The sequence below is a fragment of the Gnatocerus cornutus genome, chromosome 9, assembly GCF_029298725.1.
Source record: "Gnatocerus cornutus isolate USDA-ARS CGAHR chromosome 9, icGnaCorn1.1, whole genome shotgun sequence".
NCBI classification, from domain to species: Eukaryota; Metazoa; Arthropoda; class Insecta; order Coleoptera; family Tenebrionidae; genus Gnatocerus; species Gnatocerus cornutus.
The window spans coordinates 2,088,408-2,231,746 of record NC_142241.1 but is presented as its reverse complement, the minus strand read 5'-3'; the positions used below and the strand labels follow the sequence as shown (position 1 = coordinate 2,231,746).

The 143,339-nt window shown below is 32.7% G+C and overlaps 10 protein-coding genes, 1 long non-coding RNA gene and 2 pseudogenes across 19 annotated transcripts; 4 read left to right on the top strand and 9 right to left on the bottom strand.

Moving 5' to 3' along the window:
- Positions 1–15,641: 15,641 nt before the first annotated feature.
- LOC148167741 (solute carrier family 25 member 35 pseudogene) lies at positions 15,642–19,881 on the bottom strand (annotated as a pseudogene). The gene is made up of 4 exons (XR_015770774.1): positions 19,826–19,881; positions 19,185–19,685; positions 15,927–16,152; positions 15,642–15,877 (listed from the first exon to the last, which is right to left on the bottom strand). The product of XR_015770774.1 is annotated as a solute carrier family 25 member 35 pseudogene (transcript).
- Positions 19,882–26,585: 6,704 nt separating this feature from the next.
- On the top strand, positions 26,586–27,811 carry LOC148167740 (brachyurin-like). Its single transcript, XM_088046101.1, has 6 exons — positions 26,586–26,646; positions 26,702–26,855; positions 27,105–27,271; positions 27,324–27,413; positions 27,464–27,606; positions 27,644–27,811. Exons 1-6 carry the CDS (start codon positions 26,586–26,588, stop codon positions 27,809–27,811), a joined length of 783 nt encoding a protein of 260 aa, XP_087902227.1.
- Positions 27,812–30,272: 2,461 nt separating this feature from the next.
- LOC148167739 (brachyurin-like) lies at positions 30,273–31,362 on the bottom strand. Its single transcript, XM_088046100.1, has 5 exons — positions 31,145–31,362; positions 30,861–31,027; positions 30,690–30,779; positions 30,506–30,645; positions 30,273–30,449 (listed from the first exon to the last, which is right to left on the bottom strand). Exons 1-5 carry the CDS (start codon positions 31,360–31,362, stop codon positions 30,273–30,275), a joined length of 792 nt encoding a protein of 263 aa, XP_087902226.1.
- Positions 31,363–34,721: 3,359 nt separating this feature from the next.
- Positions 34,722–41,061, top strand: LOC148167738 (uncharacterized). The gene is made up of 6 exons (XM_088046099.1): positions 34,722–34,813; positions 35,268–35,369; positions 35,472–35,528; positions 35,591–37,024; positions 37,163–37,307; positions 37,401–41,061. The coding sequence occupies exons 2-6, from the start codon at positions 35,304–35,306 to the stop codon at positions 41,027–41,029; spliced, it is 5,331 nt and encodes a 1,776-aa protein (XP_087902225.1). The 5' UTR covers positions 34,722–34,813; positions 35,268–35,303; the 3' UTR covers positions 41,030–41,061.
- Positions 41,062–44,337: 3,276 nt separating this feature from the next.
- On the bottom strand, positions 44,338–49,066 carry LOC148167737 (brachyurin-like). The gene is made up of 6 exons (XM_088046097.1): positions 48,443–49,066; positions 47,897–48,063; positions 47,683–47,849; positions 47,546–47,635; positions 44,638–44,777; positions 44,338–44,511 (listed from the first exon to the last, which is right to left on the bottom strand). The coding sequence occupies exons 1-6, from the start codon at positions 48,551–48,553 to the stop codon at positions 44,338–44,340; spliced, it is 849 nt and encodes a 282-aa protein (XP_087902223.1). The 5' UTR covers positions 48,554–49,066.
- A 386-nt stretch (positions 49,067–49,452) lies between these two features.
- LOC148167736 (uncharacterized) lies at positions 49,453–56,544 on the bottom strand. The gene is made up of 5 exons (XM_088046096.1): positions 56,443–56,544; positions 56,009–56,080; positions 54,860–55,946; positions 54,513–54,793; positions 49,453–54,374 (listed from the first exon to the last, which is right to left on the bottom strand). The coding sequence occupies exons 1-5, from the start codon at positions 56,506–56,508 to the stop codon at positions 51,117–51,119; spliced, it is 4,764 nt and encodes a 1,587-aa protein (XP_087902222.1). The 5' UTR covers positions 56,509–56,544; the 3' UTR covers positions 49,453–51,116.
- A 10,819-nt stretch (positions 56,545–67,363) lies between these two features.
- LOC148167735 (venom serine carboxypeptidase-like) lies at positions 67,364–68,930 on the top strand. The gene has a single exon (XM_088046014.1). The coding sequence runs from the start codon at positions 67,454–67,456 to the stop codon at positions 68,852–68,854; it is 1,401 nt and encodes a 466-aa protein (XP_087902140.1). The 5' UTR covers positions 67,364–67,453; the 3' UTR covers positions 68,855–68,930.
- A 3,530-nt stretch (positions 68,931–72,460) lies between these two features.
- LOC148167734 (cytochrome P450 6k1-like) lies at positions 72,461–81,869 on the bottom strand. The gene is made up of 4 exons (XM_088046050.1): positions 80,971–81,869; positions 75,532–75,744; positions 72,732–72,983; positions 72,461–72,680 (listed from the first exon to the last, which is right to left on the bottom strand). Exons 1-4 carry the CDS (start codon positions 81,818–81,820, stop codon positions 72,517–72,519), a joined length of 1,479 nt encoding a protein of 492 aa, XP_087902176.1. The 5' UTR covers positions 81,821–81,869; the 3' UTR covers positions 72,461–72,516.
- A 3,667-nt stretch (positions 81,870–85,536) lies between these two features.
- LOC148167733 (cytochrome P450 6k1-like) lies at positions 85,537–93,213 on the bottom strand (annotated as a pseudogene).
- A 1,297-nt stretch (positions 93,214–94,510) lies between these two features.
- On the top strand, positions 94,511–98,077 carry LOC148167732 (uncharacterized). Of its 8 annotated transcripts, none has more exons than XR_015770789.1 (7): positions 94,511–94,682; positions 94,817–94,999; positions 95,069–95,259; positions 95,802–96,125; positions 96,184–96,478; positions 96,547–97,233; positions 97,297–98,077. It is a non-coding gene; the product is annotated as an uncharacterized LOC148167732 (long non-coding RNA). The 8 variants fall into 8 exon arrangements; XR_015770786.1 differs by having other exon boundaries at positions 94,772–94,999; XR_015770790.1 differs by having other exon boundaries at positions 94,511–94,999; positions 96,547–96,841; positions 96,892–97,233; positions 97,297–98,076.
- A 5,367-nt stretch (positions 98,078–103,444) lies between these two features.
- On the bottom strand, positions 103,445–111,938 carry LOC148167731 (very long chain fatty acid elongase 4-like). Its single transcript, XM_088045672.1, has 5 exons — positions 111,466–111,938; positions 111,230–111,420; positions 111,053–111,184; positions 110,764–111,000; positions 103,445–104,129 (listed from the first exon to the last, which is right to left on the bottom strand). Exons 1-5 carry the CDS (start codon positions 111,518–111,520, stop codon positions 103,953–103,955), a joined length of 792 nt encoding a protein of 263 aa, XP_087901798.1. The 5' UTR covers positions 111,521–111,938; the 3' UTR covers positions 103,445–103,952.
- Positions 111,939–115,649: 3,711 nt separating this feature from the next.
- LOC148167730 (sorting nexin-29) lies at positions 115,650–133,028 on the bottom strand. Its single transcript, XM_088045169.1, has 9 exons — positions 132,802–133,028; positions 132,448–132,748; positions 132,263–132,398; positions 127,633–127,862; positions 124,164–124,810; positions 119,874–120,063; positions 116,192–116,364; positions 116,015–116,142; positions 115,650–115,920 (listed from the first exon to the last, which is right to left on the bottom strand). Exons 1-9 carry the CDS (start codon positions 132,802–132,804, stop codon positions 115,830–115,832), a joined length of 1,899 nt encoding a protein of 632 aa, XP_087901295.1. The 5' UTR covers positions 132,805–133,028; the 3' UTR covers positions 115,650–115,829.
- Positions 133,029–135,456: 2,428 nt separating this feature from the next.
- LOC148167729 (acyl-CoA Delta-9 desaturase-like) lies at positions 135,457–137,409 on the bottom strand. Its single transcript, XM_088046095.1, has 5 exons — positions 137,187–137,409; positions 137,000–137,130; positions 136,056–136,261; positions 135,817–135,999; positions 135,457–135,770 (listed from the first exon to the last, which is right to left on the bottom strand). The coding sequence occupies exons 1-5, from the start codon at positions 137,407–137,409 to the stop codon at positions 135,536–135,538; spliced, it is 978 nt and encodes a 325-aa protein (XP_087902221.1). The 3' UTR covers positions 135,457–135,535.
- Positions 137,410–143,339: the final 5,930 nt, after the last annotated feature.

Genomic DNA, 143,339 nt, shown 5'->3' with positions numbered 1-143,339 from the left:
TTTTTCTCTATTTTTTGAGTCTAATGCCATTGGGGTACATTTTCGACTTTTCACATTTTTAGAGGGTGAATATAAATGGGGCGAGATTACAACCCTCTGACGGCTGGTGGAGACAAACTTGATATGGGGGATTTATCAGTGAATTTTTCTCTATTTTTTGGGTCTAATGCCGTTGGGGTACATTTTCGACTTTTCACATTTTTAGAGGGTGAATATAAATGGGGCGAGATTACAACCCTCTGACGGCTGGTGGAGACAAACTTGATATGGGAGATTTATCAGTGAATTTTTCTCTATTTTTTGGGTCTAATGCCATTGGGGTACATTTTCGATTTTTTACATTTTTACAGGGTGAATTTAAACGGGGCGAGATTACAACCCTCTGACGGCTGGTGGAGACAAACTTGATATGGGAGATTTATCAGTGAATTTTTCTCTATTTTTTGGGTCTAATGCCATTGGGGTACATTTTCGACTTTTCACATTTTTAGAGGGTGAATATAAATGGGGCGAGATTACAACCCTCTGACGGCTGGTGGGGACAAACTTGATATGGGAGATTTATTAGTGAATTTTTCTCTATTTTTTGGGTCTAATGCCGTTGGGGTACATTTTCGACTTTTCACATTTTTAGAGGGTGAATATAAATGGGGCGAGATTACATCCCTCTGACGGCTGGTGGAGACAAACTTGATATGGGGGATTTATCAGTGAATTTTTCTCTATTTTTTGGGTCTAATGCCATTGGGGTACATTTTCGACTTTTCACATTTTTAGAGGGTGAATATAAATGGGGCGAGATTACAACCCTCTGACGGCTGGTGGAGACAAACTTGATATGGGGGATTTATCAGTGAATTTTTCTCAATTTTTTGGGTCTAATGCCGTTGGGGTACATTTTCGACTTTTCACATTTTTAGAGGGTGAATATAAATGGGGCGAGATTACAACCCTCTGACGGCTGGTGGAGACAAACTTGATATGGGAGATTTATCAGTGAATTTTTCTCTATTTTTTGGGTCTAATGCCATTGGGGTACATTTTCGACTTTTCACATTTTTAGAGGGTGAATATAAATGGGGCGAGATTACAACCCTCTGACGGCTGGTGGGGACAAACTTGATATGGGAGATTTATCAGTGAATTTTTCTCTATTTTTTGGGTCTAATGCCATTGGGGTACATTTTCGACTTTTCACATTTTTAGAGGGTGAATATAAATGGGGCGAGATTACAACCCTCTGACGGCTGGTGGAGACAAACTTGATATGGGGGATTTATCAGTGAATTTTTCTCTATTTTTTGGGTCTAATGCCGTTGGGGTACATTTTCGACTTTTCACATTTTTAGAGGGTGAATATAAATGGGGCAAGATTACAACCCTCTGACGGCTGGTGGAGACAAACTTAATATGGGAGATTTATCAGTGAATTTTTCTCTATTTTTTGGGTCTAATGCCATTGGGGTACATTTTCGACTTTTCACATTTTTAGAGGGTGAATTAAAATGGGGCGAGATTACAACCCTCTGACGGCTGGTGGAGACAATCTTGATATGAGAGTTTTATCAGTGAATTTTTCTCTATTTTTTGGGTCTAATGCCATTGGGGTACATTTTCGACTTTTCACATTTTTAGAGGGTGAATATAAATGGGGCGAGATTACAACCCTCTGACGGCTGGTGGAGACAAACTTGATATGGGAGATTTATCAGTGAATTTTTCTCTATTTTTTGGGTCTAATGGCATTGGGGTACATTTTCGACTTTTCACATTTTTAGAGGGTGAATTAAAATGGGGCGAGATTACAACCCTCTGACGGCTGGTGGAGACAAACTTGATATGGGGGATTTATTAGTGAATTTTTCTCTATTTTTTGGGTCTAATGCCGTTGGGGTACATTTTCGACTTTTCACATTTTTAGAGGGTGAATATAAATGGGGCGAGATTACAACCCTCTGACGGCTGGTGGAGACAAACTTGATATGGGAGATTTTTCAGTGAATTTTTCTCTATTTTTTGGGTCTAATGCCGTTGGGGTACATTTTCGACTTTTCACATTTTTAGAGGGTGAATATAAATGGGGCGAGATTACAACCCTCTGACGGCTGGTGGAGACAAACTTGATATGGGAGATTTATCAGTGAATTTTTCTCTATTTTTTGGGTCTAATGCCATTGGGGTACATTTTCGACTTTTCACATTTTTAGAGGGTGAATATAAATGGGGCGAGATTACAACCCTCTGACGGCTGGTGGGGACAAACTTGATATGGGAGATTTATCAGTGAATTTTTCTCTATTTTTTGGGTCTAATGCCGTTGGGGTACATTTTCGACTTTTCACATTTTTAGAGGGTGAATATAAATGGGGCGAGATTACAACCCTCTGACGGCTGGTGGAGACAAACTTGATATGGGAGATTTATCAGTGAATTTTTCTCTATTTTTTGGGTCTAATGCCATTGGGGTACATTTTCGACTTTTCACATTTTTAGAGGGTGAATATAAATGGGGCAAGATTACAACCCTCTGACGGCTGGTGGGGACAATTTTGATATGGGAGATTTATCAGTGAATTTTTCTCTATTTTTTGGGTCTAATGCCGTTGGGGTACATTTTCGACTTTTCACATTTTTAGAGGGTGAATATAAATGGGGCGAGATTACAACCCTCTGACGGCTGGTGGAGACAAACTTGATATGGGGGATTTATCAGTGAATTTTTCTCTATTTTTTGGGTCTAATGCCGTTGGGGTACATTTTCGACTTTTCACATTTTTAGAGGGTGAATTAAAATGGGGCGAGATTACAACCTTCTGACGGCTGGTGGAGACAATCTTGATATGAGAGATTTATCAGTGAATTTTTCTCTATTTTTTGGGTCTAATGCCGTTGGGGTACATTTTCGACTTTTCACATTTTTAGAGGGTGAATATAAATGGGGCGAGATTACAACCCTCTGACGGCTGGTGGAGACAAACTTGATATGGGAGATTTATCAGTGAATTTTTCTCTATTTTTTGGGTCTAATGCCATTGGGGTACATTTTCGACTTTTCACATTTTTAGAGGGTGAATTAAAATGGGGCGAGATTACAACCCTCTGACGGCTGGTGGAAACAAACTTGATATGGGAGATTTATCAGTGAATTTTTCTCTATTTTTTGGGTCTAATGCCGTTGGGGTACATTTTCGATTTTTTACATTTTAACAGGGTGAATTTAAACGGGGCGAAATTACAACCCTCTGACGGCTGGTGGAGACAAACTTGATATGGGAGATTTATCAGTGAATTTTTCTCTATTTTTTGGGTCTAATGCCATTGGGGTACATTTTCGACTTTTCACATTTTTAGAGGGTGAATTAAAATGGGGCGAGGTTACAACCCTCTGACGGCTGGTGGAGACAAACTTGATATGGGAGATTTATCAGTGAATTTTTCTCTATTTTTTGGGTCTAATGCCGTTGGGGTACATTTTCGATTTTTTACATTTTTACAGGGTGAATTTAAACGGGGCGAGATTACAACCCTCTGACGGCTGGTGGAGACAAACTTGATATGGGAGATTTATCAGTGAATTTTTCTCTATTTTTTGGGTCTAATGCCGTTGGGGTACATTTTCGACTTTTCACATTTTTAGAGGGTGAATATAAATGAGGCGAGATTACAACCCTCTGACGGCTGGTGGAGACAATCTTGGTATGGGAGATTTATCAGTGAATTTTTCTCTATTTTTTGGGTCTAATGCCGTTGGGGTACATTTTCGACTTTTTACATTTTTAGAGGGTGAATATAAATGGGGCGAGATTACAACCCTCTGACGGCTGGTGGAGACAAACTTGATATGGGGGATTTATCAGTGAATTTTTCTCTATTTTTTGGGTCTAATGCCGTTGGGGTACATTTTCGACTTTTTACATTTTTAGAGGGTGAATATAAATGGGGCGAGATTACAACCCTCTGACGGCTGGTGGAGACAATCTTGATATGGGAGATTTATCAGTGAATTTTTCTCTATTTTTTGGGTCTAATGCCGTTGGGGTAAATTTTCGACTTTTCACATTTTTACAGGGTGAATATAAATGGGGCGAGATTACAACCCTCTGACGGCTGGTGGAGACAAACTTGATATGGGGGATTTATCAGTGAATTTTTCTCTATTTTTTGGGTCTAATGCCGTTGGGGTACATTTTCGACTTTTTACATTTTTAGAGGGTGAATATAAATGGGGCGAGATTACAACCCTCTGACGGCTGGTGGGGACAAACTTGATATGGGAGATTTATCAGTGAATTTTTCTCTATTTTTTGGGATCACTGCGACCGGGGTAGATGCTGGATTTTTACGATAACGGTGATGAAAAAGGCGGCAGCACAACCCCCTTTGATTATCCCTTTTCTGTATATTTTACACCAAAGTATTGATTGTTACAATGGGAGGTTATTATTCCAAAGTCAAATTGCCATAAATTTGAAAGAAAAGTAGCGAAAACATGAAAATACCCACGAAATTCCAGAATTTGTCTGGTCTACTGTAAAAAAAGCCGAGTGCTCGTTGTGTTGCCTATGTTACGGCGCAACCAAAAAGCCAATCCCAAGCTAACTTCAACGACATAGAAAGTTGTGGAGTTGTTGGTTAAATCAGGTGGAGATGTCAATGCATTGCAAAAGGACGGTTGGACGCCGATGATGGCTGCTTCTCAGAACGGACACGAGAAAGTTGTGGAGTTGTTGGTTAAATCAGGTGGAGATGTCAATGCAATGCAGAAGGACGGTTGGACGCCGATGATGGCTGCTTTTCAAAACGGACACAAGAAAGTGGTGGAGTGTTTGGTTAAATCGGGTGGAAATGTCAATAGAGTGAACAAAAATTGTCGGACGGCGATGATGATTGCTTCTCAGAAAGGACAAGAGAAAGTGGTAGAGTTGCTAGTTAAATTGGGTGGAGTTTTCAATGCAGTGGACATGGACGGTTGGACGGCGATGATGTTTGCTTCTCAAAACGGACACGAGAAAGTGGTGAAATTGTTGGTTAAATCGGGTGGACATGTCAATGCAGTGCAAAAGGACGGTTGGACAGCGATGATGATTGCTTCCCAGAAGGGACACGAGAAAGTGGTGGAGTTGTTGATTAAATCGGGTGGAGATGTCAATGCAGTGCAGAAGGACGGTTGGACGCCGATGATGTCTGCTTCTCAAAACGGACACGAGAAAGTGGTGAAATTGTTGGTTAAATCGGGTGGAAATGTCAATGGTGTGAACAAAAACGGTCGGACGGCGATGATGATTGCTTCTCAGAAAGGACAAGAGGAAGTGGTAGAGTTGCTAGTTAAATCAGGTGGAGATGTCAATGCAGTGGACATGGACGGTTGGACGGCGATGAAGTTTGCTTCTCAAAACGGACACGAGAAAGTGGTGAAATTGTTGGTTAAGTCGGGTGGAAATGTCAATGCAGTGAACAAAAACGGTCGGACGGTGATGATGATTGCTTCTCAGAAGGGACAAGAAAATGTGGTGGAGCTGTTGGTTAAATCGGGGGGAGATGTCAATCCAGTGGACATGGAAGGTTGGACGGCAATGATGTTTGCTTGTCTGAACGGACACGAGAAAGTGGTGGAGTTGTTGGTTAAATCGGGTGGAGATGTCAATGCAGTGGACAAAAACGGTCGGACAGCGATGATGATTGCTTCTCAGAAGGGTCAAGAGAAAGTGGTGGAGTTGCTAGTTAAATCGGGTGGAGATGTCAATGCAGTGGACATGGACGGTTGGACGGCGATGATGACTGCTTTTCAAAACGGACACGAGAAAGTGGAGGAGTTGTTGCTTAAATCGGGTGGAGATGTCAATGCAGTGGACATGGACGGGGGGACGGTGATAATGTTTGCTTCTCAGAACGGACACGAGCAAATGGTGGAGTTGTTGGTTAAATCGGGTGGAGATGTCAATGCAGTGCAGAAGGATGGTTGGACGCCGATGATGTCTGCTTCTCAGAACGGACATGACAAAGTGGTGGAGTTGTTGGTTAAATCAGGTGGAGATGTCAATGCAGTGTACAAGGACGGTCGAACGGCGATGATGGTAGCTTCTCAGAACGGACATGAGAAAGTGGTAGAATTGTTGGTTAAATCGGGTGGTGATATCAGTGCAGTGTACAAAGACGGTCGAACGGCGATGATGTTTGCTTCTCAGAAAGGACACGACAAAGTGGTGCAGCTGTTGGTTAAATCGGGTGGAAATGTCAATGCAGTGGATATGGAGGGTTGGACAGCGATGATGTTTGCTTCTCTGAACGGACACAAGAAAGTGGTGGAGTTGTTGATTAAATCGGGTGGAGATGTCAATGCAGTGCAGAAGGACGGTTGGACGCCAATGATGTCTGCTTCTCAAAACGGACACGAGAAAGTGGTGGAATTGTTGGTTAAATCGGGTGGAGATATCAGTGCAGTGTACAAAGACGGTCGAACGGCAATTATGTTTGCTTCTCAGAACGGACACAAGAAAGTAGTGGAGTTGTTGGTTAAATTGGCTGCGAAACAAGTAAATGTATCGATTTTTGGTTCATTAGTGACACAATTTTCCAGCTAATTGCCATCACTCAATGCTAAGCATAATTTGGTTAACGGATCTTTCGCGAGTTCTGACACCCTTTGGCTATTTCACAAAATTACTTGGTTTTATAATTTTACGAAGCATTATTTGCCGTCCAAACCGCAGGTGAAGGTAACATTTTGCTAGATAGTTGTAAAACCGTTGCAGAAACGTTTTTTGCAAAAGTGTCTGTTTTCAATAAAGAGGAATTCAAATGTGTCCCCTGAAAAATTTAACGACAGCACATGTATTGTCAAAAAAAATTCAAATAACTATCATCGTTGATCACAATAATGTATCCGGGCAGCTGCTTAAATTGTAGGAGTATTTTGGGTTCCATTTTGGTCTCGCCAGGCTCGTGATCTTATAGTAATTAACTCTGTATACTCGTATCTAACAGCTTATTGAAAGATTTTGTAGCAGGCGCATACTTCTTATCTAATGAGAACATGAATTGATCTGAATATTTTGCTTTTTTGATATTTCTTTATCATTATAATTAATTAGTTTATTCCATTCGAAACTAAGTTTTTCTGGGTCAATACAAAAAATGCATTAATTCTGCAAAGCAAGAATTTTGAACAAAACCATTGCTTTGAATTTTCAAAGATATCGAAAATTCTTTTTCCTGGCGTTTGATGTTTACTAGTTTCTAGTATTAGTCCTATTGTAATTGTTTAGTCTATCAAAAAATTATTAATCTTTTCAAATTATGTTTGGTTTAATTTGTATTTTATTATCTGTAAATACATTATTATTATTAAATAGGTAAGTGTGTATGTAAAAAGACAATAAAATTGTAATAAACAACAACTTTTAGCGCTATTTTCAAATATATGTTTTGTGTGCATGTTAATGTTTTTTTGGCGGGCCTTTTGGGTTATTACTATTATTATTACTATTAATACATTTTTGTTTTAATTTTTATTTATTTTTGTTGAGTAATTGCATTAAGTGGTTTCGGCGCGGACGGGTTAGAACTGCATTCAAAATGACAACAAACAAAGCGCCGCTGAAAATATATTATATAGAATTGAAGTTTTAATTCTAATATTTAGCACACTCACTTCATTTGTTTCGCAAGATGTCCCCACAATGCAGAAATAAATAACAGGTCTTTCTGAAAATGTGTGCTCTTGCCATCCAGTACAGAAAGCACCAGTTATATGGACAGCAGTTTCCCATTGCGATTTATCAATTGAAGTTTGTATACTATATGTATAGTTATATCGCTCATCTAACCACAACTTGACTGCAGAAATCAAGTACGGCTGAGCTAAAAAAAAAAAACGCTTCATATCGATTTTTAAATAGTACTAGTCTACCTACTTGTACCACAACGCTTCCTTTTCCAATTTCATGGTAACTCCAACCATACATTGGATCACCATTTAGTATACCATTGCCAAAACTAGCCCTAGAAGTGAGTTGAAGACATTATTTTTCACACAAACTCTCACCCTTCAATGCAGAAAGCTCCAATTAGTAATGTGGCCACGTTGCTTCTAGGACGAATGATACCTTTTACAGTGGTGGGAATTTCATTAGTCCATAATGCTTCAAGAGACGCCAGCTCAAAATTCTACGGACAAAATAGTTATTTATGTCTTACCAATAGGAGATTTTGATTTTTCGAAAATAAATAATTTCTCCACAAATACAAATTTCTGTTCTTGAATCTACATAAAGACTTTAATCGTTTTAATTACTAATTTCTAATTTAATTCCTAACCTCAAAAAACACGCACGCACAGTGGAGCATGGCTAACTATGCAAGGCAGCGAACTGCAAAGCGTGAATGTGTTGACAAAAAAAACAGTTTATTTATTCGGTTACCTTTTGAATTTGACTGTTTGGTGATAATTAAGTTTAAATGCAATTTGAATATTGCGGGCAAAGAAAACAAGTCGATTCGTAGCCAGTCGCTGTTTGTTGTGAGGTTGCTATAACAGCTTAATGCCCTAGGGTGTAATTGTACCTCTAAAGCCGCGATTCCACTTGCTTGTTCTAGCCCAGACCAGACCAAACATCCAAGATTTCTGTGTTTAAAACATAAGATAAAACATTAAGATGCAATTGCACCCCTGACTACGCAGAAATCGACTGAAGAATTATAAAAACGTTTCTCAAAATCTTGGATGTCTGGTCTGGTCTGGGCTAGACCAAGCAAGTGGAATCGCTCCTTAACGTACCGCAAATCCAAGCCATAAAGAGCCAATAATTAAACGGTAAGACATAATAATAATATAATAATTGGGTGCACGAGTTCCCGGGGACAAAACGAGTTTTGTATGGGACGAGTGCACCAATGCCATTATAAAACAAGTCCTTTATACTGTTTTTTCGAATTTGCACCCTTTTTTTAATAAAACATTTTAATTTTTCAATTCTAAGAGTTTTCGTGTTACACGGTTGGTAATGGTTTTGTAACCACGACTTGTCACTTGATTTTCAAATTTAATTTAAAATTTGACATTTATTGAGTTTCACTATCACTGAATTTTGACTTAACGTAATCTAACCTCACATCTATTATATTTAGGTACAATTATTGTTGGCCGCAAAGGAGAATTCAATTATATTAATACATTGTTTGTTCACGCAGCAATTTATTAAACACGAATCGTAAAATCCAAATTGACCAAGAACTTGACAGGAAACAGGTGACAGTCAGACGAATTAGTTCTGCCAATTCTTAAAAAATAAAATTTCCTTCTTGAGTTCTTTTATAGATACCTTTAAACGACTCCAAATTGAGTACTCTAATGGACCTATTAAAGCGGCAAATTCGAAAAATGTATATTGCGATATTCTTTTATGGGATACTCAAATACTTATTTTTCTCTATTTCGCGTTCATAATGAAGATATTTCGATACGCGTTTGAACGTATTTCGGCATCGTAAAGGACCAATCCCGTGCCAATATTTCCAGGAACTTATATTTTTCTTAAGTTGGCAGCAGACAAACTGTCAACCTGCCGTCAACGTTGACAATTTAGATTTTGATTTTGAAAAACCATGATAAATCGATCAATACACTATTATTTCTTTTTGTACTTGGCTTAATAATTCATAGGAGAAAAACTCTTTGGATGCAAGAGAACCATCATGATCATGATCAACATCTTCGCTCCCTTGCGCTCCGGTAACCGTAAAACGTCACACCTGTCAAACTGACTGAAATTGGATTTGGCTACTTCGATTTTTTTCCCGAACATTTTGCTAATGCCAACTTACCTTAAATTTCCCTAGATTTCAAAATCAAGTTTTTTCGTTTAAAATAAGGCGAAATAGAAAAAATAGCGTATGATACTTGTTCATAATGCATTTTCCCGCACTTACTACTTTAGGACACTCCTCGTCATGTCTTAAAAACGTGCGTGCGGCAAAATGTTCATTATGAAACGCGTTTCATAATATACTCATTTTCTACTCATACTAGCGTAAGTAGGCATTTTTGCACAGACTACTTGCGTTGTAAGTATGTCATTATGTGTGTACATAATCAGCTAACTCCAAATATCAATGCGGTGACAAAATGTAGTCGTATTCGTAGAAAAAGTATAGTACTCAACTCGAAGGTAAGGCCAATTACGCACTTGTGAAATTATTGCACTTGGCTACGCCTCGTGCACAATTGCTTCACTGCGTGCGTAATTGGCTTATTACCATTCTTGTTGCGTAATATACTATCGCGGAATCAAAATTTCGAACATCAAATTGATTGATGTTTAAAAATTGTAAACTGTCCTTTGTCTTTATAACCTTAAAATTTATAAAAGACTCAGCAAGTGTCAGAAATTTACTTTGTGCGTCTCCGTCATTTTTCATGAGATTTGTGGCAAGAAAATCACCTTTTGAATGACTAGGCAGTCAAACGTGACATTTCGAATAGTTGGTTTTATTTTACAAGTTGGCATCGCTGCACAAATGTCAATTGTGTCAATTTGTGTGCCGATTTGAAGACGAATGACCTTCGAAAATAAAGGTAAATTAATTAAGTAAAGATACCACAAAAATTTGCTGAAACACATTTGAATTTACATTAATCTGCAATCGTTTGATTTGAATAGGGTGCTACCAACCTATTTCCCAGCTGATTAAATTCCCCTAAGCGAATGACGTTTCAAATTCAAACCAAAAGTCAAAATAAATAACTATTACTATCGCGGGATCAAAATTTCGAACATCAATTTGATTGATTTTTAAAATTGTAAACTGTCCTTTGTCTTTATAACCTTAAAATTTATAATTAGCACAGCAAGTGTCAGAATTTACTTTGTATGTCAGTCACAGTGACAATAAAGCTTGCTTCACATTGTCATGTCAAAAAGTGATGTTCGAAATTTTGATTCCGCGATAGTACTATTGTTGATACCTCTAATTTATGATAAGTACTCACAACTCCTGATGAGCTTTTCGTTCACACAACTTTTATAAATTGGACCATTTGTTGATTAAAGTGCAAATGTTGCACAGAACGACAAACGAAACGTTGATAGTCAATAATTCTCGTCCAGTTTTGGCGATCACGAGAAATTTCGATGTAGTAAGAATAGAAACTGCAAAGGTAATTGTCAGCAACTTTCTATTTATTTTTATTTTACCTTTGGCTGTTCTCATTAAGTCTCATTTTTATGTAGTTTATACAATAGACTCGGCAAAGACTCACTACAATACTATCATTGCTATTTATAACGTGACGAGCGCAATGATTTTCGCCTACTCCAGGACGCATTGCAACTGAAGCAACATTTATATTTTCAACTTAAAAAAACCATTTCATTTTACAAAACCGTTAAAATTACACTCACGTGCTAGACATCTAAGTTTTGATCTCTTAGGCTTCACTCCAACAACTTCTAAAATGAATTCAAGTAACGTTTCAATTTTCAGCAAATTAGTGGGCCAGACTATGGACACTATTTCGGTCACTGACATTGTCGAGAAGCGAATGCACTCTAAAACTCCATCATCAACACATTTGTTGCTTTTACACCACTTTTCAGCTAATTGAAAGAGCTTGATTTCCCCAATTAAACAGGAGTCGCGTTGTAATAACCTTATTAAAGATTCCTAAAACTTCTTGTTAGACCAAAAGTGAAACTGTTTTGCTCTTCTACCTTTGATAACTGTTGACAATTGCCTCTTGTAAACACTGCTTCAAAATTGCGATCTATAAACTCGTGACAACACTTTTGCAATTGAACTAAACCATAAAAACTTGCAGTGTTTAGAATTGGAATCACATTCTCTACCTTCATGACAGATTTCAGTTCAGCAAAAACGCCAGAACTAAGACGATTTTCTATGTTATGTTCTGATAGCCCCAATTTTTTCAACACTTCTGGAATCGATGCTGAAGATCGGTGCCCTAGAACCAAACATCGACATGAACAAAATTAGCATGAATGAAAATAATTTGACCTAGGATAACACCATTTTTAATTTGCTGAATCGCAGTGAACAATTTTGATTCTTCGATGAGTTTTGAAGGAGCAACAGTATTAAAAATATCACTTTCGGTAAGAGAAGTCAATCTGATGCAGTTTTTAACCAAACCATCTTTGTCTGTGTTGACTTTGCACCAATTTTCTATCAGTATGAAGACTTCAATTTCAGGGAGAGGAAAATCATCACGTTCAAACAACAATGGACGCCTAAAAATTCAATTAAGAAGTATCAAACAAGTCTTTTAAGTTTACTACTTGAGACAAAGAGTAAAAAGTGTCGTTTTTAAGAATCTCCATGATGTTTTTATCCATGAAATTCAAACAGTTCTTTTTAAGTTCTTGTAGATGGCATACAATTGCAGTATTTAGTGATTGGCAAACATTCTGACTATTTAGAGTAGTAATTTTTTCAATGATGAGTTTTGCCAACGACTCCAACGAAAACTTATGAGCAAGATTTAAAATATCAGCCACTATTGCGCCCTCAGACGGAATAGAAAGAGTTCCTACAACCAACCTTTGATTTTGAACAATATTTTCGTGTATTTTACCCAGGTAAATGAACTTTAAAACTTCTTTAAAAGCTCGCAATGGAACATCCATTTTTACCTCCTAAAAACGAAGAATGCCGTTACTAAATAAAAAACGCAGGGACGTACTTTGGCCTCTGACAACAAGGAATCAAAATAGTTGGAGCGACCGGCGAGAATCACCTAAATTTCCACGTCAATAGCAGAAGATTGCAACAATGTCAAATTATGTAACAAGAAACTCATGACTTATGAGCGTGGATTTTGACATATTTGACATTAAAAATTACGTCGGAAAATCTTGGATTGTTGAGAAATCGTGCCATATGTTTGCCTAAATTTCCCTCATCAGGAATTACTTTGATTTCTATTTCAAACGCCTCCTGCGACATGGTTTAGAGATGTAAATTCACGAGGGCAAACTGCTAATTGGAAGAATTGAAAACAATTGAGATTACAAGCGGATAATACAAAATTTTACTTGAGAATTGATAAGAAATCGTCAACACGATTTATTGCAATGTTTTCGATTTCGAGGTCTTCTTTGCGAATTCAAGCCAGAAAACGGTGAAAATCAGCGAGAAATCGTCGTTTTGCATCGAAATAAGCGGATTTCTCTAAGAATTTTGATGATTTCGTGCAGATTTCTGCTGTTTTCTTGCAATTCAGCCGTTGAATCTTGATAAAAATTGGTGGTTTTGTAGATTTCGAGCTCTTCTTTGCGAATTCAAGCCAGAAAAACAGCGAGAATCAGCAAGAAATCGTCGTTTAGCATCGAAATAAGCGGATTTCTGTAAGAATTTTGTTGATTTCGTGCAGATTTCAGCCGTTTTCACGCGATAAAGCCGTCGAATCTTGATAAAAACTGGTGGTTTTGTAGATTTCGAGCTCTTCTTTGCGAATTCAAGCCAAAAAACAGCGAGAATCAGCGAGAAATCGTCGTTTAGCATCGAAATAAGTGGATTTCTCTAAGAATTTTGATCATTTCGTGCAGATTTCAGCCGTTTTTTTCGCGATTCAGCCGTTGAATCTTGATAAAAACTGGTGGTTTTGTAGATTTCGAGCTCTTCTTTGCGAATTCAAGCCAAAAAACAGCGAGAATCAGCGAGAAATCGTCGTTTAGCATCGAAATAAGCGGATTTTTCTAAAAATTTTGACGATTTCGTGCATATTTCAGTCGTTTTCCTCGCGATTTAGCCGTCGAATCTTGATAAAAACTGGTGTTTTTGTAGATTTCGAGCTCTTCTTTGTGAATTCAAGCCAAAAAACAGCGAGAATCAGCGAGAAATCGTCGTTTAGCATCGAAATAAGCGGATTTCTCTAAGAATTTTGTTGATTTCGTGCAGATTTCAGCCGTTTTCTCGCGATTAAACCGTCGAATCTTGATAAAAACTGGTGGTTTTATAGATTTCGAGCTCTTCTTTGCGAATTCAAGCCAAAAAACAACGAGAATCAGCGAGAAATCGTCGTTTAGCATCGAAATAAGCGGATTTTTCTAAAAATTTTGACGATTTCGTGCAGATTTCAGTCGTTTTCCTCGCGATTTAGCCGTTGAATCTTGATTAAAACTGGTAATGTCAAAACGTAAAATCTTAAAATAATGTTTTTCTCCAAACGTCACAAAAAGTCACTATTTTTTAGTCGTTTTTAGACAGTAAAGTAGACAATTTTGTTATAAGTAATGAAAAGCGCTTGTTGACATGGAAACACTTTTTCTGCCTAGGCAGAAAAAGTACTTTTTGTGATGGTTTCTATTTGAGACTTACATTTTGTATGGAACTTAACTTTCTTACGATCTTAACTTTGAGACTCTTTGAAACCAATATTTTTCACAGTAAATGTCATCAATGGCAACTGTATAACATAGCCATCCATGTTTATAGTTCAATTTGTGTTTACTCATTGTCAGTCGTGGAACTGAATATTTCGTTTGGAGAAAAAGTAGCACTTTTCTGCCGTATAATAAAATCTACTATTTTTCTAATTACATTAAAGCTTCTTAAAGCAATTTAAGAAAATTGCATTATGAAAACTTTATTCTTATGTTCAAGCAATCAATTCAATAGTTTATTGTATTGTTAACTCGAGAGAAGACAAACTTGTGAACTTGACATCTCTAAACTCAATTTCCATAAAAACCGATTTTTGCAATTAGATCCTTTTGACATTAAGCCCTCGACTAAACACTCGACAATAAGGTAAATCCAAACAAAATTCGTTCTTAATCGGCGAATATAGAAAATTTAAATAAAATTTAAAAAGGATGCATACTAATTTCCATACTATTTTAAAAATTGATCTTATCACCCAAAGTATCCAAAACAATTAAAAAAAAACTTCGAAAAGAACAAAGAACAAAGATTTACGAATCTAAAATAAATAATATAAAATAAAATGTAAAAATCCAAATTTATGATTCTTCAAGCTTCCAAAAGAACCAAAGAAAGTCGATAGATAATCTAAGGAAAATGAAAAATAAATCTAAAGGCAGAATCTAAAGACTCTATGGAGAACTTGTAGAGAAAATAAAATAATCCAATTAAGAAAATTTTAAATTAATCTGAAAAGAACGAATATAGAAAAAATTGTAATAATTTAACGAACCTGAGGAGAGCATTAAAAGAAAATCTAGACTTCTAGGATCTTTAGAAATTTTCGTTTAGGTCAACAATTTTCCGCTAATTTGAAAAAAATCCAAAGGGAATCAAAGGTAAATCAGGAATCTAGCTGAGTATTGTCCGTTACCAACACATCACTGAATGTTAAAATTTATAAACAGATATGTCTAAGAATTGTAGATAGCTCATAGAAAATTTTAAAAATAAAATTTCAAAATTTTCAAGTTTTTAAGTTCTTATATCCGATTTTTAATCTTATCTTAATCTAAATCTTACAGATTTTCGTCGGAGTTTAGGGTGATTTTTAAATTTCCGAATCCAAAGAATTCAAAGAAGAAAACAACAAATACTGTGCAATGGTTTACATACATCGTTAGAAAAATTTTAGTTCACATTTTACATTACATTTAATTTTTGTATCATCGCATTGTTTTAAAAAATTGACAGATTTGCGACTACATTTCGAAACTTTCCCCAATTTCCTCACACCCTCTGTACCTCGTCGCACTTTTCTTATGGAACTCCTTCAACAGCTCCCAGAAAAACAAATACAATGTGGTGTGTCTCCCAACTTTAATATAGTTCACCCCAAACCCTTTATAAAACGACAGGATTCCTTCTGATTTCACCATCTTGTAAATACAGTTAGTCATGTCATCGTACAACACCCCTTTTCCCTTGCTGTCAAGACCTGAAAATCACCCATGAGTACCATCAGTGCACCCCTCTCTTCGTCTTACGTTGGTTGTTGAGCCGCACGGAGACGACATCAAATGGTGTTTGGAAAATCACTTGCGCAAATCCGGCAAACCAGCTGGCGATAAGAGCGCTTGAGATGCGGTGGTCTTGGAACACCACGTACTCCTGAAGAGCTTGTTTAGCGTGGGTGAAACTGGTAAGTTGCGCTGAAGAACCAACGGCGGATCTGATGATGACGGCGTTGGAGCCGCGCCACAGCCCGCGGATCTGCAAAAAGGCTTTTTCGCTTTAACAGGTCCATTAGAGTACTCAATTTTGAGTCGTGCAGCTCATTACTATCAGTCCACTCACCTGTGTGAATTTTCGAAAATTTTTGGGTGTAAATCGGGGTTTTTTAGGGAGAAAATTAGAGGAAAATTGAATGTAGCGATTTTTGAGGTTAACACGTTGTCACAGTTGAGTGTATTAATCAATAACTAAATAAATATTTGTTGCAAAAGAAAGATTTTAACAAGTTTTGGCAATGTTGTGCCACAGTTGCGTCAAGGTCAAACGCGTTTGCTGCCAATTGTTGCCGATAAAAATCACTAAGGGGTGTTGCCAACTTAACTTTTTAATGAGTGAACCGATAGTTATGAGCTCTGGTGTATAAGAGAACCCAAAGTAGGAAATTTTGTTTTTTAAGAGTTGGCAGAACTAATTACTCTGGCTGTCACCTGTTTCCTGTCAAGTTCTTGGTCAATTTCACATTACGGATTTTACGATTCGTGTTGTGCATGCAGGTTGTGAGGTTAGGTTACGTTAGGTGAAACTCAATGTCAAATTTTAAATTGAATTTGAAAATCAAGTGGCAAGTGGTGATCAACAAACTGTGCCGGTCCATTTAAATACGATTGAAATAGTGGTTTAGATGCAGTATTTAATATTTTTTTGTATTCTAGTTGGATTGCAACTTCTTAAAATGTATTGTCTTAATGATAATTTTGATCAGTGAATGGTAAATGTTTAATTCCAGCCAGAATACAAGTTGGTATCTCTATTAATTTTTGGCATATTAAGTTAAATGTTGATAAAATCGTAAAGTTCTTTTTGAGGTATACTTAAATGCAACTTGCAACTTTGCAAAATCCATGACGATACTAAAAACAGCAGATATGGCGAATTCAATATATTAGAATTTTTTAAATAAGGCTATTTTCTTGTAATTTACTTCGCGTTTGGAATTTCTCTAAAAGGTACATACAATGTTCTCTATGCTCTCTTACACAATTTTGAACCACTTTCAACTTTAAATTTTGAGTTCCCATTAAGTATAATTTTATACGAACTAAAAAATAAACAAAATCATTTATTTAGTAAAAATAAACAAAATAATAATATTTCATTATCAATAATTAACGATCGAATTTAAAGATTTTAATATTTAAAAAAAATGGAAAAAGAATTTTAAGTTGAAATTTTGTAAGGAATGTATTCTGAGCAACTTTTCTTAAAAATCGAAGATGTCCAACACCAAGGAAAGTTCACTTTATTCAAAAACTTGTCAACAATCTATCATTTCCAAATTCTTTCTTCTAAAATTAAGGAAGATAAAAGCTTATTCATTTAAAGTACAAAGCACTGTATTATTTTTTCGTCTAATCTGCAAATATTTTAATTTTATTTTAATATTTATCGTCAAGCGACAAAAGCCTGTAACTTTTTTTGCAATTTATAAAATATCAAATTTGGAAAGTTGTCATTCGTTGTCGTTTTTGGACCACTAATTACGCCAAAAGTGTCCTAAAATAAACAATTACTACTCAAAGGCAGTATAGATAATACATATTAAAAGGTTTCAACCTCACCATAGTAAAAACACAGTCAACAATAATTAAATACTGCATCTAAACAACGATTTCAATGGTATTTAAATGGTTTGTTGATCCTCCAGAGTGGAAGGTTGCATACTTTACTTGTCAGTTGAAAAATCGAAACCCACATTTGTAATGAGCGGCATAGCCACCCTTGATGCTAGAAACATTTATAAACACCTTGTATAAATAAAAATACAGCGTGTTTGATAAAGATTTACATCTAGTCGCATCTATAATTTTCCGTACAAATTAAAAATTGCCGCTTTACGAAGATAATTATTGAAACGTTGGTTAAATAACCTCAAAATAATTTTCTAAAATTATGAAGTAGACACTGATTTAAGACGACTGGATCGCTGAAGGGATAAAGTTGACTCAACCTCTGCCTAATTTCTCTGTTTGTTGTTTAAATTCTTTCCCTATTGGCGATTTTGACGTTTGACAAGTGACATAATCGACATGAGTTCAAAGTGACAGAGTTATTTCAAACACAGAACAGTGCGAGCGGCACAAAAGGAATTCGATTTTCTCATCGGTCTTTGACGAATGAAGAAGGGGAAAAATAAAATTATAATGATGGAAAAATTTACACCAAACAGGTGTAAATCTGGCTTTTGAAAATTTGTGATATTTGGTTGACTTGCAATTCACTTTAGATTTGAATTTTGAACACAACACGTCAAAATAATGTCCGCCTCAATCTAAAATTCTGAGAAAAATCTGAGATTTGAAAACTTGGGAACTGAAATTTACAATGTTTGTTAATTCTGAAATAATAACACATAAAAACCTTTTTGTTTTTACAAGATTGAAAACGCATTTTATTCAAAAAATGAACAACTTAACAACTTAAGCTGACGATATACAAGGTGTTTATAAATGTTTCTAGCATCAAGGATGGCTCTGGAATTCCTGTCGTACACTATTTTGCCGCTTTGTTTTCATAGTGAATATAACTATCTTGAAAATTATTTATAATGTTATTTACGTCAGTGACGTTTCAGTTACAGTTTTGTGTCCAAGTTTTTCGTCGTTTTTTGGACCACTAGTCAAAAATAATTAAATACTGCATTTAAACAACGATTTCAATGGTATTTAAATGGTTTGTTGATCCTCCAGAGTGGGAGGTTGCATACTTTACAGGCGGTAGTGCCCGCACTCCATAGATGTGAATGCAGGTTGTGAGGTTAGGTTAGGTGAAACTCAATAAATGTCAAACTTTAAATTGAATTTGAAAATCAAGTTGCAAGTTGTGGTTACAAAACCATTACCAATCGTGTAACACGAAAACTCTTAGAAATGGAAAATTCAAATTTTTTATTAAAAAAAGCGACAAATTCGAAAAAATAGTATAAAGGACTTGTTTTATACTAAATTGGCCATTATAACACGTTCTTTAATATACTATTTTGTCGCCTCTGTCCAAAACCATCGTAATCTCACCCCGTGCCTCGTGTACGTTGCACTGAGCGCTTGGCCAACAGTCTTATACCCGTGCTGGTGCCCCACGGCGATGTCTTCCGCAGCTCTTGATTGCAACTGAATCGTCACCTTGTACAAAGGCACACTGACGAAAGCACCAAGACCGCCACTGAAAGCACTCGCGGCAACACTGAAGAGAGTTCGTTTTTGGCGCTCGTTGTCAGTCAAGAGTTGATACGTGCCGAGTTTGATTCCGTTGCGAACGCCCTGGGTTAGTAGCGTGGAAGGGAGGCCTTTCTGGAGGGCGCGGACGCCTTCCTTCTGGACGATGAGCGAGGTTGCTTGTATCATGTGCTTGTAGTGGATGACGTGCTGGCCGCGGGTTCTGAGTTCGCCTTGGAGTTGCATTCTGGTTTTTAGGACGTCCAGGGGGTTGGTGAACAAGGCGGCGCCCATGGCGGCCAGGGCGCCGTTTAGAAACTCCATGTGGGGGAGTGGGGGAGGTTTTTCATAATGAGCACACTATAAAATACTACTTAATTAATACACAGAAATGCCAATTTTGAGCGAGATTTTGGTAGCACTGGACGACTAGTTTTCACGTTTTTTCAGTGTTACCAAATTACAAAACAAAATCGGAGTTTTTGGTGGGTTTTTCTTACCTGTCACCTTCGGAAGTGCGGATTTTGTTTGGAATTTTTCCTTTGTTATTATAACCTCAACTAGATGAAAGATTTCCGTCTTGTGATCAACAAGTGTTCATTTCAGTTGTGTCAACACTAATAATGAAATTTTCCTAGTAACCTAATTTGATTCCTGCTGATCGATTTTATCCACTTCATTTTGTTCTCACGGTAAATAAATCATCAACACTTTCGCTTTACAATTACTTAAAATGAAGGTTAGTAACATATTTGCTCAAGTTATAAATTTAATGAGGTAAATAAACAAATTACATAAAAATCGTTGTGCAGAAGTGCAGAGGCGGATTAAAATTGATTAAAGCTTCGGACGAGAGAAAATTCGCTTAAATTCTAACTAAATTTTTGATTTATTCTTTTTTTTTTCAAAATTTTCTCTAGATTTCTTGTATCCATCAAGTCAAATTTTAAATAATAACTTGTAATTCAATAATTGCATTTTTTATTTTTTAAATTTTTGATGGTTTATCTGTCTAACATTCTATAATCCAAAACAGAATGTTAGCTGAAAGCAGCATTTAAGCCATACAATTCCAATAACCGTAGTTGGCATAATATTATAACTCCATTGCGCCGTAAAATTAACGCAAATTTCAAAAATTATTATTTTTTAAAATTATGTACTTTGTTTCTTACTCAACGATTTTTTATCACTTTTGTGTTAAATCAGTAAATGAAACTGTTGCATTGGAAAAGTTTGATTTGCAATTTCCAATTGTCCTACAAATGTTCTATCAAATTAAAGTAATGGCAATAAGCGGATTTCTCTAAGAATTTTGATGATTTCGTGCAGATTTCTGCTGTTTTCTTGCAATTCAGCCGTTGATTCTTGATAAAAATTAGTGGTTTTGTAGATTTCGAGCTCTTTTTTGCGAATTCAAGCCAGAAAGCGGCGAAAATCAGCGAGAAATCGTCGTTTTGCATCGAAATAAGCGGATTTCTCTAAGAATTTTGATGATTTCATGCAGATTTCTGCTGTTTTCTTGCAATTCAGCCGTTGATTCTTGATAAAAATTAGTGGTTTTGTAGATTTCGAGCTCTTTTTTGCGAATTCAAGCCAGAAAGCGGCGAAAATCAGCGAGAAATCGTCGTTTTGCATCGAAATAAGCGGATTTCTCTAAGAATTTTGATGATTTCATGCAGATTTCTGCTGTTTTCTTGCAATTCAGGCGTTGATTCTTGATAAAAATTGGTGGTTTTGTAGATTTCGAGCTCTTTTTTGCGAATTCAAGCCAGAAAACGGCGAAAATCAGCGAGAAATCGTCGTTTTGCATCGAAATAAGCGGATTTCTCTAAGAATTTTGATGATTTCATGCAGATTTCTGCTGTTTTCTTGCAATTCAGCCGTTGATTCTTGATAAAAATTGGTGGTTTTGTAGAATTCGAGCTCTTTTTTGCGAATTCAAGCCAGAAAACGGCGAAAATCAGCGAAAAATCGTCATTTTGCATCGAAATAAGCGGATTTCTCCAAGAATTTTGATGATTTCGTGCAGATTTCTGCTGTTTTCTTGCAATTCAGGCGTTGATTCTTGATAAAAATTGGTGGTTTTGTAGATTTCGAGCTCTTTTTTGCGAATTCAAGCCAGAAAACGGCGAAAATCAGCGAGAAATCGTCGTTTTGCATCGAAATAAGCGGATTTCTCTAAGAATTTTGATGATTTCGTGCAGATTTCTGCTGTTTTCTTGCAATTCAGCCGTTGAATCTTGATAAAAATTGATGGTTTTGTAGATTTCGAGCTCTTCTTTGCGAATTCAAGCCAGAAAACAGGGAAAATCAGCGAGAAATCGTCGTTTTGCATCGAAATAAGAGAATTTCTCTAAGAATTTTGATGATTTCGTGCAGATTTCTTCTGTTTTCTTGCAATTCAGCCGTTGAATCTTGATAAAAATTGGTGGTTTTGTAGATTTCGAGCTCTTCTTTGCGAATTCAAGCCAGAAAACAACGAGAATCAGCGAGAAATCGTCGTTTAGCCCCAAATAAACAGATTTCTCTAAGAATTTTGGTGATCTCCTGTATATTTCAGCTGTTTTCTTGCAATTCAGGCGTTGATTCTTGATAAAAATTGGTGGTTTTGTAGAATTCGAGCTCTTTTTTGCGAATTCAAGCCAGAAAACGGCGAAAATCAGCGAGAAATCGTCATTTTGCATCGAAATAAGCGGATTTCTCCAAGAATTTTGATGATTTCGTGCAGATTTCTGCTGTTTTCTTGCAATTCAGGCGTTGATTTTTGATAAAAATTGGTGGTTTTGTAGATTTCGAGCTTTTTTTTGCGAATTCAAGCCAGAAAACGGCGAAAATCAGCGAGAAATCGTCGTTTTGCATCGAAATAAGCGGATTTCTCTAAGAATTTTGATGATTTCGTGCAGATTTCTGCTGTTTTCTTGCAATTCAGGCGTTGATTCTTGATAAAAATTGGTGGTTTTGTAGAATTCGAGCTCTTTTTTGCAAATTCAAGCCAGAAAACGGCGAAAATCAGCGAGAAATCGTCGTTTTGCATCGAAATAAGCGGATTTCTCTAAGAATTTTGATGATTTCGTGCAGATTTTTGCTGTTTTCTTGCAATTCAGCCGTTGAATCTTGATAAAAATTGGTGTGAGTCAATATTTTTTTTGAAAACCATTTTTTAAATTAATAAACCGATTTGACGTTAATTTTACTGAAAAGTGTAGTTAAAAGTTTTAGAATTGTCTAGCCAAAAATAATATACGAGTGAAACACAGAAACTACAAAATTACGAATTTTAGACTAAAATTACGAATTTTAGTAGTGGATGTCAGAACATTGTGCTTCGCCTTAAAAAATAAAATTTTATAATTTGGTCGAACTAGGACACGGCTCAAAAGTAGTAGTTTTTGCAAAATTCATGCTGTAGCAATAAAATTACCGAAATGTTAATAGTGGATGTCGGAAATTTTTGCTTCGTTTTTAAAATAAAATTTTTAAAGTCTCTGTGTCTATCGTTCTAGACTTTTGGAATTTATTAAAATTAATACATGTCTCATTGGTAGTAACTTTTCCAAGTTTCGTACCCGATGTACTGCAATTATAAAAACTTTAACAAAAGATGTCTGAATTTTTTGCTCCGCCTTAACAATTTCTAAAATTTTGGGGCGCCATTACCTCGGCCCTGCTTATCGACTTTACAAATTTGGAATGTATAGATGGAGAAAGTAAAATTTTGAAATTTTCAATTAAAAGGCTTTCCAAAAAGTTCCACAATTTCTTTTCCTAAAAACCTGTGCAAATTTGAGAACCTTGGCAGTTATAATAATAAAAAAAAGTGGAAAACAAAAATTAAAAAAAAATGAAATTTTTTATTTGAAGACCAATCAAAGTTTTCACAATTTGTTAGAAGATTCAGTATGAACTTGAGTAGTTTAATAGCTATCATTACCATAGCCACACTTGGTAAATTCGGAAAGTTATAACACAGCAAAGTAAAATTTTAAAATTTTTAATTTACCAAAAATTTTAATCTACCTAAAATATTTACGATTCCCTCAAAACTTCTGGAATTTGGGTGGCTCAGTCGAGACAATAATGAAAATTTGAGACATCACTATTTCAGTCACCTTTAATGACTATGTGAAGTTCCAAAAGTGTAGAGCAAAAAATGAGAAAATTTTGAAATTTTCAGATTAAAGACTAACTAAAAAATTTCACGATTTTTTAGAAAATTAATTTATTTGGGTACTTTAGCCGCAATAATGATAAAATTTTGAGGTTTTATTGCTTTGGTCACGCATATTGACTCTATCGAATTTAGAAAATATAGCGCGACAAAGTAAAATTTTGAAATTTTTAATTTGAAGACCTACTAAAACAAACATTTTTCCGATTTCCTAGAAACTTATGTAATTTGGGCAAGTTAATTGCTATAGTAATACAATTTTGAGGCGCAACTACTTCAGTGGCCCTTATTGACTCTGTCAACTCGCAAAAGTATAGAGCAAAAATGAGAAAATTTTGAAATTATCAGATTAAAGACTAACTAAAAAATTTCACGATTTTTTAGAAAATTAATTTATTTGGGAACTTTGGTCGTAATAATGATAAAATTTTGAGGTGTTATTGCTTTGGTCACGCATATTGACTCTATCGAATTTAGAAAATATAGAGCGATAAAGTAAAATTTTGAAATTTTTAATTTGAAGACCAACTAAAACAAACATTTTTACGATTTCCTAGAAACTTATGTAATTTGGGCAAGTTAATTGCTATAGTAATACAATTTTGAGGCGTAACTACTTCAGTGGCCCTTATTGATTCTGTCAAGTCGCAAAAGTATAGAGCAAAAATGAGAAAATTTTGAAATTTTCAGATTAAAGACTAACTAAAAAATTTCACGATTTTTTAGAAAATTAATTTATTTGGGTACTTTAGTCGCAATAATGATAAAATTTTGAGGTTTTATTGCTTTGGTCACGCATATTGACTCTACCGAATTTGGAAATTATAGAGCGACAAAGTAAAATTTTGAAATTTTTAATTTGAAGACCCACTAAAACAAACATTTTTCCGATTTCCTAGAAACTTATGTAATTTGGGCAAGTTAATTGCTATAGTAATACAATTTTGAGGCGTAACTACTTCAGTGGCCCTTATTGATTCTGTCAAGTCGCAAAAGTATAGAGCAAAAATGAGAAAATTTTGAAATTTTCAGATTAAAGACTAACTAAAAAATTTCACGATTTTTTAGAAAATTAATTTATTTGGGTACTTTAGTCGCAATAATGATAAAATTTTGAGGTTTTATTGCTTTGGTCACGCATATTGACTCTACCGAATTTGGAAATTATAGAGCGACAAAGTAAAATTTTGAAATTTTTAATTTGAAGACCCACTAAAACAAACATTTTTCCGATTTCCTAGAAACTTATGTACTTTGGGTAAGTTCATTGCTACAGTAATAAAATTTTGAAGCGTAACTACTTCAGTGGCCCTTATTGACTCTGTCAACTCGCAAAAGTATAGAGCAAAAATGAGAAAATTTTGAAATTTTCAGATTAAAGACTAACTAAAAAATTTCACGATTTTTTAGAAAATTAATTTATTTGGGTACTTTAGTCGCAATAATGATAAAAATTTGAGGTTTTATTGCTTCGGTCACGCATATTGACTCTACCGAATTTGGAAATTATAGAGCGACAAAGTAAAATTTTGAAATTTTTATTTGAAGACCAACTCAAACAAACATTTCTACGATTTCCTAGAAACTTATGTAATTTGGGTAAGTTCATTGCTATAGTAATAAAATTTTGAAGCGTAACTACTTCAGTGGCCCTTATTGACTCTGTCAACTCGCAAAAGTATAGAGCAAAAATGAGAAAATTTTGAAATTATCAGATTAAAGACTAACTAAAAAATTTCACGATTTTTTAGAAAATTAATTTATTTGGGTACTTTAGCCGCAATAATGATAAAATTTTGAGGTTTTATTGCTTTGGTCACGCATATTGACTCTATCGAATTTAGAAAATATAGCGCGACAAAGTAAAATTTTGAAATTTTTAATTTGAAGACCCACTAAAACAAACATTTTTCCGATTTCCTAGAAACTTATGTAATTTGGGCAAGTTAATTGCTATAGTAATACAATTTTGAGGCGTAACTACTTCAGTGGCCCTTATTGACTCTGTCAACTCGCAAAAGTATAGAGCAAAAATGAGAAAATTTTGAAATTTTCAGATTAAAGACTAACTAAAAAATTTCACGATTTTTTAGAAAATTTATTTATTTGAGTACTTTAGTTGCAATAATGATAAAAATTTGAGGCCTTATTGCTTCGGTCACGCATATTAACTCTACTGAATTTAGAAAATATAGAGCGACAAAGTAAAATTTTGAAATTTTTAATTTGAAGACCAACTATAAAACAAACATTTTTCCGATTTCCTAGAAACTTATGTACTTTGGGTAAGTTCATTGCTATAGTAATAAAATTTTGAAGCGTAACTACTTCAGTGGCCCTTATTGACTCTGTCAACTCGCAAAAGTATAGAGCAAAAATGAGAAAATTTTGAAATTTTCTGATTAAAGACTAACTAAAAAATTTCACGATTTTTTAGAAAATTAATTTATTTGGGTAATTTGGTCGCAATAATGATAAAAATTTGAGGTTTTATTGCTTCGGTCACGCATATTGACTCTACCGAATTTGGAAATTATAGAGCGACAAAGTAAAATTTTGAAATTTTTATTTGAAGACCAACTCAAACAAACATTTCTACGATTTCCTAGAAACTTATGTAATTTGGGTAAGTTCATTGCTATAGTAATAAAATTTTGAGGCGTAACTACTTCAGTGGCCCTTATTGATTCTGTCAAGTCGCAGAAGAATAGAGCAAAAATGAGAAAAATGTCGAAATTTTCGAACCAACTAAAAATGTTTAAATTTTTTTAGCAACTTCGATGATTTAGTTGCTATCTATAATAATAAAACTTTAAGGCGTCATTATCTTGATCCGATTCTCAACTATACCAAATTACAAAATTTTAGAACAAGAAAGAGAAATTTTAGAGATTTTTATATTTTGGAAAATTTTCAAAAATTTGGGCTATAATAACTTTTGCAGAAATTACTCTCCAACTCGACAATTGTCACTTTACAGTGATTATTATCTTTCCTAAATCCCTCTTGCCAATATCAGCAATAATAATAATTTTACGATAAGACAGATGCACGTCAATTTCGCGTTTAAACACAAAAATAACTCAACAATGCAGCACAACTTCTTGATAATAATTCTGTTGATATCAACACCTTCTGCCTTGTCAATAGGTATATAATTAATCTTTGTTCTTTGCCTACATTAAATTCTTTTCTTTTTTTTCAGATGGGCGAATTTTTGATGGTGACGACGTCATAACAGCCTACCGATGGCCATTCATGGCAGCACTTTACGTCCAAACAAACACGTCCAATTTTTTCTGTGGCGGCGCTTATTGGGGTTCTGAATGGATCATAACAGCCGGTCAATGCGTCAATGGGTATCAATAATCTAGTTTTCACAGAATAAAACAGTAGCGGCACCAAATAGTAACTCCACAAGAAAAGCTGCAACATTGGTGCCAGAAAAACCCTAGAACTTAGTTGCTTTTTCACCTTTGATGAAAATCGCTAGAAATGTCACTCGATTTGTCATTTAATTGGTTAATTGATCAGTGAAATTTATAGTTGTCGCTACTGTATTATACTGTGGATTTTCTCACAGTGGTGCCAACTCATAGGTATTTTAGAGCCACATTGTTTACAATTCAGCTGGGGTCTATCACATTGGAAGGCGAAGATCCAGATCGAATCACATTGACATCCACTGAGTATATCCTACATCCGGATTTCAATCCAGAAACTCTAGAGAACGATGTTGGTTTAATTAAAATCAATTGCAATTTCACCTATACTCGTAAGGTATTTTTATTGGAAGTTTTATTTGTTACTTGATTTATTTTGGGCAGCAAAAATTATTCCAATAGCGTGGCTACCTACAACACCGTTAGATAACGAAACAATTGTATCATTGTTTGGGTGGGGCCAAAACGGCGATGGTTTGTATAAAATTTTTTGTAGGATGAACCACTAAACTTTTTATTTTTAGATGGGCCTTTACCAGTTAATATTCTTCGATGGGACACAGCCACAGCTTTAAACAATGAAGATTGCAGACTGATTTATGGTGATCAATTGAAAGACAATATGGTTTGCATTGCCGGTAATCTTGGTGATACCAGAATTTGTAGAGTAAGTCCCATACAAGCGTGAAGTTAGTTATTTATAGGGGGATAGTGGTGGCCCATTGGTCCAATACTATGGTACGGATCTGTCGGTAATTGTTGGTATAGCGAGCTTCGTTAGCGGAAACGGTTGCGAAAATTTGGATCCTTCCGGATTTACAAGAACGTTTCCTTACAATGCGTGGATCAAAAACATAACGGATCATATTTAATTTGGTTGTGATTCATCTATTTTATTAAATGTTTGTACATTTTTGTTTGGATTTGTAGATTTTTGACTAGTGAAATATAGTATATTTTCGAATTTGCACCCTCTTTTAAATAAAAAATTTAAATTTTCCAATTCTAAGACTTTTCGTTTTACACGATTGGTAATGGTTTTGAATCACGTCTTGCCATTTGATTTTCAAATTCAATTTAACCTAACCTCACACCAGTATTCACATCTACTATATTTAGGTACAATTATTGTTGGCCGCAAAGGACAATTCAATTATATTGATACATTTTTTGTTCACGCAGCAATTTATTAAACACGAATCGTAAAATCCAAATTGACCAAGAACTTGACAGGAAACAGGTGACAGCCAGACTAATTAGTTCTGCCAATTCTTAAAAAACAAAATTTCCTACTTTAAGTTCTTTTATAGATACCTATAAACGACTCCAAATTGAGCAACTTCGAAAAAAATTATTTAGAAATCCGAAAAACTAAAATTTTGTGGGAAGTATTCAAATTAAGTCTTTTACAAAATCAACAAAGCATGATTTTTTCTAAAAATCGCTCCAAATTCTTTGTTCATTAACAACTAAATAACAAGAAAATAATAATTTGTTTAACACTGCTTCGTTCGTTCTTCTAAAACTCCCTCCGATTTTCTCAAATATCTTGGCAAAACTAACTTGCCCGGCAACTTCTTCTTCTTCCTCCTCTTCTTCTTCTTCTTCTTTTTCTTCTTAGTTCGTTGGAAAATTTATTTACATAAATACATTTTCAATAATACAAGGTGTTTATAAATGTTTCTAGCATTGGAATTCCTGTCGTGAACTACTTTGCCGCTTTGTTTTCATAGTGAATATAACTGTCTTAAAAACTATTTATTATGTTACTTACGTCAGTTACAGTTTTGTGTTCAAATTTTTGATTTTCAAGTTTCAACCCACAAGTAGAACAGTTTTCTTCTCAAAACTTACTTTGCTCTATGATTGAGGTTAACTACAGTGACTTTATTCGCGATGAAAATGTTCCGATACGACCTCTGGTGGCGCATTTTAACACTACTCAGAAGCATAATTGTTGTGAAGTTGCATAAGAAACAATGCATTTGTCGCCCAAAAAATCATCTTTCTCAGGTGTATTAACATTTTCAAAGTAGTAGTTTAATTCCTTCTAATGTATTTTAATAGATTCATGTGTTGGTAACGCATGGTTTAAGGTGCATAATAGCGCATAGTTAGCGCATTGGCCTATGTAATATTTTATAAAAATTCTAGAACTGGGGGGGGGCTAACTTAACGGACCCGGAAAAATCCGTTCATAAATGACAAAGATATTGAGCCAGAAAGTCTTAGATGGGCCACCCTGTATAGTTCGTACGGTGAGAGATTGAATGACACAAAAGTCACTAAATCTACGCGATAAAAAGTGTACCAGACGCGCGAAATTTAAAATAACAAAATAAGCTCACTTACTGTCAACTTTGCTAACCAAGTTCACGTAGGAATTTAGTGTTTTTAGTAAAATCTGTAGCATAATTTGCTGCCAACCTATATGTCAACTGTCAAAATCTCCCAATCTCTCACCGGATATACTATACTAGAGCTCATTAATTACTATCAGTCCACTCATTAAAAAGTTAAGTTGGCAGCAGCCCCTAGAAATTTTTATTGGTGTCAATTGGCAGTATGAGTATTTGACCTTGCCGCAACTGTGGCATGCGTAAAGTCCGTTTTTTTATTAAAAAACCACCAACACCGCACTGTCCCACCACTTTACAACCGGCAACGTCGTCGATGGTGACTTTTTGGTGATAAAATCAAATAGGTTAGCTGCCTAATTGACAATTTGATTACACAAAACGGGCTTTCATGCTGTGTCGAGTCTTTTCACTGTTAAATCCTTTGATTTGCAATCCAGCAGGCTGTAAAGAAAACGTTTTTAATGGAAACACTGACTAATTTTCAGAAATGTCAAAAATTTGACAACTATTTTCTCACCAAAAATGTCCCTAGTCAACGTTGCCGATTGTAATGCAGGGGTAGATTGCGGTGTTGGTGGTTTTAAAAAAAAAAAACGGACTTTAGAAGCTAATCGTCTTGCACAACATTGCCAAAACTTGTTAAATCTCTATTAAAAACTTCCTAAACCACCAAATGTTTAATTAGTTATTTATTAATACACTCAACTTTGACAACGTGTTAACCGTTACATTCAATTTTCCCCCAGTTTTCTCCCTAAAGATTTGAAAGCCTGATTTACATCTAAAAATTTTTGAAAATTTACACAGGAGAGTGGACTGATAGCAATGAGCTGGACTTTACTTATAAACGACTCCAAACTGAGTACTCTAATGGACCTATTAAAGCGGCAAATTCGAAAAACGAATCTTGTGAACAAGTGATAAAATGACAGCAAAAATAACCATTTTTAATTTCAATTTCTTCTAACAGAATCTACAACAAAGTGTCACTGCTTGTAACATTGTTAATCCACCCAAGGTATGGAAAAACTCTTGTGTACCCAGAAGGATCTGTGGTCTCACACCCATTAGCACTCACAAAACTCGCCACTGCCACCAACTCTGTATATCCACGTGGATGGAATAGTATCAACCCAGATCCAGTGTCGCCCTTCGAATTCAAACAAACCCATAAAAACTTCAAAATTCAATGTTATCAAAACATACCTGACAGATTCCTTCGTTGTATTGCCCACCAACACATACCATCGTGTCCTTGAGTTGACCTCCATAAGTCACTCTACATTCGTCATTTGTCAGAGTAGTAAGAGAAGCTGAGTTTAATTGGTTTGATAAAGAACCATCGTCTGGAAAATTTCGTCAGTTTTAGTTATTAATAAATGATTTTTACCATCGCTGACTTGTCCCCATCCTAAGGCACTAACTCGAGTGTTTGGTAGAAGAGCGGAAAGCGCCAAGTAATTGACTGGCTTCATGTAATCTAAACAATACAAAACCATTTTTACACGGTGTACAAAGTTTTCTCTATGGGAATTTGGGAACACCTGTATGTTCTACGTACCCGTTAAAGTAACAGGCATTCGAAGTTTGATTATTCCAATGTCGTTTTCTAACGTGAGAGTATCATAATCTGGGTGAAGAAAATATTCAGAAGAAGAAAGAGTAACTCTGTTTTCATCAGTTTCATTCAGAGTTGATGATCCTAGGCTTATGGTAAAAAGGGTGGCTCTAGAAAAAAATTGATAGATTCTATTTTGACAGGTCTAAAGTTTATTTTTCCTGTAGCATGGACCCATCAGGAAAAATAAAGTCTAGGTGGATAACTTTAGATAGAGTATGACTCACCCATCGACACAGTGCCCTGCTGTTATAATCCATTCGTTTTTGTACAAACTGCCGCCACAAAACCAAATCATGTCTGAAGAACGACTATGGATGGCGGCAGCAAAAGGAAACTGTCCAGCGTGTGCTGGAAGACCACCTATTATTCGTGACTTTATTGAAGAAGTGAAAAGACAGGAAAAGAATGAAACAAAAATGAGCTGGTAAAGTCCAAATTTCATTTTTTTTGTTTTTTTTTTCACCAGTTAATTCAACTAAGTGGTGTTTAGCTTGTACCGTTTTTATAAGTGGTGGATTATAGGTTAGTAACGACATTTTATAGTGCTATAATAAAGATAATGTTTATAAAGATTGTTAATCCTCCTAATAAATACCATTAAATCCAGGGTTTTGAATGCGTTAATAGACTTGGTTACCATAGCAACGTAGAAACATTTTGTAAAAATAGTAAAGTGCGGCTCATTGCTATCAGTCCACTCTCCTGTGTAAATTTGCGAAAATTCTTGGGTGTAAATCAGGCTTTCAATTCTTTAGGGAGAAAATTAGGGGAAAATTGAATGTAGCGATTTTTGAGGTTAACACGTTGTCAAAGTTGAGTGCATTAATCAATATTTAATTAACCATTTGCTGCAGGAGAAAGATTTCAATAGAGATTTAACAAGTTCTAGCAATCTGGCGCAAGACGAATAGCTTCTACGCATGCCACAGTTGAATCAAGGTCAAACGCTATTGCTGCCAACTATTATTGAAAAAAAACGCTAGGGTCTGCTGCCAACTTAACTTTTTAATGCGTAGACAAATAGTAATGAGCTCTGGTATATATTAAAGAACGTGTTTTATAATAGCCAATATGGGACGAGTGCACCAATGCCATTATAAAACAAGTCTTTATACTATTTTTTCGAATTTGCACCCTTTTTTTATAAAAATTTTCCAATTCTAAGAATTTTCATTTTACACGATTGGTAATGGTTTTATAACCACGACTTGCCACTTGATTTTCAAATTCAATTTAAAATTTGACATTTATTGAGTTTCAATATCACTGAATTTTAACCTAACCTCACAACCTGTATTCACATCTATTGTATTTAGGTACAATTATATATTATATAATACATAGTATATTTATTAAACACGAATCGTAAAATCCGTAATGTGAAATTGTCAAAGAACTTGACAGGAAACAGGTGACAGCCAGATTAATTAGTTCTGCCAACTCTTAAAAAACAAAATTTCCTACTTTGAGTTCTCTTATAAATACCTATAAACGACTCCAAATTGAGTACTCTAATGGACTATTAAAGGGGCAAATTCGAAAAAAATGTATTAAATAGGCAAATTAAGAAGAATATAATCAAAACTGGAGATTTTCTTCGAGGGAATTAAGGTCCTCCTGTGATGGAAATTTTAAAGTGTAGGTGTGAGATTTTAACAATTTTTGACAAAATGGAGCAGAAAATAATTGCAATTTTTGACACATGGAAGCAAGCATGGTTCTTTTTTGGTCAGATTTTACGTCTTCCAAAGGTGTTATTTAAATAGTTATAGTTCTGTTGTCTTTTTAATGTCCCATTTTTCCTTAGCTTTAGTCTTATTGTCTTTTAGTCTGTGTTTATTAACATGCCTTTTTGTTCTGATCATGCAAAAAACTTTATAAGCACCACGGGAATTAAATGATAACTATATTGGGAATTACGAGATATTAGAATTAAAAGAAAATTTTCCAAGAAAACAGAACTAAACTTAATTTTTCTTGAGAGAAATTTTGTAGGCGCCAAATTTAAAATGCCACTCTGCATTTGGTCGTTCAGCTGATTGTTTTTAATTTCAAAGATAAAAATTTGCAATTTTGGATGCTCTTATGGTTTATCACGGTTCGTTTGGCGTCGCGACGCTCAAGATACAAGGTGTTTATAAATGTTTCTAGCATCAAGGGTGGCTCTGGAATTCCTGTCGTGCACTACTTTGCCGCCTTGCTTTCATAATGAATATAACTATCTTGACAATTGTTTATTTTTCTTACGTCAACGACGGTTCAGTTACGGTTTTGTGTCAAAAATTTTTATTTTCAGGTTTCAAACTACAACTAAAACAGCTTTCTTCTCAAAACTTACTTTGATCTATGATTGAGGTTAACTACAAATGTCAGTTGAACAATCTAAATCCACATTTGTAACAAGCGGCAAATTTCTTTGACATTTCATAGCCACCCTTGATGCTAGAAACATTTATAAACACTTTGTATATAATTTTTAGCGATTTTTGAGTTTTGCGCAACATAACTGTGATAAAATTATCTTAGTTTTTATTTCAACTCTAATGCAAATTGTGATTAAAATTCGAGCAAAAATCGCTGTTTTATCTAGTTAGTTTTCAAAATTATGAGAGGGCAGTGGTAAACTACGTTTACATTAAATTTTCACAAGTCACTTCATTTATTGGTATAAAAGTCAATTTTGATTAACGCGGGTGTGTTTCACCTTTTGGACACTAGAAATTGTTAATTTACATCGAAAAAAAAACAATTTCACTAAATAAGATTGGGTGTAAACGTAGTAAATTTTGACATAGTGAATTTGAAAAAACAGCATTTTTTTCTCAAATTTTAAGCACAATCTGCATAAAATCGTAAATAACAACTGAAACATTTTTGACACATTTACATATACAGGGTGTTTAAAAAATGACGAAAGAACTCTTCAATATGTTATGTAGAAAAGCCTAAGAAATTCCAAAAAATAATAAAAAAAATCTTTACGTTGTGGATTACAAGAAAATAATTCATTTATAACAATAAATTTGGCAACATTGAGCGTATAAATCTGAAATCAAGTAATTTATGCTGCGGTAAATTGGCATTTAGTGACGTTTAGTATTTTGCGATTAGTAAAAAACTCGTCACATGCTTGTGGAGCCATCTATTAATGAAAATTGGCAGTTATTCATTACAGGTATCTAACTTATCCCTTTCAAATACTGCTGATTTCTAAAGTAGACGTACAAGGTGTTTATAAATATTTCTAGCATCAAGAGTGGCTATGAAATGTCAAAGAAAATTGCCGCTCATTACAAATGTGAGTTTAGGTTTTTCAACTGACATTTGTAGTTAACCTCAAAACAAACTTAATTTTGACAAAAAAACTGTTTTAATTATGGTTAGAAACCTTAAAATCAAACCAAAATTGACGTGAGTGACATTTTAAGTGTAGTTAAACATGGCTACCTATATTCACTATGAAAACAAAGCGGCAAAATGGGGCATTGCAGAGCCACCCTTGATGTTAGAAACATATTTAAACACCTTCTGGGTCACAATTTCCACAGTTTTGTTTCTTGATGGAAAAATGATTACGCAAAAATGTACAATTTGATCCAGGCAATTTTTTTAATGACTTAAAGGTTTCTAAAATTTTTTCATTTTTTCAACTTTTCATTTATAAACAATTTTTATTTTTTTTACACTCTTCCATTGTACTGAAAGGCGTGTTGTTTCTTATCAGTAAATCATACGAATTGGGTATAAATAAATAGCTGTGATAAAAAAGAACGGTTATAAATTCTTTATTGCAACGTGCTAAAAACGGTCTCCAAAAGTGAAGTTGGTACTTTTTGTAGTTTCAAAAGAAAACTGTGTTAAATAATTTTCTAAATGACAGAAGATAGCTGAAGGTAAGAGTTACGCTTTAATTTATTATTATTAAAAGCCCTGTATAAGTCTGTGATGCTTTGTTTTGAATGATGATTAAAAAAACAAATTTATACATACAGGGTGTTTCAGAACTCGTCGCCCAGAAAAAAAAGGCAACAATTCTGAATCAAAATTTCTAGAACACCCTGTATATTGAATAGAAAAAATTACTGCTTCAAACATTTCATGATATTAATTAATCATTTCTTAATACATATCGATGTTAAAACTCATTTTTTCATATTTTTGAGGAGAAATTTTTATAAATACGTACTAAAATGAAATATATAAATAATAGCAAAAACGTGATTTTCCAGTAATACAATTTAACCAAGAAATGTTTTTTACGAAAAAATTTAACAGCGCCGATTATTTGCGAAATTTTATTTAAAGTGACGCCGATAATGATAAGATAACGCTGATAACGTTTTCTAGTTTCAGATGAGAGCGTAAACGATTTTTAATTTCGACATGTTGAATGAGGATAAAAGCCGACAAAGTTTTAAACCGGAAACGGATTATATTGATAAGCCTGACGTAAGTGTTTTCAATTTTTTTCTCAGAAAATTTATTGTCAATAAATACATTGAATCTGATAAAAAAAAATTGAACTAGAAATTGATTTCGTATTTTTTACAGATAACCAACAATGACACAAGTGATTATGATAATGATGATGATGATGACACAGACGAGGTAAGTGATTATGATTCCTTAACTAAAAACTCAAAAATTCAATGCATTTTGCACTTTTCCAGTTTTTCTCCACACGACCAGGGACAACCAATTTGGGTACAGACTATGAAAATCTCAACGTTGCACACTTTGCTTTGAAACTGGCTACCAATAAAACAGTTCGCAGCTTCAAGATCTCGTCTAACGATGAAAAGTATGGTGACTTTGACGACATTGTTGTAAACGTCAAATCTGGAAATCTGGATGAAGTGTTGGCGTTCCAGTTGAAGCACATCAGCAAAGGTACACTGCCGTTGAAAGAGCTCGAGAAAACAAAGGGCAATTTTAGCATTAAGAAATATTTTCTATCATTTAAAGAAGTGAAGGGAAAATGTGACAAATTTATTTTGTACACGAATCTTAAATTTAACGCTGATGACACGACGCGCCTGCAAATCGATGGTGAAAACTTTAAAGTTGGTGTCAGAAAAATAACGCTTGATGGTGTCTTTAAGATTTTTAGTGCCACAGAACATTGTTACCAATTTTATGTCGATGACGATTCTTCCACTTCTAATAATGGCGTTGAAGTAGAAGAATATAAAGAATTCTTCGAAAAATTTTATCTTTTTACTAATCAAGGCAATGCTAACCAAACTAAGAGAAGAGTATGCGATGATTTCAAACACTTTTTCGGTGCCACTCAGATTCATGCAAACAGTTTTACTCAGTTTATAGCAAATTGGACAAAATCAGGAAACACGAAAGAGAAGCTAAATAAAAAATGGATTAAATCTGTCATTCTCTTGCAACTTCTCTCTTCTAAAATTAAGTCATTGGATTTTAACACTAGTGCCAAAAACGAGGAGAAAATTCAAGTATTGAAAACCGCATTTTCAATTTTTAATGTTATTCATTTACAAAACGAATCTTATGAAAAGTGTAAAAATATGTGGAGTGCTACCAAAAGTGAAATAAGTGATTTAAAAAATATCAGGAATTTGGTAAAAAAATATCAGTTAGATCAAAAGAGTTTGGATGAACTTGAGAATGAAACTTTAAATAAAATATTTTGGTTGCAAGGCAAATGTCCACTGCTTATAGAAGCCGACGCTGACCTTATTTACAATGTGATCAAGTTATGTCCTGATCGAAATTATATTTTATTAGGTCATCAAGTGAAAATTGACAAATTACCTAAAAAAATCACAATTTTGAAAAATCTGTCTGATGCAGAAACTCACACAGATTTGTTCAGTAAATTAACTAAAATATTAACATGTTCGATTCAAGGTAAAAGTGAAATAAGCTTGCACGAGTTATGCAAAGAATTTAAAACTCTTCCTGAAATGATTGAGAGCGACGATCTAGTCGAAATGCTAAACGGTCCCTTAAATTTAGGCGGTGAGAAAGAAGGTTTTAGTTTTCCTTACGTTCCCAGATATTTGTTGCGACAGGTTGTAGACATTAATTATTTAGGAAAAATTGAAAACAAAACCGTTGTGATCATTGACAATGTAAAAAACATCGAAAGTCTAAAAAGCAACTTTAGTCGTCATAACTTTGTCAAATTTGGAACACAAAATGACTCCTTTTCAACAAATAGTGATTCAAAATCTTTAATTTATTTTTCTGAAAACGAATGTTGTGCTCAGGACTTTGAGACAATTTCCCAAAAAAGTGAAAAAACTAAAATTTATCACCATTTTAGATGGTTAAACGACAATTGTCTTGAGTGGATTCGTAGTAAAGGCGATATTAATCAGTTACAAAATCATAAATTGACAAATTTATCGTCTCAAATTCTTCAAAAAATCATTCATAACTTAGACAATGTCCAAAGTAAAGACTATGTTAATGACCTATTAAATAAATTGTCTGTTGATCGTTTAAAGGAGACAATTTTGTGGTCTCAAAGGCCTCAAAACAATATTAATTTAATCGTGGGCGAACCGGGAATGGGAAAATCCGAATTAATGAAAAGTCTCAAGAACCAAACTCCTGCAAATATTTGGACAATCGTAATCGACCCAAATGATATTTTTTCGTTTTTTCAGACAAGTGAAGATCCTGCATTTTCAACCTTTATAATCGCGGAAAAAGTTAAACATCTGAGCCCTCGGGACAAACAAATTTTTGAGATGTTCGCGAAACAAGGCAATGTCACTTTTGTTTGGGATGCACTGGACGAAATTGCCACTGAAAAAGTTGAAACTGTCGCTGACATAATCTTAGAGTTTTCTAATAAAAGTTGGGCTCAGTGGGTCACTGCACGTTGTCATTTGCAACGGTCTTTAGAACTCAAATTCAATGTTTTGTCTCGAAATCTTACTCAATTTGACAGGAAAGAACAGAAAAATTACATTCGCGATCGACTTAGAGATGTCATTTCTGTCGACAAACTCGAAAATATCATCGAAGAAATGCAGAGTTGTGTTGTTTTGGTCGAGAAAAATAACATTCTAGGAGTGCCGTTGCTACTTTACATGATGACGGAATTGATAAAAAACGACACCAAACTTGACTTATTCAGTGGTGGATTTTTACTAAATAATTTGTATCATCATTTCTTGGAGCAGAAATTTGAACTGTTTTATACAGAAAAACTAGGCTATAGTTTGACAAATTTTAATTCAAAACTGTTGTTTGATAAATGGAAAAAACAACAAATGATAACACACACTAAATTCGCTTTGAATTTGCTTCTCCCACTGGAAATATCCAAACAACTTAACACTGATTATGAAGACGATTTTACTGAAGAGGTTCTCATTGGTTTGATTGTTGACAACCACACCAAAATTCCGTCGTTTTCCCACATGTCATTCGCAGAGTATTTAGTCGCGTTGTATCTATCCAACAATGTCGATAAAACAGATTTCTTCAAATCCTTTCTCTTTGACGAAAAGTACAACAACGTTCGTTTCTTCTTTGATTTACTGTGTGCAAAAGATTCTCCACCTCACGTCGCCGTTCTTTATAAAAATCTACATTCATTGCAAACATGCAAGTTTGACATTACAACTTGTAAGGATAAACACGGTCGTAATTTATTACATTTGGTTTGTTCCTGGGGGCAAAGACACCCTCACTTTAACGTTGAAAATGTAAACGGGGCGTATATAGTAGATCATGATTATCGGTTTAGTACTTCCGCAGAATCAGTCGGGTATTTAGAAATGTTAGACTTCGTGTTAACCAAATGCAATTGTCACGAATTTGATGACTTATTTGGAATGACACCGTTGGATTATGCACAAGAAACTGCCACTTTAGTCGCCGAAATCAAATTGAGGAAAATTCAAGGGAACAATCGATCAAATCTGAATGTACATTACGTGAGCAACATTTTCTATTATTCGGCGAATTTCGGATATATGGAAGCATTTGAATTGTTGATCGACGATTATAAACATTTAGTTAATCTCAAGAATATTGGAAACTGGACTCTGCTCTTGGTAGCAATTGATAATAAATGTTTTGATATTGGAAAATTTCTCTTGTCTTTTGGTGCCGATGTTCACGCAGCTACCACAGAGGGGTACGGATCACTTGTCATCGCTTGTTGGGATGGCAACAATGAAATAATAAAAGACTTACTGAGGCACGGAGCGGACGTTAATCAAGCGAATAAAGATGGCGTTTCTGCGCTTTTCTTTGCTTGTCAAAGAGGACATAACCAAACTGTACGTCTTTTATTGGAGAACGGGGCTAACATTAATACGCCCATAAACGATGGTAGAACTCCACTTTTCTTGGTTTGTGGAATGGGGCAAAATCAAACCGTACGTCTCTTACTGGAGAGCGGAGCCCACATTAATCAACCACAAGAAGATGGCGGCACGCCACTGTACATTGCTTGTCAGAATGGACAAGTTGAAACTGTACGTCTTTTACTGGCGAGCGGAGCGAGCATCAACCAACCCCTAAAAGACGGCGCTTCACCCCTTTCAATCGCTTGTCAAAAGGGACGAGTTGAAACTGTCCGTTTTTTGTTACGAAGCGGAGCGGACATTAATCAACCGAATAAAGATGGCGTCTCTCCGCTTTTCATCGTTTGTCAAACGGGACAAAACGAAATCGCACGTCTTTTACTGGAAGGTGGAGCGGATGTTAATCAACCACAGAAAGACGACGCTTCCCCACTTTACGTTGCTTGCGAAACGGGACGGAATGAAACCGTACGTCTTTTACTCGCGAACGGAGCGGATGTTAATCAACCGCAAATAGATGGCGCTTCTCCTCTTTACGTTGCTTGCGACAAGGGACATGTAGAAACTGCTTCTCTTTTACTGGAAAACGGAGCGGGCATTAATCAAGCCAATAAAAACGGTGCCTTTCCGCTCTTCATCGCTTCTCAAAAGGGGCGAACCGAAACTGTACGCCATTTACTGAAGGAAGGAGCGGATCTTAATCAACTACAAAAAAATGGTGCTTCTTCGCTTTACGTCGCGTGTGAAACGGGGCAGAATGAAACCGTACGTCTTTTATTAGAGAAAGGAGCCGACATTAATCAAGCCTGTAAAGATGGTGTTACCCCTCTTTTCATTGCTTGTCAAATGGGACATCATGAAACTGCACGTCTTTTACTGGAGGCCGGAGCGGACATTAATCAACCACAAAAGGATGGTGCCTCCCCGCTTTTCTTTGCTTGTCAAGAAGGAAAAAATGAAACTGTGTCTCTTTTACTGAAGAGCGGGGCAGATATCAATCAACCGCAAAAAGATGGCGCCTCTCCGCTCTTCATTGCTGGTGCAAATGGACGAAGTGAAACTGCACGTCTTTTACTAGAGAGCGGAGCAGATATTAATCAACCGGAAAAAAACGGTGCTTCCCCGCTTTTCTTTGCTTGTCAAGTGGGACAAAAAGACATTGTACGTCTTTTACTAAGAAGCGGAGCGAACATTAATCAAGCTACTAAAAATGGTGCTTCCCCGCTCTTCGTTGCTTGTGAAATGGGGCAAAAAGACATTGTACATCTTTTACTAGAGAGCGAAGTTGATATTAATCAAACAAATAATGATGATGCCTCCCCACTTTACATTGCTTGTCAACATGGACACATTGAAATTGTACGTTTTTTGCTGGAGAACGGGGCGGATGTTAATCAAGGGATGATTCGTGCAACCCCCCATTATATTCCTTTTGGAATGGAACAAAATAAAACTCCAGATTTAATACCGAAGCACGGGACGGATTTGTATAAAACGTACGATGATAGTGCTTCGCCTCTACACGTTGCTTCTAAAATGGGACAAAATGAAATTGTTCGTCTTTTATTAGAGAAAGGGGCGGACATTAATCAAGGGATGAAAGATGGTGTTACCCCACTGTACGTGGCTTGTCAAGAGGGACAAAATGAAACTGTTTCTCTTTTACTGCAGAGCGGGGCAGAAATCAATCAAGCGACGATTTATGGGACCACACCGCTTTGGATTGCAAACATTAAAGGACACAGTGGCGTTGTGGAAATTTTACAAGCGTATGGTTCAAAACAGGTCCTCAAAAACTCGAAAAAATGATGCAATGTAGGTAGCAACACGGGTAGAAACGTAAAAGGCGAAAATCTAATCTAATCTTTAAAGAACTCTCAGTTTTTATTTATTAACTTGTTAGGTTTGCTATTGACAGAACTTTAAATATCTATTTTTTTCAGATTAGTGCATATTAAATTAGTATATTAAAGAACGTGTTTTATAATGGCCAATTTGGTGCACGAGTTCCCGATGTGCATGTGTTCACCAATGCCATTATAAAACAAGTCCTTTATACTATTTTTTTGGATTTGCACCCTTTTTTTAATAAAAAATTTTAATTTTCCAATTTTAAGAGTTTTCGTGTTACACGATTGGTAATGGTTTTGTAACCACGACTTTGCCACTTGATTTTCAAATTCAATTTAAAATTTGACATTTAATGAGTTTCACTGTCACTGAATTTTAACCTAACCTCACAACCTGCATTCACATCTATTAATTATTCAATTATATTGATACATTTTTTATTCACGCAGTAATTTATTAAACACGAATCGTAAAATCCGTAAGAACTTGACAGGAAACAGGTGACAGCCAGACTAATTAGTTCTGCCAACTATTTAAAAACAAAATTTCCTACTTTTCAGTTCTCTTATATACCAGAGCTCATAACTATCGGTCCACTCATTAAAAAGTTAAGTTGGCAACAGCCCTTAGTAATTTTTATCGGCAACAATTGACAGCAAAAGCGTTTGACCTTGACACAACTGTGCTATGCGTAGAAGCTAATTGTCTTTCACAGCATTGCCAAAACTTGTTAAATCTCTATTAAAATCATTCTTTTGCAACAAATTTTTAATTAGTTATTGATTAATACACTCAACTTCGACAACGTGTTAACCTCAAAAATCGCTACCTTCAATAATGTTTTCCCTAAGGAATTGAAACCCAGATTTACACCCAAGAATTTTCGAAAATTTACACTAGAGAGTGGACTTATATAAGGTCCTGTCGTGTACTGTTTTGCCGCTTTGTTTTCATAGTGAACTAACTATCTTGAAAATTATTTATAATGTTACCTACGTTAACGACGTTTCAGTTACGGTTTTGTGTCCAAGTTTTTAATTTCCAAGTTTCAAACCACAACTAGAACAGTTTTTTTCTCAAAACTTACTTTGCATTATGATTGAGGTTAACTACAAACGTCAGTTGAAAAATCTAAACCCACATTTATAATGAGCGGCAAATTTCTTTGACATTTCATAGCCACCCTTGATGCTAGAAACATTTATAAACACCTTGTATCAATGAGCTGGACTTTAAATACCTCGCGACCTGAGAACTATAAGGTTCTAACTAACAATTGCATTGAATTGATCAGTGTTCATGTTATCAGTGATATCTCTATAATTTATTAAGTTTTTATTTAAAAAAATGTCAGGATCTATTATTATCATTTTGACTAGTTAAAGTTTTAACTTACTTCTTTTTTATACTTGATAGAAAATGATTAAAAAAATCGCAAAACAAACAATTTAAATTCTCGCAAAAAATCACTTAGAACCTTATAATTGTCACGTCGCGGCCTATAAACGACTTCAAATTAAGTACTCTAATGGACCTATTGCGGCAAATTCGAAAAAAAAAATGTTAAGCCCGTTTATTTATACAGTTGAGTCTCGCTAATCCGGCACAATGTAAACTTGGGAATGCCGGATTAGTGGACGTTGGTCGGTGATCACAAATTAAATGAACGAAATAGAAACAAAGATAAGTTTATTAAAAATGTAAACAAAGAAACGCACTTACGAAATGATTGTTTTTGAAAAAAATCAGAAATCGGCTTTTGTATATTATTCATCAATTCTTGTTTAAAGGCTTTTTCACGACGATTTCTTAGAATCATAACTTCCTGAGCAGTCACACAATTTTCTTCAGCCCAAATTATATATATATACATTTACTTTATGGATAACAACGCTTCTGCAGGAATAAATAGGCGAATTGTTTTAGTGCCGGATTACTGGATGTGCCGGTCTAGTGGAGTGCCGGATTATCGAGACTCTACTGTAGTGAAATTTTCCTAGTATTATAATTCGAATTAATTTTAAGTTTTGACAGTCTTGCTAATCTCTTAAGACTTTTGTTAGCACTCTTCATTTTGAGTAGATCCTGAAACATTTTTATTCTTTTTTTTTATTTTTATTTTACTTCTTTAAGGGCCATTTTCATGATAATTTTAAAGTTCCTTTAAAATGTAAAGTGAATTTTTGCTATAGAAACAAATAGTTGTAACAATAGTTTAAAGGACCTTTAGTTAAAGCCACTTTTAAGCGATGATTATGAAGCTGGCCTTTATTAATATTATTAACTTTTATTTTATGTGTTAATCCTCTTCGTGCTTTAATTTAGATCGTGTTTAGATTTAGTTATTTATTACAACCGAAGTGATGTCTGTAAGTTAGCTATAGATAAATTTGATTAAAGCTGTTTTGTAGTTAAATTAAATAGGTATTTATAATCAGTAAAGTATTGGTATAAAATTTTAGTTTTTATTTTTTCTTGCATCCCTGAGCGTTTATTTATTGTTTTTTATTGTTTTTAGGAAAACAACATTGATGATATAGTCTGACCAACAAATAAATAGATGACAACCGACAACCGCCAAATTCAAAATAGTTGCTACGTTTGCTCTATAAATTTAGAATTTTGCGCATGTAATGAACCTGGCAATTTAAGTTATTAATGCCTTCATACTATATTTCAGAATTATTGACATCTCAGTGTGCCTTGGAAATTCAAATTTATGTTGGCAGAATCTTCTAATATAAGCGTATTTAGTGTTTTTAGATTTATATTTAAGCCTATGTGTATGTAATGTGTGTCACGTCAACTTAGAATCTGATTCATCAGATTCTGAAGAGGAACCGGAATCTGCAGCAGAAGAAATTAGCTTAAAAAAGTAATTTACTTCATAACCTCAAAATGTTACATTGACAGTTTTAGAACCAAAATGCTAAAAGTCGTTCACATTGTTTGTGGCGTTTTACACAGACATGGCCTACCGACATGTCAATAATTGTGATATATAGTATAGATATGTCTTTGATAGATTCGTACTACTAACAGCTGTCAAATCAAATGGTTGTCAACTGCAATGCCAAAAGTGGGCAAATAGCGAATCAACGTTGAAGGTGTTTTTCCATTTTGTGTCTAACACCTTCCAGAATTTCTTATGATCCTCTTTAAATGTGAAAACTTTGGAAAAACTTCACAACCTAAGATCATGACCCAAAAAACAATCAAACTAACAAAAGAATTGAAACAAATAACATCTATTTAGACTGTAAACTTCATAATACAGATGCATTTGTGACACTGTGTATCCACTCAACGTACGAAAAAGTTCTGGTAAATCCAGAAGGATCTGTACTTTCACATCCGTTCGAACTCATAAAGCTTGCCACCCCCACAAGGATACTCACTCCAGTTCGTAGAGTTTCAATCAGAGGTCCACCTGTGTCGCCCTAAAAAAAAATATTTATATACAGTGCGACCAACAAAGTTTTTCATATCTGTCATCACGTGGCAATTTATTTGACGTTTAAAGATCAAATAATTGATCACCTTGTATATCAGAGGCAGAGACTCACATGACAAATTCCTTCATTGTAATTGCCGGAAACACAAACCATATTGTCTGTAATTTGACTTCCATACGTCGATTTGCACTCGTCATTTGTTATAGGGACGACATATCCAACCTTGAGTTTGTTAGAAAGTGAAGCATCGCCTATCAAAATACGAGTTCTAAAAATATTGTTGCCCCAATTTTTGGTACAACGTGTTCATAAATGTTTCTAGCATCAAGGGTGGCTATGAAATGACAAAGAAATGTGCCGATCATTACAAATGTGGGTTTCGATTTGTCAACTGACATTTGCAGCTAACCTCAAACATGAAGCAAAGTAAGTTTTGAGAAATCAAAGCAATCCGTAAATCTAACACTCACACCTGACTTGACAGATGACAGATCAGTGACAGGGAAGTTTTTCAAATTCATTTTAAATGTCGAAAATGTGCATTGACTACACTAGATTTGCATCATTTCAGTTCGCATTAATGGTGCATAACAATTACCAGTAGTTCAATGTTCCATATTGCCGAAAAATAATTAAATAATACATGCACCCTAACCCCCGTCAATTCTACGGTTATGTGTAACACGTTCAACTAAAGTTTTCTTTTTAAAAAACCACCAACACCACAATTTTCCCCTGCATTACAACCGGCAACGTTGCCTAGGGAGATTTTTGGTGAGAAAATAGTTGTCAAATTTTTGACATTTCTGAAAATTTGTCAGTGTTTCCGTTAAAAAAGTGTTTCTTTTACAGCCTGCTAGATTGCAAATCAAAGGATTTAATAGTGAAAAGACTCGGCACAGCCTGAAAGGCCGTTTTGTGTAATCAAATTGTCAATTAGGCAGCTAACCTATTTGATTTTATCACCAAAAAGTCACCATCGACGACGTTGTCGGTTGTAAAGTGGTGGGAGAGTGCGGTGTTGGTGGTTTTTTAATAAAAAAACGGACTTTAGTAGCGAATTGCACCATGCCCTACGTCAAAATTTGCAAAGCCGTCTATGATTAATATTAATAAGAATCACTCTGTACATATACAAGGTGTTTATAAATGTTTCTAGCATCAAAGGTGGCTACGGAATGTCAAAGAAATTTGCCTCTCATTATAAATGTGGGTTTAGATTTTTCAACTGACATTTGTAGTTAACCTCAAACATAGAGCAAAGTAAATTTTAGAGAAATAAACTGTTTTAGTTGTGGTTTAAAACATAAAAATGAAAAACTTAGACACAAAACCGTTACTAAAACGTCATTGAAGTAAGTAACATTATAAATAATTTTTCTGATAGTTATATTCACTATGAAAACAAAGCGGCACAATAGGGTACGACAAGAATTTCAAAGTCACGCTTGATGCTAGAAACATTTATAAACACCTTGTACTATAAAAAAAAATAGAAAAATTAAAGTGAATAAAGAAGAGGAAAAATGTAACAAGACGAAGAAAACAATGAGAATTATTCAATTTAGAAAATTCAGAGAATTTAGAAAACTGAAACAGCTCTATTTCCGAAGAAAATATAAAGAAAGTCTAGAATTTTTAGTGCCTCAAATAGCACCTCTTAACTGATCATATTTTCCTCTTATCAAGAAAATTTTGAAAATCTAGATAATCTAATGAAAATTACGCAGAATCTAAAGATAATCGCCTCTCAGATGATTTGTAAACATTTTATAGAGAATAAATAGAGTCTAGAGAGTCTATCAAATTAGGAAAAACTCAAAACATAACTAAGTAAAATCTAAAAGGAATTTATGGATAATCTGAAAAAATCCAAAGAGATTTAATATTGAATTTCAGGAGAATTGAAAGAATCAAAAGTGATGATAAATATCTAAAGTTGATCTAAAGAATATAAAGATATTCTCTAGGCAGAATCAGAGGAAAATATAAAAAAATAGAAAATAATAATAAAATTGTGAAATTAAAATTTTTGAATTTTGAGTTTTTCCTGTAAGTAAAAAATTATAGCATTTTTTTTGGTTTAGTTTCAACATTCTGTAATTTCGCACAATTAATAAACATTCTTTTACTACTAACTTCACCAAATTGCACTGCTTTGTCGTTAAAACTGCCAAACTTGCCGAATTTAAGAGAAAATTTTGAACTTTGAATTTGGCCTACAAATAGCATATAATATCTGTTTTTGGTTCTAAAATTTTATAACTTAATCCACTTAATCAAGGCATTTTTAATAGTAAGTTTACCAAAATTCACTGCTTTAACATTAAAACTGTAAAACTTACGATAGTTAACTGAAAAATTTCAATTTTGAGTTGGTCTAGAAATAAAAAATTCTAGAATTTCTGTTTTTGAAGCTAAAATTCTAGAACTTATTAACTACACTTAATAAACACCATTTTAGTACTCAATTAGTTCACCAAATTTTACTGTTTTATCGTTAAAACGGTCAATTCATAGACCAACAAACAAAAAATTGTAGAATTTTAGTTTTTGGTTCTAAAATTTTTATAATTTACAATATTAAGTCCACATAATTTGATATCTATAGCTTCAAAACTTCAAAATTACGGAAGCTAATAGAATTTTGAGTTTGTTCTGCAAATTCTAGAATCTTTGTTTTTGCATTAGTTTAGCGCCAAGGTATTCAATCATACATATGTACAAGGTGTTTATAAATGTTTCTAGCATCAAGGGTGGCTATGAAACGTCAAAGAAATGTGCCGCTCATTACAAATGTGGGTTTCGATTTGTCAACTGACATTTGCAGTTAACCTCAAACATGAAGCAAAGTAAGTTTTGAGAAATAAACTGTTCTAGTTGTGGTTTAAAACATAAAAATCAAAAACTTAGACACAAAACCGTATCTAAAACGTCATGGAAGCGGCACAATAGTATAGGACAGGAATTCCAAAGCCACGCTTGATGCTAGAAACATTTATAAACACCTTGTACTTACTATCGCTGATTTGTCCCCAACCCAGTGCATAAACCTGAACACCCATTGTCACATCAGCCGTCGGCAGCTGTCCGATTGACTTAATGTAATCTACAACTCGAGTTTAATACACTATTTTTTCCATCACAGGTCATCACCTGTATGAGTTATCGGCATTCTCAACTTGATCACCGCAATATCGTTCTCCAGTGTGAGCGAATTAAACTCCGGATGTAGAAAAAACTCAGAAGTGGCCACAGTTACACGGTTCGAATCTGTCCCATCCAACGTAGCCGATCCCAAACTGACGGTGAAGAGCGTCGCACTACAAATGCAAACTTATTAATTGATTTCTGTTCGATAAAGTCTCACTTTGCTGCGCATTGAGCGGCTGTGATGATCCAATCTAAGCCATAAAGGGTTCCTCCGCAAAAGAACTTGCTGTTGGAGGTTTGCACGTTGATGGAGGCGACGAAAGGGTAACCGCGGATGTTTGCGTCGAATCCTCCGATTATTCTACCGGTTTGTGCTTGTGTGGGCTAGAAAAAGTAGAAATTGTGCTGGATTTGGATTTGGTGGTGATTTTCTGACCTTCAATTGGGTTAGAACAATAAAAGAAATTGTTACCAGGAAGACCTTCATTATTGTAAACATTTTAACCAACTTTAAAGATCGAATTGAATTGTAGAATCTTTATCTAAAGGATAAAGACTAGGATTTACCCAGCTGATGAATTTTTGGTGTTGTAAAATAGGATCTGATAATCTCAACTGTCAATCAAATATATTTGTCGTGTAAAATAGTAAAACTTTTATGACCTGAGCTCATAAATGACTAGTTATCAAATAAGTTCTTTATCTAGTTGGATGGCACTTAATTTGACATAAATCATTGTTTAATTGACAGTAGGTTACGCACTTTTGACGAAATTGAACCAGAATTTTTCCAATTCTTCAGTTGTTCTTCACAGCGCCTTCTAATTGCTGTGCACGATAGGAATTCCAGAGCCACCCTTGATGCTAGAAACATTTATATAGGTATACTATATTTCAGAATTATTGACATCTCGGTAGGCCATGTCTGTGTAAAAAACCTCTAACAATGTGAACGACTTTTAGCATTTTGGTTCTAAAGGTCTAAGGTTATGAAGTAAATTACTTTTTTAAGCTAATTTCTTCTGCTGCAGATTCCAGTTCCTCTTCGGAATCTGATGAATCAGATTCTAAGTTGACGTGACACAATAGGGATAAATATAAATCTAAAAACACTAAATACGCTTATATTAGAAGATTCTGCCAACATAAATTTGAATTTCCAAGGCACACTGAGATGTCAATAATTCTGAAATATAGTATACAAATTAATTTGCACGGCTGACTCGATTACAAACAATATTGATCACACGAGACAACATGAAGGCATTAATAACTTAAATTGCCAGGTTCATTACATGCGCAAAATTCTAAATTTAGAGAGCAAATTTAGCAACTATTTTGGATTTGGCGGTTGTCGGTTGTCATCTATTTATTTGTTGGACGGACAATATCATCAATGTTGTTTTCCTAAAATTAATAAAAAACAATAAATAAACGCTCAGGAATGCAAGAAAAAATAAAAACTAAAATTTTATACCAATACTTTACTGATTATAAATACCTATTTATTTAACTACAAAACAGCATTAATTAAATTTATCTATAGCTAACTTACAGACATCACTTCGGTTGTAATAAATAACTAAATCTAAACACGATCTAAATTAAAGCACGAAGAGGATTAAAATATAAAATAAAAGTTAATAATATTAATAAGGGCCAGCTTCATAATCACAGCTTAAAAGCGGCTTTAACTAAAGGTCTAAAGTATTGTTACAACAATTTGTTTCTATAGCAAAATTTAAAATTATTATAAAACTGGCCCTTAAAGGAGTAAAATAAAAATAGAAAAAAAAAGAATAAAAATGTTTCAGGATCTACTCAAAATGAAGAGTGCTAACAAAAGTCTTAAGAGATCAGCAAGACTGTCAAAACTTAAAAAAAATCGAATTAAAATACTAGGAGTATTTTACTATAAATAATCGGGCTTAAGATTTTTTTTTCAAATTTGCCGCTTTAATAGGTCCATTAGAGAACTTAATTTGGAGTCGTTTATAGGTAAAGTGTAAATTTTCGAAAATTCTTGGATGTAAATCTGGCTTTCAATTCTTTAGGAAGAAAATTAGGGGAAAATTGAATGTAGCGATTTTTGAGGTTAACACGTTGTCAAAGTTGAGTGTATTAATCAATAACTAATTAAAAATTTGTTGCAAAAGAATGATTTTAATAGAGATTTAACAAGTTTTGGCAATGCTGTGAAAGACAATTAGCTTCTACGCATACCACAGTTGTGTCAAGGTCAAACGCTTTTGCTGTCAATTGTTGCCGGTAAAAATCACTAAGGGCTGTTGCCAACTTAACTTTTTAATGAGCTATGAGTTATGAGCTCTGGTATATAAGAGAACTCAAAGTAGGAAATTTTGTTTTTAAAGAGTTGGCAGAACTAATTAGTCTGGCTGTCACCTGTTTCCTGTCAAGTTCTTACGGATTTTACGATTCGTGTTTAATAAATTACTGCGTGAATAAAAAATGTATCAATATAATTGAATAATTAATAGATGTGAATGCAGGTTGTGAGGTTAGGTTAAAATTCAGTGACAGTGAAACTCATTAAATGTCAAATTTTAAATTGAATTTGAAAATCAAGTGGCAAAGTCGTGGTTACAAAACCATTACCAATCGTGTAACACGAAAACTCTTAAAATTGGAAAATTAAAAATTTTTATTAAAAAAAGGGTGCAAATTCAAAAAAATAGTATAAAGGACTTGTTTTATAATGGCATTGGTGCACTCGTCCCACACACACCGGGAATTCGTGCACCAAATTGGCCATTATAAAACACGTTCTTTATAGCTATTTATTTGAGAAGGATATTAAGTAATTCATAATGAACGAGGACGTTACTTGTTAACGTCCGAGTTTTTTATGAATTACTTAATATCCGTAGTAAATACAAAGCTTTATCGAAACATGTACGAAGGTGGCAATGTTACCACTCAACAGTTCTGCAAATTTCCAATTTTTGACGGAAGTTTTGAACGCGATGAAACCGCGAGAAAAGCATTTTCCAAGATATTTTATGTTAGAATTAATACAAATAAATGCAGATCTTCAGAATGTTTTTAATTTTGGTCTTTGGAGTTGCTTTCCTTTGCATAAAAACGTTGAATATTATGGATTAATGGCAACTGTACTATTATGAGACGGTAACTATGCTATTATGAAACAGTAACTATGTTATTATGAATTATTTGTATCATCACTATTATGATGTACTTTACACGTAAGCATACAAAGGTATTAGATACATCTTAATGTTCATGTTTCGATAAATATACTAATTTAATATGCACTAATCTAAAAAAAATAGATATTTAAAGTTCTGTCAATAGCAAACCTAATAAGGTAATAAATAAAAACTGAAAGTTCTTCAAAGATTAGATTAGATTAGATTTTCGCCTTTTACGTCTTTACCCGTGTTGCTACCTATATTGCATCATTTTTTCGAGTTTTTGAGGACCTGTTTTGAACCATACGCTTGTAAAATTTCCACAACGCCACTGTGTCCTTTAATGTTTGCAATCCAAAGCGGTGTGGTCCCATAAATCGTCGCTTGATTGATCTCTGCCCCGCTCTTCAGTAAAAGAGAAACAGTTTCAATTTGTCCCTCTTGACAAGCCACGTACAGTGGGGTAACACCATCTTTCATCCCTTGATTAATGTCCGCCCCTTTCTCTAATAAAAGACGAACAATTTCATTTTGTCCCATTTCAGAAGCAACGTGCAGAGGCGAAGCACCATCATCGTACATTTTAGGCAAGTCCGTTCCGTGCTTCGGTACAAGACCTAGAGGAATATAGCGCGGGGTTGCACCACCTGTCATCGCATGATTAACGTTCGCTCCGTTTTCCAGTAAAAGACGAACTGTTTCAATTTGTCCGTTTAGGCAAGCAATGTAAAGCGGGGAGCCACCTTCTTTCGTTGCTTGATTAATGTCTGGTTTGTCTGGTTCGTTCTCTAGTAAAAGACGTACAGTTTCATTTTCTCCCATTTGACAAGCAATGAAAAGCGGGGAAACACCATTTTTATTAGCTTGATTAATGTTCGCCCCACTCTTTAGGAGAAGACGCACAATGTCGTTTTGTCCTTCTTGACAAGCAAAGAAAAGCGGAGAGGCACCATCTTCTTGCGGTTGATTAACGTCCGCTCCGCTCGCCAGTAATAAACGTATAGTTTCAGTTTGTTCCTCTTGACAAGCAAAGAAAAGCGGGGAAACACCATCCATCATCGCTTGATTAATGTCCGCTCCGCTTGTCAGTAAAAGACGTGCAGTTTCATTCTGTCCCATTTGACAAGCAATGAAGAGTGGAGAAGCACCAGATTTTGTAGCTTGGTTAGTGGCCGCTCCGCTCCCCAGCAAAAGACGTGCAGTTTCATATTGTCCATTTTCACAAGCGGCGAAAAGCGGCGAGACTCCATCTATCATCGCTTGATTAATGTCCGCTCCGTTCTCTAAAAAAAGACGAACAGTTTCATTTTGTCCATTTTCACAAGCCCAGAAAAACGGCGAGACTCCATTTCTCTGCGGTTGATTAACATTCGCTCCGCTCTTCAGTAAAATATCTACAGTTTCATTTTGTCCCGTTTGACTAGCAATATAAAGTGGGGTCCTACCATCTTTTAACGCTTGATTAACAAGCGCTCCGTTTTTAAGTAAAAGACGTACAGCTTCATTTTGTCCCTCTTGACAAGCGATGTAAAGAGGGGAGAGGCCAATTTCATTCGCTTGATGAATGTCCGCTCCATACTTCAGTAGATCTTTGATTACTTCATGATTTCCATGCCAGCAAGCGAAAAGAAGTGATGTGGATCCATCTTTGGTAGCTGCGTTAACTTCCGCACCAAAGGACAACAGTAACCTTCCAATATCAAAGAAATTATTAACAATTGCTACCAAGAGCAGAGTCCAGTTCTCAATATTCTTGAGATTAACTAAATGTTTGTAATCGTCAATCAACAATTCAAATGCTTCCATATATCCGAATTTGGCCGAATAATACAAAATGTTGCTCACATCAATTATATTGAGATTTGATCGGTTCCTTTGAATCTTCCTCAGTTTGATTTCGGCGACTAAAGTGGCAGTTTCTTGTGCATAATCCAACGGTGTCATTCCAAATAAACCATCAAATTCGCGACAATTGCATTTGGTTAATAAGAAGTCTAACATTTCTGAATACTCGACTGATTCCGCGGAAGTACTAAACCGATAATCATGATCTACTATATACGCTCCGTTCACATTTTCAACGTTAAAGTGAGGGTGTCTTTGCCCCCAGGAACAAACCAAATGTAATAAATTACGACCGTGTTTGTCCTTACAAGTTGTAATATCAAACTTACATGTTTGCAATGAATGTAGATTTTTATAAAGAACAGCGACGTGAGGTGGAGAATCTTTTGCACACAGTAAATCAAAGAAGAAACGAACGTTGTTGTACTTTTCGTCAAAGAGAAAGGATTTGAAGAAATCTGTTTTATCGACATTGTTGGATAGATACAACGCGACTAAATACTCAGCGAATGACATGTGGGAAAAAGACGGGATTTTGCTCTGGTTACTCACAATCAAACCAATGAGAACCTCTTCGGTAAAATCCTCTTCATAATCAGCGCTCAGTTGGTTTGATATTTCCAGTGGGAGCAGCAACTTCAAAGCGAATTTTGTGTGTGTTATCATTTGTTGTTTTTTCCATTTATCAAACAACAGTTTTGAATTAAAATTTGTCAAATTATAGCCTAGTTTTTCTGCATAAAACAGTTCAAATTTCTGCTCCAAGAAATGGTGATACAAATTATTTAGTAAAAATCCACCACTGAATAAGTCAAGTTTGGTGTCGTTTTTTATCAATTCCGTCATCATGTAAAGTAGCAACGGCACTCCTAGAATGTTATTTTTCTCGACCAAAACAACACAACTCTGCATTTCTTCTATGATTTTTTCGAGTTTGTCGACAGAAATGACATCTCTAAGTCGATCGCAAATGTAATTTTTCTGTTCTTTCCTGTCAAATTGAGTAAGATTTCGAGACAAAACATTGAATTTGAGCTCCAAAGACCGCTGCAAATGACAACGTGCAGTGACCCACTGAGCCCAACTTTTATTAGAAAACTCTAAGATTATGTCAGCGACAGTTTCAACTTTTTCAGTGGCAATTTCGTCCAGTGCATCCCAAACAAAAGTGACATTGCCTTGTTTCGCGAACATCTCAAAAATTTGTTTGTCCCGAGGGCTCAGATGTTTAACTTTTTCCGCAATTATAAAGGTTGAAAATGCGGGATCTTCACTTGTCTGAAAAAACGAAAAAATATCATTTGGGTCGATTACGATTGTCCAAATATTTGCAGGAGTTTGGTTCTTGAGACTTTTCATCAATTCGGATTTTCCCATTCCCGGTTCGCCCACGATTAAATTAATATTGTTTTGAGGTCTTTGAGACCACAAAATTGTCTCCTTTAAACGATCAACAGACAATTTATTTAATAGGTCATTAACATAGTCTTTACTTTGAACATTGTCTAAGTTATGAATGATTTTTTGAAGAATTTGAGACGATAAATTTGTCAATTTATGATTTTGTAACTGATTAATATCGCCTTTACTGCGAATCCACTCAAGACAATTGTCGTTTAACCATCTAAAATGGTGATAAATTTCAGTTTTTACCTTTTTTTCGGAAATTATCTTACAGTCCTGAGCACAACATTCGTTTTCAGAAAAATAAATTAAAGATTTTGAATCACTATTTGTTGAAAAGGAGTCATTTTGTGTTCCAAATTTGACAAAGTTATGACGACTAAATTTGCGTTTTAGACTTTCGATGTTTTTTACATTGTCAATGATCACAACGGTTTTGTTTTCAATTTTTCCTAAATAATTAATGTCTACAACCTGTCGCAATAAATATCTGGGAACGTAAGGAAAACTAAAACCTTCTTTTTCACCGCCTAAATTTAAGGGACCGTTTAGCATTTCGACTAGATCGTCGCTCTCAATCATTTCAGGGAAAGTTTTAAATTCTTTGCATAACTCGTGCAAGCTTATTTCACTTTTACCTTGAATCGAACATGTTAATATTTTAGTTAATTTACTGAACAAATCTGTGTGAGTTTCTGCATCAGACAGATTTTTCAAAATTTTGATTTTTTTAGGTAATTTGTCAATTTTTACTTGATGACCTAATAAAATATAATTTCGATCAGGACATAACTTGATCACATTGTAAATAAGGTCATCGTCGGCTTCTATAACCAGTGGACATTTGCCTTGCAACCAAAATATTTTATTTAAAGTTTCATTCTCAAGTTCATCCAAACTCTTTTGATCTAACTGATATTTTTTTACCAAATTCCTGATATTTTTTAAATCCCTTATTTCACTTTTGGTAGCACTCCACATATTTTTACACCTTTCATAAGATTCGTTTTGTAAACGAATAACATTAAAAATTGAAAATGCTGTTTTCAATACTTGAATTTTCTCCTCGTTTTTGGCACTAGTGTTAAAATCCAATGACTTAATTTTAGAAGAGAGAAGTTGCAAGAGAATGACAGATTTAATCCATTTTTTATTTAGCTTCTCTTTCGTGTTTCCTGATTTTGTCCAATTTGCTATAAACTGAGTAAAACTGTTTGCATGAATCTGAGTGGCACCGAAAAAGTGTTTGAAATCATCGCATACTCTTCTCTTGGTTTGGTTAGCATTGCCTTGATTAGTATAAAGATAAAATTTTTCGAAGAATTCTTTATATTCTTCTACTTCAACGCCATTATTAGAAGTGGAAGAATCGTCATCGACATAAAATTGGTAACAATGTTCTGTGGCACTAAAAATCTTAAAGACACCATCAAGCGTTATTTTTCTGACACCAACTTTAAAGTTTTCACCATCGATTTGCAGCCGCGTCTTGTCATCAGCGTTAAATTTAAGATTCGTGTACAAAATAAATTTGTCACATTTTCCCTTCACTTCTTTAAATGATAGAAAATATTTCTTAATGCTAAAATTGCCCTTTGTTTTCTCGAGCTCTTTCAACGGCAGTGTACCTTTGCTGATGTGCTTCAACTGGAACGCCAACACTTCATGCAGATTTCCAGATTTGACGTTTACAACAATGTCGTCAAAGTCACCATACTTTTCATCGTTAGACGAGATCTTGAAGCTGCGAACTGTTTTATTGGTAGCCAGTTTCAAAGCAAAGTGTGCAACGTTGAGATTTTCATAGTCGCTACCCAAATTGGTTGTCCCTGGTCGTGTGGAGAAAAACTGGAAAAGTGCAAAATGCATTGTATTTTGTAATTATTTGTGGAAGAATCAAGAACACTTACCTCGGCTGTATCTTCATCATCGTCATCATCATCATCTTCATTATCAGAGTGTCTTTCATCATTGTTGGTAATCTGTAAATAGTTCGAAATCAATTTCTACTTCAATATTTCTAAAAACGTTGATCTTTTAATTAAAGTCAGTTTGTTTATTGACAATAAAGAATTTGTCAATTTACCGAGGAAATAAACAGGGTGTAATAAAAATAAGTACATTAAATTAAACTTGTGGTAGATCTCGATAAAACCAACAACTTTTTTCTTTTGAAATCAAGTCAAAATCAAGTTAAAATCAAGTTTAAATTGTCAAAAACGTTATTAGTATTCTTTTTGTACGTGGCTACGACTTACCGACTAGCTGGTTTTACCAAAATCCACCACCAGTTTAATTTAATGCACTAATATCTGTTACACCCTGTATAGTTGAAGACACTTACCTTGGGCTTATTAGTATAATCCGATTCCAAATGAAAACTTTGTCGGCTTTTACAGTTTTTGGACATTTTTGTGAGTTTCTGGAATTACGTTTATGAATCATCTGAAACTACGAAGCGTTATCACTTATCTTATCTTTTTCGGTGTCACTTTCTAACAAATTTCCCCTAATAAACTGGTCAAAAAAAGTTAGGGATATTGAAAGAATTCACATAAGGCAATATATTTGTAACACACCCTTAGGTTAAGAGCGGTCGCACCCTAAAATGCTTATGGGGAATGCAATGTAAACTGGAGCGATCATAACTCAAAAACAAATAGTTTCTTGCAATATCAATAAAATAGATACTGGTTGTTTAAACTCTCACGATGACAAAAAATAAATTTGCAAATTAAAGACAATTTTAGGGGTGACTACAATAATAAATTATAAAAAACGGATTACATTTTTATTGTTTGATTTGTGACCGCAAATACAGCCGCGGACACAAAATCTTAGACGTCATTTTTTTGACGTTTCAAAAATTTGAGTGTTGTCTGTGCTTTACTGTCATTGCCATTACTGACGTTTAAAACATCAAAGTATTGACAAGTTGACAATTAAGAATTATCAAGACTGAAACGAATAAAATTAGAATATTATCTTTAGTACAGAGAGGTATGATCTACAGTCAGTTCCCTTGCAATATTGAAAACACCAAAAATTTTGAAATTAAAAAATTATAACTCAAAATTGACAGTACAAAAAGTAAGGTTTCAAATTCTAAGTGGGGTTTTACACCATGCGACAATTAAATGACATTGACGTCTAAGATTTTTTGTCCGTGGCTGTACGTGCAGTTGTTGCTCTTATTATTATTACAGTGCAAGTAAACAAAGCTTTCAGGTGCGAATTTTCAAGAGGACGAAATATTTTAAATCGCGACCTGAGAACTATAAGGTCCTAAGTGACTTTTTGATATTTGTGAGAATTTAAATATTTTATTTTACGATTTTTTTAAACATTTTCTATTAAGTATAAAAAAAAAGTAAGTTAATAGTGTTACAAGCAAAAATGATAATAACAGAGCCTGACATTTTTTTAAATAAATACTTAATAAATTAAAGAGATATCATTGATAACGCTACTTAACGGGTCAATTCTAATTCAGTGCCGCAAATCGGTTACGCAGCGGCAAAGTTGCTGAACTCATTTGCAGCATCTTTGCGTAATCGCTTGTCGCTCAATTCTAATTCAAAAATTTGCGTTAATGCAAAGCCACTGCAAACGCAACCGTAACGCGTAAGAATAACAGATCACGTGATAATCAGACTGTCAAAGCGCAGGCGTGTTGGTTATAAAAGAATTTTTAAAATTGTTCAAAATGAGCCAGAAAACGTAAGTACAGTGTTTTTTTGGATTACATACAATTTTTATATAAAGTTTCAATATAATAACATAAAAACGAAACCCAAAATCATTCATTTTAGGACGAAACCACGGTCCAAGAACTTTACGGCAAGTGAAACCACAGTTCTTGTTGAGGAGGTAGAGAAAAGGCGAAATATATTGTTTGGACCACTAAAAGGCCCTGCCCTGACTCAATTTCATAGAGACAGGGCATGGGTCGAAGTGTTTGAAAGTGTGAGTGCTGTTTCGCCAGTGATGCGGAATGTGGAGGACCTAAAAAAGAAATTCTGAAGCAAAGAACCAAGCACAAGGCAAGTGCTTTTCGGCGTGAAGCAAGAAAAACAGGTGGAGGGGAAAACGACGCTGCCCCCCTGAATGATGTTGAGCTGAAGCTCATTTCGTTTTTAGGTGCAGACAGCATTGAGGGTATCTCTGGGGGGATAGATACTTATCGAAGGGAAGGTAAGTCAAATTATAATGATCATTTTCTTTTCAGATAGTTTTTCATATAATCATTTTTTATTTTTATTGCTTTGCTTCCAAATTTTCGATTAAATGTTTCGAGAAATTATACTTTGTAGAGTACAAAAGCCAATCAATCTTGAATTTAGTGTATGTACATGCAAAACCAAAATAAAACTGTCTAAATTTCGTTGATGTTATTTTTTTTACCATTTTTCAGTTTTTAACATCGTTGATCCTCCTCTCCATCATCATGACACTATCCCTCCAGATATTCCCTCAATTTTGCCAGGACCTGAAAATGGTATGTAACATGTTTTAGTGTACTCCTATATCTTTTCACTATCCTATTAAATGCTCATAAAATATAGAATCGAAGGAATTTTTAAACATTTAATTAGGTATTATTCAACTTCTTTCTCAATTTTGTTTAGAAACTTATGAAAACGTCGATGAAAACCGTCCAGTTTCGGTGCTTGGTTCCCCCATTCCAGGTATGACAAATAGTAAAGTATTAATAATTGATTTATTAGTATGAAATACATTTTAATATGAATGCATGATAACATATTTGAAACATATCAGTGGAACACTACTGAAATTCGAGTCTAAAGAAGCATAAAGTATTTTCTTGATTTTGTAGCAAGTCCTGTCCCTACATCAAAACCAAGCCCTGTTCCAGCATCGAAACCAAGCCCTGTTCCAGCATCGAAACAAAGTCCTGTCACTAAACGAAAACCAAAGTCCTCCACCGCACCATCACCTTCAGTTTCGGCCAAACCAACCAATGTTCCCAAGCCAAACCAAACCAAACCTCCTGATGTTCCCAAGCGACCAAAAAGTAAGAAGACCTTGGCGGTAGAAACTATTGTTCAATCTGCAAAGCTAGGAGAGGAACGAAACCAATTATTAAAAGAGTTTATAAGCGAGTTCCGATCTTTTAAAGAAGAATATATTAAAATAAAGAGGGAAGAGTTAGATCTCATGAGAGAAAATGTGAATTTAAAAAAAAGAAAAATGAATTAGTAATTAAATTGTTTGTTCTTACTTTTAATTATTTGGTATTAAAGGGTTGGTTTATTTTATTTTCTACTCATATTTTCCCAATTTGGTTACTTTCCACAACTGAAAACTAATGCAGAACTTAAAACATAAAATATGAGACGTAAAACTTAACATTGCTTATTATTATTGAATTTATAAAGTATACTTAAGGCAAGTTGGTCTGAGCTACCATAAACATAAAAATTTCCGGGCTAGCTAGTGCACATAATGAGGGTTTATTTGCTCAAGTTTGCACCCTGGGATAAGAACAGCATCCCTAAACAAGCCAGATGTCTCGTCACAAATGACAAAATACCACAAACTAATTTTTATGATTTTATGGTAGCTCAGACCAACTTGGCTGAACTATATCTAGTGAGACCACGGAGAAGCTGGCAGAAAAAGAAGGAATGATGAGAACTGGAAGGATAATTTGAAAATTTGCAAAGTCAAAAAAATGAAGAGTCTGAAATAAACGATTAGAAAAAAAATAGAACTGAAAAAAAGATAATCATTATTGAGTAGACGTCATAATCAAGTGAAATATTGATCAATGATGTGGTTTCTGAAGTGTTCATAATTGGGATTCAGTGGGTCAATATTGGGATGGTCATCATTAAGGGGAAATTCCTGTAGATCTTCTACTTCCAGGTTGTATTGCGTACAAATGTTGTGAAGAACACAGCATGCGGTTGTTATAGCACAGACTTTTCTGGGAGAATATTTAATAGGTGAATCTAAAACATGCCATCTACTTTTAAGAACACCATTTGCCCTCTCAACTGGATTTCTTGTCGAGTTGTGTACAGAATTGTACAACATCTTTGGTGGTGAATTCCGATGTGGCACTGGTGTCATCAGCCAAGGTTCTTGTGGATATCCAGAATCTCCAACAAGCCAACCTTCCGGAAAATCTCCTTCAGACAGTCCATTCCGAACAGCCGAATTTCTCCAGATGAAGGAATCGTGATTGGAACCTGGATATTCCGCAAAGGTGTTGTAGATTTTCAAGTCAGGTCCTACAATTAACTGTACATTAATGGAATAATATATATGACGGTTTAAATATTGTTCTGGAGCTGTTGTTGGGGCCGCAATTCGGATGTGGGTTCAGTCAATTGCACCAAGAACATTAGGAAAACCTCGTCCGTGTCTGGTCAGTCCTAGTTGGTAGAAGGCCTGTTTGATTGCCGCGTATTCTTCTGGTGGTGGAAACTTGATGAAATGCGCAGCTCGTGCGGTCAAAGCATTTGTTACTTCTTGAATTGCGCGGGAAGCTGCGGCTTGCGAAATCCGGCCACTGTTACCAATTAACCACTGAAATGATCCAGTGGCATAAAATTGGAGTGTTGCATATAACTTTTGCATCGGTGTTAAATGCCCGTAACGTCCTGAGTTCGTAATATTTGTCAAATCCGGTGAAATAACCTCTAAAACATAAAGAAATACTTCCCTGTTTAATCGTGTGCGTTGAAATAGCGTCTTGTTGGTAATTTCTTGAATATTGAACGGTTCTCTTGGTGGCCTTTCTTCATTTTCGTCACTATCACTCTCACTTTCAAAGAAATCCAAAGCAAAAGCTCCCAAAGCATTGTCGAGCTCTGCCATTTTTGGAAAGAATGAGCGCGAATAGGCGGTCACGTGGTTTACGCAAATGCTTGCGTCACCTATTTGCAGTACTGCAAACCAATTCAGCAAACTAGCGCCCCAAAGTGGTATTAGAATTGAGCGGCAACTCAGTTGCCGCAGTATCCATGGGAACCAGACTTGCGTTAACGCAAAAATCGGATTAGAATTGACCTGTTTAGAACCTTATATTGTGTGATTCGTTAAATTTCCATTCGCAGTTGGCTTTGAGAAAAAAATTCATGTCGTAACTAACACCATTACAGTAGTTTCGACTTAATATTTGCGAGATTTTTGCTAGTTATCGAACAAGAAGTCAACGCACGTCCAAAATACACGGCCTACCTAGAATGGAAATTTAATGAATCACACGATAGTTTTGAATTAGTTAGACATAGGTTTGAAATATTACAAAGTTCTAAGTTGATTCAATTTACTGTTTAGGTGACAAGATCAATAACAATTCATAAAACAATTCGATTTTTTCAATCAAACTTCGCTAACAGACATTTCATATAATTTTGGTCTTCTTGCGGCATCCATCGGTAGCTAAACTTGATGTCACTCAGCTTTCGTTCATTCAATGTGGCCGTCTGGTAACTTGTAGCAATATTAATAACATCAGTCTTGCTTCTCGTTTTTGAATCTGGTCTTATATCAATTTTTGTAACAGGCGATAAAGTTGAATGATCTGTTTTATATTTAATACTCCACAAATCATTCTGTACAAATTGTATTTGTGCGATTTTAGTGTATGGGACCTTATTATACCCCAAACATTTTGCAACATTCTGGTAATTTTTGAGATGATTAGGTTGCAATTCTATGATATAATATGCTTTTGACTTCCTTCTTTCCACCCGTTTTAAAAAATTAATAAAGGATAATGGAGACCAAATATCGCAACGTTTCATGAAACGTTCTATTCTAGAGTGTACACTATCCACCTCTTGCACGCATGAGTGACCAGGAACGGAAAACTTCATTGTTATACTTTTTATATTGACATGTCTTTTTAAAAAGTTCATCGTTGCAACAGAAACCAGAGAATTTCTATTTTGGACCACACAGCTGTCACTCCAAGTAATTGTTTCGTTAATCTTTGGATGTTGCTTTAAAATTTCTTCCAAAATTTGAATAAGAGCGCTTGCTAAATCATTTCCTGAACGTCCAGATATAGATTCATTCCAAATAGCGCAAAAAACTTGTCCTCTGTACCAAGCAGTTAAATTATAAACATTTAATTTTTGCTTATAAAATAAAACTGAAACTTCTGATTTTGGTATGTTGACAACATTTTCCAGATCAAAACAAACTATTGCACAGTTTGGGTTAGTGTTCATTTTGTCATTATCATTTTCCAACCGCATTGATGTAACTTTAAATCGGTGCTGCTCATAATTATTTTCTAAACAAGGCGTCAAGGTTTTTTCTTTTAGTGCAAGATTGTGTTCTTCACAAATATGACATCGATTCATATTATTCATATTAAAAAATATTATAAGTGAAGCTTTTGTGGTTCTTTTCCTTCTTTTCGGCAATATTCTACGTAGAGCTCATACATTTTCGGTAGATTTAACTCATTTGATAGATATTTTTTCTTAGTTTTCTGTCGAGAATAATGGGCTTCAACTAAAGGAAATGAGGTGATATGTTGTCGAATAAGATTCTTATCTTCATCTTTTATTCTCTTTTTGATATGTTTGCCGCGTTGATCGGGTTGAGGAATGCCAATGTCATTCTTTTTTAAATGAGTATTATACACTGGTTTTTGACTGATTGCCAACACTCCCAAAAAAAACTTTTTACAAACTCTTTCGAGTTTTGAAAATTTCAAAGTAATATTCGAAGCTGAATGATCTATAATTCTTTTTAGTGTCCTGTTTTCTTTTAACGAACATTTTTCGAGTATTATGCAACAAAAAAATTATATTTCTGATGTTGATCTAAACTGTAATAAGAAGACTTAATTTCTTCTCTAAATTCAGCGTCAAATTTTTCGGTGCATTTGAATCGGCATGTTCTATTGCAAAGATTTTTTATTCTTCTTTCCGGTGTAAGCATACCTTTAGAGTTAACATGACTTTCTCCGTTTTGGTACTTTTGTTTTCGCACATTCTTTTCCCATTTCTCTGGACATCTTCTTCGTTTACGTGTGTTCTTAAACTCAATGTCAACTGTTTCATCTACCATTTAGCTCAAACTATAAGGTACTAACCGAATATTTCTACAAATTCCCAAAAATTAACATAAACAGTAATTATTTGTGTCAAAACATACCTCTTCCTGTTAACACTCAACTTTAGTTTCAATTCTTGTAAAGTAATGTTATCATCACTCTCGTCCGTCATTATAATTTACACTCGTATCGTTACAAACTTGCCAAATAAATTTTCGAACTGCACTTGAAACCTTATAGAAATTAGAATTTCTTACAGATTCTACTTGAAACTAAAAAGTTTTTGACATATCTTCATAGTTATGTCAGATTCAAGAAATTATTTTGTTTGTTTGGTGATGGTTGCCATGGAGATTTTCGCTACTAGATTAAATCAAATTTAGTGAAAATGTTAGTTAGAACCTTATAGCTCTCAGCTCGCGAAATAAAGATTTGGTGTTTTTCATTTTTTAACCTGTACTTCAAAGCTAAGTACATAAAAATAAATAATAATTAGAATTTGAATTTGACGTGGACAAACAACAAATTTTACCATTTTTGTATTAGCTTTTTCGGTATTTGGCTTCTGTTTTAGTTTCTTTTCAACTTAACGCTTTATTCATTTTGTTTATGTTTATATTTTCTCTTCGCTTCGAAATTTTATGTATACCACAGCTCATTACTATCTGTCCACTCATTAAAAAGTTAAGTTGGCAGCACCTCCTAGGGATTTTTATCGACAACAGTTGACAGCAAAAATGTTTGACCTTGACACAGCTGTCGCACGCGCAAAAGCTAATCGTCTTGCGGAAGATTGCCAAAACTTATTAAATCTCTATTGAAATCTTTCTTATTCAACAAATTTTTAATTAGTTATTGATTAATACACTCAACTTTGACTCAAAAATCGCTACATTCAATTTTCCCCTAATTTTCTACCTAAAGAATTGAAAACCTGATTTACACCCAAGAATTTTTGAAAATTTCCACAGGAGGAGTGGACTGATAGCACTACCGCCTGTAAAGTATGCAACCTCCCACTCTGGAGGATCAACACACGTGCCGGTCCATTGAAATACCATTAAAAACGTTGTTTAGATGCAGTATTTAATTATTTTTGATTGTGTTTTTACTATGGTTGGGTTTAAATCTTTTAATATGTATTATCTATACTGTCATTGAATACTAATTGTTTATTTTAGGACACGTTTGGCGTAATTAGTGGTCCAAAAACGCCAACGAATGACGATTTTCCAAATTTGATATTTTAAAAATCGCAAAAAAAGTTAATACAGTGCTTCGTACTTTAAATGAATAAGCTTTTACTTCCTCAATTTTAGAAGAAAGAATTTGAAAATGATAGATTGTCCACGAGTTTTTGAATAAAGTGAAGTTTTCCTTCGTGTTGGACATCTTCGATTTTTAAGAAAAGTTGCTCAGAATAAATTATTTACCTTGCAACTTAAAATTCTTATTTTGATTTTTTTAAATATTAAAATTTTTAAATTCGATCGTCAATTATTGATAATAAAATATTATTATTTTGTTCATTTTTGATAAATAAATGATTTTGTTTATTTTTTAATTCGCATAAAATTCTACTTAATGGAAACTCAAAATTTAAAGTTGAAAGTGGTTCAAAATTGTGTAAGAGAGCATAGAGAACATTGTATGTACTAAAGAATTCATGGCTCATTTTGGTTCGCCAATTCTTATTATACAATGTATTACTGCTTAAAAAAACTGTATATGTGATAAAATAAAAATTGGTGTTTTTTTTGTTTTAAAACTCCTTATTTGGTATAAATTAATTTAAAATTCGATTTTAAGCAACTAATACCTAACTTTTAGAGATATTCCTAACGCGAAGTAAATTACAAGAAAATAGCTTTATTGAAAAAATCCTAATAGATTGAATTTGCCATATCGGCTGTATTTAGAATCGTCATGGATTTTGCAAAGTTGCATATAAATATCCCTAAAACAAAACTTTACGATTTTATCAAAATTTTACTTAATATGCCAAAAATTAATAGAGATATAATTCGTACAGTGAGAGTTTGAATGACAAAAAAGTCACTAAATCTACGCAATAAAAAGTGTACCAAACGCGCGAAATTTAAAATGACAAAATAACTCCAGAGCTGCGTTCATAAAAATCACTCTGTGTAAAATGTGACACAAAAGCGTTCATAAAATGTTCATAAAAATGAAAATAAACTTTTTGAGACTTTGATCGGCCATAACTCAGACCCTAATTTGTTGAGTTTGCTTAATAAACAAACGAGGCATTGGCCAAAAACTGTTTTGAAAACGTCATTTTAGTGTGATTTTCAATCAATGTTTTCAAAATGAAAACGACGTTTAATAACTTTGAATTATACATCAGTCGAAAGAGGAGCTCAAAATCTATCTAGTGGCCAAATTTGAGATTGATCGGACAAATAGTTTACAAGCTATGGCTAAAAATAAAAAAAAATGAAAAATTTTCATCAATTGAGTCGGAATTTTTTTTTGCGAAAAATCGACTATCAAATTTTGCGCTTTTGATAACGTTTTGTAACGTAAAATGAGCCGAGAAAAATAATGGCGCAAACCGCATCTCAATATCTCAAATAGTTTACTAGATAAAAAACTTTAAAAATTACGAAAAATGACGAAAAATGAATATCGACTTTCCGAAAATTTGATCGGCCATAACTCAGTTATTTGTTGTCGAATCTGAATTTAAACTCTAGATTTGAAATCTGCGGAAAATTCTGCGTACACTGATGTATAATAACTTAAGTTTACTCTAAAAAATAACCGAGATACCGATATCATAAATTTTTGCGAAAATTAGCAAATTTCGACTGTAAAAAAATTAAAGAACTATTTCTTATGTAAAAAATCGCGAAAAAAACAATGGCGTAAACCGAATCTCAATATCTGAAATAGTTTCCGAGATATCGAGCACGAATTGTTTCGAACCTTCAAAAATTTGGCCCTCTGGCGACAACCCAAAAATTCAAACGACCATAACTCAGTTATTTGTTGACGAAAATTAAAAATTCTCATGTTTTTGGATTCAGCGTGACATTCTGCGTAGAATGAGACCTAAATTTGTTAAGTTTGCTTAATAAATAAACGAGGCATTGGCCAAAACTGTTTTGGAAACGTCATTTTAGGGTAATTTTCAATCAATGTTTTCAAAATAAAAACGACGTTTAATAGCTTTGAATGATACATCAGTTGAAAGAGGAGCTCGAAATCTATCTACTGGTCAAATTTGAGATCGATCTGACAAATAGTTTAAAAGCTATGGCCAAAAATTAAAAAAATGAAAAATTTTCATCGTTTGAGTCGGATTTTTTTTTCGCGAAAAATCGACTATCAAATTTTGGGCTTTTGATAACGTGTTCTAACGTAAAGCGAGCCGAGAAAAAGAATGGCGCAAACCGCATCTCAATATCTCAAATAGTTTTCGAGATATTTAACTTTAAAAATTACAAAAAATGAGGAAAAATAGAAATCCGAAATTTTGATCGGCCATAACTCGGTTATCTATTGTCGGATCTAAATTTAAATCCCAGATTTAGAATCTGCGTAAAATTCTGCGTACAATGATGTATAATAACTTAAGTTTACTCTAAAAAATATAATATCGGAAAATTGGCATAGTTTTAGTCATGAATTTTCGCGAAAATTGCGTTTTGTATGTAGGTGATGTACCTATTTGTCGAACATTTAAATAACCACGGAAACCGTTCATAAACGCAACAACGAATCTTAGTGATAAGACAGTGATAGAGGTCTCACTTTATGAACACACCTGAGTTACTGACAACCTTGTCAACCCATTTCGCGTAGGAATTTAGTGTTTTGGTGTATTTTGCAGCATAATTTGCTACCAACCTATATGTCAACTGTCGAAATCTCCCAATCTCTCACCGGATCATTGACTTTAACTAAATAATGTATATTATAACATGTCACTGCACCGGATATACTATACCAGATTGTATTCTGGCTGAAATTAAACATTTACCGTTCACTGATCAAAATTATCATTAAGGCAATACATTTTAAGACGTTGAAACCCAACTACAATACAAAACATAATTAAATACTGCATCTAAACAACTCTTTCAGTGGTATTTAAATGGACCGACACGGTTTGTTGCTCCTCCAGAGTGGGAGGTTGCACACTTTAAAGTCGATAAAGTAGCGCCCGCGACTTAGGGTCCGGTTTGCGCCGCACACTAATAGATGGCGCCATGTGTGGCACGTCTTTATTTCCGTAACAATTATTGTTAAAGTGGTGAATCCTCCGTCCAGAGTGCAGTGGCTCACGATGTTACCATTATCTCCACTTTTTGTTCTCATTTCCTTGTTACATTTTTCCACATGTGCCTTCCCGAACGTGTACGGCAAGATCAAACAACAACCAGTGACCGGCGATCCGGGATTGCCCCTAATCCTAACCCCTTTAATCGAAGCCGGCAAAATCCAAGATGCCCGTCAAGCGTCTCAAGTCAATTTCGACGGCTTCAAAGGTATCAAAAGTTACTCTGGCTACTTCACCGTCAACAAACCCTACGATTCTAACTTGTTCTTCTGGTTCTTCCCGGCGCAGACAGATGACGAAAATGCTCCTGTGGTACTGTGGCTCCAAGGAGGCCCCGGCGCCACGTCCCTCATCGGTTTGTTTGCGGAAAACGGCCCTTTCGCCCCTGCTAGCCAAAATAAGATCAAACTGCGAAAGTACTCGTGGGCAAGCACTCATTCGGTTATCTACATTGATAACCCCGTGGGCACCGGGTTCAGTTTCACCACGAACGGGTACAGCCAGAATGAGACGCAAGTTGGTTTGGATTTGTACAACGCGCTCCAACAGTTCTTTTTGTTGTTCCCGGAGCTGCAGAAAAACGACTTTTTCATCGCCGGGGAATCGTATGGAGGGAAATACGTCCCGGCTATCGGCTACACTATTCACACGCAGAACCCTTCGGCGAAGCTCAAGATAAATCTTAAAGGGCTCAGTATGGGAAACGGGTTCAGTGACCCGGTGCACCAACTCAACTACGCGGATTACTTGTACCAAATCGGGCTAATCGACGCCAATTTTCGTACCATCATGCAGCAGTACCAAGACAAGGGCATTAAGTACATCCAGGCGAAGGAGTGGATTAAGGCGTTCCAACTCTTCGACGAACTCCTAGATGGCGATCTCAACAACCAATCAGTGTTTAAGAACATCACCGGCTTCACTAATTATTACAATTTTTTGTATTCGGTGGATCCCATGATGGACCAGTTGGTGTCCATGGGCTACTTCATCCAAAGAGACGATGTAAGAGCCGCTATACACGTCGGGAACGCCACTTTCCATGGAGAAAATCCCGATGTTGAGATCCACCTCATCACGGATGTCATGCAGTCCGTGGCGCCATGGATTTCCGAGCTGTTAAGCCACTACCGCGTGCTGGTTTACAACGGACAGTTGGATATAATAGTTGCCTATCCACTCACTGTTAATTATCTTCAGAATCTCAACTTCAGCGCGGCTGAGGAGTACAAAACTGCCCAAAGATACCAATGGCACGTCGATGATGACGTGGCTGGGTATGTCAAGGAGGCTGGGAATTTAACGGAGGTGTTGGTACGCGACGCCGGGCATATGGTACCGGCAGACCAGCCCAAATGGGCATTGGATTTGATAACGAGGTTCACGCGGAATAAACCGTTCCATTGAAAATTAAAAACAAATTTGGTGATAGGTAATTGTTGTCTTCTGTTCAAACTAATAAAACAATCTCGGACAGACAGAATTGTGTTTTATTCAAACAGAAAAGTGTTAAAAGTGGTTCATTCGGACGCACTAGGAGCCAGGAGGCAACAACAACAAAATTATTTGATATTTATGAAAAGCCATAAGTGATTGAAGGGACTTCTTGGCAGTCATGAATGTACAAGGTGTTTATAAATGTTTCTAGCATCAAGCGTGGCTTTGGAATTCCTGTCGTACACTATTTTGCCGCTTTATTTTCATAGTGAATATAACTATTAGGAAAATTATTTATAATGATACTTACTTACAATGACGTTTTAGTTATGGTTTTGTGTCCAAATTTTTTATGTTTTAAACCACAACTAGAACAGTTTATTTCTCAAAACTTACTTTGCTTCATGTTTGAGGTTAACTGCAAATGTCAGTTGACAAATCGAAACCCACATTTGTAATGAGCGGCACATTTCTTTGACGTTTCATAGCCGCCCTTGATGCTAGAAACATTTATAAACACCTTGTACATATGTATGATTGAATACCTTGGCGCTAAACTAATGCAAAAACAAAGATTCTAGAATTTGCAGAACAAACTCAAAATTCTGTTAACTTCCGTAATTTTGAAGTTTTGAAGCTAAAGATATCAAATTATGTGGACTTAATATTGTAAATCATAAAAATTTTAGAACCAAAAACTGAAATTCTACAATTTTTTGTTTGTTGGTTTATGAATGACCGTTTTAACGATAAAGCAGTAAAATTCGGTGAACTAATTGAGTACTAAAATGGTGTTTATTAAGTGTAGTTAATAAGTTCTAGAATTTTAGATTCAAAAACAGAAATTCTAGAATTTTTTATTTCTAGACTAGGTCAAAATTCAAATTTTTCAGTTAACTATCGTAAGTTTTACAGTTTTAATGTTAAAGCAGTGAATTTCGGTAAAACTTACTATTAAAAATGCCTTGATTAAGTGGATTAAGTTGTAAAATTTTAGAACCAAAAACAGATATTATATGCTTTTTATTTGTAGGCCAAACTCAAAGTTCAAAATTTTCTCTTAAATTCGGCAAGTTTGGCAGTGTTAACGACAAAGCAGTGAAGTTTGTTGAAGTTAGTAGTAAAAGAATGTTTATTAATTGTGCGAAATTACAGAATGTTGGAACTAAAACCAAAAAAAAACTACAATTTTTTACTTACAGGAAAAACTCAAAATTCAAAAATTTTGGTTTCACAATTTTATTATTATTTTCTATTTTTTTATATTTTCCTCTGATTCTGCCTAGAGAATATCTTTATATTCTTTAGATCAACTCTAGATATTTATCATCACTTTTGATTCTTTCAATTTTCCTGAAATTCAATATTAAATCTCTTTGGATTTTTTCAGATTATCCATAAATTCCTTTTAGATTTTTCTTAGTTATGTTTTGAGTTTTTCCTAATTTTATCGACTCCATAGACTCTATTTATTCTCTATAAAATGTTTACAAACCATCTGAGAGGCGATTATCTTTAGATTCTGCGTAATTTTCATTAGATTATCTAGATTTTCAAAATTTTCTTGATAAGAGGAAAATATGATCAGTTAAGAGGTGCTATTTGAGGCACTAAAATTCTAGATTTTGTTTATATTTTCCTCGGATACCTATTAGAGCAGTTTCAGTTTCCAAAATTCTTTGAATTTTCTAAATTGAATAATTACATTTTACATAATACATTTTTCCTCTTCTTCATTCACTTTAATTTTTCTAATTTTTTTATAATACAAGGTGTTTATAAATGTTTCTAGCATCAAGCGTGGCTTTGGAATTCCTGTCGTACACTATTTTGCCGCTTTGTTTTCATAGTGAATATAACTATCTTAAAAATTATTTATAATGTTACTTACTTCAATGACGTTTTAGTTACGGTTTTGTGTCCAAGTTTATGATTTTTGTGTTTTAAACCACAACTAGAACAGTTTATTTCTCAAAACTTACTTTGCTTCATGTTTGAGGTTAACTGCAAATGTCAGTTGACAAATCGAAACCCACATTTGTAATAAGCGGCACATTTCTTTGACGTTTTATAGCCACCCTTGATACTAGAAACATTTATAAACACCTTGTATATACAGATACGGACACAGAAAGAACAAAAGAACTTGCAAAAAATCAATAATAAATAAATAAAAAATGTGGGACAAGGTAAAGAGCATAAACAATAACGAAAGAGGTGTAAACTGAAAGAATCACAAATTAAAGATAATTTCTGCGGTACCTCAATTAGAATCTATACAAACAAAGAAAGGAAAAATAGTAAAAATTATTATTAGTGTTAGTAGACAAACGGCGAAAAATTAACAATAAAAAACAAGAAACAAATATTAAAGAAATACCTGGCAAATACTAAAATAGAAAACTACGAAGAATACCAATTGTCAAGAGCAAGAACAAACAATAAGATAAAACAAGAAAAGGAAAGAACACGGAAAAAAATTAAGAAGAAAATCACAGAAAAATCCTTCAGTACGATAAACATTGTTCTTCTGTTTTTGCATCTTTAAAGAAGTTAAAAAATGTAAAGACAAGTCCAACTAGAAATCTACTTTAAAAGAAACGAAAAACTGTTGAAAGAAAATATTAAAAGGACCTAAACAACTTCAGAAAAGAGAGAATTTAAGAAAAATCTAAAATGAAAATTAGAAGAGACTAGAGTGAAAAAAATATGAGTCACTAGGTAATTAAAAAAAACAATGTGATCAAAGAATTTTTGAAGCAATTAAAAGAAATCTTGAGAAAAAAAAATCTGTGAAAAATGTACAAAGAATTAAAAAGATATACATAATCCAAAGAGAATGTAAAGAAAATATATAGAGAATTTAATAAGAATTAACGCAGTTTATCATAAAAACTAAAAAATTAAAATAATCTAAAATTTTTAAATCGAAAGATTTAGAGAATTATTAGAAAAAATGAAGTGTACGAAAAATTTTTGTGAAGGATCTAAAATGAATTTAGGCAATCTAAAGTCAGTTCAAGTCTAGAAAATCAACAGAATCAAGAGAAAATCTGGAAAATCTAAGGACAATCCAACAATTGCAGGCCATTTAAAAAATCAAAAAGAATCTACTAATACTAATATAGAAAACTACGAAAAATACCAACTGTCAAGAACAAGAACAAACAGTAAGATAAAACAAGAATAGGAAAGAACATAGAAAAAATTTAAAAAGAAATTAGCAGAAACATTTTTCAGAACGATAAACACTGTCTCTCTGTTCTTGCATCTTTAAAGAAGTTAAAAAATGTAAAGACAAGTCCTACTAGAAATCTTTAAAAGAAACGAAAAACAGTTGAAAGAAAATATAAAGAGGACCTAAACAATTACAGAAAACAAAAAATATCAGTTCAATTTAGAGAATTATTAGAAGAAATGAAGTCTAAGAAAAAAATTTGTGAAGGATCTAAAGTGAATTTAGGCAATCTAAAGTCAGTTCAAGTCTAGAAAATCAACAGAATCAAGAGAAAATTTAGAAAATCTAACAACAATCCAACAATTGCAGGCAATTTAAAAAATCAAAAAAGAATCGAAAAAGATGTGAAAGTCTTGTATGCATATCTACTAATTAACACTTTAAAATTTAATATTCAGGCTTTCACGACTCTTAAATAGAGCCCATTCTTATCAATCATAAACAACGAGCCACTATCCAACTCCAAAGGCACAGGCGTAGATTCCGTCCTTTCAAATTTAAAGTCCTTCAAAGCATATGCCAGGGCCATTTTACTGACCAAAACTCCAAACCTTTGACCTAAAATCACATAAATCAAAAATTTTTAGTTCAACTTGTTGAAAAACCTACCAATGCAATTTCTTGGACCATCGCCAAACGGTAGATACGTAAACGGAATAATTTTGTGTTTATTTTCCTCGCTGAATCTCTCCGGATCGAAGTTTTCCGGATTCGGAAAATATTCTGGATCAAAATGCAACCCCGCAACTGGGACTATCAACGACGTATCTTCATCGAGAGTAAAACCGGTTTCTTCAAAAGTGTATTTCGTTGTGGATTTTCTGTTCAAGAAACTAGTCAAAGGGTACTTTCGTAAAGTTTCTAAAAATAAAAACAGTAAGTCAATAAGTCATAAACCGATTAGTCAAAATTTCATGATCGGCCACTGGGCTGCGTTCATAAAAATCATTCTGTGTAAAGTTTGTGTAAAATGTGACACAAAAGCGTTCATAAAGATGCGCAATGTCTTGGATTTCAAACTTGGATTTCAAATGCACGTCAAATGTTTGCTGCCATAAATAATTGTTTCTTAACCTTTCAAGCAAACCACACCCCTTTGAACCCGAAAATAGGTCTCGTTGAAAATTGTGCTTCAATTTTTTAGTTTAGAAAAATACAATTTTTAAAAATTTTTTGTTTATTAAAAAAATGTACATTTTATAATATCAACCAGCTTCTCCCGCGCCAATGATTTGGTCAAATTCCTAAATCAAAAAAGAAGCTCGAGATCTATCTACTAGCCAAATTTGAGATCGATTGGACAAATTAGAAAAAATGAGGAAAAATGAAAATCGGCTTTCCGAAAATTTGATCGGCTATAACTCAGTTATTTGTTGTCGAATCTGAATTTAAATTCTAGATTTGAAATCTGCGGAAAATTCTGCGTACACTGATGTATAATAACTTAAGTTTACTCTAAAAAATAACCGAGATACCGATATCAAAAATTTGGCATAGTCATAAATTTTTGCGAAAATTTGCAAATTTCGACTGTAAAAAAATTAAAGAACTATTTCTTATGTGAAAAATCGCGAAAAAAACAATGGCGTAAACCGAATCTCAATATCTGAAATAGTTTTCGAGATATCGAACACGAATTGTTTCGAACCTTCAAAAATTTAGCCCTCAGGCGACAACCCAAAAATTCAATCGACCATAACTCAGTTATTTGTTGACGAAAATTAAAAATTCTCATGTTTTTGGATTCAGCGTGACATTCTGCGTAAAATGAGACCTAAATTTGTTAAGTTTGCTTAATAAATAAACGAGGCATTGGCCAAAACTGTTTCGAAAACGTCATTTTAGGGTAATTTTAAATTAATGTTTTTAAAATAAAATCGGCGTTTAATAGCTTTGAATGATACATCAGTCGAAAGAGGAGCTCGAAATCTATCTACTGGCCAAATTTGAGATCGATCGGACAAATGGTTTAAAAGCTATGGCCAAAAATTAAAAAAAATGAAAAATTTTTATCGTTTCAGTTGGATTTTTTTTTCGCGAAAAATCAACTATCGAATTTTTGACTGTTGAGAACATTTTCTAACGTAAAATGAGCCGAGAAAAAGAATGACGCAAACCGCATCTCAATATCTCAAATAGTTTTCGAGATATTTAATTTTAAAAATTACGAAAAATGAGGAAAAATGAAAATCAACTTTTCGAAAGTTTGATCGGCCATACCTCAGTTATTTGTTGTCGGATCTAAATTTAAATCCCAGATTTGAAATCTGCGTAAAATTCTGCGTACACTGATGTATAATAATTTCAGTTTACTCTAAAAAATAAGCGAGATATCGATATCACAAATTTGGCATAGTCATGATTTTTTGAGAAAATTTGCAAATTTCGACTGTAGAAAAATCAAAGAACTTTTTCTTATGTAAAAAATTGCGAGAAAAACGATGGGGTAAACCGCATCTCAATATCTGAAATAGTTTGCGAGATATCGAGCACGAATTATTTTCAACCTTCAAAAATTTGGCCCTCTGGCGACAACCCAAAAATTCAAACGACCAAAACTCAGTTATTTGTTGACGAAAATTGAAAATTCTCATGTTTTTGGATTCAGCGTGACATTCTGCGTAAAATGAGACCTAAATTTATTAAGTTTGCTTAATAAATAAACGAGGCATTGGCCAAAACTGTTTCGAAAACGTCATTTTAGGGTAATTTTAAATTAATGTTTTCAAAATAAAATCGACGTTTAATAGCTTTGAATGATACATCAGTCGAAAGAGGAGCTCGAAATATATCTACTGGCCAAATTTGAGATCGATCGGACAAATGGTTTAAAAGCTATGGCCAAAAATTAAAAAAATAAAAAATTTTCATCGTTTGAGACGGATTTTTTTTTTTGCGAAAAATCGACTATCAAATTTTGCGCTTTTGATAACGTTTTCTAACGTAAAATGAGCCGAGAAAAAGAATGGTGCAAACCGCATCTCAATATCTCAAGTAGTTTTCGAAATATTTAACTTTAAAAATTACAAAAAATGAGGAAAAATGAAAATCAACTTTCCGAAACTTTGATCGGCTATAACTCAGTTATCTATTGTCGGATCTAAATTTAAATCCCAAATTTAGAATCTGCGTAAAATTCTGCGTACACTGATGTATAATAACTTAGGTTTACTATAAAAAAATAGCGAGATATCGATATCAAAAGTTTGGTATAGTTTTTGTCATAAATTTTCGCGAAAATTGCGTTTTGTATGTAGGTGATGTACCTATTTGTCGAACATTTAAATAACCACGGAAACCCTTCATAAACGCAACAACACTCTGGCGAATCTCAGAGTGTTACTCACATCACTCTGACGTCATACGCTCCAACAGACGTCTCAGTTTATGAACGCACCCCTGTACCCACCATTCAAAACCATGTCTAGATATTTCATTTCTTGGATCGCTTCGTAGGTGAAATCTCCGTGTTTCTCAAATACTTCTTTGATTTCTACTCGAAGCCGATTCTGAATGTGTTGTTGCAAAGCAAGTTCGTAGAATGTAAATGCGATGGTGGAAGAAGTCGTTTCGTTGCCGGCGGAGAAGAACGCCAAAGCTTGGGCTGCCATTTTTATGTCATCTGAGGAAAATATTATGCGGTTATAAAATGGGAGTTGAGAGATCGAGACGGATTTATAGGAGGGTGGAAAATTGAGGGACAATCTAGACAAACTACCGAGTAAACTAAAAGGTAAAAAGAGTCAAAATTTGAAGGGAATCTAAAAATACTTAAAATTACAACAGAAAAGTCTGGAAAAATCGAAAACAAGAGAAATTAGCAAGAATTAACGATAACTAAAGAGTATCATGAGAAATTCTGAAGAGAATCTAGGATTCAAAGAATCTAAACTCAAATCGAAGAGATTTTAAGTGGATCTATAAACCAACATGAAATGTGACAAAACTAAAAAATTCCGGAGAAACAAAATTTAAAGGAATTTAGAGAAAATAGAGCATAAACCAAATAAAAACTGGAGGATTTAAGGAAAATTACAACGTAAAGAAACCATAAAAAATTTAAAAGAAAATTCAGGTACCAAAAAGGATCTAAGAAAGACCTAAACCTAAAGAATCCAGAAAATTCAAAAAGAATTTTGAAAGAATTTACAGAAAATGTGAAACAAATCAAACAATAATAAGAGAATAAAGGTTTAAAAAAGTTGATCGCTATTAGAATATTTTTTTTATTTTATTTTCAAAAAACTTGGATCTGGAAAAGTGGAAAGTCATTTCCATCAGGTCCGGATTAAGTGATATTCTAGAAAAATTATTTTTTTAAGTTCTACTGTACAATAGTTATTTGTGTACCAAGGCCAAAAGTTTCTTTTTTGGCCGAGCCTTTTTTTAATAGGCGAGGGCAAAATGCCACTTTTTCGCCGTGATACACACAAGACTTTTTAGGCGACGTCATTAAATTTACAAGTTAATTAATTTTTATTTATGATTTATTGATCTATTCATTTATAACAACTAAATAATTGTAAATATTAAGAATCCTTCAAAAAAGTTCATATTTTCTTTATTTACATTTGCCGTTTTGGCATGTGTAGCTTCACAATTTGTAAAATCCGTTTTTTTTTTTTAAAAACCACCAACACCGCAATCTTTTTAACGCGCTGGCAAATGCGTTCTACCTCTTATTCGTTAGAAATCACAGGACAAGAAAGATTGCCAAGTTTTTCCAAAAATTAAACCTTTTTTTATTTTTCTTCTAAACTCATTTTGAGTTTTAAAATTACTAATGCTAACGCAGCGAAGAGTTTGCTTATGGACTAAAAGAAGTAGAGGGTGGAAATCTTTGAAATAAATTGTTCATTATTATTATTTTGGAAAATACAATGAGTAATTAAACATATTTTTTATCTTCACTTCTTCATTCTTCACATTTTTTTGGACAATTTTTACGAAAATTTTATCTAGAGCGAAAAAAATATGTAGATCCATGCGAAAACTTCTTCATTTATATAAATTATAGAAAACGCGACTTGCAACTTACTAATAGTTGCTGCATAATTTTTATTTATGATCTTCCATTCTGCCAGTGAAATTATTTAGAAACGCAAGATTTATCGAAAAACTACAATTTTGAGGGTATTCAAATTAAATTTTTTTTTTCTAAAATTTGCAACATGTTCTTTGTCATGAAACTTCTAAATAACAAGAAATAATACATTGTTTAACACTGCTTTAACACAGATTAAAAAATCAAAGTATTAATTTAGGAATGCAAATGCAAAAGTGTCAACAAATTAAAAAAAAACGTTCATTTTTTGAAACTGTATTCAATTTTTTTTAATATCTTGGCAAAAACTAACTCTATTTAATTACCATTTTCATTATGAAGTTTCATGATTTAGCAAATTGTTAAGCAAAACTTATTTTACAAATATCTCCTGACCTGGCTTAGGATTTAGAATCAAGAAGCAATTCTACTGAAGAAATGACTTTTCACTGCTTCATTCCAAATTTCGTTCAAAGTTTGTTGACTAATGTAATTAAAAAGGCCCCAAAGAATAAACAGAAACCAAAGAAAAGCTAAAAATCTTACGAAATTGATGATATTAAATCAATGATAAATCAGAATTCTGTGACTTTAAAGAAGTTAAAAAATGTAAAGATAAGTTCAACTAGAAATCTACTTTAAAAGAAACGAAAAACAGTTGAAAGAAAATATAAAAAGGACTTAAACAACTTCAGAAAACAGAGAATTTAAGAAAAATCAAAAATGAAAATTATAAGAAACTAGAGAAGAGTCTAAAATTAATCTAAAAAGTAATTATTAGACAATCTGGAAAAAAATTACAGAGAGAAGTAAAAGAAACTAAAATTAAAAAATATTATGAGCGTTTAGGAAATCCAAAGAAATCACTGCGCTCATAGAATTTTAGGAGCACTTGAAAGAAAGGTAAAAGAAAATCTAGAAACAAGAAAAATATCTAATGAGAAACTCAGAAAAATGTACAAAACATCTGAGAAAAATTTACATAATCTAAACAGAATGTGAAGAACATATAGAGAGAATATAATTTAAAAAATTTAAATTTAAAAATATCTGAACGAGCAAATTTAATGAAAATTAACGCACAATTTAAGAAAAAAACAAAAAACATTAAAAAAAAATTATAAAATTTGAAATCGAAAGAATTTTTGAGAATCATTAGAGAAAATGAAGAAAATCTAAAGGCTAAGACAAGATTCTATGAAGGATCTAAAGTGAATTTAGGCAATCTAAAAAGAGAGTTCAAGTCTAGAAAACTCAAAAGAAAATTTAGAAAATATAAAGAATGTTTGACAATTGCAGGCAATTTAGAAAATCCAAAAAAACTGTAATAAACTACAAATTCCCCAGTCAAAAAAGCAAATTTTTATTTTTGATAGTCAACATTTTCCTAATTTTTTATTACACTATTCGTATTTCTGGCAGTTTTAACCCAAAAACAACAAAATTTCGAGAAGATTTGGCCAATAGTTTGTTTAAAACCGATGCCAAATTTCACATTTCTAGGACAAAAAACCAAATTTTTGAAATTTTGGTTATTAGGACGCTTCAAAAATTTTACAACTCTTGGTAAAACGTGCAATTTTGGTAGTTTCGACGCTACAGCAATGAAATTTTAAAAGTTTATTTTATTAAATTTTCTGATAAACTGTATTGATTACATACTTATTCCCAAGTCAAAATCTAGTCTGAAAAAAACAAAAAACATGTTAAAGAAAATACAAAAAGGAGCTAAAGAATTTCAGAAAACGAAGAATCTAAGAAAAATCTAAAATGAAAATTAGAAGAGACTAGAGAGAATCTAAAATCAATCTAAAAAGTAATTAATAGACAATTTAGAAAAACATTACAGAGAGAACTAAAGGAAACTACTAGAAATTATAAAGCAAACACAAGGACAATCTAGAAAAATTAAAAAATATTATGAGCTTCTAGGAAATCAAAAAAAATCACTGTGCTCATCGAATTTTAGGAGCACTTGAAAGAAAGGTAAAAGAAAATTTAGAGAAAAGAAAAAATTCTGAAGAGAAACTGGGAAAAATGTACAAAACATCTGAGAAAAAAAATTACATAATCAAAAGAGAATGTAAAGAACATATAGAGAGAATATAATTTAAAAAAATTAAATTTAAAAAATATTTGAACGAGCGAATTTAATGTGAATTAATGCACAATTTAAGAAAAAAACTGAAAAATTAAAAAAATCTATCAAATTTAAAATCTAAAGAATTTTTTAAGATTCATTAGAGAAAATGAAGGAAATCTAAAGGCTAAGAAGAGATTCTATGAAAGATCAAAAGTGAATTAGGCAATCTAAGAAGAGAGTTGAAGTCTAGAAAATCTACAGACTCAAGAGAAAATCTAGAAAATATAAAGAATGTTTAACAATTGCAGGCAATTTAGAACGTCCAAAAATAAATTACAAATTCCCCAGTCAAAAAGCAAATTTTTATTTTTGATAGTCAACATTTTCCTATTTTTTTATTACACTCCTCGTATTTCTGACAGTTTTAATCCAAAAACAACAAAATTTCGAGAAGATATAGCCAATTATTTGTTTAAAACCGATGCCAAATTTCGTATTTCTAGGATAAAGAACCAAATTTTCAAAATTTTTGTTAGTAGGACGCATTAAAAATTTCTCAATTCTTGGTAAAACGTGCAATTTTGGTAGTTTTGACCCTACAGCAATGAAGTTTTAGAGGTTTATTATATTAAATTTTCTGATGAACTGTGTTGATTACATACTTATTCCCAAGTCAAAAATCTAGTTTAAAAGAAACGAAAAACAGGTAAAAGAAAATACAGAAAGGAGCTAAAAATCTTCAGAAGACGAAGAGCTTAAGAAAAATCTAAAATGAAAATTAGAAGAGACTAGAGAGAATCTAAAATCAATCTAAAAAGTAATTAATAGACAATCTAGAAAAAAAATTACAGAGAGAACTAAAGGAAACTAATAGAAAGTATAAAGCGAACACAAGGACAATCTAGAAAAATTGAAAAATATTATGAGCCTCTAGGAAATCCAAAGAAATCACTGCGCTTATAGAATTTTAGGAGCACTTGGAAGAAAGGTAAAAGAAAATCTAGAGAAAAGAAAAATATTTAAAGAGAAACTGGGAAAAATGTACAAAACATCTGAGAAAATTACATAATCTAAAGAGAATGTAAAGAACATATAGAGAGAATATAATTTAAAAAATTTAAATTTAAAAAATATCTGAACGAGCAAATTTAATGAGAATTAACGCACAATTTAAGAAAAAAACTGAAAAATTAAAAAATCTATAAAATTTGAAATCGAAAGAATGTTTGAGAATCACTAGAGAAAATGGAGAAAATCTAAAGGCTAAGAAAAGATTCTATGACGGATCTAAAGTGAATTTAGGCATTCTAAGAAGAGAGTTCAAGTCTAGAAAATTTACAGACTCAAGAGAAAATCTAGAAAATATAAAGAATGTTTAACAATTGAAGGCAATTTAGAAAATCAAAAAAAATATACAAAATATTTATGGACAATGAAAAGAGAATTTAAAATGGTAATTTAAAGTTGACTTAAGGAATTTAAGTTATGCTTAAAAAAAGAAAAACTAAGTTTAAGTTAATGATGACTTAAAAAAAAACTGGAGAACACAAATGGCATCTATGAAACTAATATAAAATGAACAATTGTATTATAGAAAATCTAAAAAAATCTTAAGACTAAATGGATTTTTATGAAATATCCAAAAAAACGTATCGACAATTTAGAGAAAATCTGGAAAGATATCTCTCTAGAACCGACCTTAATCCGCCGCTGTTACTTACCGAATTTGTAGCTGTCATCAAACTTCTCATTTTGTTGCAAATTGCTTAACAAATCGATCAAATCGTTGCGCAGAATATTCTTCGTTTTCCGCTCCGAAATCGTGTTTTTGAAAATCTCCGTCAAATAATCCGACGAAGGCTTATCCAAGAAAGTCAACCTGAAGATGTCAACAAATTTTGGCACGAAGAAGAAACTAAAAACTGAAAAACTTCGAACGAACGATTTCAGATCCAACAACTTTGTCGCCACTTTAAGAATCTCGGACTTTTCGTCTTTCAGACAGTACGCATTGATACCGAAAGCACAGGAAGAGATGATGTCCACGGCGTATCTCTTTGTCATCAGTCTAACATCAGTGGTCTGTCCTCGATGCTTTTCTAGACACTCCACCAAATCCCGCGCGCATTCTTGAATGAGTGGCACCATCAACTTCATTTTTCCCGATGTGAAAACGGGGGAAATTTTCGCCCGCAAGTTTTTCCAGGTTTTGCCTTGAGCACTGAAGAGAGTGTGTGCGGCGATTGGATCGACTTCTTCATTTTGCGCAACTTTTCGGTTGATGAACTTCTCGGAATCTTTCACTAAGATGAGTTTGCAAACTTCAGGGCTGCGTACAAATAGCACCGGTTGGTTGAAAATGTAAATTCCGAAATAGGGAGTCTTCAGGGTGTTGTAGAGGTCGCGGATGTGTTGCGAAATGTGTTTCTTTCTGGCGATGAGGTCATAGAAGTTGCCGAAGATCAAAAACGGTTCGATGAAAGGGACGCTTCTGGATTTCCAGTAAGAGTAGTTTCTTCTGTAGAGAAAATACAAGAGGAAAACTAAACTAGTGAAGTAGAGAAGAAACATGTTGCAGTGATTCGTTTTACGATGTAAACTTGTTTGATCTGTTATTGAAAATTATAACATCACTTCTAATCTAATGAAAATACTGCGTCGTTTATTTTATCAAGTGATAATGGGCTATTATTAGAGTTTCCAAAATGAGTTGTTTACAAACTGGATGAATTAGCAATTTCTTCGCTCTTTAAAATGCTGAAAAACAACAGTTAAAATAATTATTTACAGTACAAGCGCTCAAATGATGTTATAGCGTCACGAGAGTTTCTTTCATGAAAATTTGACTTTTTGCTTCTTTAAAATAAATTTGACATTTTTAATTGTCACTTTAATCGGTTGCCTACAGTTGCTTAGGTTTAAGTAAAAATGTTTTTTTTTTCTTCATACTCCTAGAGTAGCGCAGAATGATATATACATGCTTTTCCTAAACACCTTGTATGTATATGCAGATTTTATTTAGACGATTAAATCTAAAACATTATTTCTGATCCAGGCAACATTTTCCAAAATTTTATAAAAAATCCTCGCATTTCTGGGAGTTTTAACTCAAAAACGTCGAAATTTTGAGCAAATAAGTAGTTTCTTTAAACATAGTGCCAAATTTTCTACTTAAAAAACAATAAAGACAAATTTTCAAAATGTTGTTGAATTACAAATTCCCAAGAAAAAAATTCTAATTTTAGAAATTTTTATTCCCGATTCAGACATTTTCCAATTTTTTATCAAAAACCTCGTATTTCTGTGAGTTTTAACGCGAAAACAACGAAATTTCAAGAAGATATAGCCGATAATTTGTTGAAAACCGCTGCCAAATTTAACATTTCTAGAGCACAGAAGACAAATTTTAGAAATCTCTGTTTTAAGGACGCTTTAAAAATTTCACAATTTTTGGTAAAATGTGCAATTTTGGTAGTTTCGACGCTACAGCCATAAAATTTTAGGACTTTGTTATATTAAGTTTGCTGAAGAATTGTGTGGATTTCCATATTCCTAAGTGAAAAATTTAAATTATAGAAATTTTTATTTTTGGTGCATTTTCCAAATTTTTTTATTTAAAACCTCGTTTTTCTGGAAATTTTTACTTGAAAACAACAAACTTTTAAGAAAATATAGCCCTTGGTTTGTTTACAATCTGTGCTAATTTTTGCATTTTTTGAAACAAAGAAAATAAATTTTCGAAATTTTGGTTTTTAAAACGCATTAAAAATTTCGCACTTTTTGATAAAATATGCAATTTTAGTAACAGCAATTAAATTTTAGGAGTTTATTATATTAAATTTTCTAATGAACTGGGTTGAATTCCAAATTCCCCAGTCCAAATGTCAAATTTTAGAAGTTTTCATTTCTAATTCAGGCAACATTTCAAATTTTTTTATTAAACCTTGTATTTCTAGTACGAGTTTTAACTCAAAAACGGCAAAATTTTAGGAAAATAAAGCCAATAGTTTTCTTAAACCGGTCTCAAATTTCGTATTATTAGAACAAAGAGGTAAAATTTTCAAAATTTTTGTTTTTGGGACGCCGACAAAGTTTCACAATTGTAAGTAAAATTTGCAATTTTAGCAGTTTAAACCCTACAACAATAAAATGATTTTGGGCATGTATTATATTGAATTTTCTGACAAACTGTGTTAAATTACAAATTTCCCAGTCAAAAAGTCAAATTTTTATTTTTTTTTATTTTTTATAGTCAACATTTTTCTCATTTTTTATTATAATCCTCGTATTTCTGGCAGTTTTAACCCAAAAACAACGAAATTTCGAGAAGATATAGCCAATAGTTTGTTTAAAACCGATGCCAAATTTCGCATTTCTAGGACAAAAACCCAAATTTTTAAAATTTTGTTTATTAGGACGCTTTAAAAATTTCTCAATTCTTGGTAAAACGTGCAATTTTGGTAGTTTCGACGCTACAGCAATAGACTTTTAGAAGTTTATTATATTAAATTTTCTGATAAACTGTGTTGAATTACATACTTATTCCCAAGCCAAAAATCTAGTCTAAAAGAAACGAATAACAGGTAAAAGAAAATACGAAAAAAGATAAAAAATTTCAGAAAACAAAGAGCTTAAGAAAAATCTAAAATAAAAATTAGAAGAAACTAGAGAGAATCTAAAATCAATCTAAAAAGTAATTAATAGACAATCTGGAAAAAAATTACAGAGAGAACTAAAGGAAACTAATGGAAAATATAATGCGAACCCAAGGACAATCAAGAAAAATTAAAAAATATTATGAGCCTCTAGGAAATCTAAATAAATCACTGGAGCACTTGAAAGAAAGGTAAAAGAAAATCTAGTAAAAAAGAAAAATATCTAAAGAGAAACTGGATAAAATGTACAAAACATCTGAGAAAAAATATTACATAATCTAAAGAGAATGTAAAGAACATATAGAGAGAATATAATTTAAAAAAATTAAATTTAAAAAATATTTGAACGAGCGATTTTAATAAGAATTAACGCACAATTTAAGAAAAAAAATGAAAAATTTTTGTTTTCAGGACGCTTTAAATATTTCACAATTTTTGGTAAAATGTGCAATTTTGGTAGTTTATTATATTAAGTTTGCTCATTTACAAATTCCCAAGTCAAAAATTCAAATTATAAAAATTCTTTATTTTTGGTACAATCAACATTTTCCATTTTTTTTTATTAAAAACCTCGTCTTTTAGGAAACTTTTACTTAAAAACAACGAAATTTTACGAAAATATAGCCATTAGTTGGTTTAAAATCTGTGCTAATGTTTGCATTTTTAGAAGAAAGATAATAAATTTTCGAAATTTTGGATTTTAAGACGCTTTAAAAATTTCGCACTTTTTGGTAAAATATGCAATTTTAGTAACAGCAATTAAATTTTAGGAGTTTATTATATTAAATTTTCTAATGAACTGGGTTGAATTCCAAATTCCCCAGTCCAAAAGTCAAATTTTAGAAATTTTCATTTCTGATACAGACAACATTTTTACTTTTTTTTATTAAACCTTATATATCTAGTAGAAGTTTTAACTCAAAAACGACAACATTTTGGGAAAATAAAGCCAATAGTTTGTTTAAACCAGTACCAAATTTTATTTTAATAGAACAAAAAGGTAAAATTTTAAAATTTTTGGTTTTGGGACGCTTACAAAGTTTCACATTTGTAGGTAAAATTTGTAATTTTGGCAGTTTAAACCCTACTAAATAAAATAATTTTGGGAATGTATTATATTGAATTTGCTAATAAACTGTGATGAATTACAAATTTCCCAGTCAAAATGTCAAATTTTTTTTTTTTTTTTTTTATATTCTACATCTTCCTAATTTTTTATTATAATTCTCGTATTTCCGGCATTTTTAACCCAAAAACAACGAAATTTTGAGAAGATGTAGCCAATAGTTTATTTAAAACCGATGCCAAATTTCTCATTGCTAAAACAAAGGACCAAAATTTTTGAAATTTTGGTTATTTGGGAGTTTTTAAAATTTTACAATTTTTGGTAGTTTCGACGTTTCAGTATAAAATTTTGGAAGTTTACCATATTAAATTTGCTAATGAACAGAGTTGAATTTCAAATTCCCAAAAAAAAATTCAAATTTTAGAAATTTTTATATTCCTGATTTAAACATTTTCCAATTTTTTATTGAATTTTTAATGATTGTTTAGTTAATTGTCGCCATGTGTTTTATGGTGAAGTGCGAGGAGTGTGTGAGTCGACTTAACTTAAGTGTTAAGTTTCATATTTCATAATAATAATAACAAACTAAATTTCAACATACATATTTTTATGACTTTTAAATATTGCCCATTTTTATCAATCATAAACAACGCTGCACATTCCAACTGCAAAGGAACAGCTGTAACTTTCGTCCTTTCGAATTTAAAGTCTTTCAAAGCATACGCTAAAGCCATTTTACTGATTAAAACTGCAAATTTTTGTCCAAAAATCACAAGTGAAATGAACAAAATCCCTGGATCTGTTGAAATATCCACCAACACAATTTCTTGGTCCATCTCCAAATGGTAGATAGGTAAACGGAACAATTTTATGTTTATTTCCATCACTGAATCTCTCAGGATCGAAATTTTCCGGGTCCGGAAAAAATTCCGGATCAAAATGTAGCCCCGCTACTGGGACAATCACCGACATATTTTTATCTAGAGTAAATCCGGTCTCTTTGAAAGTGTATTTCAAGGCGGATTTTCTACTCAAAAAACTAACAATGGGGTACTTTCATAGCGTTTCTAAAAGAAGAAGTAGAAAGTAGAAGCTACCATTTAGAGTAGATACCGTTGAAAACCAAGTCTAGATATTTCATTTCTTGGATCGCTTTGTAGGTAAAATCTCCGTGTTTCTTCAAAATTTCGCAGATCTCTTCACGTAGCCGCTTCTGGATTGGTTCATTCAAAGCAAGTTCGTAAAGCGCAAAAGCAATGGTTGCCGAAGTCGTTTCGTTTCCCGCAGTAAAAAACGTCAAAGCTTGAGCTGCCATTTTTATATCACCTGCAGAAAATCCAAAACTTATAGAAAAAAAACATGAAAAACCCACCAAATTTGTCCTGTAAACTGCTCAATAAATCAACAAAGTCATTACGCGAAATATTCTTCCTTTTCCGCTCCAAAATCGCTGTTTTGAAAACCCGTACCAAATAATCCGACGATGACTTATCCAAGAAAGTCAACCTCAAGAGGTCAACCAACCTCGGGGCAAAAAAGAAGCTGAAAACTGAAAAACTTCGAACGAATGACTTCATATCAAAGAGTTTTGTTGCCACTTTGAAAATCTTCGAGTTTTCGTGTTTCAAACTGTAGGCTTTGACACCAAAAGCACAGGAAGAGATGATGTCCACGGCGAACCTCCTTGTCATCTCTCGGACTTCAATGGTGTGGCCGCGCCGCTTGTCTAAAAACGACACCAAATCCCTCGCGCATTCTTGTAGATGTTAAACATTCCTCTAGATTTTCTTTAATTATTCTCAAAAATTCTTTCGATTTCAAATTTTATAGGTCTTTTTTAATTTTTTTAGTTTTTTTCTTAAATTGTGCACTAATTCACATTAAATTCGCTCGTTCAAATATTTTTTAAACTTAAATTTTTTAAATTATATTCTCTCTATATGTTCTTTACATTCTCTTTAAATTATCTAATTTTTATTTCTTAAATGTTTTGTTCATTTTTTCCAGTTTCTCTTTAGATATTTTTTCTTTTATCTATTTTTCTTTTACCTTTCTTTCAAGTGCTCCTAAAATTTTATGAGCACAGTGATTTTTTTTTGGATTTCCTAGAGGCTCATAATATTTTTTAATTTTTCTTGATTGTCCTTGTGTTCGCTTTATATTTTCTATTAGTTTCCTTTAGTTCTCTCTGTAATTTTTTCTAAATTGTCTATTAATTACTTTATAGATTGATTTTAGATTCTCTCTAGTCTCTTCTAATTTTCATTTTAGAGTTTTCTTAAGTTCTTCGTTTTCTGAAGTTTTTTATCTTTTTTTTGTATTTTCTTTTACCTGTTTTTCGTTTCTTTTAGACTAGATTTTTGACTTAGGGATAAGTATGTAATCAACACAGTTTTATCAAAAAATTTAATATAATAAACTTCTAAAAGTTCATTGCCGTAGCGTCGAAACTACCAAAATTGCACGTTTTACCAAGAATTGAAAAATTTTTAAAGCGTCCTAGTAACCAAAGTTTTGACAATTTTCCATTTTGTTCTAATAATACGAAATTTGGTACCGGTTTAAGCAAACTATTGGCTTTATTTTCCCAAAATTTTGTCGTTTTTGAGTTAAAAATCTTACTAGAAACATAAGGTTTAATAAAAAAATTAAAAATGTTGCCTGAATCAGAAATGAAAACTTCTAAAATTTGACTTTTGGACTGGGGAATTTGGAATTTAACACAGTTTATCAGGAAATTTAATATAATAAACTCCTAAAATTTAATTGCTGTTACCAAAATTGCATATTTTACCAAAATTTTTAATGCGCCGAAAAAAACAAAATTTCTAAAATTTATTTTCTTTGTTGCAAAAATTAGCACAGATTTAAAAAAAAAAGTAAGGGCTATATTTTCGTAAAATTTCGTTGTTTCAAGTAAAAATTTCCAGAAAGACGAGGTTTTTAATAAAAAATTTGGAAAATGTACCAAAAATAAAAATTTCTGTAATTTGAATTCTTTACTTGGGAATGTGTAAATTCACGCAGTTTATCAGAAAACCTAATATAATAAACTCCCAAAATTTTATAGCTGTAGCGTCGAAACTACCAAAATTGCACATTTTACCAAAAATTGTGAAATTTTTAAAGCGCCCAAATAACCAAAATTTCGAAAATTTGGTTTTTTGTCCTAGCAATGCAAAATTTGGCATCGGTTTTAAATAAACCATTGGCTATATCTTCACGAAATTTCGTTGTTTTTGCGTTAAAACTGCCAGGATTATAATAAAGAATGAGGACAATGTTGATTATAAAAATAAAAAAAAAATAAAAATTTAACACAGTTTATCAGAAAATTCAATATAATACATGCCCAAAATCATTTTATTGTTGAAGGGTTTAAACTGCTAAAATTACAAATTTTACCTACAATTGTGAAACTTTGCCGGCGTCCCAAAAACAAAAATTTTGAAAATTTTACCTCTTTGTTCTAATAATACGAAATTTGGCACCGATTTAAGCAAACTATTGGCTTTATTTTCCCAAAATTTACTACATTCAACTTCATCTTAGCTGGTGTGAAAACGGGGGAAAGTTTAACTCGCAAGTTTTTGCAGATTTGGTCTTGGACGGTGAGGAGAGCGTGTGTGGCGATTAGGTCGACTTCTTCATTTTGGGCAACTTTTCGGTTGAAGAATGTGTTGGAGTTTTGCACCAAGACGCGTTTTAAGACTTCTTATGAATAAGTTCATAAGGGCTTCTTATGAATAGAACAGAATGTGCGTTGTAAACTAGTTTATAAGTTATTGAACATGTAAATATCGCTAATGGCAATGTTGTTTCAAAAGATAATTATTGCTATTATTTATTAGTGTGTCGAAACTAACTATGAATTATGACATGGACAGTAAATTTTTACAGTTTTCTTTTTCACATAGGAGCTTGAAAACTTAGAAATCTTCTATTTTTTTAATTATTCTCTTTTCAAGCTGTGAACGAGTACTAACAATTTCATATCTATTTAGTTCCTCTTGAAAGAACACCAAAATTTCATTTATACGATTTTTTCCTAAATCAAATAGGACAGTAAAAAAATCTTGTCCAAAACTATGCAAATTTTCAACGTACGTCATTAAATAACCAATTTACATTCTTATTATACAAAACACAAATTTTGCATTAGTTTATTTCATGAAAATTTGACTTTTTGCTTCTTTAAAATAAATTTGACATTTTTAAAATACAATTTAATCGGTTGCCTACAGTTGCTTAGGATTAAGTAAAAATGAGTAAAGTGAACTGCCGTGTTCTTGCCAGTGGTGTTGAAACTTCGAGTTTTGCGGTTAATTTTTCCTTGTCAGTTTTTGATTTAAAAAATGTTTTATGCAGATTTTATTCAGTGGATTAAATCTAAAACATTTTTTCTGATCCAGACAACATTTTCCAAAATTTTAGAAAAAATCCTCGCATTTCTGGGAGTTTTAACTCAAAAACGACGAAATTTTGAGCAAATAAGTAGTTTCTTTAAACCCAGTGACAAATTTTGTATTTAAAGAACAATGAAGACAAATTTTCATTTTGAAAATTTGTCTTCATTGTTGTTGAATTACAAATTCCCAAGAAAAAATTCAAATTTTCGAAATTTTTATTCCTGATTAAGACATTTTTCAATTTTTATTAAAAACCTCGTATTTCTGTGAGTTTGAACTCAAAAACAACAAAATTTCACATTTCTCTAGCACAAAAGACAAATTTTAGAAATTTCTGTTTTAAGAACGCTTTAAATATTTCACATTTTTTGGTAAAATGTGCAATTTTGGTAGTTTCGACGCTACAGCCATAAAATTTTGGGAGTTTACTATATTAAGTTTGCTGAGGAACTGTGTGGATTTACAAATTCCCAAGTCAAAAATTCAAATTATAAAATTACAATCAATATTTTCCAAATTTTTTATTAAAAACCTTGTCTTTCTGGTAACTTTTACTTAAAAACAACGAAATTTTACGAAAATATAGCCCTTTGTTTGTTTAAAATCTGCAAATTTTTGCATTTTTAGAACAAAGAATAGTTATTTACAGTCGCGTGTGGTAACTTACATTTTACAGCGCAAAATCAGTTTGAATGATTGAGCGCTGTAAAATGGTTAACGCACAAGAGTTGTATTAAACTTTTTGGCCGAAAAACTTTTAATTTAAATAATTGGGTTTTTCAAAATTCATGAGAACCGTCACATCTGACATTTGTAAATTTCATGATCTGTCAATTCTGTCAATTTTGTAGTTGGTGCACAAAAAGTACACAAGATGGCGCTGTATAAAAAACGTTTTAATATTACTTTAAAAATAGAAATATTGTCTTAATTGAGATATTAATTTAGGTAGATTCCACTTTGGTGATCAATCTTCATTATGGTAAAGTGATTTTAATTTATAAACGCATGTGAAGAGCAGAAGATTTGCGCAATTTTTACCGCACGGCGTGTGTAAACGTCCAGGGCGCTTGTAAATCTAGTGTTTCCGAAGATGTCAATTGAATGTTAATTTGACGTTTACAATTCATGAGGCCAAAAAATACATTTTCAAAATTTTGGTTTTCAAGACACTTTAAAAATTTCTCACCTTTTGTTAACAGCAATAAAATTTTAAGAGTTTATTATATTAAATTTTCTGTTGAACTGTGTTAAATTGCAAATTCCCCAGCCCAAAACTCAAATTTTAGAAGTTTTCATTTCTGATTCAGGCAACATTTTTAATTTTTTTTTATTAAACCTTGTGTTTCTAGTTGTCTACTACTAGTTAATAATGAAAATAGTATTGTTGATTGCCTACATGCAGCTGTTTGATGTACGAATTAATGAACAAAAATTCTCGGAGAACCGAAACGAACTGAAAGCCAAAACTAAGAAGAACGAGAGTCTTAAGATATAGACATCTTTAAAAAAACCGTTAAATTACTCACAACTGATAATTTGATAGTTACTAATGACAGTTCAAAATTTGATTGATTTGCTAAGCGCACCACCCATTTTTAGGTTAGAAAACTTGCATTTACAAACAAATTGCCTAATAAAGCAGTAAAATGCGCTAGTAGTGAAAAAATGTCATATTAACCACGGTAGAGAAGACTATTTCTAGCCTCGCCCTATGCTTTGCATCTCGGCTCATAAAATAGCTCGGCTAGAAAAGTGTCCTCTCTACCTTGGTTAATAATAACTATTATTTTACATTTTTTTATTGAAACTGTACTCGAATGTAGTTTCATAAATTTTTCTTCTTTTTTCCACATTTCGTTTTCCTTCCTACTACCGTTAACTTGTAATAATTGTACTCATAACACAAGTCATCAAATTTTGAAAATAAAAATTGTGCTAGGGAAAAGGAAACTCATACAGTGAAATGGCCTCCCGATTCTGAATCTGAAATCCGTTTTAATGTGCCGTTCTACATTATTCTTTTTCTTAAACACTCGTAAAGTTATATGGGATTGCTCGACAGTGTTTTAGAAAACTAGTTAAATAAGCTCTCTAACGACCTATATAAATAAGCAAATCGCTAGTACACGGTGTTTATAAATGTTTCTAGCATCAAGGGTGGCTATGAAATGTCAAAAAAATTTGCCGTTCATTACAAATGCGGGTTTCGATTTATCAACTGACATTAGCAGTTAACCTCAAACGTAGAGCAAAGTAAATTTTGAGAAATAAACTGTTCTAGTTGTGGTTTAAAACCTGAAAATAAAAACTTGGACACAAATCTGTAACCGAAACGTCATGAATGTAAGTTACATTATAAATAATTTTCCTGATAGTTATATTCACTATGAAAACAAAGCGGCAAAATAGTGCACGGCAGGAATTTCACAGCCACCCTTGATGCTAGAAACATTTATAAACACCTTGTACATACATTCCATAATATTTTTGAAAAACTGATTGCAAAACGCTGTTTTTAGTAATTTCCATATGCAATTTTGCATATAAAGGCGGTTTGACACGATCACATTTTTGCTCAAATTTTTACGAATAAAAATTGTTCTCACTTATAATATCCCTAGTGCATTGATTATTTCCGGATTTTTTTTCGAATCCATTTCAAAAACGGATTAATTAAAAAAATTTCTGGGACTCTCTGTATAGTTCCTTTGTTTTAATTATTGACATTTAATTGCGTTCGAGCTTGTTACGGATTTTTGCATGCCACCTTCGCCGAAGTACTTTTTTTAGTAAGTAATGCGAATAATATCGCCGCTGCGTGGTCGTAAATCTAACTATCAGTTTCCTTTCTTGTAATAAATAATTTTAGAGTCGCATTAACCTGTATACTAACATATTTTATATTTAATATTATACTGTTCACTTTTCTCTTTATCACTATTTTTTTTAACCAATCTACTACGAGACTGGTCACCTAAAGTAAAAAAATTTCAATTTCAACAAGAGCACAATTACATCGATCTCCAATACATCGGAGAAAACATCGATTTTGAAAAATAGTAAATAAAAAACTCAAAATATAGCAATAGTTTATTGTGAAAAACAAAAATAAATAAAATTCTCAATAAAGCAACAAAATAATAAACAAATACGAGAAAAACAAAAATAAATAAAAACCTTAAGGTTCAAGTGAATCCACAAATGATGACATTCTCACATGAAAGAATAGAAATAAAATTGAAGGGTTCGGGCGTAATAATTTTCGGATTTGTTATTTTATCCATATTTTTATGCGTTAGAATATGCGATAAGTTATAGTACAACTCCAAAAACAGCTCTTTTTTAGTTTTTTATATTTGAATAGTGTTACGCAACAAAGATCCAGCCACTGTTGTTTAAAAACGGAGGTTATGGCTATTCAAGCCTTAATTTTACCGATTCTGTAGTGCAAAATTGCAGTAACACTGATGTAGCACCTCAGTTGGACTATTAGCTTTAAGAATTTTAGGTCCATATGAGACTTAACAGATAGTGGAAGAGGTACATCAATTTTTTTTGTGGGCTGGATCTTTGTTGCATAACACCATTCAATTATTCTTATGATATTAATTTTTCATTTTTTGAAATATATTTCGGCTCTTTGTAACATGTTTTTTACTTTTTTAATAAAAATTATAAATGTCTAGATTCATACATTGAGAATAAATGCTTTGTGAGCATACAAGATTAATTCGTATAAATTTAATTGACAAAAAGGTGCGTATTGCTGCAGATGTCCAAGCATCAACAATTACTCATATGTATTTGGAAACACAAATTCTTACACGACATTTTTCTAACATTAAAAAAAAAGTTTGGCACTATTGACGACAACGAAATGTGTACGGCAAATTGTCTATTAATGACAATTAATGACAGTAGTTAGTTAAAATCGGATAAACATTAAACCGAAGTCGAAAAAACAAGAGCCATTGCAAAATTTGAAGATAACCAGTCGTGGCTGCTGATTAGTAAAGGTTGTATGTATAGCTAATATAAAATGTTTAGAGAAAAATCAAAACAAACGTCACTGCTCAAAGCCTCATTTACATTATGGAAATTAAGAGAAATAAATAAAACAAAAAACAAATAAAAACTAACTTTCTTATAAGATAAATCAGAACATAATACATGGTCCGGCCACACTTATGGACGTCCCCAAAATCGCCCTTAATTTCAAAGATAAAAATGTGCAAATTTACATAAAATCTGACACAAAAAATTGTTTTTTATCACCGTTAGTTTGGCATCGCGACGTGTAATAATGTTTAGCGATTTTTGAGTTGAGTTGAATATATCAATTTTTATTTTAAATCTAATACAAATAGTGTGTAAAATTTGAAAAAAACCTATCAATTAATTAGTTTTCAAAATTACAAACTACATTTATTGTAAGAAGGTCAATTTCAATTAACGCAGGAGTGTTTAATTTTTTTGGACCCTACAAATTGTTAATTAACATCAAAAAGACCACAATTTAATTTTACGATTTAAAGTGAACTAAAGAGTAGACGACATTTGTGATACAAGATGTTGACATTTGGTATAAAAGTAGTTTCCAATTTTGACTATAAATTTGAAAACTAACTTGATAAAACAGCATTTTTGTTTCTCATCAAACTTTGAAAACAATTTGTATAAATTACAACTAAGATATTGAAAAAAATCAAAGATTGGTTCCACAAACTCTCACAAATCGCTAAAAATTACATTTTTAAAGCGAGCGTCACAGCCGCCAAAACTATTAGCTACATTTTTCTGCATCTTGCACAATATTATGAAGGGAAGAAATACAAACTGTAGCAACTTTAAATAAGTTTTTGTCTCCGTCTCAGTCTTAGCCCTTTGGGCTAAAAATAAACCTCCAGTTGAACATATAATTTTTTCTGCATTTGGTAAGAACAAACCTTACAGAGTATTTTAATGGGCAATTGTATGAATCACACAGCGCGTTTGATGCAGTTTTTTGCCTGTAAGAAAGGAATCTATCAGCAAGGCGACGAAAGCGCATTCTATTATAAGAGAGAAAAAATAATTTGAATTATTTCCAGGCCGTTTGGGGACACCACTTCCTATTCGCGAACATCGCCGACTCCATCTTATACCAAGCCTGTTCAATTTTGATTTTTTCCCTATGAAAAAAGTTCCTTCAAGGTCAAACGCTGTACATATGCCAGCGACCCCAACGACGAAAAAACTTACTAATTTTCAACGTTTTTGCCACGTTGACAGCAGTTGCCAAGTGTTTTCACTTTTCACTGGTAGGTTAGGTTTGAGTAAAAATGTTTTCTCTTTGCGTTTTTAACCATTTAAATATTCCATTTTGTGCGTTCTCATAATTTTTGGGCAGAACTGCAATTTTTGGACTAAACTGATGTCTTTTACATCGATGTAGAGTAATGAAGATTTGTCTTGTGTTCTTCTGATGCTTTTGTTGAATGAGGAAAAAAGAATAACAAGCAACACAACCGAATAGTAGCAACCGATTAAGAGGTTTGGACAAAGCCAACAAGCGATGGTATTTTTGGTTGTATTATCGTGTGCAGTTCGTCTGGAAACCTAAAATTAAATGGGGAAAGTAAGTATTCCGGAATTTTCCACAATGGTTACAGCTAGAGAATATATCCATTGATTACAAATCTTTCAGTCATATAAGAGAAGAATGATGGTCAAATAAAGCACAAAGTTGCATGTCACCACCCAGAAAAGGACAGGATGATCTGCAATGGCATATAAAACTAATATATGTTGAAGAATGGAAAGTCAGGACTAGTGTTAAGGAGAACGAGACTGAAGTAATGGAAAATTGTGACGATTAAAATGTGGAAAGCAACAAAGGTTAATAACTAAGACGCTGTCTTACCAAGCAAAAAAAGCAAAAACAAGATACAAGATTTAAACTGGACTCTCTACTCTTCAAAATCAATATTTCATCGGCTTCAGTTGTTAAGTTGCTAAGTTCATTTTTATAAACATGATGACAGAATAGTACAGCGTTGGATCCTTTTATGTGTTATTATTTCAGAATTAAGAAATATTTTATTTTCATTCACCAAATTTTCAAATCCCAGATTTGACGACAAATATGTAAAAAATTAAGATTTCTCGACCTCGGTTAAAAAAAATGAAAATGGGCTTGACAACTTAACGACCTAAGCCAACGAATTTGATAAAGTACTGAACAACAAAATTATTTTACGAGTATTTAGGGATTAACAAGAAACAAATTGAAAAGAGATAAGATTAAGGAGTCTTACAATTTTAAAACTTTTCGACTTTGCGGTTTGTGGTGCAAAACTATTCTTTTTGCTGAATCTTGTGTGTTGAAACATATATTTCCTAGAACTGGTTTTGCTGTCGTTGAAAGAATCAATTTACAGACTTCACTTCTATGTTCTTCGCACGAGAGAATTGGATTCATGATTAGGCACGGAAAAAGATGTTCACATATGGATTGGCATGGTTTTTCGTGTTGTAAGTGTGGCAACATTTCGTCAATTATTTCAGCAATTTTTTGGATTATTGCCACAAAAACATCATTTGGATAAATTAAACCGCCTCGATCATGCAAGGAAATTAGTCGCAAAAGGGGCCCTGGAGTAGTTGTAGAAAGTAGAGGTGCTACGCAGCGATCGCAGTGTAATCGATCTTCTATCTTCTTAATTATATAACCTGCCAGGTATGCTATGGATGCCGAAAAAATGGTAATTTGTGGCAAGTTGTTTGTTTTCAAACCAAATATTTTCAATCTTAATTCTATAGGCAAAAGTTCATTGTGAGAGCGACAGTCTGGGTCTCTGTTTGAAGTCGAACGGGCCATGGTTGCAGAACTTATAAAATCTATGTGTTCGGCTGTATTTGACGTCTTAGTGGCTTTAACAATGCCACATCGAAGAATTTGACGTAAGGCATAATCGGCTGTCCTTGCATCAGTGGCATCGTTGGAACCCCCTCTTAAGCGTACATGCGAAAACATAGCTTCCACAGCGTCGGAACTGAACGACCTCGTCAAAACATAATAGAAGCCGATTTGCTCCAATAAAAATTTGATACATAAGTATGTACTTCTTGCAGTAAATTTAAGTGCATGCGCAGTTTCATTAGTAAGGCCTTTAAATCCTGCAGCTCTGGAAGTTTCTTGTACGTCGTCAATGTACTTGGGAAATGTGTCGTCTAGCCATTGAAGACGTTCATCAGATACATCCACGTATGGTGCAACATTACTATCTAGCGTATGAATATAATGTCGCCTGCTAGACACATTGTGCAGTTGAAAAAAATTGTACATATACTCCATGTACACAATGGAACTGTCCACTTCAGCAAAACGACTATCTCCAGCCTCTCTAAGGAACTTGAGTGACGCTGTTGCTGCAGGCGAAAAAACTTGTATCGCCCTTAACACATTCATTTTTTCAAGGTTGGAGGGATAAAGGTGTTTATATGACAAGTTTCTCACCGGTTTTACAGGCATATCCTTCTGTAAAAGATGAAGTTCTTTTACATATGATGATGTTATTTTCCCCTGTGACGACAACATGTCGTGGTCTAAGAATAAATTCCTAGCATTTTTCAGAGCATGGCAATAATCAAAGCTTAGAAACAGCGGAATATGCTCTAAAACTGGGTGACTAATGGAATTTTGCAGTGTCCCATTACCAAATTTTTTAAAAAGCGATACATTGGTGGAAATATTGTCAGTCACGAACCTCAAAACAAGAAATCCACAATCCGTTAAAAGCTGCAATGTTTTCTTCGCTAATAAGTACAGGTCGTTTGTCGTTAATGACGCATGGAAAAAGTACCCTGCAGGTATAGTATATTTGGTACACAGACCATGCACCACAAAACAAAGCATCTTATTTGCTATTTTAGGTTTATCTCCGACTACGTGTGTTCCTGCAGTTTCCAGGCCATAAATTTTATCGTCATTTCGACTGTACTGCACATTTTCCCGTATGGACATATCGTCCATAATCAAAGAGCATATTCTCTCCACAGGTTTTTTTAAGTGGGCCACTTCGGCTAACAATCGCTCTTTAATTAGGTTATCTTGTCCTTTATATTCTCCGACAAATCTTGAAATAGTGGTCCTTGATGGCAATTTCACAAGATGGGTGCGACAAAAATTGTATCCTTTCGGCGAGCAATACCTCCAAATAGTACACATTCGGACCGTCAATTCCGACCATCTTGGTACTGTTTTGCTGTAATTTTGAAGAAGGTCCAAGAGAAATACTGCTTTCTCATCTGAGTTGTTAGCCCTGTCGATGATCTTGTCAATGTTAAAGGTTTTCCATTTCTTTTTTAACGCCTCCAGCTTTTCCTTTAAGTGACTAACTTTTGAAAAACACTTGTTGTATTTCTCTTGCTTTCTCTTGAGTTTTAATTTTAACACTTTGCATTGATATCTGAGATCCCGTATTTTTTTGTCGTTGTCCAATTGTATATGATCAACAATTGGGATTGGAATTGACGACACAATATTGGGTGGGTTCGTAGAATTGGTCGGATCAGCAAGATTAATGGGATTAACAAGGTCAGTGGGATCAGCAAGATCAGTGGAATCGGCAAGTTCAGCGAGCTCAGCAAGATTAGTGGAATCAGCGGGATCAGTAGGATTAATGGGAATCTGAAATGTATAAGCTTATAATAAAGTACGAAATGGGAATCCAAATTAATTTTATCTAATACACGCATATGAAAGCTACCTATACCAGGGTGATGAAAAAAAGGAGCCCATGCTACCTACCATGTTGCAATCAATTCTTTCCTGACTACAGAATTGAAAACCAAAACGAAATTTGTCCTTTTTTAACTAAGATAAAAGTTTTTATAAACGATCAAACTCTGGATAAACTTTCTACAACAATTTCATTGTTAGACATCACATTTTTTACCGTAAATGCAAAAGTGGTTTGAAACAAGTTACTTTCTAGACCTTTCAAGGTATCGTCGGTTTAAGTCGTTGCTAACTCCATTTTTGAATAAATTGGTTTATTAGCGTTGAATTATTTTATGTATCATTATTTCAGAATTAAGAAACATTCTATTTTTAGTTTCCAAGTCTTTCAATCTCAGATTTGACAAGTATAAAAAAACAATTAAGATTTCTCGAGCTTAGTTAAAAAAAAATTCAAAATGGATTTCGCAACTTAACGAATTAAACCGACGGGGTATTTTCGTTTGTTTTCTCATGATTAATTCACGCATGCGTGCAAATGGTTCAAACTTGAATTCGTTCTTGAAAGTGCGCCTTTGTTGAAAAACTAAGTTTCTCTCAATGCAAATCATAAATTACGGTTTTGTAAAATCATAAAGAGTGTTCAAAAAGTATCGTACCAGATCTTATACTTGCTTACGCATGAAACCATGCTTTTGGACTACCTAAAAATAATTTATACCAGAGTTCTTGACAACCTCGAAACCATTGATAATCTTTCGCAGAACCATAGTAAGGAGGTCATATCTAGACCATTGCAAGTTAATTTAAGTGAACGTAAACAGAACATTTAAGACAAACTCATTCACTCCACGCCCCATACCACGGCAAAAAATGTATCACACATTTAAGGCGTGTAATAAAAGCTTCTTATGTGAAGCTGAACATTTTGATCTAAAAAATTCTTACATTTATAATAGGAAGCGCATCTTTGCACAGACGCCTTCTTTTTGATACGCGCCTGATATGCTCATCTTCAAAATGCTCGGAGCATAATACCGTGTATCGCTGATTTTGCTTACATCTAAAACAATAATGTTTTAATGGGTTTATTACAGTTTTTTGTGAATCTTTCATACCACACACTGGTTTTAATAGGTTCAACCATTTTTTTCGAATTTTTTGATCCGCTGGGATACTGAAAAATGGTTCCTCCTGTCTTCCACACAAAAAACACTTTCTACCCATCGTGAAACCGTTGTACTTGACAAAATAATGTGCAAAATACAAAATGAATACAAAAAAGTGATTCAAATGTCAAAAAGCGCGTCATGTAATTTTGCCACAAAGTGACGGTAGACGGCGCTTTCTTACGTACATCAACTACGTCACGGCCTACTTGACGGGAACAACTTTGAGAGGCTATTGAACAGGCTTGATATAAGCGTCAGCGCATATGGATGAAGTTGGCGATGTCGCGAAACAAATGACCGATGGTGGCGCTGCGATCGTTGCAAAGATGGTGGGTGAGAAGCATAATCTGTTATTGAAAAGTGTATTTTTGTGGTCGTTTATTAGAAAAAACATGAATTTATCTACAATATTCAGTGTTAATTTACATCGTTGGGTGTAATTGTTGTTATATCTGAACCTACAAACCGATGTGTACCAGATTTGAAGCTTTTTGAGACAAAATTGCAAACTACAATCATTGTATTATAAAACTTTGTTAACTCCTTTTGTTAATTTAGGATGCATTGATTCCCCGACGCCCAAATAGTTGTCTTAAAGAGCTTGTTAATCATTCATGAGGTATTTAATAGGTTTTAACTGGTTTTCTTATAACATTCCTTTGAGGTTACGTTTGCACTTTGTCAATCACTTACTGTACCTCAAAGAACGAAATACCCACCATGTATCCGTTCGCCATTCCTTGGTTCACTTGTCTAAAAGTAGATTTATCAATAAAAACCTTCTGCGAGCACTGTTATTATTGTTTAGTTGATTTGCTGGTTTGGTTTGTAATGCGAGCCATTTCACGTAATAACGGTAAATCATGCGTTACCAACACATGAATCTATTAAAATACATTAGAAGGAATTAAACAACTGCTTTGAAAATGTTAATACACTTGAGAAAGATGATTTTTTGGTCGACAAATGCATTATTTCTTATGCACGTTCACAACAATTGAACTTCTCAACAGTGTTAAAATGCGCCACCAGAGGTCATATCGGAACATTTGCATCGCGAATTGGGAGCGCGCATAAACGCCGGTGGCGCCCTCGTCCGGCAAAACTGTTCTCGTTTTACATATACACAAGATTATTTTTGTACAGGTTAAAGTTGTTTACAACTCAATAGTGTTGTATTTAAACAACAAATAGTTAAATTCGTAAAATGCAGCAAACGAAAATAGGCTCCGGATGTGTTAGTTTTACAAATTGTTGCATAGTGTGATGTCACAACAATTATTCAAACACCGATAAAAACACAAAATTTTATAGTTTTCCGTACAGACCACATGAACAAGACCGGCGAAAACAATGGATAAATGCCGTTAAGAGAAATACGTAAGTGAAATTTTGAAAAGACGAGTTCAACTAACTTCAATAATTGTTAACATTTATAGGTTTAACAGCAAATGCGCTTGGGCACCCAAACCCTATTCGAGAATTTGCAGTCAGCATAGTAATGTAATGATTAATGTTCCAAAATTTGTAAATTCAAGTACTCAATTCAAGTCTAATGATGTTGAAAAATCGTTTTTATTTGAATGTGAATATTATGGTAATAATGAAATTGCAACATTATGCAACATACCTGTAAATAACAATTTCAAAAGTTACGCATTGGTCCAAATAAGGAAGAAGATGTATGTGCAGGCTTTCATGGTTTTTCTTCTACAAAAACTGATGAACAGATAACTAGCTTGAAATACTTGAAATATTTTGTCATTACTAAGTATTACAACACATGGAAATGACAAAATTTGTCTTAAAGATAAGTTATTAATATTTTTAATGAAAATGAAACTTGGAATTTCCTATTCTGCAGTAGGAGTGTTGTTTGGAGTTCATAGATATACTATTCAAAGAATATTCATCGCACTATTGGAGGAACTAGCACAGAAGAAAAAAAAATTATGTTTTTTGGCCTAGCAGAGAAATTGTGTCAAGAACAATGCCAGAAGTTTTTAAAATCAAATCGCCCAATTGTCGTGTTATCTTTGACTGTTCAGAAATACGAATTCAACAACCAGGACCTGTAGATCATTGCATTTATACTTATTCACATTACAAAGGCACTTTTACTGCTAAATTTTTAATTGGAATAACTCCGTGTGGATTCATATCATTTATATCTGATTGTTATGGTGGTCGTTCTAGTGATGGTTTTATAACTAACTCTTGCGGAATCCTAGAACTTTTGGAAAAAAGCCGTTCTTTGTTAACCTACAATAAAACTTCTTTAGAATGTCAGTAACCAAAAAATGTTGTAACAAACCTCAAGTTCCACGGAGTACTTGGCCTTTATAAGTGAAAATTCTGAGAAATTTCGCTCTAAAACGTTAAGGACGTGACCGACTCGAACCAATGCTTTCCCCTTTTCTTCGGTCGTAGTTGTTCGGTGAATAAACTTAACAGTTTCAGATCCAAAATGAAGTTCGATTTCCATACCTAATAAATATCTAAAACACTACTTAAACACCACAAAAACACACAAACAATCACAAAAACATTACAATCGTACACCAACCAGTGACGATTTATATGTAAATATTTCAGCTGTCACTTGTAGGGGGCGCTATATTTAAAATACGCGCGCTCCCAATAGCATAGTTTTTGATCGAAATGTGTCATAGTATCCCAGCTTGAATTAATTTTTTTCCGACCATTCTGGACTACAAAGTGTATTTGATTGATCCTAATTTATGGTAAAAATATGAGAGAAATATTTAAATAACTTGTATATTGAAAAAAAAGCAATTATAGTAGATATTAACGAAAGTTATCAAAAAATACTCATATCTTAAAAACTGTAAATTCAAAAATTATAAAAAAAATTCCCACATTTTTCCGAGTCTACAAGGCAAGTCATGTTAAAATTTGAAGTGAAGCTAACCACCTGTTTAAAAGAAAACAGCTAAAAAGTATCTAAAAACTAAGTTTTTTGAAATTATCTTGAAAACCGCAGGACAGATTTTTTTTTAATTTTATGTGATAATTTGGAATAAAATTTTACATCTTCAGGATTTTTTTCAAAATTTTTGAATTTACCGTTTTTGAGATAGGGGGTACACTTGAACCTTAACCTCAATCATTGAACAAAGTTAGTTTTGAAAACAAACTCTTCAAATTGTGGCTTGAAGCCTGAAAATCTAAAATTTTGACACAAAACCGTCGTAGACGAAAGTGACATTTGAAATAATTGTGAACATAGTTATATTCACTATGAAAACAAAGCGGCAAAATAGCGCATGACAGGAATTCCAAAACCTCCTTTGATGCTAGAAACATTTATAAACACCTTGTATATGTTAATAGTGCTCATCTAAATTTAACGTTTTTCTTTAATTTTGGGTTAAATTTTAGAAAGCTGTATGTTCTATATGATGTGTAATGTTTGAATAAATTATTCCAATATTGATTTCAATGAGACTAAAACTTTTTTCTCTTAATAGGCTAAATTTGTGACAAGAATTTAACGGACTCTTTTTGTACATGCATTTCAAAAAGATCCTGCATAAATTAAAGAGTTTCATAATTTTGCAAAACTGAAAAAAACAAAAATGAACGTAGTGTACAAAAAAAAACTTATTTTAAAAATTTTGCAGAGTCCTGGTCTAATGCAGCAAAACGAACTATGGATTTAGAATCAGGAGGAAATTCTACTTTAGAAACGACTTTCTTCAGCTTCAGTACAAATTTCATCGACTAGTAAAATCAAACAGAAAATGACTCACTGATCACGTTCTTACCGCTCATTATTAACATTTAAATTTGAAACGACGCAACGCAGTTACAAGTCTCGTTATGCTAATTATTTTTTTCCACGACACAAAATACTGCCTCTGCAAAATTGATAAAAAATGATAGGCGGCGGTTTATCTAGCGCATTCACATAAAAAAAACTTCAAAAAATGTGACTACTAATAAGTTAAAAGCGATAATTGACTGGATAGTTATTAAAACAGCCATAAATATGTATTTTTTTTAATCTTTTTTGTAATTGCAATAAAATCCATGACGGTCAGAATGTCAACCACACGTCTAAAACTGGCTAAAACTGTGTTAGAATGATTCACTATTTAAATCAGCAGACAGAGAAATGTACTTTCACTGGAAAATAAAACAAAAATTCTATGTCAAACTTTTACTCATATTGGCCAATTTCGATCTTAGAACAAGAAAATGCGTGAGCTTAATTGACCACAGACAGATTTATTGACCAAGTGTCTAAAAAAACATTCAGAAAAATGTGGTTAATCGCAATCTTGGATCATTTCTATTCTAAAATGTCCCAGTTTTTTGTTGAAAAAAATATCACACTCGTTTACAATATAATTATTTACACAACCTTCAGATTTCATTAATAAATTATCAATAAATTACAAAAACGAAACTTGCTTCACAGTGCTGAGCCTAAATCACGAATAAATTATAAATTCTGCCGATATTAGTTTAGATATCACAAATTGGAGACTCATAAAATGGCAGAACTAGCGACTAAAATTAGAAGGGATCGCCAGCTTAAATTAGATCCCGTTTTTACCAAGCCCATCGATTTTTTTACGTCTAATAATCTTGTAACACTTTTTTAATACTGCGAAAAAAAGTAGAACGAAGATTTTTTTCGTCTAAAAAATTTACTCGATTTTCGAAGTCTTTGGCTTTTCGATGTAACTTTTGATGTAGAATTTCGTGAAAAGAGTGATGGTGATTGCCGTGTTGAGGAGGTAGAAAAGTAGCCACGATTTGGGGTACGAACAGTTGGCGTTGAAGATGTGGATGAGGAAGACGGCGACCAAGAACCAGTGTTGGACCTGGAAGAGGAAAAATAAATTTAATCTATAATTTTGTAATGTCGATTTTTTTAGGCCAGTCAAATTAATTACGGTTTAATAAATTTTTAAGAATTTTTAATACTGCCAACGTTTAAGCTGACGCAATAACACATTTTTAATCAAAAATTTTGGAAAATCCTGTTCAAATATTAAAATTTTAAAAATTTAAACGTGTTTTGAAGTTTACAAAATGTTATTCCAACATCGTTAAAACTAGATAATTACATAAGAACGTGATAAAACGTTCCTAGAAAAATAGTTTTTTTCACAATTTTTGAATTATTTCTAAAATTTCTTGACAAATTGAAATTTTTAGTTCATTTTAAAATTAAAATTCTGAAAAATTGACGTGTTTTACTTTAGAATTTTGTAATTTGTCGACGTAATAATGTTTAACGACCAGAATTACAAGTTCTTAATCAAATATGTAAAAAATTCTGACTATTCTATAAAGAATGCATTTTTATTTTCAAGGCGAAGCTGAAAGATGAAAGATCTTCCTCTAAAATTCGTTGCTTTGGTAATTTTAGTGCTACAACTATGAATTTTGGGGAAATTACTAGTTTTCGATCGTTTATTAATTCTGCCAAATTGCAACATCGTAGATCGAAGGACACAAATTTTAGAAATTTTTATTTTCAAGGCGAAGCTGAAATATGAAAGATCCTCCTCTAAAATTCATTACTTTAGTAATTTTAGTGCTACAACTATGAATTTTGGGGAAATTACTAGTTTTCGATCGTTTATTAATTCTGCCAAATTGCAACATTGTAGATCGAAGGACACAAATTTTAAAAATTTTTATTTTCAAGGCGAAGCTGAAATATGAAAGATCCTCCTCTAAAATTCATTACTTTGGTAATTTTAGTGCTACAACTATGAATTTTGGGGAAATTATTAGTTTTCGATCGTTTATTAATTCTGCCAAATTGCAACATTGTAGATCGAAGGACACAAATTTTAGAAATTTTTATTTTCAAGGCGAAGCTGAAATATGAAAGATCCTCCTCTAAAATTCATTACTTTAGTAATTTTAGTGCTACAACTATGAATTTTGGGGAAATTACTAGTTTTTGATCGTTTATTAATTCTGCCAAATTGCAACATCGTAGATCGAAGGACACAAATTTTAGAAATTTTTATTTTCAAGGCGAAGCTGAAATATGAAAGATCCTCCTCTAAAATTCATTACTTTAGTAATTTTAGTGCTACAACTATGAATTTTGGGGAATTTACTAGTTTTTGATCGTTTATTAATTCTGCCAAATTGCAACATTGTAGATCGAAGGACACAAATTTTAGAAATTTTTATTTTCAAGGCGAAGCTGAAATATGAAAGATCCTCCTCTAAAATTCATTACTTTAGTAATTTTAGTGCTACAACTATGAATTTTGGGGAAATTACTAGTTTTCGCTCGTTTATTAATTCTGCCAAATTGCAACATTGTAGATCGAAGGACACAAATTTTAGAAATTTTTATTTTCAAGGCGAAGCTGAAATATGAAAGATCCTCCTCTAAAATTCATTACTCTAGTAATTTTAGTGCTACAACTATGAATTTTGGGGAAATTACTAGTTTTCGATCGTTTATTAATTCTGCCAAATTGCAACATTGTAGATCGAAGGACACAAATTTTAAAAATTTTTATTTTCAAGGCGAAGCTGAAATATGAAAGATCCTCCTCTAAAATTCGTTACTTTAATAATTTTAGTGCTACAACTATGAATTTTGGGGAAATTACTAGTTTTCGATCGTTTATTAATTCTGCCAAATTGCAACATTGTAGATCGAAGGACACAAATTTTAGAAATTTTTATTTTCAAGGCGAAGCTGAAATATGAAAGATCCTCCTCTAAAATTCATTACTTTAGTAATTTTAGTGCTACAACTATGAATTTTGGGGAATTTACTAGTTTTTGATCGTTTATTAATTCTGCCAAATTGCAACATTGTAGATCGAAGGACACAAATTTTAGAAATTTTTATTTTCAAGGCGAAGCTGAAATATGAAAGATCTTCCTCTAAAATTCGTTACTTTAGTAATTTTAGTGCTACAACTATGAATTTTGGGGAAATTACTAGTTTTTGATCGTTTATTAATTCTGCCAAATTGCAACATTTTAGATTGAAGGACACAAATTTTAGAAATTTTTATTTTCAAGGCCAAGCTGAAATATGAAAGATCCTCCTCTAAAATTCATTACTTTAGTAATTTTAGTGCTACAACTATGAATTTTGGGAAAATTACTAGTTTTTGATCGTTTATTAATTCTGCCAAATTGCAACATTTTAGATCGAAGGACACAAATTTTAGAAATTTTTATTTTCAAGGCGAAGCTAAAATATGAAAGATCCTCCTATAAAATTACAGAATTTAATAATTGTTGGTTGTGGCTATTTTTATCAATGGTGTTTCAAGTAAAAGATAAAAAGTTTTTTTTTATCGTTAGAAAAAATAAAAAATTGTCAATTCGATTCATGAAGATTGCCAACCACCTTGTTTAATTTTTGATAGCCTATTTCAAAAACATCTTGTATAAAAAAATATTAGAATATATATACTATAATATATATATATATACAGGGTCCGGCAACACTTGTGTCCACCCCCAAAATCGTCTTTAATTTTAAAAATAAAATTTTGAAAATTTGCATACGCTCATAGTTGACAAAGCTCTAGAAGCTGACGCAAAGATCTGTTTTTTATCACTAATAATTTTGGCGTCGCGACGCCTTAAAAATGTAATTTTTAGTTAATTGTGAGGGTTTGTGATATCAACCTCCAATTTATTTTTTTTTCAATATAAATGTGTGAAAAATACCTCAGTTGTCGTTTTAGATTCAATGCAAATTGTCTTCAAAATTTGAAAAAAAAAAGCTGTTTTATCAAGTTAGTTTCCAATTTTATTACGTCAAAATTGGGAACTACGTTTACACCCCTCTGTCAACATCTTGTGTCCAAATGACATCTATCTTTTGGTTCGCTTTAGATTGTAACAAAAGTCTTAATTGGTGAAATTGTCGATTTGTCGATGTTAATTAACGATTTCTGGTGTCCATAAAGTGCAACATACCCGTGATAATCAAAATTAACCTTTATAAGAGTGAATAAAGTGACTTGTGAAATTTTGGTGTAAACGTAGTTTGCCGCTGCGCTGTCAGAATTTTGAAAACTAACTTGATAAAACAGCGTTTTTTTCGCAAATTTTAAACACAATTTGCATTAGATTTAAAATAAAAACTCAGAAATTTGAATCACAGTTATGTTGAAAAAAAATTGAATTCGCGAATTTTTCCGCAAAAACTCAAAAATCGCTAAAAATTATTCTTCTTAGGCGTCGTGACGCCAACCAAACCGTGATAAAAAACAAATTTTAGCGTCAGCTTCTAGAGCTTTGTCAACTATGAGCGTATGCAAAATTTCAAAATTTTATCTTTAAAATTAAAGACGATTTTAGGGGTGGACACAAGTGTTGCCGGACCCTGTATATATAATATTATATATTATTATGATTATATAAATATTAGAAATATTAGAAATTGGTCTTGAATTTTGTAATTTGACAAGAGGTAAGTCATAAGTTCCATAAATTTTGTTGTGTTTAAAATACCACAAAAACGGGTTGTTAATAAAAATTAGGTAAAATTAAATAACCTACAATTAATCAAACAATAAAAATTAATAAGATATTTATTTAGCGTTTCTACTGCCGGAATTACAGGATTCAACTTGGCAAATATTAACATCTTTATTTTTTTTATATTAGAAATTTGTAATTTGACTCAATTCATAAGCAAGTTTCGAATATTAAGTTCCCAAAATGTTATTGCTACCAAAATAACAAAATTTTTTATGCATTTAAAATTTCTCATTTTTACTCTGGAATTTTATTATTTGTCCAAAAAATTCTTTTTACTTTTATTTTAGAAATTTTCTAGATTAGTTCTTTTTACTTTAAATAGTGTAATTCGACGCGGTTTATAAGCGCATTTTAAACAATAACCTTAAAAATTTGAAACTATAGCGTTAAACTAAAATTTGAAAATTTCAACATTTTTGGTTCAATATTAAAACTGTCAAAAATTGATCTTTTTTATTCCAGAATTTTGTAATTTGGCACAAATACCTATTTTTAAGGTAGTCTCCCTAAATTTTGATGTTATTCCATTGAAACTTCCAAATAACACGGTTTTTAATAAAAAAAATAGAAAATATTCACAGTTAAAATTCTTAAAATTTGCATCTTTTATTTTAGAAATTTTTAATTTTAAGCAGTTATTCTTCACACATAAATAATGTCCCATGGAGCTCATTACTATTATAAAATAATGTTGGCAGCAGCCCCTAGTAATTTTAATCGCTAACAATTGGTAGCAAAAGCGTTTGACCTTGATTCAACTGTGACAAGCATTGAAGCTAAAGTCCGTTTTTTTTTTAAAACCACCAACACCGCAATTTTCCCCTTGTTAAACTTGTTAAATTCATATTAAAATCCGTATTTAAATCTCTCTTTTGGAACAAATATTTAATTAATTATGAATTAATTTGAGGTTGACACACTGAACTTTGACAACGTGTTAACCTCAAAATCGCTACATTCAATTTTCCCCTAATTTTCTCCCTAAAAAAATAAAAACCTGATTTACACCCAAGAATTTCCGAAAGTGATCTTATAAAGCCTGTTTTAAAAGTACATGGGCGTGGCCGAAAATGATGCGCCACTTTTCGGATTTCATTTTCAGTTTATCTTAAAAAAAGAAATTTCTAGAATTAGTTCTTTTTACTGTACATTTGCCTTTTTTATTCAAGATATTGAAAATCCTGGTAATTTAGCACAATCCAAAATCAGGTTTAATATTTATGATAAATAGATAATATAATAGATGTCGCAAATTAAAAAAAATTAACAATTTTTGACTCATCTCAAAGATTAGACCTCTTAAAAAACATAATTTTAACAAATTTGCTACAAGGTGTTTATAAATGTTTCTAGCATCAAGGGTGGCTTTATAGTTCCTGCCATGCGCTATTTTGCCGCTTTGTTTTCATAGTGAATATAACTATGTTCACAATTATTTCAAATGTCACTTACGTCTACAACTTTTCAGTTACGGTTTTGTGTCAAAATTTTGGATTTTCAGGCTTCAAACCACAACCTGAACAGTTTGTTTTCAAAACTAACTTTGCTCAATGATTGAGGTTAACTACAAATGTCACTTGAAAAATCTAAACCCACATTAGTAACGAGCGGCAAATTTATTTGACATTTCATAGCCACCCTTGATGCTAGAAACATTTATAAACATCTTGTACAAATTAAGCGTTACGGACTGCAAGTTAAAATTAACACTTAACAGAAAAAATGTGAAGCCAATCAATTTAAAATGTTAGTTTTTATATGAATTTTTCATACGAAAGAAATTTTTTACAAAATCAGTTAAACCAACATATTTTTTTTTGTTTTCATTAAATATGCGCATAAATGTGCCTGTAAAATGAACAAATAAACAAATGCGGAATATGAAATATGTAGGTGTAAATCATTTCCCATTCTACATTTTACAATTTAAAAAAACGGCCTTGAAGCAAAATATGTCATTAGAATCTGTTCTTTACTTATTTTCATTCTACAGATTCCTTTGTGTTTTTTTTATAATTCATATTTTTTTAGTACTCAAAAATTATAAAAAAGCCGTCGCCCTGTATATTCGCTTTAAAGCGGCCTGTATACATTTCAAACAGTTGGTAGCCGTGTTGTGTATCACGTGGACCAACATATTTCAACTTGCAAAAAAGAAATTGAAATTGTAAGTTATCATCTGTCGTTGATTAATGAGGGTGATTAATGCACGATTTTTTATGTGGCAATGGCAACGACCACACAAGGCAATTTGTGCCTCGGCGCAATGAATAGGTTTGACATTTCAGCCATAAATGCAAATTGTTAATTTTTTCACTGTTTTTCTTAGTTTTCAATTATGTACGTTCGACGGAAAAGTATTGTAGTTAACTTGTTTGTTGATACTCGAGACGTTTTAACGGGCTCATCGTTTTCATTGACTTAATTAATGAATTAATGAACTATTTAATCAGACATTATTAATATTAATACGATAAATTCGTTTTTATTCACTTGTACCATAAAAAGTTATTTTTAAGGCGATTTAAACTGAAAATGGAATTTATTCTGGCCGCAAACATTTTTGGCCGATCTGTGGTGGCGCCATCTATCCATAGTTTTGCATATTACATCAAGATACCGACATTACCCCCAATTTTATAATTATTTGGGTAAAATCAAATCGACAAACTGCTGTAAAGTGCAGCAAAGACGTGTTGAATTATTGAAAATTAACATGTCTAGCATTGCAACATCAAAAAGCACATCAAACCTAATTTATACAAATTGTGAACCTACACATGCCGAAACTGCAAATGTAAATAAAAAAGTGCCATTTTGCCCTCGCCTCGGTCATTAAAAAAATGCTCGGCCAAAAAAGAAACACTTTTTTGCCTTGGTACACAAATAACTATGAAGATACTCATTTCAATTGAGATTTTATTTAATTAAATCGCTCGTCAAAACTACTGAAAAACTGCAAAAACTTACCAGTTGCAGTTGAGTGATGTACTTTTTCCACCAAAAGGTTCTAGTGGAATTCATCGCCGTCAACAAGTAGTAGCTGTACATTACAAGGTGTACAAAAGTATTCCAAAAGAATACGTAGAAGGTAACACCTCCTGGAACATATTTGACAGTAGCCCATGTGGTCAAAGCCATTCCAATATGGTGGTGAATATGAAGAAACGTAACTTGATTATCCTTCTTCCTTAGAACAAAGAAAACCTGTGAAAAACTCACATAACTACAAAAAAAACAACACAGAAAGAAAACTTACAGTGTCCAGGAGATCTAAGAATTTCAACATAGTGTACAAATAGTGAGCTTTTCTGATCGAAACATCAAGATCAGTATGAGCGTTGTTCAAAGGGCTGCAGCAGATGGGGAAGTTCGGCATGAGTCTGGCAATCTTAAAACACTGTTAGAACTGTGAGTTATCGTCGGTTAAACTCACCATCAAGAAAACGATTCCGTTTAAGACAATTTGGAGTGCGTTGTACCCAATTATAACATTTTTTAGATTGAAAGGGTCTCTGTTCTTCATTAGTTTCGGCCCCACATTGAAGATGAACAAGCTGTAGAAAACCACAAGACCGACTGGTTGCAGAGCTGATTGCATCAAAGGGTACTCATCCACGTCCTTGTCTTAAGACAAATAAAAATAAAAAAAAATGTAAAAATTCTACTCACTTTTGAGCCCCAAGACCGAAGCGTCCAAAAACAGACTGAAATTATTCAAACTCATCCCTTGGCTGTTCTTCGGTCACTGTGCCTCCACTTGCTTATCTACTCGAATTTATAGAAAACGGCACATTCGAGTTGCGGGCAATTCCATTGTGCTGGAGGAGGGATTTTTGACTTTCACATTCCCTTTTTTCACGACTTCTTTTACCTTTGTGTTAAATGGGAGGAAAGGAATTAATAAGTAGGTCCCGATTAGCGATTCGTCGCATTTGGCGGGAGGATGAAATGAAGAAAACGACCAAGTGAAATGGCACTTGTTACCCAGCGGCTGGCGGTGATGGAACTAATGTTGGAATGTACGAAAACTTGATCTACGCTTAATCGCTACTAGTTGAATTAATGCGAGAAAGAATTTTAATAAAATTGCGGAACTGGAAAACGTAAAATATTAATTTTATTGAAATATTGAAATAATGTAAACCTAATTGACCTTGAAAACGTACTTAATTTCGTTAACACGAAATCGGAGAGCTTAATTTTGAAATTTTAAATTAAGTGAAGAAAAATTTTTTTAACAAACCATTTTTTTACATTTTTTTTTGTGTTATTTTATTGACTTAATTTTAGAAACTTTTAGAAAGTTCTTTAAATTTTGTGCCAAATAATAAAATTAGAGACAAAATGACAATTTCTAGAATTTGTGTTTTTAGGACGAACCAAATGTACATCAAATATTCTGATTAAAATCTGTAATTTTTGTGATTTTGACGCTACGGTGTAATTGTCGAATTACAAAATTCTTGAACCAATAAAACAAATTTTCAATAATTTTATACGGATTCAAAATTTCCAAAATGTATTAATTTTAGTAGTTTTAACGCTACACCAAGGAAATTTTGGGCGCGCACTCTTTAAAATGTCATTTTGAACTGAATCAAATTACATATTTCTAAAATAAAAAATGCAAATTTTAAAAATTTTAATTTTGCAAAATGTTTATTAAAAGCATGTATTTCTGATGGTTTTTGGTAAATAATAACAATAGTTGTTTAAGATTCAAGTTTAAAAAGTAATTCTTTATTTTATGAATTACAACGTTTTATCTACGATTTTTCTACATTTCTAATTTTTAAGTATAAAAAAAGTTAATCGAAATCATCTGCCATCATTTGTCAAAATAAATGCAATTTGACAGCTAATTTGTCGTATTTAAGTAAAAGCTAAACGCATACTTTTTTAACCAAAATTTGTGCAAAAACGATTCAATGATTTACTGTTTAAATTCAGTGCTAAATTACAAAATTTTAGAGTAAAAAAATGTTGAGAATTTTAATTTTAGGATGAACCAAAATTTTTCAAATTCTTTTTGTAATTTTACCACCACTCAATAAAGTACTTTCAAATATGTACGCTCATAAATTGTGTCAAATTGCAAATTTATAAAAAAGAAAATGCAAATTTAAAAAATTGAAATTTTGCAAAATGTCCATTAAAAGCATGTTTTCTGATGGTTTTTGGTAAATAATAACAATAGTTGTTTAAGATTCAAGTTTAAAAAGTAATTCTTTATTTTATGAATTACAACGTTTTATCTGCGATTGTTTTACATTTCTAATTTTTAAGTATAAAAAAAGTTAATCGAAATTATCTGCCATCAATTGTCAAAATAAATGCAATTTGACAGCTAATTTGTCGTATTTAAGTAAAAGCTAAACGGATACTTTTTTAACCAAAATTTGTGCAAAAACGATTCAGTGATTTACTGTTTAAATTCAGTGCTAAATTACAAAATTTTAGAGTAAAAAAATGTTGAGAATTTTAATTTTAGGATGAACCAAAATTTTTCAAATTCTTTTTGTAATTTTACCACCACTTATGTCAATAAAGTACTTCCAAATATGTACGCTCATAAATTGTGTCAAATTGAAAATTTATAAAAAAAAAAATGCAAATTTAAAAAATTCAAATTTTGCAAAATGTTCATTAAATGCATGTTTTTCTGGTGGTTTTGGTAAATAATAACAATAAGTTGTTTAAGATACAAGTTTAAAAAATAATTCTTTATTTTATGAATTGCCACGAATATCATATTGAAACTTTTTAAACGTGAACTTTACAACGTTTTATCTACGATTTTTCTACATTTCTAATTTTTAAGTATAAAAAAAGTTAATCGAAATCATCTGCCATCAATTGTCAAAATAAATGCAATTTGACAGCTGATTAGTCGTATTTAGGTAAAAGCTAAATGGATACTTTTTTAACCAAAATTTGTGCAAAAATGATTCAATGATTTACTGTTTAAATTCAGCTCTAAATTACAAAATTTTAGACCAAAAAATGTTGAAAATTTTAATTTTAGGATGAACTAAAATTTTCCAAATTCTTTTTGTAATTTTACCGCCACCTATATGAATAAAGTACTTCCAAATATGTACTCATAAATTGTGTCAAATTGCAAATTTATAAAAAAAAATGCAAGTTTAAAAAAAAATTGTAAAAACATGTATTCTGGTAGTAACAAAATTTAGGGGGGGGATAATCACTCATCAGTCATTTAAAATCAGTGCCAAATTACTAACAATAAGATCCCGAGGTAAAAAAGATTTTTTTTAATCAGACTTTTAATATTAAAAAACAAGTTATGTAATTTTTCAATAAAATATTTTGACCTGTGCATTTTGTGTGGAAAAACCCTAGGATTTTATCCACCATTAGATTTTTATTTAAACAGAGTTTTTTACAAAACTACACCGAGACTCAATAGATATTTACATAACAAGTGCGAAAAGTGAGCAATTTCGCACGAGTGTAAATGTAGACGCGCGAGGCGCCAGCCGAGTGCAGATGTTACACGAGTGCAAGAAAGACACTTTCCGACCAGTTATGTACACTATTTTTCCTACGACCTTCCATCATTAGGAAGAAACCATAAGTCTTGCCAATAGTTCATTTCTTATCTATTCTGAATATAATTTTTACGACCTCATATAAAAGTGACGAATTCCACATAGATGGTTCATTTTTACCATTATGCATGTTGTTGTACAGATAATCGTCTAAATATTTAAGACAAAAATTCAAGAATTACATTTGTATTTCAAAATAACTGTCAATGGTTTGAACTAGCCCTGTCACTGTGCACTTCTGTCAATGGTGTCACATGTCAAACGTCAAAATCGTCAATAGGGAAAGAATTTAAACAAACAGAAAAAGTAGAAGTTGGAGTAGATCAGTGTCTATCTTAAATGTTTAAAAAAATAGTATGAGGTAAGTAACCAACGTCTCGGTCATTATCATAGTAAAGCGGCATTTTTTGTAAAAAAAAAGTTTTAACGTTCAATTTTTAGCAATTCATATTTTAATTTCAGTTCACTGCATCTCACTAAACTTTTTCGAAAACAATCGAAAAATGGTGCTTTAATTAAAGTTTTAAAGCACCGAAATAGAAAAACAATGCTAAATTAACAGTGTCATTAAAAACCTCGTTTGTATTGTCGGCGCCAAAAGGTCATGAGAATAATGCCAACATCCGCCCGACTCCTAAATTAAAATGCAAATAAAATGCAGCACGTGCATTTGCGAATCAAAGCATCCAACTTACAGATCTGAAGAATCATGATGACATAGTGAATTATGAGTAATGGATACATTCATTACTAAACGCTGCTGTATAAAAATATTTCTGCATAGGTAATATTGGTATTGTTGCAGTGGAATGTTAATTAGAAATTACTTTGTACAGGAAATAACCGTGTTTCGTATACAATTAATTTGTATATGTTGGTAGGCTTTATTGAGTATGATGAACCTCAAACTGTCATTCAAATGGAACTGCCAACACATTTTTAAATTCCAGCTCATTGCTATCAATCCACTCTCCTGTGTAAATCCGACTTCAATTCTTTAGGGAGAAAATTGAATAACGATTTTTGAGGTTAACACGTTGTCAAAGTTGAGTGTATCAACATATTACAATAGTGTTACAGTTGATTTGAGATTTTGCAAATTAAAAAAAATCCATGCCCCACTAGAGAAGTCCATGCACTTGACGTCGCGTCTTTCTGTGCAAACTTGAATTAGAAGATTAGAAAGCAAGGCTTTGGTAGTACAGACGTTTTATGCACTAAGCAGGCTATGAAAAGTCACCAAAATATTCTTTCTGGTATGTGCGAACGAGCGAGAGAATATTTATGCAACAAAATATTTTATTGTTATTCTAATAATGACAATTGACATAAAACCTTTCAAACTTTGTACGAATTGTCACTAAAAGTAACTTCCATGAGCATGTGAGAGAACATATTAAACTCTTATAATTATAAAAACAATTAATTATATTAATCATAACCTTAAAACTATAATGTACATTAAAGTCCAGCATAGTGATTATCACTGGTATTCTTATTTCTTCTCGGAGAAAAAATACCTTTACTCTTCTGATCCCCATCCTTCTGGTCCCTGCAAAACCAATTAACAACAAATTCATAATTTAACTCCGCCCACATAAACAAACAGGGAGTGGCTCAAGTGGGCGGAGTTAAACCAAACTTACTTGAAAAACGCGAGATGCTGTTCTAATAAAAATCTACTATTGCAATGTGCTAATTCGGGCCAATGCGCCAAGACCTTCCTCAGGTAAACCTGAAGACGCTTCCGCCTGTCTTCTACCAAAGCTGAATCCTGAAAGCACCAAACTGACGACCAATCAACCAAAAATTTACCAACTTACTTTTTTTCCTATACTTTTTTTGGGTGGAAAATCAAAAGTAGTAACCGCAGGATCGAGTTTTTTCAAATCTGAGTGTAACGCGTAGAACTGAGCGTATCTTCGGTAGATGTTCCACTCGTCGTTGCCTGCTCGCAGGAAAATTTGGTAGACGTGATGGGCACTTGAGCCACTTCCTGCAACAAAAATTTAAAAAATCATCTGTTTTTGTAGGCGGAGCCAAACTAAAAATCCTTTCAGAATTTCAACCGTTGAATCTTGATAAAAATTGGTGATTTTGTAGATTTCGAGCTCTTTTTTGCGAATTCAAGCCAGAAAACGGCGAGAATCAGCGAGAAATCGTCGTTTAGCATCAAAATAAGCGTTTTTCTCTAAGAATTTTGATGATTTCGTGTAGATTTCTGCTGTTTTCTTGCAACTCAGCCGTTGAATCTTGATAAAAATTAATGGTTTTGTAGATTTCGAGCTCTTTTTTGCAAATCCAAGCTAGAAAACGCCGAGAATCAGCGAGAAATCGTCGTTTAGCATCAAAATAAGCAGATTTCTCTAAGAATTTTGATGATTTCGTGCAGATTTCTGCTGTTTTCTTGCAATTCAGCCGTTGAATCTTGATAAAAATTGGTGGTTTTGTAGATTTCCAGCTCTTCTTTGCAAATCCAAGCTAAAAAACGGCGAGAATCAACGAAAAATCGTCGTTTAGCATCGAAATAAGCGGATTTCTCTAAGAAATTTGATGATTTCGTGTAGATTTCTGCTGTTTTCTTGTGAATCTTGATAAAAATTGATGGTTTTCTAGATTTCGAGCTCTTCTTTGCAAATCCAAGCCAGAAAACCTCGAGAATCAGCGACAAATCGTCGTTTAGCAACGAAATAAGCGGATTTCTCTAAGAATTTTGATGATTTCGTGCAGATTTCTGCTGTTTTCTTGCAACTCAGCCGTTGAATCTTGATAAAAATTAATGGTTTTGTAGATTTCGAGTTCTTCTTTGCAAATCCAAGCCAGAAAACGCCGAGAATCAGCGAGAAATCGTCGTTTAGCATCAAAATAAGCGGATTTCTCTAAGAATTTTGATGATTTCGTGTAGATTTCTGCCGTTTTCTTGCAACTCAGCCGTTGAATCTTCATAAAAATTGGTGGTTTTGTAGATTTCGAGCTCTTCTTTGCAAATCCAAGCCAGAAAACGGCGAGAATCATCGAGAAATCGCCGTTTAGCACCAAAATAAGCGGATTTCTCTAAGAATTTTGATGATTTCGTGTGGATTTCTGCTGTTTTCTTGCAACTCAGCCGTTGAATCTTGATAAAAATTAATGGTTTTGTAGATTTCGAGCTCTTCTTTGCAAATCCAAGCCAGAAAACGGCGAAAATCCGCGAAAAATCGTCGTTTTGCATCGAAATAAGCGGATTTTTCTAAGAATTTTGATGATTTCGTGTAGATTTCTGCTGTTTTCTTGCAACTCAGCCGTTGAATCTTGATAAAAATTAATGGTTTTGTAGATTTCGAGTTCTTCTTTGCAAATCCAAGCCAGAAAACGCCGAGAATCAGCGAGAAATCGTCGTTTAGCATCAAAATAAGCGGATTTCTCTAAAAATTTTGATGATTTCGTGTAGATTTCTGCCGTTTTCTTGCAACTCAGCCGTTGAATCTTGATAAAAATTAATGGTTTTGTAGATTTCGAGCTCTTCTTTGCAAATCCATGCCAGAAAACGCCGAGAATCAGCGAGAAATCGTCGTTTAGCATCAAAATAAGCAGATTTCTCTAAGAATTTTGATGATTTCGTGCAGATTTCTGCTGTTTTCTTGCAATTCAGCCGTTGAATCTTGATAAAAATTAATGGTTTTGTAGATTTCGAGCTCTTCTTTGCAAATCCATGCCAGAAAACGGCAAGAATCAGCGAGAAATCGTCGCTTAGCATCGAAATAAGCGGATTTCTCTAAGAATTTTGATGATTTCGTGCAGATTTCTGCTGTTCTCTTGCAACTCAGCCGTTGAATCTTGATAAAAATTAATGGTTTTGTAGATTTCGAGTTCATCTTTTGCAAATCCAAGCCAGAAAACGCCAAGAATCAGCGAGAAATCGTCGTTTAGCATCAAAATAAGCAGATTTCTCTAAGAATTTTGATGATTTCGTGCAGATTTCTGCTGTTTTCTTGCAATTCAGCCGTTGAATCTTGATAAAAATTGGTGGTTTTGTAGATTTCGAGCTCTTCTTTGCAAATCCAAGCCAGAAAACGGCGAAAATCAGCGAGAAATCGTCGTTTTGCATCGAAATAAGGGGATTTTTCTAAGAATTTTGATGATTTCGTGCAGATTTCTGCTGTTTTCTTTCAATTCAGCCGTTGAATCTTGATAAAAATTGGTGGTTTTGTAGTTTTCGAGCTCTTCTTTGCAAATCCATGCCAGAAAACGGCGAGAATCAGCGAGAAATCGTCGTTTAGCATCAAAATAAGCGGATTTCTCTAAGAATGTTGATGATTTCGTGCAGATTTCTGCTGTTTTCTTGCAATTCAGCCGTTGAATCTTGATAAAAATTGGTGGTTTTGTAGATTTCGAGCTCTTCTTTGCAAATCCAAGCTAAAAAAAGGCGAGAATCAGCGAAAAATCGTCGTTTAGCATCGAAATAAGCGGATTTCTCTAAAAATTTTGATGATTTCGTGCAGTTTTCTGCCGTTTTCTTGCAATTCAGCCGTTGAATCTTGATAAAAATTGATGGTTTTGTAGTTTTCGAGCTCTTCTTTGCAAATGCATGCCAGAAAACGGCGAGAATAAGCGAGAAATCGTCGTTTAGCATCAAAATAAGCGGATTTCTCTAAGAATTTTGATGATTTCGTGTAGATTTCTGCTGCTTTTCTTGCAACTCAGGCGTTGAATCTTGATAAAAATAAATGGTTTTGTAGATTTCGAGTTCTTCTTTGCAAATCCAAGCCAGAAAACGCCGAGAATCAGCGAGAAATCGTCGTTTAGCATCAAAATAAGCGGATTTTTCTAAGAATTTTGATGATTTCGTGTAGATTTCTGCTGTTTTCTTGCAATTCAGCCGTTGTATCTTGATAAAAATTGGTGGTTTTATAGATTTCGAGCTCTTCTTTGCAAATCCAAGCCAGAAAACCGCGAGAATCCGCGAAAAATCGTCGTTTAGCATCGAAATAAGCAGATTTCTCTAAGAATTTTGATGATTTCGTGCAAATTTCTGCTGTTTTCTTGCAATTCAGCCGTTGAATCTTGATAAAAATTGGTGTTTTTTTTTTAAACTTTGGTTTAACTCCGCTCACATCAACAAAGGGCAAAAGATGGGTAAAGTTAAACCAATGTTATAAAAAATCGACTATACGAGGTGTTTTTGAAATCCACTGCCAAAAATTAAATACCGTTATTGGCACCCTTAAGAAATCGAATTGACTATTTTCTAATTTTTTTCGAACGATAAAAAAATACCATTTCCACTTACTACTTGAAACACCACTGATGAAAATATCGACCTAAAACAACAAACCTTAGATTGTTGCTAAGCAATCAAAATTATATTCTTTAATGCATTGACCAAATAATCGATTAATTTTATCTCGAAAACAAAAAGACTTTTACATACAGCATTTTTTATCAATTGATTTTACTCGTCTTCACCAATTACCGTGTTTTGTTTGGTAGTGTATTTCAAAAACACCCTGTATTTGTTGTTTGTACCTGTCAGGAAAGCTGAAGGAATCCATATATTTACGTTTCCTTGGTTTTCCGTTGATATCTCGTCTGCTGGCATTGGGCCTCGTAATTGTTCAAGTTCGGATTTCAGCCGTTCTAAGAGAACGTCCTTCTGGCATAACGACTGTTGGAGGGATACGTTAAAGTCCATGAGTTCAGCGTGCATCTCTGCAACCTAAAATTATGTTTGAGGCAAAGTGAGACGAGGCACATTGAGGCGAGGCAAAGTGAGGCACCGTAAAGAAAAAAAACAAGAGTTGCTACTCATTAGAAATAGGAAGCTAACACAAAAAAAAATAACAGTTTGAGCTGAAATTAGCAAGTCTCCAGAAGAAAGAAAAAAAATGAAGAAAAATATTTTAGATTTTTAGAAATATTATATCTTGCAACCCATAAGAATCTAAAAAATCGTAAGTGCCGTTTTTCTTAACAAAGATTCTCTAGGAATCTCTATAAATCTCGAAAAATCTCGAAAATTCTCAAAAAAAAAACAGAAATCTTAATGATTTAAAGAAAATCGTAAAGTAAACTAGAGAATACTAGATAATTTAGAAAATCCGAACAGAACGTAGAAAGTTCAAACAGGATCGATAGAAAATCATGTAAAGACAATTCGGTAAGAAAAAAAATAGATAAGAAAATAGAAAACGTATCCAAACAAAATCTTAAAGAAGGAAGAGGATCTGGAGATAATATAAGAATCTTAAAAAAAAATTAACCAAATGTAGAGGAAATATTATAGAATAAAAAAAATCCTCAAAAACAATTTAAAATTAATGTACCACAATGATTTAAAATTGAAACATGAAGTAAATTTATGGAATCAAAGAAGAGATTTTATGAAGACTCTAAAGGAAATCTGAGATTGCAATAAAACTCTTGAAAATCACATAATTGTTCACTTTTAGGATTATTTTTATCGATTAAAAATAGTAATAAAATTGGATTAACTGTTAACAGTAGTAATCTAAAGAGAAAGAAGTGTAAGGAGTTACAAACAAAATCTACATTATCTTAAGGAAATCCAGATGATCCTAAAAGAATTACAGACAAAAACAAAAAAATCCAAAAAAAAATAAAAAAAATCAAGGCTGTAGATTTTAGAAAATTTTCATATTTAAAGAGAAGCCAACGAGAATTTAAAGCAAATGTGGAAAAAAAATCTAGACTCCAAAGACCTAATTTAGGGAATCTAAAGAAAATCTAGACAATAAAAGAATCTAAACGATATAATACGATAAAGTTTTTGAGATAAAAATTACACAAAAATTTCAATAAAATTGCTTGTGCGCTAATAAAGCAAACAAAAAATCGAGTTGCTGGTTGCTTAGGAAACAAGTTATTTTAAGTGCGTTTTTTGCCAGTGGTGTAGAAAATACGCGGGGTTTGGGGGTTAATTTTAGCTTGTCAGTTTTTGATTTGAAAATAGGTTTTTCATACTTCATGCTCCTTCTGGAATAGCGCAGAACTGTTTTGTACATGCATTTCAAAGACACCTTGTATTTAAAAAATATTGAATATAGAGAAAAGTGAAAAATAATTTATACAAAAAATAGAATAAATATGCAGTGTTAAAACTAAAGAAAATGAAATAAAGCTAAAAAGAATGCAGAGAATTCAGAAAAACTATAAAGAGTTAAGAATCTAAAAAGATTTAAAAGAAAATCTAAGGAAAATCCATAATCCTTCTGGAATAGCGCAGAACTGTTTTTTACATGCATTTCAAAAACATCCTGTATTTAAAAATTATTGAATATAGAGAAAAGTGGAAAATAATTTATACAAAAAGTAGAATAAATAAGCAGAATGTTAAAACTAAAGAAAATGAAATAAAGCTGAAAAGAATGCAGAGAATTCAGAAAACTATAAAGAGTTAAGAATCTAAAAAGATTTAAGAGAAAATCCAAATAATCCAGAAATAAAATACGGAAAATCCATCCTCCTTCTGGAACAGCGCAGAAATGTTTTTACATGCATTTCAAAAACGCCTTGTATTTAAAAATTATTGAATATATGTAGAGAAAAGTGGAAAATAATTTAGACAAAAAAATAGAATAAATATGCAGAATGTTAAAACTAAAGAAAATGAAATAAAGCTGAAAAGAATGCAGAGAATTCAGAAAAACTATTAAGAGTTAAGAATCTAAAAAGATTTAAAAGAAAATTAAAATAATCCAGAAATAAAATATGGAAAATCCTTACTCCTTCTGGAACAGCGCAGAACTGTTTTTACATGCATTTCAAAAACACCCTGTATTTAAAAATTTTTGAATATAGAGAAAAGTGGAAAATAATTTATACAAAAAGTAGAATAAATATGCAGAATGTTAAAACTAAAGAAAATGAAATAAAGCTAAAAAGAATGCAGAGAATTCAGAAAAACTATTAAGAGTTAAGCATCTAAAAAGATTTAAAAGAAAATTAAAATAATCCAGAAATAAAATATGGAAAATCCATACTTCTTCTGGAACAGCGCAGAACTGTTTTTACATGCATTTCAAAAACACCCTGTATTTAAAAATTATTGAATATAGAGAAAAATGAAAAATAATTTAGACAAAAAAATAGAATAAATATGCAGAATGTTAAAACTAAAGAAAATGAAATAAAGCTAAAAAGAATGCAGAGAATTCAGAAAAACTATAAAGAGTTATAGTTGGAAATATCTAAATAAACCCAAACATGCGCATGGTAGAGGGGTATTTTTGACATTTGACGGGGTTCCCAACCATAGGCGTCACAGATGGACTATTTGAAAGAACATTCCCGCAAATATTTATTACGGAATCAGAGTGCAAAGGTTTCTAAAAATTATCTAAAAGAAGATTTTTAAACCTTGGGCGTAGTTTCTAGATTATAATCACGTCCCATAATTGTGGTTTTATTTTGGAACCAATGTTGCTGTTGACACGACGCCACTGCATCACATCAGATGTTCTCTGGCGCATGAGCATTAACGCGATTTGCTAATGCGCATCCGTTTGTTTGGGTCTTTTCACATCTTTCCATCTGTAAGAATCTAAAAGATTTAATAGAAAATCCAAATAATCCAGAAATAAAATACGGAAAATCCATACTTCTTCTGGAACAGCGCAGAACTGTTTTTTACATGCATTTCAAAAACACCCTGTATTTAAAAATTATTGTATAATAGAGAAAAGTGAAAAATAATTTATTAAATTAATTTATATTAATAATGTTAAAACTAAAGAAAATTAAATAAAGCTAAAGAGAATGCAGAAAATTCAGAAAAACTATATAGAGTTAAGAATCTAAAAAGATTTAAAAGAAAAAAAGTTATTTTTCATTTTACAAAAAAATGACAAAGGAATATTTTTTGCTTAATTTAAAATAAATAAATCTTTAATTAAAACTTTAAATATTATCAAGCTGTGTTCTTAAAATCGAAAAAAAAAAAAATAACGAAGAACTTGTTTATTTTTAATTTTGCAAAAAATGTCAAAGGAATGAAATTTGTTCTTTAATCAAACCAATTTCCCTTATTTGATTGATCCATTACCTGTTTTAGCACATAGTTCAATTCTAACTCGTAATTCTTTAAGACTGTTTCGAATTTTCTCAATTATTGTTAAGGATGCAATTGCATTTCTTTTCCAATTTTTTAATACTTACACATTATTTGGTAATTTTTCCTTTAATCTAACTAAAAATAATGAAAAAATTAATTTTAAGAGTACAAACTAATAATTTTGAAATTTTAATTGCAGATTTATCTGTATTGAAATAAGCAAAAATGTTATTTCTTTGTCATTTTTTTGTAAAATGGAAAATAAACTTTTTTTCCCTCTTTTTCCCTCAGATAATTCAGAAAAACTATAAAGAGTTAATAATCTAAAAAGATTTAAAAGAAAATCATAATCCAGAAAATCAAATACGAAAAATCTACAGAAGCCAAGGAAAATTTCAAAAAGACGTGCAGAAAATCCACGAATATCTGAAAAATTTAACAAGAATCCAAAGAAAACAGTAATCCAGAAAGGATTTATACACAAAAAACAGAAGGTAACATAACAATTCTGTTCCGCTCCGGGATTGGTTACCGTTTTTAGTCTTCACTCGATTATTTTTTGAGCAAAAAAATTTTTGTTTTGAAATTTTGGTTCAGAATTGTTGCCTCCAGAAGCCCGTTTTCTCTAGGTCACGAGTTTTGGAACACCCTGTATAATTCCAATTTGAAGAGTACATACATTGAACCACAAAACTGCTTATCAGCTCTTAAATGAGAAAAAAAAAAGAAAATAAGGGTCTCCTTACCTGCACAAGTTTCCTCTCAAACAACTTCGCCTCTCCTTTATAATCGGGCTGAGTAATTTCCAAATTGTCCAACCCTTGTTGCACCTCCCCATTTTCTTGCAACATCTGAATTGCGCTAATGTACTTCTTCACTTGCTCCTTTAGAATATCATTCTCTTTCACTAACGCATCAATTTTCTCCTGTTTCTTCCTCAATTCTTCATTATTCCTCGCTTCCACCGCCGACAAAACTTCACTAATATCAGTAGGAACTTCGAGAATATCATCAGAAACATCCGGCGAATCAAAATTCTTGTTGATTTCCACCGACACTGGAGTGAGTTCTCCGATTTCTGCGTGCGCCACTGGTGTTAAAGTTTCAGGAAAATCCCCGGAGAACTTCTCACGGGAGCCACTGGTTTCGATAGACAGCTTTCGCTTGTTTTCACCATCGTTGGACATTTTTTCGGGTTTCGTTGTCTTGTTCTCTTCAACGATTCCTTTTAGTTGTTGTTTGGAAGACTGATTATCCGCCGAGTTGCTGTCAGAGGAAATACTGCTAGAAGTCGAAGGGACGCTTGTGGACAAGACGCTGCTGTCGTCCTCATCAAAAGAAATGAACTGGCGGGCGACCTTCTTCTTCTTCTTGTACTTTGGGCGCTCTTTATCTAAAAATTTTATACAGGGTGATCTTTAAAAAACGGCAGGCGTTGTAAAATTTTTATTTATGAACCGATTTTAAAAATTAAAAAAGCAAATTAAACGGTTTTTAATTTGCTATAAACTGATGATTTTTGAATTTTTCTTAATGTCTTAGGGGTCGATTTCAAATGTGACTTGCGTTACTGCAAATCCCATTTGCAGCATAGCAACGCCAATCACATTGCTCATACCTTGGCAACGGTTGCAAATTTGCGTTAACGCAGTGACTTGAAATCGACCCGTTAGTATCTTTTGGGCGATATTCAACTTTCTTATTTTAAATTGGTACGCATATTTTTTTGCATAATTTGGAAGATATTAATTTTTTTTAATCAGAAATGTGTAATATGTTCTACTTTTACAAAACAAATATTTTTTAATTCGTAATTTTGGCAATTTTACCAATCTCTACCAAATTGCAAAAGTGTAGAGCAAAAGACACGGATTTTAGTAATTTTTATTTCTGAGGAAAAGCAAAAATTTCAGAGATTCTTCACTAAAATTCGTAATTTTGGTAATTTTAGTGCTACAGCTATGAAATTTGGAGAAGTTACAATTTCTGACTCGTTTATTAACTCTACCAAATTGCAAAATTGTAGAGCAAAAGACACGGATTTTAGTAATTTTTATTTCTGAAGAAAAGCAAAAATTTCAGAGATTCTTCACTAAAATTCGTAATTTTGGTGATTTTAGTGCTACAGCTATGAAATTTGGAGAAGTTACTATTTCTGACTCGTTTATTAACTTTACCAAATTGCAAAATTATAGAGCAAAAGAGACGGATTTTAGTAATTTTTATTTCTGAAGAAAAGCAAAAATTTCAGAGATTCTTCACTAAAATTCGTAATTTTGGTGATTTTAGTGCTACAGCTATGAAATTTGGAGAAGTTACAATTTCTGACTCGTTTATTAACTCTACCAAATTGCAAAATTGTAGAGCAAAAGACACGGATTTTAGTAATTTTTATTTCTGAAGAAAAGCAAAAATTTCAGAGATTCTTCACTAAAATTCGTAAATTTGGTGATTTTAGTGCTACAGCTATGAAATTTGGAGAAGTTACTATTTCTGACTCGTTTATTAACTTTACCAAATTGCAAAATTATAGAGCAAAAGAGACGGATTTTAGTAATTTTTATTTCTGAAGAAAAGCAAAAATTTCAGAGATTCTTCACTAAAATTCGTAATTTTGGTGATTTTAGTGCTACAGCTATGAAATTTGGAGAAGTTACAATTTCAGACTCGTTTATTAACTCTACCAAATTGCAAAATTGTAGAGCAAAAGACACGGATTTTAGTAATTTTTATTTCTGAAGAAAAGCAAAAATTTCAGAGATTCTTCACTAAAATTCGTAAATTTGGTGATTTTAGTGCTACAGCTATGAAATTTGGAGAAGTTACTATTTCTGACTCGTTTATTAACTTTACCAAATTGCAAAATTATAGAGCAAAAGACACGGATTTTAGTAATTTTTATTATTTCTGAAGAAAAGCAAAAATTTCAGAGATTCTTCACTAAAATTCGTAATTTTGGTAATTTTAGTGCTACAGCTATGAAATTTGGAGAATTTACAATTTCTGACTCATTTATTAACTCTACCAAATTGCAAAATTGTAGAGCAAAAGACACGGATTTTAGTAATTTTTATTATTTCTGAAGAAAAGTAAAAATTTCAGAGATTCTTCACTAAAATTCGTAATTTTGGTGATTTTAGTGCTACAGCTATGAAATTTGGAGAAGTTACTATTTCTGACTCGTTTATTAACTCTACCAAATTGCAAATGTGTAGAGCAAAAAGTACAGATTTTAGAAACTTTTATTTCTGAGGCAAAGCAAATTTTGGAATTTAGCACAGTTAATTAAGAAATTTAGGGGTCAGTCACCCCTAATGAGAGCTATATAATCCTTAAATATTATCAAAATTGAGATCAAATAGGTAATAAAAAATAATAAAATCGAGGTGCATGGTGTCAATTGTGCAATGAAAAAAAACGGGATGGCATTTCAACAGTATTTAATTAATAAGTAAGTAAATAAGTAAGTAAGTAAGTAAGTAAGTAATTAAATTAGGTACATGTTTTTTCTGATTTGTAATTATTGTCTTTTGTTCATGATAATTAATAAAGAATTTTATTTAATAAAAAAGACCAATCCTTTCCGTTATTTGCTGCTTTTTGACATTACAATAACGGTATTATGTTATTTGACACCACGCACCTAGATTTGATTAATTTTATTGCCTAAATTTTTTCATTTTTAATAATTTTTTTAAAAACATTTTTTGTAAATGTAGAACATATTACACATTTCTGAATCAAGAAAATTAATATCTTTCAAATTATGAAAAAAAAATATGGGTGCCAATTTAAAATAAGAAAGTTGAATATCGCCCAAAAGATACTAAGACATTTAGAAAAATTCTAAAATCATCAGTTTATAGTAAATTAAAAACCATTTAATTTGTTTTTTAAATTTTTGAAATCGGTTCATAAATAAAAATTCTACAACGCCTGGCGTTTATTAAAAATCACCCTGTAGGAACCAGTGAGAGCAAATACACTTGCGGTCACGGATTTTGGGCAATTGCATTCATGCGAAAAGACTTGAAACAGCAATTTACAGTACAAGCGCGAACGAGTTGCCCTATGAGATGTCGGCGAAAGTATTGTACATAATTTTTTATTGTGCTTTTTATAATTATTGCGTTTTTAAAATTTGGTAACGGAACCCCTAATAACAGTAAAATTCTGCCCAAAATTCCATGGTCGCGAGTGTGCCTAGGGGATTACCTAATCTAGGGGCCTCTATTATGGGCTCCACTTTGGACTTTAGACTCTCGATTCTAGGGGGGACCCCGCTATTGAGCTCCGGCTTGTCAATATTTACAGCAAATAGAATTGAGCCGATTCCAGCGGCCATGTTTGGTAGCATGCTGCTCTTTTCTTGGTCTCGGAGAATTGAGTGCTCTTCATAATGTTGCTTTAAAGTCTCAGGATTGCTTAAGAGGGTGTGTAGGTACCTGAAAGTACAGGCGGTTTAAAGTTAGTTCTGTTGTCTGGACTCTTCTTAAACTGTCTTTAATCTTTTTATTCTCTATACAGTAGAACCTCGAGTATCCGGGGTAATGGCCTTCCATTAGTATTAAATCTGGGGCTTTAACATCGAATTTTTATTAACATCGATTTTTAATACATATATTTTTGTTTTCTATAATTGCGGTTTCGATGTATGTATTTTATTTTACACTCTTGATTTTGGTGATATTTATAAAAAAGACTGGAATTTAATTTAAGGGAGTCATATTTTAGAATTTTGTTCATTCTTATTAATCTCGAATTTGTTATTTTTTTTATAAATTATTTACTTGTTATTTTGTTTATTACTTAAGGATTTTATTTATTTTTATTTTACTTATTTTGGTTTTTCACTAAAAATTAACTAGGTTAGCGAGTGTTTTCATAAAAATCCTAAAATCTCTAAAAATTGCATTTTTTATATGTAGCGACGCCAAACTATTCGTGATAAAAAATAAATTTTTGCGTCAAATTCTAGAGCTTGATCTACTACAAGGTGTTTATAAATGTTTCTAAAATCAAAGGTGGCTCTGGAATTCCTGTCATGCACTATCTTGCCGCTTTGTTTTCATAGTGAATATAACTATCTTCAAAAAAAATTTATAATGTTACTTACGTCAATGACGTTTCAGTTACGATTTTGTGTCCAAGTTTTTTATTTTCAAGTTTTAAACCACAACTAACAGTTTATTTCTTAAAACTTACTTTATTCCATGTTTGAGGTTAACTGCAAATTGAAACTCACATTTGTAATGAGCGGCAAATTTATATAGCATTTCATAGCCACCCTTGATGCTAAAAACATTTATAAACACCTTGTATTTGCTATAATTTGCAAGTAATGCAAAAAATTTAATGATTTGTTTTAATTTTTTGTTTTTCATATTTTTTGTATCAGTGAAATAAACTAACTTTATTCCACTAGTGAATAAAGTGTTGGTTAATACATACGTCTTACAAGTGTGGATAAAATCCAATTATTCGTTGATTGTTAATAATAAAATATTAGGTAAGTTTATTATAAATGTCGCTTTAGTCACGAGCTCATTTAGGCACGAGCGAAGCAAATCTAGAGTAGTTTATAAACGTGTTACATACTATAGTTTTTCTGCAACTTCAAATTGTAAACCACCAAAACTACAAACCAATTTTCAACGAACTGTGAATTTGATCAGTGGTTAATATGACGGCGCGATTTTCAGCCCGTGACTAAAGCGCCACTTTAGTCACAGGTGACGCGATGTCACTTAACATTACTAAAATAGCACATTAAAATGAGCGGCAAATTTCTATAACATTTCATAGCCACCCTTGATGCTAGAAATATTTATAAACACCTTGTATAAGCGTATGCAAATTTACAAGTTTTTATAACTACTATTACTACTTTGCCGCTTTGTTTTTTTAATGAATATAACTATCTTGAAAATTATTTATAATGTTACGTCTTAGTTACGGTTTTGTGTCCAATTTTTTGATTTTCAGGTTTTAAACCACAACTAGAACAGTTTTCTTCTCTAAAATTTGCTTTGCTCTATGATTGAGGTTAACCACAAATGTCAGTTATAAAATCTAAACCCTCATTTATAATGAGCGGCAAACTTCTTTCACATTTCATAGCCACCTTTGATGCTAGAAACATTTATAAACACCTTGTATCTTGAGTACGTCAGTTCTAATTTTTCCTAAATTAAGAATGTCATAAAAATCAAAATAATTTAGATTTTTTTTAAATCCTTTATTTAATCTAATTCTTTTTTTGTTATTTTATTTTCAATTTTCCATATTCGCTTACTTGATTACGTCGGATTTGAGGACCTGATATGAACAGATTAAAGCGGATTAATCGACAAATCTAATCGGATTTAACGATATAATAAACTAGTATAGATTTTGCACAGATTTTCCTTCCTAACTTGACTTTACTTTTTTTTTAAAGGAATTTATTGGATCAAATCTTGTTATTTATTATCAAAAGTACAATTTTTATTCCCAAACACCAAATTTCGTCAAAAAATGCTGACGCGCGTTTCGATAGCAATGCTATAGTTTGCACAGTGAGAGATTGAATGACCGAAAAGTCACTAAATTTACGCGCGAAATTTAAAATAACAAAATAAGCCCACTTACTGCCAACCCTGACAACTCAGTTCGCATAGAAATTTAGTGTTTTTAAGTGTATTTTGTAGCATAATTTGCTGTCAAGCTATTTGTCAAAATCTCCCAATCTCTCACCGGATATAAAGTGCAGCTCATTCGGCTCAATCGACTCTCCTGTGTAAATTTTCGAAAAATTTTTAGTGTAAAGCAGGCTTTCAATTCCTTAATAAGAAAATTAGGGGAAAATCGGATGTATAGTTTGTACAGTGAGACCAAAAACCTAGCAACATTAATATTATTTGTGCTTGAGCGTCTGGGATTGGTCATTTTCGTTAAGCAATTTCTCAATTTTAATGCACATTAGGACAAAACAAATTGCATTTTTGGCATCCTGATTGCTGTCGGCATCCGCCCTTTTTCGGCTAGGCGTGAGTTCTGGGACACCCTGTATGCGAAATATGCCAAATATGCCAAATATCCGAAATATGCAAAAATATGCGAAATATCAGAAATATCGAAATATGAAAAATATTCGAAATATGCGTAATATTCGAAATATGCGAAATATGCAAAAATATGCGAAATATGCAAAAATATGCCAAATATGCCAAATATTCGAAATATGCGTATGCGAAATATGCAAAATATCCGATATATGCGAAATATGCCAAATATTCGAAATATGCTAAATATGCACAAAAATTCGGAATATCCTAAATATCCCATATATGTGAAATATGCCAAATATCCGAAATATGTAAAAATATGCAAAATATGGGAAATATGCGAAATATGCCAAATATTCGAAATATGCGTATGCGAAATATGCAAAATATCCGACATATGCGAAATATTCGAAATATGCGTAATATGCAAAATATGCCAAATATTCGAAATATTGTAAATATGCAAAATATCCGACATATGCGAAATATGCGAAATAAGCCAAATATTCGAAATATGCTAAATATGCAAAATTTCCGACATATGCGAAATAAGCCAAATATTCGAAATATGCGTAATATGCAAAATATCCGAAATATGCAAAAATATGCAAAATATGCGAAATATGCGAAATGCGTATCCGAAATATGCCAAATATTCGAAATATGCTAAATATCCCATATATGCGAAATATGCAAAATATCCGACATATGCGAAATAGGCTAAATATCCGAAATATTCAAAAATATGCAAAATATGCGAAATATCCGACATATGTGAAATATCCGAAATATGCCAAATATGCCAAAAATTCGAAGTATGCTAAATATTCCATATATGCGAAATATGCCAAATATCCGACATATGCGAAATAGGCTAAATATACGAAATATGCAAGAATATGCGAAATATTCGAAATATGCGTAATATGCGAAATATGCAAAATATCCGATATATGCGAAATATGCCAAATATGCGAAATATGCAAAAATATGCAAAATATACGAAATATGCGAAATAAGTGAGCGAAATATGCGAAATATGCCAAATATTCGAAATATTCTAAATATGTACAAATATTCGAAATATCCTAAATATCCCATATATGTGAAATATGCCAAATATCCGAAATATGCAAAAATATTCGAAATATTCGAAATATTCGAAATATGCGTAATATGCGAAATATGCAAAATATCCGATATATGCGAAATATGCCAAATATTGGAAATATGCTAAATAAGCAAAATATGCGACATATGCGAAATATGCGTAATATGCGAAATAAGCCAATTAGAAATATGCATAATATGCAAAATATTCGAAATATGCGAAATATGCAAAAATATGCAAAATATGCGAAATATGCGAAATGCGTAAGCGATGTGACCGAAAAGTCACTAAATTTACGCGCGAAATTTAAAATAATAAAATAAGCCCACTTACTGCCAACCTATATGTCAACTGTCGAAATCTCCTAATCTCTCACCGGATATACTATACCATCATCAGAGCGATGATTAAACTGAACGCGCGTCAGCATTTTTTGACGAAATTTGATGTTTGGGAATAAAAAAAATGTATTTTTGATATTTACTTCACTCTGTTTAGATTTTTCTGAAATATCATCTTGATTTCCATCTGTAATTTCTTCAAATTATTCTTATCTCTATTTGTGGGTAAAATCCCTAATTCTGCAATTACAGAAAACTGTAATCCTACTCACGTCATTTATGACTCAATTTTTTTCTCAATTCCATTGTTGTCAAGGTTGGGTAAAATCCCTAATCTTGCCACCTACCTTTCTAATGATCTTTCATTCAAGGACGACCTGATCCAAGCCCTTCCTCGCCCTGTATCTGTCCAGATATGTTTTAACACACAGTAACGATCTTGCTCGTGCTTTGTTAAATGCTTTTTAACAAAGGGCCAAAACGCTAAAACTTTACAATAAACCAACAATAGTGTAAAACGTTGAAAACTTACAAGGACATTCGTTCCCAATGTGTAAACTACTGGCGACAATCTCAGAGACCTGCTTTAGAGTGGAAGTTTGCTGAATATCTTGTGGTTTTGCTCTGATACCATAAAGAAGTACCGCTTCTAACGTTAAACACAAAGCCACAACACAGCTATCAAATTCTGTCGCTAGTTCCGTTTTCCCACCATATCTCTTCTGACATTCTTGAACACATTCCAGGAGTTGTTTCAGGAGTTTTTCAGCGCTTTCTAACTTCGTTTGGGAAGGCAGTGAAGGCGATATTACTGCGGACATCAGCCTCACGGACTGAATCACAAATTAATTACCATGAAGTGTCTGACAAAGCTGTTGAAACTTACCATAATTTGCACATCAAATAACCTTGATTCGTGGTCATGTTAAATTTATAACGAATAACATTCTCTCGGTTGTATATTTGATAACAATTACGATATTTGTTATCAGTGGAAAGTTGATATCAATGCGGATCCATGCCAAAACAAACGAGGCACTTGTAATCAGCTGCTGAACGTCAACAAGATTTTGACGTGTGGATGACAGATGACAGCACGTGGTCGGTAAAGAAGGGAGTACCGTCGCGTTAAAATGGCCACTTGGCCAGGGGCGGATTCGGCGGATTTAGCGCCCTGGACCCCATAAAACTCCAATATTACATTTTTGTCGGAATTTCCGTTTAACACCGCCCACCTGAACAAAAGACGATTAGAATTTAATCAACACATTCTATTGTCACAGTTCAATTAATCGTGAGATTTTCGGCCACTTGAATGATGTTTAGTGTTCTAATGTGTGGACATTTCTGGCCCAACTTCTAACAAATATTAACTGAATAAAGTCCAGCTCATTGCAATCAGTCCACTATCCTGTGTACATTTTCGAAAATTTGTGGGTGTAAATCAGGCTTTCAATTCCTTAGGGAGAAAATTAGGGAAAAATTAAATGTGATATAGATATAGTATAGACACAAGTTGCAAAGTAAATTAGATTTTTAACTAGAACTCTATAGACCCAAAAGTAGATGAAGTTGCGACATATTGGATAAACTGTTGTTTGGCATACGTGTATTATTGAATATTACTATATTGGCTAAATTAATACATTTATACCAAATATTAAAGAACTATAGTTTGTACAGAGAGATTAATTGACAGACAAGTCACTAAATTTACGCGCGAAATTCAAAAAAACAAAATAAGCCTCTTTAGTTACACTTACTTTAGTGTTTTTAGTGTATTTTGTGGCATAATTTTCTGCCAACCTATATGTCAACTGTCAAAATCTCCCAATTTCTCACCGGATGTACTATAACTAATACTTATAATTTTAATTCAACAAATTCAGAGAAAATTTGGAAACAAAATTTACAGAGAATCTAAAGAACCCATTAAATTTAGATACAATCCAAAAACAGAAAATCAAGAATTTCTAAAAATTCGGAGTTGAGGCAATGTCTCACAAAAAATCAAAAAATAATTTTGACTCAATTGAATGTCAAGAGAATTAAGAAAATGTAAATATTGTGCCTAAGAAATATGAAATTCTAGATTTTTTTAACTCCCACGATCTTTGAGAAAAACTATTAGAGAATTTGGGCAAAAACTAAAGAGCACCTAGAAAATGCATATAAAATATAGAGAGAATTTAGAAAATCCGAAGAGAATCTAGGAGATTCAAACAAACTCGAAAGAAAGAATAGAGAATTCAAGGAGAATTATGATTGAACACATTTAGACAAAATAAAAAAAGTCAAAAATAATATGGAAGATCAAAAAAACGGTATCATTTCTAAAAAAATTATTAGAACGTATTTTAAAAGAATGTAAAAATCTAAAAAAAAATGAGAAAACTAAAAAACAAAGAGAAAACAGGAAAATCTAATAAATTTTAATAATAAATATCGGAAATATCTAAACCAAGTTTTGAGAATCAAAGAAGAATCTAGAAAAAACATTAAAAGAAGAATTTATGTCCAGTCTGGCGAAAATACAGATAATCCATATGGAATGAAAAAGAATATTGGTGCGCCACTAGAAAAGTCCATGAGTAAAAAATGATAAACTGAGCCATACTGAACCTTGCACTTGACGTCGCGTCTTTCTGTGCAACTTGTATTGGCCGATTAAAAGGCAAAGCTAATTACAAGTGTTTTTAAAATACCTACATGTCAAAAATAGCGGTAATTTCTTTGTCACATTCCAGATGCGTTTTTGTGGATTTTCGATTTAAAAATTGTTTTTTCAGATTTGACACTAAATCTGGGACTTTTACATCGATTTTTTATTAATATCGATTTTGCCAAAAAAACATCGTTTTTAATAGATATATTTTTATTTTCGATGTTTCATTAAAATCGATATTTGCGGTTTCGATGTATGTATTTTATTTTACACTCTTGATTTTGGTGATATTTATAAAGAAAACTGAAATTTATTTAAGAGGAATTATTTTTTAGAATTTTGTTTATTCTTATTGAATTTGTTTTTTTTTATAATTTATTTACTTAAGGTTTTTATTTATTTTCGTTTTTCTCGTATTTGCTTATTATTTTGTTGCTTTATTAAGAATTTTATTTACTTTTGTTTTGCACAATAAACTATTGAATTTTTTATTTACTATTTTTCAAAATCGATGTAATGGAGATCGATGTAATTGTGCTCTTGTTGAAATTGAGTTCAACATCGATTTTTTTTACTCGATGTTCCCAGATTTATTTCACACTCCTTCTGAAATAGCATCTCAGTGTACCTTTAAAATTCAAATTAATGTTGGCAAAATCTTCTAATATAAGCGTAGTGTTTTTAGATTTATATTTATCTCTATGTGTATGTAATGTGTGTCACGTCAACTTAGAATCTGATTCATCATTCATCCATTAGCTTAAAAAAGTAATTTACTTCATAACCTCAAAATGTTACATTGACAGTTTTAGAACCAAAAAGCTAAAAGTCGTTCACATTGTTAGGGGCGTTTTACACAGACATGGCCTATCGAGATGTCAATAATTCTGAAATATAGTATATGTAGTTGCATTTTATTTTTATAGGAAAAAAAATCTTCATATCAATAAATAAACTATTCGCCGCCACTCCTCAAAACAGTTTTCTGTACTAAATCCTTCGATGCACTTTTTAAATCGTACGCCAATCCTAGTTTTGCACAGAAATCTATAAAGAGGGTGGTGAAATTCGCTCTGTAATTCCCCAATTCTGCTGCTTTATAGTCCCAAGGAAAAGTGTGATGGTAATTGTGCCAACCTTCACCCAGCGCTAAAATAGCAACCGTCAGATTTTCAGTAGGGTCAATGTTCCTAAAAAAGATCAAAATTATCATGACAGATTGACATTTCGACTCACTTATTGTACGGTTTGTACCCAAAAATGTGTGCAGCGCTATTTACCGACCAAGTTATATTCAAATTGGTAACGTATCTTGCAACACAGATCATAAAAGACCAGTAAAGTGTTTCGTTCCAGCAGTAATACGGCACCAACGTTGGAAAAATGAAGCCGAAGATCAACATTGTAGGAGTAAAATGCCTAAAATTGTGTTGGTACCACTGCTACAGTTGATACAGTACCACCAACAAACGTACCTTTCAATAAAGAGACCTACTGGATCTTCCAAGATGTCGCTACAATCAATGTGGCGGCCATTTTGCGATACTTCTGGACGTTTTTTCATCATGAGCCAACCGACGTGAGCGAAAAAGAAGCCTCGCTTTATGTTGTGGGGGTCGGCGGCGGTTTCACTGAATTTGTGGTGAACTCGGTGGTTTCGAACCCAATCATAGAGACTATTCTAGAAAACCAAAGAAGTAACTAAAGTCCGTTTTTTGTTTTAAAAACCACCAACACCGCAATCTACCCCTGCATTACAACCGGCAACGTTGCCTAGGGAGATTTTTGGTGAGAAAATGGTTGTCAAATTTTTGACATTTCTGAAAATTAGGTTAAAAATTCTGTTAAAAACGTTTCTTTTACAGCCTGATGGATTGCAAATCACCATCGACGATGTTGCCGGTTGTAAAGTGCGGTTTTGGTGGTTTTTTAATAAAAAAACGGACTTTATGTCACAGATTTCTCAGCAATGTCAGCAATTGTGGATTGTGCTTTGTAGAATTCTACTTGTTAGCGCAATTTTTAGAATTAAATGCTATTACGTGATCAAAAAATTGAATTAAAATGTGTAAAATTTCAAATTACCCGCTCGAAATTCCGAAGGTTGTGACTGCGAAATGAAGATCTGTCACTGTGTAACGTCACTTTTTGCCTAAACTAACCTTTTCACTGCCATTATGCCTTTCCAGGGCAATTTTATGGTCCGTGTTTAGCTTTAGTACAATCCACACCCAAGTAAATTGAAAAAGAGAGGTTAGGTTAGAAAATGTGACAGCTCTCTAATTTTCAGTAACACCAACTTCGAAATTTTGAGTGGGAAATTTAAAATTTCACATTTTTGAAGCGATTTTTTTAATAACGGTGCAATAATATTGAATTCTAAAAAAGTTTGGAATTAAGAATTCATTTTTATATTTACCTGTCCCGCCATAACGTAACAAATCCCTAAAAAAATCCTCAAGGGCAATTTAGCTTTGTAAGATTTATGGCTCCATAATCTATGAGCTCCTGCTGTCACTCCCAAACCTGCTAATAAACCCGTAAAGTATCCTAAAAAAGTCAACAAAAAATAAAACCAAAAAAATAAGTGGTTTTCTACAAATTACCCCAACTGAAAGTTTTCATATGACGGATACTAGTGTACGGAAATGTCAAATAAAAATATAAAGCTAAAAAATGCATTAAGGAAATTCCTATAATATTGGTCCATATTAGTGGTGTTTCAAAATATCCCCAAAGTGTTCTATAACTGGTGTCAATTTGTGGGATTTTTGTGTTCTGTGAAACTTGATCGGTTAGTTTGAATGATACGGTGGTGTTGGGGGGCATTGTGGCAACTGAAAATTAAAATAGATATAAGGCGACATCAGAATTATAAGGTTCTAAATGATTTTTTGTGACATTTTCTATTTACTATAAAAAAGAAGTAAGTTAATACTTTAACAAAATCATATTAATAGTGTAATTTTTTTAAATAAATACTTAATAAATTGAAGAGATATCACTGACAACGTGAACACTGATTAATTTAATGTAAATGTTAGTTAGAACCTTATACAGGGTGTTTATAAATGTTTCTAGCATCAAGGGCGGCTATGAAATAACAATGAAATTTGCCACTCATTACAAATGTGTATTTTTCAGCTGACATTTGTAGTTAACCTAAATCATGGAGCAAAGTAAGTTTAAAAACAACTGTTCTAGTTATGGTTTGAAACCTGAAAATAATAAACTTAGACACAAAAACCTAACTCGTTGACGTAAGTGACATTATAAATAATTTTCAAAATAGTTATATTCACTATTAAAACAAAGCGGCAAAATAGTGCATGACTGAAATTTTAGAGCCACCCCTGATGCTAAAAACATTTATAAACGCCTTGTAGTTGTCAGGTCGCGATAAATAAACCGATTAACATAATAATAATTAATAAAGAGAAGTAAAATTAAACAACAGTGCATACATACCAAAATTTTTCTTAAACGTTCGTTTCGGCCAACTAACCGAATTAAACTATTACAAACAAGTTCACAATATTACGAAAAGCACATGCGCTTTTATGTAGTTCTATTGTTTGACGTCATAGAATTTGCATACTGCCCCAAAATCGTAGTTTGTACATCTAGGTGCAAAAATCAAACTTTTCAAGGTTGAACGAAAATACGGATCGACCGACCGATGACGAGTCCTGAAATATGTAATTATGTTAAATCACGTGTTCTTTAAATTTAATCGGAATTTTCCATTGGGTCAGAAAAGGATTTTCTCTCTTAATGGGTGAAGTTTATTTTTTGCGCTAGCTGTTACGTCAATGTCAAGGTTGATTCAAAAACAATGACTACATTAATATTGAAAAATTCGGCAATTTTTGCTTATTGAATGTTTAAATTCAAGTTCGGACGTACAAAAATCAAACGTAATATAAACATTTCTCACTATTGTCCTCATTGTGTTTTTATTTTTGGGAATGCAAATTCGTAAAAATTGACTATTTTCTATTTAGATGTGGTTTCATAAATATTTATACAGGTTATTTCGGAGCAAAGGCTAATCAAGGCAGGTAAACTATGTTGGAAACTGCAATTATTTTATTTTTTCTCGTTTTATTTAAGGACACTTTATAATTTTCCAATTAGATTCATTCAGTCAAATTTTGAGTTATCTTTTGACCAAATGAATAATTTGTCACTGAAATCAGTGGCGTCAATAAGAGGAAGAAAAAGTACTGCAATTTTGCTTGAAAAACGAAGAGAAATCAAATTTTAATAAAACAACAATAACAAAATGACCAAAACTTTGAATAATACAAATATGTAACCGCCGTAATAACAATTACCTTATTGCATAAATTATTTTTTACAATTACGAACCAACGCTACTGATATGAAATAATAACTGTCAGTTTGACACGTTAATTAAAAAATTTCCTAGGATGACTTTCATTCAAAATTCTGTTGTTTCTTCCAAATTTATCTCTGATTAAATATAAATAAACCCTTCCAGCTTTTAAATCTCAATGGAAAATGTCCACGTTCATTTAATAACTTTAAAATAATATTTTCTGATATACAGCGTGTTTGAATACAGCTGCTTTTGAAATGAATGTACAAGGTGTTTTGCACCTTCGCAGATTCGCTATCACGGACTTATTTAGTTATATTTTTAATTGAAAATTTTTCCAAAGATTCTTTAAATGCTATTCTATAACGAGTATACAGGGTGTCCCAGAATTCATGACCCAGAGAGCAAGGGAAAGTGCCAACAACAATACAAATGGTAAATTTCAAAACAAAGACTGATTAAGTTTTTGGAAAAAGGATCAAAAATTAACAACCAATCCCGAAAGTTTATTCTAGAAGTAGAATAAAAGGCCATCCCAATTTCCTAGGCAACGAGAGTCTGACCAATGGACGATAGTATGTGTCCATAACTCGATTATTTTTTGAACTAGAAAATTTTTGTTTCGAAATTTTGGTTCAGAATTGTTGTCATCATAAGTCTTTTTTCTCTGGGTCACGAGTTCTGGGACACCCTGTATAAAATAAATAAACTAACATTATTCATCTCCAAAAAAAATCATGAAAATATGTCTTTTTTTCGTCTTTAAAACTTTAGCTCCCCCTTAAAAAATGGTTTTTCATATTTCATACTCCTTATGGAATAGCGCAAAATTGTTTTGAACATGTATTTGAAAACCATCCTTTATACTGAGTTATCGCTAAAGCATCATTCTCAAACCTGCCTATTATTAACAATTTTTTAAAAGACCTCTAAACATTTGTAACAAATCTGAATCATAAAGAATATCAAAAAATTCTAAACATTATCTCTAAATACATCTCGAAGAAATCTCCAAAACCATTCTTCATAAATCTAGAGCACGGATCTTGAGCAAAATCTTCAAAGAATCTTTCTCCACTCTCTCCAGTTCATCTTTAAAAATTGTAAAAATAGATAAAGGCTGTCCGGTAAGTCGCGCACCACTGTGATACTCTTTCATCGGACAATGCCATAGGTCACCGGAAAAATCTTAAATTTTTCGAGATACGATGAATTTTAATGCTAAAATTAACGATTTCTATGCAATAATTTGACGTTTAAATAAATTTGTTGCAAAAAAAATTAGAAAAATCCATAGTTACATTACTCGTTCATGAGGCGACCTGACTAACAGCAACGTTACTATGGCTTTGAATACTGGCAATTTAAATTATTGGGGGAACATTTCAGCAATGTTGCCATTTTCCTAATTTTATTTTGGCCCTACTGCAAAAACAGAGTGTGAAATTTTTTTAACATTTTTTGGTTCTCTGAGGAATCACCCAAAGTGGTGCGCCACTTTCCGGACACCTGTATCTAAACAACTTTTTTTTTTAATTTTTGATAACATTTTTTTCTGGAAAATATTAAAAATTTGCAACAATTCTCTGAAAAAATTTTTAAAAAGTATTTAAACAATTATGCATTTTTTAAAAATTCAGACAAAAAACCAAATAAAGTAATCTCTTAAGAAAAATCAAAAAAATCTTTCTCAATTGTTTTTCTAATATGTATCATGATGGGTTTCTTGGTTTTTAGTTTGAAACGTAAGCTTGAGTTTAGAATTTATTGTTGTTTCTGTTTATTTTTTAATGTTTCTGTATTTATTATTTACTATTTCTTATTTATTACGAGGCTGAATTTGCAATTTGCAATGGAATAAATCAACCGAGTGTAATACTATGCTTTATCTACCACCATAAACAAATAGACACGAACGTAGAATTTTTTTGGCAAGAGATTTCGAGTATCACTACTATCATCCATGTTGAAACACTTTTCTTCTTCAAAATACACAAAAACTTTAATGACTAGTGAATTTTTAGTTGTCAAAATAAAATCTGAGTTGGTTTCATTAAGTACTAGGATAAATAGATGAAACATTGAGTTATACAAGGTGTTTATAAATGTTTCTAACATTAAGGGTGGCTATGAAATGTCAAAGAAATTTGCCGCTCATTACAAATATGGGTTTCGATTGGTCAACTGACATTTGCAGTTAACCTCAAACATGAAGCAAAGTAAATTTTTAGAAATAAACTGTTCCAGTTGTAGTTTAAAACCTGAAAATCGAAAACTTGGACAGAAAACCGTAACTAAAACGTCATTGAAGTAAGTAACATCATAAATAATTTTCCTGGTAGTTATATTCACTATGAAACAAAGTGGCACAATAGTGTATGACAAGTATTCCAAAGCCGCGCTTGATGCTAGAAACATTTATAAACACCTTGTAGTAATCATAACTAAATGGTTTTCAACCAATCAGAGCCCGCGATGAATTCATTACTACACGGGTTCCAGTTATGGCTAATCATAACTTAAATGTTTAAAGCGAATTACGTTATGAACAAATAACTAAATGGTCGTAGATAAAAACATTTCTCTAAAATCCCCAATTTTATTCTTTATGAAATCTTGAAAAAATCTTTAGTTTTTGCAGAACATTTATAAAAAGTTTTTCTAAAAAAAATAGATTTTGGAAATTATTGATATCATGGATTCAGCCGGCTCTGTCTAAAGTCCGTTTTTTTTTCTTAAAAAACCACCAACACCACAATCTTCCCCTGCATTACAACCGGCAACGTTGCCTAGGGAGATTTTTGGTGAGAAAATAGTTGTCAAATTTTTGACATTTCTGAAAATTAGGCAGTGTTTCCGTTAAAAACGTTTCTTTTACAGCCTGTTGGATTGCAAATTAAAGGATTTAATAGTGAAAAGACTGCACAGCTTGAAAGGCCGTTTTTTGTAATCAAATTGTCAATTAGGCAGCTAACCTATTTGATTTTATCACCAAAAAGTCACCATCGGCGACGTTGCCGGTTGTAAAGTGGTGGGAGAGTGCGGTGTTGGTGGTTTGTAAAAAAAAACGGACTTTAGACATTTTTAGATATTCAAAAGGTACCTATTTTACTTAAAATACTTAGAAATTCTCATAGTTTTTTTTAAATCTTAACCAAATTCTTGACACTTTTCTACGTTACTTCAGGTTTATGGAAACCTTTAAAGATTCTTAAAATCCTTAAAAATTTCTTCTTAGAATATTCTAGCTGAAGATTTTTAAAACGTTTGGACTTCCAGTGACATTACGTGGTCGGTAAAACATCTCCCTGTAAAACTCAAATGTCAACTTGACCACAGCCAAGATAGATAGAAGACTGGTCAGTGACATGTTATAATATACCTAGACGGTGAAAAGCTAGTGGTGGGGGTAGAAATCCGTGTTCCTAGCATGGGCCATCTTGGAAATAGCATTTGTGTATGCAATGATATAAATCTGATACACCGGCGTATCAAATGTTGCCTATATTGCAAAATTTGTTTTCCATTTTAAAAGGTAAAAATATGTTATTATAACTTTTCTAAGATGTTTATTCAACGATGGCATTAAAATAGGTTGACAAGCGTCGTTATTGATTAAATAATGAGTTAAATAATAATTTATTTGTAAGAAGTCAATGGTAGTCTGTTTTCTTTTCTTTGTTGTAGAATTCTCAGTGATTTTTGATAAATTAGTTCCATTTTATCGTAATCCAATGATAATGAGTGTAAATACTAAATGGTCTGTAGTTTTTATAATGTATAATGTATAATTTTAATGTATAAAAATAGTTTAAAATTGTAGGAGTGATCAATTTTGAAAATTTTTAAAATGGTTAAATAAAACCTAGTTATTAATTAAAGCTCTTGTTTATAATTTTGGTCGTTTGGTATACAACTTTAGTCATAATTTATCAAATTTTGCATGTTTCTTTAGACTTTTTTCGGTGGTTTATTTAAACTTAGAGTAAAACATTACACTTGAAAATTGCGGGTTGCCTAAAAATTTGAATCCACTATTTCCAATATGGCTGGTGAGTAGGAACATCATGGCGGGTACTTTGCACCATCTAGGTTATTTAGTTAAAGTCAATGAGACTGGTACGCCAACTCGGTAGCCATTTTGTTTCGTAATTTTGGGCCCAGGTCAAACACTCGCTAGGTGTCGCTAGGATAGTGTAGGACTGTCATCGTACTGACAATTGTCAATTAACTGTCAATTTTAAACTGAAAGCCGTTACCTCAACCCGTAACCTAACCATTACTAATAAAGGACACAGTTTTTGAGTTCTCTGTACGGTGATTTTGTGTTTAAACATTAAACAATAACCATTAATCTTTTCACTGCGCAATGTTTTTTGGAAAATTTTGTAACTCTACGCGGTTTGTTAGCTCCTGC

What these genes read in the sequence shown, in the direction of transcription:
- LOC148167731 (XM_088045672.1), bottom strand. Translation starts at nt 111,520, where the DNA reads ATGAGTTTGAATAATTTCAGTCTGTTTTTGGACGCTTCGGTCTTGGGG. An exon ending in TTCGGTCTTGGGGCTCAAAA is followed by an intron (nt 111,421 to 111,465) that starts GTGAGTAGAATT and finishes ATTTGTCTTAAG; the next exon opens with ACAAGGACGTGGATGAGTAC. An exon ending in TCTTAGATCTCCTGGACACT is followed by an intron (nt 111,001 to 111,052) that starts GTAAGTTTTCTT and finishes AGTTTTTCACAG; the next exon opens with GTTTTCTTTGTTCTAAGGAA.
- LOC148167736 (XM_088046096.1), bottom strand. Translation starts at nt 56,508, where the DNA reads ATGTCCAAAAACTGTAAAAGCCGACAAAGTTTTCATTTGGAATCGGAT. An exon ending in ATGATGAAGATACAGCCGAG is followed by an intron (nt 55,947 to 56,008) that starts GTAAGTGTTCTT and finishes GCACTTTTCCAG; the next exon opens with TTTTTCTCCACACGACCAGG. An exon ending in CCGTTGTGATCATTGACAAT is followed by an intron (nt 54,375 to 54,512) that starts GTAAAAAACATC and finishes TGTTGTGCTCAG; the next exon opens with GACTGTAAGATAATTTCCGA.
- LOC148167735 (XM_088046014.1), top strand. Translation starts at nt 67,454, where the DNA reads ATGTTACCATTATCTCCACTTTTTGTTCTCATTTCCTTGTTACATTTT.
- LOC148167738 (XM_088046099.1), top strand. Translation starts at nt 35,304, where the DNA reads ATGTTGAATGAGGATAAAAGCCGACAAAGTTTTAAACCGGAAACGGAT. An exon ending in ATTATATTGATAAGCCTGAC is followed by an intron (nt 35,370 to 35,471) that starts GTAAGTGTTTTC and finishes TATTTTTTACAG; the next exon opens with ATAACCAACAATGACACAAG. An exon ending in CCGTTGTGATCATTGACAAT is followed by an intron (nt 37,025 to 37,162) that starts GTAAAAAACATC and finishes TGTTGTGCTCAG; the next exon opens with GACTTTGAGACAATTTCCCA.
- LOC148167739 (XM_088046100.1), bottom strand. Translation starts at nt 31,362, where the DNA reads ATGAAATTTGGACTTTACCAGCTCATTTTTGTTTCATTCTTTTCCTGT. An exon ending in ATGGGGACAAGTCAGCGATG is followed by an intron (nt 30,646 to 30,689) that starts GTAAAAATCATT and finishes GAAATTTTCCAG; the next exon opens with ACGATGGTTCTTTATCAAAC. An exon ending in ACAACGAAGGAATCTGTCAG is followed by an intron (nt 30,450 to 30,505) that starts GTATGTTTTGAT and finishes TTGAATTCGAAG; the next exon opens with GGCGACACTGGATCTGGGTT.
- LOC148167730 (XM_088045169.1), bottom strand. An exon ending in AATAGAGGCCCCTAGATTAG is followed by an intron (nt 124,811 to 127,632) that starts GTAATCCCCTAG and finishes TAAAATTTTTAG; the next exon opens with ATAAAGAGCGCCCAAAGTAC. An exon ending in CAGCATCTCGCGTTTTTCAA is followed by an intron (nt 115,921 to 116,014) that starts GTAAGTTTGGTT and finishes TTGGTTTTGCAG; the next exon opens with GGACCAGAAGGATGGGGATC.
- LOC148167734 (XM_088046050.1), bottom strand. Translation starts at nt 81,820, where the DNA reads ATGTTTCTTCTCTACTTCACTAGTTTAGTTTTCCTCTTGTATTTTCTC. An exon ending in TGATGACAGCTACAAATTCG is followed by an intron (nt 75,745 to 80,970) that starts GTAAGTAACAGC and finishes TATTTTCCTCAG; the next exon opens with ATGACATAAAAATGGCAGCC. An exon ending in TGGTCCAAGAAATTGCATTG is followed by an intron (nt 72,681 to 72,731) that starts GTAGGTTTTTCA and finishes ATGTGATTTTAG; the next exon opens with GTCAAAGGTTTGGAGTTTTG.
- LOC148167740 (XM_088046101.1), top strand. Translation starts at nt 26,586, where the DNA reads ATGCAGCACAACTTCTTGATAATAATTCTGTTGATATCAACACCTTCT. An exon ending in GCCGGTCAATGCGTCAATGG is followed by an intron (nt 26,856 to 27,104) that starts GTATCAATAATC and finishes TAGGTATTTTAG; the next exon opens with AGCCACATTGTTTACAATTC. An exon ending in GTGATACCAGAATTTGTAGA is followed by an intron (nt 27,607 to 27,643) that starts GTAAGTCCCATA and finishes AGTTATTTATAG; the next exon opens with GGGGATAGTGGTGGCCCATT.
- LOC148167737 (XM_088046097.1), bottom strand. Translation starts at nt 48,553, where the DNA reads ATGTTTCTAGCATCAAGGGTGGCTCTGGAATTCCTATCGTGCACAGCA. An exon ending in CTGGTTCAATTTCGTCAAAA is followed by an intron (nt 48,064 to 48,442) that starts GTGCGTAACCTA and finishes TACTTTTTCTAG; the next exon opens with CCCACACAAGCACAAACCGG. An exon ending in GCCGCTCAATGCGCAGCAAA is followed by an intron (nt 47,850 to 47,896) that starts GTGAGACTTTAT and finishes TTGCATTTGTAG; the next exon opens with TGCGACGCTCTTCACCGTCA.
- LOC148167729 (XM_088046095.1), bottom strand. Translation starts at nt 137,409, where the DNA reads ATGCCCCCCAACACCACCGTATCATTCAAACTAACCGATCAAGTTTCA. An exon ending in TATGAAAACTTTCAGTTGGG is followed by an intron (nt 137,131 to 137,186) that starts GTAATTTGTAGA and finishes TGACTTTTTTAG; the next exon opens with GATACTTTACGGGTTTATTA. An exon ending in GGGTACAAACCGTACAATAA is followed by an intron (nt 135,771 to 135,816) that starts GTGAGTCGAAAT and finishes GATCTTTTTTAG; the next exon opens with GAACATTGACCCTACTGAAA.